The sequence below is a fragment of the Pseudophryne corroboree genome, chromosome 1 (assembly GCF_028390025.1).
Source record: "Pseudophryne corroboree isolate aPseCor3 chromosome 1, aPseCor3.hap2, whole genome shotgun sequence".
NCBI lineage: Eukaryota > Metazoa > Chordata > Amphibia > Anura > Myobatrachidae > Pseudophryne > Pseudophryne corroboree.
In genome coordinates this window covers 796,779,188-796,894,795 of record NC_086444.1, presented here as the reverse complement: position 1 = coordinate 796,894,795, position 115,608 = coordinate 796,779,188, and the positions used below count along the sequence as shown (strand labels likewise).

Sequence of the window (115,608 nt, the reverse complement as noted above, 5' to 3'; positions counted from 1 at the left end):
GAAATGGGGAACGACATGATAATGCCCCTAAATCTGATATTCTTCTAGCTGACGCCATAGCCAGTAGAAAGAGAACTTTAGCTGTCAACCATTTAAGATCCACTTTATTAAGTGGTTCAAACGGGGCAACTTGAAGGGCTTTCAGGACTAGACTTAAGTCCCAAGGCACTGTAGGATGAACAAAAGGAGGGTGAATGCGCAGCATTCCCTGGAAAAAAGTACGCACATCCTGTAAATTGGCAATTTCTATTTTGGAACCATACAGTCAATGCCGACACTTGCACTCTCAAGGAAGCTACCTTCAAACCTTTATCCATTCCTGCCTGAAGGAATGCTAAGACCCTGGAAACTCTGAAAGCCTTAGGGTCCTTCTTATGTTCACTGCGTCAATGAATATAGGTTTGTCATATTCGGTGATAAATGCGAGCTCAGGAAGGTTTCCTTGCTCTGAGCATAGTTTGAATTACCTGTTGTGAGAATCCTTTTGACTTCAGGATAGAGGTTTCAAGAGCCACGCCGTCAAAGACAGTCGATCCAGATGTCTGTGATAACAAGGACCCTGCATCATTAGATCTGGACGTTGAGGGAGCAGAAGTGGAACATCCATCGACATCCTCTGCAGATCTGTGTACCAATGTCTTCTGGGCCAAGGCGGAGCTATTAGTATCACGGCACCTTTCCCTTGCTTTATCTTTCTCACCACCCTGAGTAATAGGGTGATTGGAGGAAACACATAAGCCAGATGAAAGTCCCATCTCATCGACAGGGCATCCACAAAGATCGCTCTGGGATCCTTTGTTCTTGCCGAGTATGCGAGAACTTTGTTGTTCAGACGAGAAGCCATGAGATCTATCTCTGGCAACCCCCACTTGTCTACTAGAGTCTGGAAGACCTCCGGGTGTAGAGCCCATTCACTTACCTGAATGGCGTGTCGACTGAGAAAGTCTGCTTCCCAGTTTAGGACTCACGGAACGAACACTGAAGATAAGGTTGGATGATGAAGTTCTGCCCACTTTAGTATGTGACTTACCTCCTTCATCGCTTTTCGGCTGTGAGTTCCTCCCTGATGGTCAAGGTATGCTACTGCTGTTGCATTGTCCGAGCGGATCTGGACTGGTTTTCTCTGAAGAATGTCTTTTGCCTGAATCAGTGCCATGTATATGGCCCGAAGTTCCAATATGTTTATTGGCAGGCAACTTTCTTCCCTGGTCCATTACCCCTGAAAACACAACCTTCCTGACACTGCTCCCCAGCCCTGAAGACTGGCATCTGTCGTCAAAATTTCTCAATCTGATATCCATAGGGGTCTCCCCTTGTCCAGATGGGATGTCTGTAGCCACCAGGCTAATGACCTTCTTACTTCTATCGTAAGAGACATGGTCTGTGTTTTTATCATCTGATGCAACCCATTCCATTTGGCAAGAATCAGACGCTGAAGAGGCCTCTAGTGGAATTGTGCATACTCCACCATGTCGAACGTTGATACCATCAAACCCATCACCCGCATTGCTGCGTGAATGGATACCTTTTGACTGTGTAACAAGTCCTGAATCCTTGACTGGACCTTGGATATCTTGTTCAGAGGTAAACTTACACTCTGAAGACCTGAATCCAGTACAGCCCCCAAGTGAGTCATCCGTTGTGACGGAACCAGAGACGATTTGGCCCGGTTTATGAGCCACCCGTGGTTCTGCAGACACGTTATTGTCTGTCGCAGATGACATAAGAGCAAATCCTGCATCTGTGCTAGCATTAAAAGATCGTCGAGGTATGGAAAAATTCTTATCCGCTGCTGGCAAAGATAAGCTGCCATTACCACTATAATCTTGGTAAATACTCTGGGAGCAGTGGCTAACCCAAAAGGTAGGGCCTGGAACTGAAAATGCTGTTGGAGGATAGCGAACCTGAGATAGCACTGATGGGACAGTGATATAGGAACATGTAGGTAAGCATCCTGTATATCCAGGGATACCATATAATCCCCTGGTTCCATGGCCAAAATTGGAATGACTAATCCTGAGTGAAGCAATTTCTGAACTGCCTCTAACAAAGCCCTGGCCTTCGTCTCTACCCAAGACGGGCTTGTACAAAAAAAAAAAACCTTCGAGGAGGGTACTTCTTGAAGGCAAAAGCATAACCTAGAGATACCTCTTTCTGCACCCAGGCATCTGTTGTAGACTGCTGCCAGATCTGTGCAAACTGAAGAAGTCGGCCCCCCACCCTGGGGTCCCCTAGGTGGAGGCCCGCACCCTCAGGCTGATGGTTTATTATCTGTCTTCCCAACTGGTCCTCTGGTAGCCCAATGCTTTTTAGTCTTACCAGACTTGTTGTATTGGGCCTGCTTGCCATCACTTTTTCCTTTAGCTTTTCCTTGAGACCGAAAGGGACAAAAAGCCAGAACTTTAGGTTTGAAATTGTATGTGGAAGGGAACTTGACCTTCTTGGAGTATGCTTCTGACTCCAGAATATCTGTCAATTCTTTACCAAAAAGAATATCTCCAGAAAAAGGTAACGATTACAAAACCTACTTAGATTCTGAATCAGCTTTCCACGTAAGTAGTCAAACTGCTCTGTGAGCAGCTATTGTTGAAGCTGATGCCCTGGAGGCAATAGTACCCATATCCAATGCTGCTTCTTCCAGGAACATTGCAGCCTGTTTTATACGAGCTATATGGGATTTGTGCTCTCTAGAAGCTATAGAAAACCCCCCTCCCATGCATCAGCCCAGGCAGCCACTGCCTTTGCCATACAAGCTGAAGCCATGGCTGGCCTTATGACTGCCCTAGACAGGGAAAATATGGTTTTTAGAAAACCATCCACTCTCCTATCCGTGACATCATTTAATGATGTTGAAGGCAAAGGTAATTTAGATTTTCACACTAATCGAATTAAATGCGTATCTACTTTAGGAGCCACCTCCCTTTTTTTTTTAACAATCCCCACCTGGAAGAGGATAATTGGAATTCCATTTCTTAGGAATTCTAAACTTCTTATTGGGCGTAGCTCAAGCCTCATCCATAATTTCCGTCAGCTGATCTGACCCTGGAAACTCAGTTTTAACTGTTTTGGGACGTTTAAACATAGGCTTTGCTGAATCCTCTAGGGATAGAATGGCTTTCATTGCTTTAATTACCGTATATACTCGAGTATAAGTCGACCCGAATATAAGCCGAGGCACCTAATTTTACCACAAAAAACTGGGAAAAATTACTGACTCTAGTATAAGCCTAGTGTGGGAAATGCACGGTGCCAGGGGTTTTCATGCTCAGGGTGTCATGCTCGTTGCCAGGGATTTCATGCGGTAGGTGTTATGCTTGTTGCCAGGGGGTAATGTTTGTTTCTAGGATTGTGCCCCCAGTGCCACATATACCCCCAGTGACAGATATCTCCCCACAGTGCCAGATAAAAACATGCCCCCGTTGCTTTGCCCCCAGTAGTTATGCCCCTTCTTTGCCCCCAGTAGTTGTGCCCCCTCTTTCATTGCCCCCAGTAGTTATGCCCTCTCTTTCATTGCCCCCAGTAGTTATGCCCTCTCTTTCATTGCCCCCCAGTAGTTATGCCCTCTCTTTCATTGCCCCCAGTAGTTATGCCCTCTTTCATTGCCCACAGTAGTTATGACCCCTCTTTCTTTGCCCCAGTAGTTGTGCCCCCTTTCTTTGCCCCCAGTAGTTGTTGTGCCCCCTTTCTTTGCCCCCTGTTACTGTGCCCCCGTTGCAGCTTACAAACACACAAACACACACTAAAACAATACTTACCACTGCCCCGCTCCTGCTTCCCGACCGCTTCTTCTGCTGCTGCGCTGCTCAACTCCGTCTGTCCACCCGCTCCGTCTGGCCGCCGCTCCATCTGTCCACCCGCTCCATCTGGCCGCCGCTCCATCTGTCCACCCGCTCCGTCTGGACGCCGCTCCATCTGTCCACCCGCTCTGTATGGTCGCCGCTCCGTCTGGCCGCCCGCGCCGGCGCCCGCTTCCCGGCACCCGATCATCTCTATGGGAGAGACGTCATGACGTCTCTCCCATAGCAACGCCGCACAGACACTAGAGGTCAATAATGACCTCTAGTGTCTGTCCCTGGAGCCGGCTGCAGCGGACGCCCACACAGCCCACGGCGTCTGCTGCAGCCGTTGACTCGAGTATAAGCCGAGGGGGGCTTTTTCAGCATAGAAAAATGTGCTGAAAAAGTCGGCTTATACTCGAGTATATACGGTAACTCAGCTATATCCTCTGAGCTGAGACCTTCCTCCTCCTCTTCGTATGCCGAAGTAAAATTAATTGAGCTTTCTTTTTTTCCGATGAATCCTCATCTGAATCATGTGTAGCCTGTGAAGGTGAAAATTTACTTAGCACCGGTTTATCAACTTTTTTTTTTTGAGAAGCTGCTCCTGGAAGTGATACACGAAAGGTGAGGAGATGCATGTAAGGGTTAATAATGTAACCTATCCCTGGTATAGGAGTTGGAGGAATTATCCGTTCAGCTATACTGGATAAAAGTCTGTGCAAACATATCCCGAGGTGGATCCATCTGTACCTGAATCTGCCTTGTATTTTTCATTAACCCCTGATGAAAGATAAAACAATTTGCACACAAACCATCCTGAACCAGATCCTGAGAGGATGACACATTTTTGCAAGACAAACATGATATGAGTGTTGGTGTAGCTGTGAGTGTACCTTCCTCACCTTTGCCGCTCTTAGACATGATAAATAATCAACACTTCCACAGTGTACTACACAATTTGTGACTGTAATCACTTTAAATTTCTTAACGTGATATATAATCCGATCCTACCCATGCACCGGCATTGAGGATCGGCATAAACAAATTGACAGAAGTACAGTAAAGTCCGCAATCATACTAGCAGTCAGTCACATGTTATACATTAGTATATTAAGCAATATGAGCACATCATCAACTACAACTACATTTTAAGTATGTTGGAGAACATATTACTGCATCATGTTTAAACAGATCTAACGTATTCAGACGCAAATGCGAAAGAAACAACAGTAAATGTATACAGACTAATATGCAGTAGGCACTTATCTAAATATTCGTACTCAAAAAGTAGATAGAGACTTAGGGGTAAATTTACTAAGACGGGAGTTCTATTTAAGATGGGATGTTGCCCATAGCAACCAATCAATCAGATTCCAGGTATTATCTTCTAAAAGGTGCTAGATAAATGAGAAGTAGTATCTGATTGGTTGCTATGGGTAACAACCCATCTTAAATAGAACTCCCATCTTAGTAAATTAACCCCTTAATGCTGTTTAACCCATACTCCGTAGAGTGGGATACAGGGAGACTAACCTCACTTCCAGGACCGATCAATACGTTAGCGAACGCTGAATGGATCCAGACGCTACTAGTGTACACTGCCGATCCATGAACCTATAGTGAACGCAGACGCTCAGTGAACACGGACACAACAGTCACACAGCCGCCTATGCTGCGACTGGGTCCCCTACGTATCCAGCGTCTGAGACGGAAGCGGGAAACAGTTCATGGGAAGAGACTCAGAGGAAACTGGTCATGAACCGGGGAGAAGGGCGACAAGGAGAGCGTCTGACTCCCCACTGCTGACATCAACCCTAGGAATCACAGTCTCATACTAATCCTGGAGCCTCTGATCCCTGAAGCCTAGCGCTGGTGCACCCGAGGTGGCAGCCGCGTCAGCGACTGTTTGGTGGTCTCCTTCCCAAAACAGTGCAGCTGTGTCCGTATTCCCCTTCTAAGTGGAATCGATGCCTTACCTTCTCCCCGTGCTCCAGCCACAGCTTGGTAACGTCTGCTGGACCTGCTAGTATATCCGACACAGATGCCCGCCGAAACAGCACTGTATTCGTGGGTAAGCGTTGTCGCGACCCGGCGGAGAGTTGTTGGAGCGACTCTTTCTAAGGTACGTATAAGACGCTGTTTAGAAAGATCACTCAAAAAAATAATAAGACTATAAAAATAAAATAAGAAGCTTAGGGCTGCTAAGAACCAGCACGCTCTCTGACCATGGTCTGGCTCCTGCCGCACCAAATAAAAAACGGATTTGCCTGAGCAAGGAGGCGGGGATATATGGAGGGGCCCGTTGCATGCTGGGATGCCGGAAAAGCTTTGATATGATGGCGCTTCATCATATCCCATTGTTATTCTGTGAATAACCTGTGGACCCTGCCGGAGAAAAAATAGTGTTTGAATTAGCAGCTGCCAAGACTGCTTTTCTTCCTCCACTAATCTTTCTACACAGAAGGCGAAGACTTCCACTTATCATTCCTTTCGACTTCAAGGGAAAACCAAGGGTCAGACTTACCCGAGACAATCTTGTGCTCCCAAGACCACGACGAAACAGCCCTCGGCAGCCCATCAGCCTGCTTCAAAACAAGACAAGCCTGCTGCATGACGGGGCGGGCCTCCCCCTGGGGGACCCCAGGATGGGAGGCCGACTTCTACAGTTCGCCCACGTCTGGTTAAAGACTACTTCAGACGCTTGGGTACTAGAAGTTGTCTCTCATGGGTATGCTGTCTCCTTCAAGAGATGTCCCCCCTCACCAGTTCTGCACTACGGTACTCCCTTCGGATCTGCTGAAGTCGCAGGCTCTTCAAACGGTGGTAGGTTCCCTCCCGGGGACAGGAGTGATCGTTCCGGTTCCTCAGTCCCAGCGTTGCAGAGGCTATTATTCGACCTTGTTCCTAGTGCAGAAACCTAACAGGACTTTTCGGCCTATACTCAGCCTCAAATCACTGAACAAGTTTGTGAGGGTAGCCATGTTTGGAAATGTTGCGCTCAATCGTGCTGGCTATGGAAACCGGAGATTACATGGTATCTCTGGATATACAAGATGCTTATCTCCATATTCCTATTGCCATATCGCATCAGCAGTTCCTGCGGTTTGCTATTGGCGACAGTCACTACAAATCCCAGGCTCTGCCGTTTGGACTGGCCACGGCTGCTCGGATCTTCACCAAGGTTATGGCCATGATGACGGCGCACCTCCATCGCGAGGGAGTCAGAATCCTGCCGTACTTGGACGATCTGCTGATTCTGGCAAGTTCCCACGATGTCCTCCTCAGTCATCTACAATTTGTGGTGAGTTGCTCACAAGCCCACGGATAGCTGACCAATTGAAAAAAGTCCTCGTTGGTCCCAGCTCAGAGCATGGTGCACCTGGGAGCGCTTCTGGACACACACAGTCCAGATAAGGTTCTGAAAATCCAGGACAGAATAAGACACTTTATCCGTCACCCCAGAGTGTTGATACACTCGGCGATGCAAGTACTTGGCCTGATGGTGTCGGCGTTCGAAATGATGGAGTACGCTCAATTTAATTCCTGACCTCTGCAACAAATAATTCCTGCCAAGTTGGATGGCCTGCCTCATCAGATCAGATCCCAAATGATCTCATTGACTCCAGAGGTTCGTTTGTCCCTGACCTGGTGGCTCCAGGTCCAGCAATTAAGCAGGGGCCATCCCTTCTGGATCCCCGACTGGGTGCTCCTGACGACGGACGTCAGTCTGAGGGAATGGGGAGCAGTGTTGGAGCAACACTCTTTTCAGGGTCGGTGGACCAAGGAAGAATCACTCCTCCCTATAAACATCCTAGAGCTGAGGGCGGTGTTCAATGCGTTATCACTTGCCCTGCCTCTGGTACAGGACGGTTCAGCGACGGTCAGACAATGCCACGACAGTGGCATACATAAACCATCAAGGCGACACTCGAAGCCACATGGCTATGAAGGAAGTGTCAAAAAATCCTTTGTTGGGCAGAACGCCATCTGCCAAGTATATCTGCAGTGTTTACGCCGGGTGTGCTGAACTGGGAAGCAGAATACCTCAGTCGCCCGGACGTACACGCCAGAGTGGAGTCTTCATCCAGAAGTCTTTCAACTCCTAGTGGACAGGTGGGGTTTATCAGACGTAGACCTCATGGCGTCTCGACACAATCACAAGGTTCTGGTCTTTGGATCTCGGATCAGGGATCCTCCAGCGTTCGTGGACGCACTGGCGGTGTCATGGAACTTTTGGCTGCCTTACGTGTTCCCTCCAGTGTCACTCCGGCCCAGGGTTCTATGGACGTTCAAACAGGAAGGAGGAATGCTGCTTTTAGTCGGTCTAGTGTGGCCCAGAAGGCATTAATTCTCAGACCTACAGGTTCTATCAACTGGGCATCCCCTTCTACTTCCTCAATGACCAGTACTCATTGTATAGGGCCCTTGTCTCTACCCAGACCTGGCCAGACTGGCTTTGACAGCGGCTCTTGAAGCATCACTCCTGATAGCCAAAAGATTTTCAGAGGTGGTTATTCAAACTATGTTAAAAGCCCGCAAACCGGCCTCTGCCTGGATTTATTACAGGGTTTGGAATTCTTACTTCACCTGGTGTGCTGACAAGAATTACAATGTCCATAGATTTAGAACTTCCAGAACACTGGCTTTTCTGCAAAGAGGACTAGACTTAGGTCATCGTCTGGCCTCCCTCAAGGTTCATATACAGTATCTGCCTTGTCGGTTTGGTTTCAGAGAAAAAATGAGATTTATGGTAAGAATTAACCATTGTTAAATCTCTTTCTGCGAGGTACACTGGGCTCCCCAAGGATTAACATCGGGGTGTAGAGTAGGATCTTGATCCGAGGCACCAACAGGCTCAAAGCTTTGACTGTTCCCAAGATGCACAGTGCCGCCTCCTCTATAACCCCGCCACCGGGCACAGGAGCTCAGTTTCGTTAACCAGTCCAATGCAGTAGCGGGTACCAGAGACGACAATCGTTAGTAACCACAAACACCACACACTCACTACAGGAGAGGGTGTCAGCAGCTAATGCCATACCGACCCAAAGAAGCCAAATGCGTCAGGGCGGGCGCCTCTTGGAGCCCAGTGTACCTCGCAGAAAGATTTAACAAAGGTAATTTCTTACCATAAATCTCGTTTTCTGCTGCGGGGTACACTGGGCTCCACAAGGATAAACATTGGGGATGTCCTAAAGCAGTTCCTTATGGGAGGGGACGCACTGTAGCGGGCACAAGAACCCGGCTTCCAAAGGAAGTATCCTGGGAGGCGGAAGTATCGAAGGCATGGAACCTCATGAACATATTCACTGAGGACCACGTAGCCGCCTTGCACAATTGTTCAAGGGTTGCACCACGGCGGGCTGCCCAAGAAGGTCCGACAGACAGAGTAGAATGGGCTTTAATGGTAGCAGGATCTGGAAGGCCAGCCTGTACATAAGCATGTGCAATCACCATTCTAATCCATCTGGCCAAGGTCTGCTTGTTAGCAAGCCAGCCACGTTTGTGAAAACCAAACAGTACAAAAAGAGAATCAGATTTCCGAATGGAGGAGGTTCTCTTCACAGATACGGAGAGCCCGTACCACATCCAAAGACCGCTCTTTAGATGACACCTCAGGGGAATTAAAGGCCGGAACCACAATCTCCTGATTAAGGTGGAAGGAAGACACCACCTTGGGTAAATAACCCGGACGCGTTCAAATAACCGCCCGGTCACGGTGAAAAATCAGATAGGGGGACTTACAGGATAATGCACCCAAGTCCGAGACCCTTCTAGCTGAAGCGATAGCCAGCAAAAACAAAACCTTAAAGGGACAGCCACTTAAGATCTGCAGACACAAGAGGTTCAAACTGAGACTCTTGCAAGGCCTCCAGAATCACTGACAGATCCCAAGGGGCCACAGGTGGGACATAAGGAGGCTGAATCCGCAACACGCCCTGAGTGAAGGTATGATCATCAGGTAGGGCAGCAATCTTTCTCTGAAACCAAACCGACAAGGCAGAAATGTGAACCTTGAGGGAGGCCAGACGAAGGCCTAAGTCCAGGCCCGGTTGTATGAAGGCCAACAGTTTGGCCGTACTAAACTTGAACACGTCATGCTTATGAGACGCGCACCAAGTAAAGTAAGCATTCCAGACCCTATGGTAAATCTGAGCAGAAGCCGGCTTACGGGCCTTCAACATAGTTTGAACGCCCGCCTCAGAAAAACCCTTGGCCCTCAAGACGGAAGCTTCAAGAGCCACGCCGTCAAGGCCATACAGTTATGGTAAACACAAGGGCCCTGAACGAGGAGGTCTGGTCGTTGTGGAAGTAGAAGGGGACGATCTAGCGAGAGGCCCTGTAGATCGGAGAACTAGTGCCGTCTGGCCCACGCTGGAGCGATCAGAAGTAGGTTTCCTCCTCCTTGCTTGAACTTCCATATTACTCTTGGCAGGAGTGACACCAGAGGGAACGCGTACGGCAGCCAAAAGTTCCATGGAATCGCCAGAGCATCCACGAACGCTGCTTGAGGATCCCTTGTCCTGTCTCCGAAGACCGGAACCTTGTGATTGTGTCAAGACGCCATCAGGTTCACATCTGGCAGGCCCCACATGTCCACAAGAAGTTGAAACACCTCTGTATGGAGGCTCCACTCTCCGGCGTGTACGTCCTGACAACTGAGAAAGTCCGCTTCCCAGTTTAGGACCCCCGGAATGAACACTGCGGATATGGCCGGCAGATGGCGTTCTGCCCACTAAAGAATCCGTGATACTTCCCTCATTGCCATGCGGCTCCAAGTGCCGCCTTGGTGATTGATGTACGCCACCGTGGTGGCATTGTCCAATTGTACTTGAATAGGCCTGTTATGTATCAAATGCTGGGCCAGGTTCAGTGCATTGAACAACGCCTGCAGTTCCAGAATGTTTATCGGGAGTAGAGACTTCTCCTCGGTCCACGACCCTGAAGGGAGTGTTGTTCCAACACCGCGCCCCAACCTCTCAGACTGGTATCCGTCGTCAGCAGGACCCAGTTGGATATCCAGAAGGGACGACCCCTGCTCAATCGATGGTCCTGAAGCCACCAGCTCAGTGACAGGCGGACCTCCGGAGAAAAGGAGATCATGTGAGATCTGATCCGGTGAGGCAGGCCGTCACACTTGGCAAGAATTAACTTCTGCAGAGGGCAAGAATGGAATTGAGCATACTCCACCATGTCGAAAGCCGACACCATGACACCTAGCACTTGCATTGCCGAATGTATCGACACTTGCGGATGAGATAGGAATCATCGAATCCTGTCCTGAAGTTTCAGGACTTTCTCCTGAGACAAGAACAACAGCTGGTTATGAGTGTCCAATAACGCTCCCAGGTGCACCATGCTCTGATCAGGAACCAGGGAAGATTTCTTCCAGTTGACTAGCCACCCCCTGGGCTTTCATGGACTGGATAGTCAGATCTAGATGACGCAGGAGAATTTCTGGGGAATTTGCCAGGATCAACAAATCGTCCAGGTACGGTAGGATCCTGACCCCTTGACGGCGGAGTACAGCCGTCATTACCGCCATTACTTTGGTGAAAACTCGCGGAGCCGTTGTCAAACCATAGTGTAATGCCTGAAATTGGTAATGAAGGTTGCCAATCGCAAACCTCAGGTACTGCTGATGAGACACTGCAATAGGAATATGCAGGTAGGCATCCTGTATGTCCAGGGAGACCATATAGTCCCCAGGCTCCATGGCCACAACAATAGAGCATAGAGTTTCCATACGAAACTTGGAGACCCTCACAAGCTTGTTCAAGGACTTGAGATTGAGAATGGGCCGCGAGGACCCGTTCAGTTTCGGGACTAGAAACCACGGTGAATAGAACCAATTGCCTCTCTGAGCCAGAGGCACCCATACTACCACTCCCATGGTCAGGAGGGATTGTACCACCGAATGAAGAGAGTGTTTGCCTTCACCGGGTCCAAAGGGACATCTGTCAGGCAAAATCGATGAGGAGGACGGTTCTTGAAGGGTACGGCGTAACCTCGAGTGACGACTTATTTTACCCAGGCATTGGAAGTGGTCTTCAACCATTCCTGGGCAAAACCTAGAAGCCGGCCCCCCCACCCTGGGATCCCCCAGGGGGAAGCCCACTCCGTCATGCGGCGGGCTTGTCAGTTTTGGAAGCAGGCTGACGGCAGCCCAGGCCCGCTTTGGTCTGGGCTTGGCAGGTTTGGAAGTACGAGCTTGCTTCGGGTACGCCTGACCTTTTGCTTTACCTGGAGTACGAAAGGGCCGAGGGATATTACTATTAGCCTTCTGTGCAGAAGGAGCCGTACTATGTAGGCAAGCTGTTTTAGCAGAAGCCAGGTCAGCCACAATCTTATTGAGGTCTTCGCCAAAAAGAATCTCTCCCTTAAAAGGAAGCACCTCCAGGGTTTTCTTAGAATCCATATCCACCGACCAGGATCTCGGCGAGCCAAGATGGACATAGTGGCAGCCTTGGCCGCCAGCACCCCGGCATCGGAAGCCGCCTCCTTAAGGTAAAGAGAAGCCGTGGCAATATATGAGAGACATTGTCTGGCATGATCAGAAGTGTTGGAAGGTAGCTCTGCCTCCAGCTCCTGAGCCCATGCTTCAACAGCCCATGTTGCTGCAATGGTTGGTCTATGCACAGCCCCCGTTAGGGTGTCAGTCGCTTTCAAACAACCCTCCACATGTCTATCCGTCGGTTCCTTCAGAGAGGTGACGGTAGTTACTGGCAGAGCTGAGGAAACTACCATGCGGGCAACATAAGAATCTACAGGCGGAGGAGTTTCCCAATTTTTACATAGCTCCGCAGGGAGAGGATAGCGAGCCAACAGTCTCTTATGCGGTGTGAATTTTGTTCCCGGATTTTCCCAAGATTCCTGACGTATGTCAGCCAGGTGTTGAGAATGAGGTAAAACTTGTTTAACCACCTTCTTACATTTAAATCTGTCCAGATTTTGAGAGACAGCCGCAGGCTCAGGTTCATCAGAGACCTGAAGAATGAGCATGATAGCCTCAATCAAATCAGGGACATCCACCATTAACTTTCCTTCCCCATCAGAAGCATCAGAGTCAGTGTCTGTGGGGTCAGTATATGGACCATCCTCCTCAGAGGATGTGTCAGGAACAGCAGTAGATTGTGAGGAAGTAGCGGCCCGTTTAGAAGACGTCTTAGTCTTGGGTGGGCGAGAGTGAGACTTATTTTTAGTCAGATCAATAACAGGCAACCTAGTACAATATTAGCAGCAATATACCTAGCAAGAACTCCCGGTGTAGTGTGTCAGCACAAACCGGGAATCCAAGAGATATATGGTGACTATAAATCACAAAGAAAAATACACAGTAAGTATATATTGTGAAATACCTATATCAGTGAACAAACCTGATGCATTTAGCCCCCTCAGGTTATAGAATATAGGAGAAGCAAGCTGAGTGAAATACACGAGATGGCAGCCACGCAGCAGCTACATGTACACACACACATAGTCACAATTGCACAACGCAGAAATTATACCAAACAATAAAACTGCACAGGACTAGCAATACAAAGTAATACTCAGTATAGCTATATATAAACAGTAGATATAAAAAAAACACAGTAAATACTGGATGTACATCACAGGGTGTTTGTACCACACAACCCTGAATGTATGCACTCTTAACTAACACGGGCCCTCATTCCGAGTTGTTCGCTCGCTAGCCGCTTTTCGCAGCAGTGCACACGCTAAGCCGCCGCCCTCTGGGAGTGAATCTTAGCTTAGCAGAATTGCGAACGAAAGATTCGCAAAATTGCGAATAGAAATTTCTTAGCAGTTTCTGAGTAGCTCGACACTTACTCTGCCACTGCGATCAGTTCAGTCAGTTTCGTTCCTGGTTTGACGTCACAAACACACCCAGCGTTCGCCCAGACACTCCCCCGTTTCTCCAGCCACTCCCGCGTTTTTCCCAGAAACGGCAGCGTTTTTTCACATACACCCATAAAACGGCCAGTTTCCGCCCAGAAACACCCACTTCCTGTCAATCACACTCCGATCACCAGAACGAAGAAAAAACCTCGTAATGCCGTGAGTAAAATACCAAACTTCTTAGCAAATTTACTTGGCGCAGCAGCAGTGCGAACATTGCGCATGCGCAGTTAGCGGAAAATTGCACCGATGCGAAGGAAAATAACGAGCGAACAACTCGGAATGAGGGCCACTGTCTCTTGACAGGTAGAATACTTAAGTGTCCTGTAAAATGCACAGCGCTGGCGAGCAGGCGGCTTTACAGAGGAGGATTTGCCCAAGCAGTCCCAGGAACAGCGCAGCTCCGTGTAATGGCAGCTGACGGGGAGTGAGGGAGAGATATGCAGCTCAAGGGAGGGAACATTTACCCAAATAGTGCCCTGGGGCTACAGGTTAGGCCTTTTCCCCCTGATGGCTTCCCCACCGGGCACTGCGGGCTATAATAAAAACGGGGTTTTGAGAGAGAAAACCCCCCACCTGTGCCGTGTCCCGATGGCTAGTGGAACGGCTGCCCTTTACAGTGTCCACACCAGCGTCAGATCGCGATAACATCAGGCCAAAGAGACCCCTTTCCGCCCCTTGTACCTGCGGCTACGTGATCCCGGAGGGCAGCGGCGAGTGTGTGTGACTGACCAGAAGAACACCAGAGCCTCCGCTGTAGTTACCCGGCAACCAGGGCGCAGGAGTATATAGCGCCGCTGGGGGAGTGATGGAGCTGCAGCAGGGGATGTCTGACTGACATCCAGCAATGCTGCAGCCCTTGAAGTCTTCAGATTTCTTCTTTCTTCAGAAATAAGCTTATAATATGGGCTGCAGGAGCAGCCCTCCTGTTGATTGCTTGCTTACTGCATGGCACCAACTTACAAACTGAGCTCCTGTGCACGAAGGCGGGGTTATAAAGGAGGCGGCACTGTGCATCTTGGGAACAGTCAAAGCTTTGGTACCTTAGATCAAGATCCTACTCTACACCCCGATGTTAATCCTTGTGGAGCCCAGTGTACCCGGCAGCAGAAATTGCCTCTATACCTGATGTTCATACGTTCATTCAGGGCGTTATTCGGATTCAGCCTCCCTATATCCCTCCTGTGGCTCCATGGGATTTGTCTGCTGAGCTGAATGCCCAGCAAGAGTCTCCATTTGAATCTCTTGAATCGGTGGACCTTAAATGGCTCACAGCCGAGGTCCTGTTCTTGCTGACTATTGCCTCTGCAAGACGGGTGTAGGACTAAGGCGCTTTGTCCTGTCGTCCACCCTTTCTTATCTTCAACCGGGACCGGGCAGTTCTACGAACATGACCAGGTTATTTGCCTAAGGTGGTGTCACCTTTTTACCTTAACCAAGAGATTGTGGTTTCCGGCCTTTGTCTCTTCGGATTTGTCTCCCTGATTAGGTCTCTCCGTATCTATGTGGAGAGAACTGCCTATCGGGTCAGATGCCTTTTTTGTTCTGTTTTGTTTTCACAAACGTGGCTGGCCTATGAATAAGCAAACCTTGGCCAGATGGATTAAAATGGTGATTGCACAAGCCTATGCGCTGGCTGGACTCTCAGCTCCTGCTGCAGTTAAAGCCCATTTTACTCTGTCTGTTGGACCTTCTTGGGCGGCCCACTCCCAGAACAATTGTGCAAGGCGGCTACGCTGTCCTCAGTGAACACGTTCATTAGGTTCTATGCCTTTGATACTTCTACCTCCCAGGATGCTTCCTTTGGACGCCTGGTTCTCTTACCCGCTAAGGCACGTCCCCTCCCATGAGGAACTGCTCTAGAACATCCCCGATGTTTCCCTGTGGAAACCAACTTTCTGCGAAGTACATTTGGTTCCACAGGGCGCCCACCCTGATGCACCTAGCTTCTTTGGGTTGTATGGCATCAGCCGCTGGTACCCTCTCCTGTCATGAGAATGTGGTTCTATCTGACTAGCATCTGCCTTCTCTTTTACCTGCTCCTGCATTGGACTGGTTAACGAAACTGAGCTCTCAGTGCCAGGAGGTGGGGTTATAGAGGAGGCCCCAATGCATCCTGGGACAGTCAAAACTTTGCCTGATTGTGCCTCTAGATCAAGATCCCGCTCTACACGCCAATGTTTCCCTGTGGAACCCAATGTACTCAGCAGAAAAAGAGTTAACAATGGTAAGTCTACCATAACTCTCCTTTTTTATTGTTTGATAACAAACATGAATAAGGCCCTCTCAGATATGTTTGTTAAATAAAGGAGGATGTGACTAAAGGATTAGAGACAGGAGGAAAAAGGGACAGCCAAGAGATATTAGGGATCAAAGAGAAGGGGAAGTTACAAGTGAGAAAGATTAAAATAGAATATGGACAGGTGCTGCTGACCACCTGCCTGTTTTACGCATATCACACCACCCTAGTTATGGACCTGGTTGAGAAACATTGATTTGGGCTTGCTTACCAGAAGGGTACTGCATTTGAAGTATAGGTTGTAGGGGTCATTGAAGTGTACAGAAAAGAGTAATGTCATAACAAATCTATTTGAAAATTAACTTTACAAAAAAACATCATGCATTTTTCTCCATGTGAGATCTATTTTGCCAGGTATAGTTTTGTTTAAAAACAATATATACAGAATAATAAATATTGTGGATAATATTGAACAAATCACATGCAATTAGCTAAGTCAATATAACATGCATTACAAATGCTTACTTTTGCAGATCAAAATGAGGGCAATGAATGCGGTAAAACATTCGCACTGACATCGCACAGCAGTGTTTCTCAACCTTAGTCCTCTTGGCACACTAAACAGTCCAGATTTTAGTGACATCCATGCTTGAGCACAGATGGTTTAATTAAAACAACTGAGGTATTAAGTCATCTGTGCTAAAGTATGGCTATCCTTAAAACCTGGACTGTTAGTGTGCCTTGCGGAATGTGGTTGGGAACCCGTCATACTGACTTTTTAGAAACCAGAATTTTTTTTTCACTTTTTTACTATACAAATATATTTGAATACTTAAAATTGTAACACTACACATCCACAATTAAAGCAATAAAACCATACCTGCAGTAATGAGATAGGCTGCAACTATGTTATGCTCATGCTGTGAAAACACAGAAAGGACTTCTGTTGGGGCACCAGACACATTTGCGGAGCCCCTTCCAAATGGTGATAGTGTTAAAACCTCTTGTATTTTGTCCATCGCAGACCATCAATGCTCAAGCATGGGTTTCAATGCAGTGACTTCTACATATTACTCCATTAGTTCTTTGGTTGTTGCAAGAATTAAAGGATTCTAGCTGCAGGTCTGCACTGGGCAAAGCTTGTTAGCCAAACAAAGACCTGCACAGAACCTAGGATAATCACAACAAGGTTCTTAGTTCTCACTCAGACCTTACTAGACTGCTTAACATGGTCACATGCCCTCATGGAATGTAACGCAGATTACTCCTGGTCACACAATACTTTTTTTTCTTTTAATTTGTATACCGTGCTCTAATTTGCTAGAGTCCCAACAGATTGGGAGAATCACTCTTTGCCAAGGCTACAGCAGTTGTCTGAAAGCCAGGGGGAATGTAAACAGTATCAAAATCAGCCACAGTGTTACCCTATAAATTCCATTTAGATTTGTAAAGAAGGGTGTTAAGATTATTTTGGGTGGAATTGTTTTAAAGGTTTCCTACATCTCAAAATGTTTCATGACTTGAAAAAACAAGTTTTATGGTAAGAACTTACCTTTGTTAAAACTCTTTCTGCGAGGTACACTGGGCTCCACAAGTCTGGACAATGGGGTGTAGAGTAGGATCTGGATCCGAGGCACCAACAGACTCAAAGCTTTGACTGTTCCCAGAATGCACAGCACCGCCTCCTATATCACCCCGCCTCCCAGCACAGGAGCTCAGTTTTAGTTAACCAGCCCAATGCAGTAGCAGGAAAAGAGACAACAACGGTTAGTAGCCACATATACCACACTTTCACGACAAGAGAAGTGTCAGCGGCTAATGCCATACCAACCCAAAGAAGCTAAGTGCGTCAATGTGGGCGCCTTGTGGAGCCCAGTGTACCTCGCAGAAAGAGTTTTAAACAAAGGTAAGTTCTTACCATAAAACTCGTTTTCTGCTGCGGGGTACACTGGGCTGCACAAGTCTGGACAATGGGGATGTCCTAAAGCAGTTCCTTATGGGAGGGGACGCACTGTAGCGGGCACAAGAACCCTATTGTTCAAGGGTCGCACCACGTTGGGCCGCCCAAGAAGGACCAACAGACCGAGTAGAATGGGCCCTAATGTGATCAGGAGCAGAGAGACCAGCCTTCACATAAGCATGTGCAATCACCATTCTAATCCATCTGGCCAGGGTCTGCTTGTGAGCAGGCCAGCCACGTTTGTGAAATCTAAACAAAACAAAGAGAATCAGATTTTCGAATAGAAGCAGTTCTCTTCACATAGATACGGAGAGCCCGTACCACATCCAAAGACCGCTCTTTGGGAGACAAATCAGGAGAGACAAGGGCCGGAACCACAATCTCCTGATTAAGGTGGAACGAAGAAACTACCTTAGGCAAATATCCGGAACGAGTCCTAAGAACCGCCCGGTCACTGTGAAAAATCAGATATGGGGAACCACAAGACAAGGCACCCAGATCCGACACTCTTCTAGCAGAGGATATAGCCAGCAAGACCACCACCTTAAAGAAAAGGCACTTAAGGTCAGCTGAACCCAGGGGTTCAAATGGAGGTTCCTGCAATGCCTCCAAAACCACCAACAAGTCCCAAGGAGCCACAGGCGGGACATAGGGAGGTTGGATACGCAACACACCCTGAGTGAAAGTATGAACATCAGGCAGTCACAATTATTCTCTGAAACCACACCGACAAGGCAGAAATATGAACCTTGAGGAAGGCCAGACGCAGGCCTAAGTCCAGGCCCTGCTGAAGAAAAGCCAAAAGCTTGGCTGTACTAAACTTGGAAGCGTCATAACTGTTAGATGCGCACCAAACAAAGTAGGAATGCCAGACCCTATGGTAAATCCGAGCAGAGGCTAGGTCCTGGCAGACACAGGGGCCCTGAACGAGGAGGTCTGGGCATTGTGGAAGTTGAATTGGACGCTCTGAAGACAGGCCCTGCAGGTCTGAGAACCAGTGCCGTCTGGACCACACCGGAGCTACGAGAAGCAGATTTCCGTTTTCTTGCTTGAACTTCCGAATTACCCTGGGCAGGAGCGACACCGGAGGGAACACATACGGCAGCCGAAACCTCCACGGCACTGCCAGCGCATCCACGAATGCTGCTTGAGGATCCCTTGTCCTTGCTCCGAAGACCGGAATCTTGTGATTGTGTCGAAACGCCATCAGATCCACATCTGGAAGACCCAACCTTTCCACGAGGAGTTGAAACACTTCTGGATGGAGGCCCCACTCGCCGGCATGCACGTCCTGACGACTGAGGAAGTCAGCTTCACCAATTCAGGACTACCGGAAAAAATATTGCCGGTATATGGTGTTCTGCCCAACGTAGAATCTGTGAGGCTTCCTTCATTGCCAAGCGGCTTCGAGTGCCGCCTTGATGATTTATGTAAGCCACTGTGGTGGCGTTGTCCGACTGTACTTGAACAGGACGGTTCTGAATCAAATGCTGGGCTAGGTTCAACGCATTGAAGACCGCCCGCAATTCCAGAATGTTGATCGAGAGGAAAGATTCCTCCTTGGTCCACCGACCCTGCAAGAAGTGCTGCTCCAGCACCACGCCCCAACCTCTTAGACTTGCATCTGTCGTCAACAGGACCCAGTTGGATATCCAGAAGGGACGGCCCCTGCACAATTGTTGGTCCTGTAGCCACCAGAGCAGCGACAGACGGACCTCCGGAGTCAAAAGAGATCATTTGAGACCTGATCTGGTGAGGCAGGCCATCCCACTTGGCTAGAATCAGCCTCTGGAGGGGGCGAGAATGAAATTGAGCATACTCCACCATGTCGAATGCTGACAACATGAAGCCCAGCACCTGCATTGTCCGAATGTATCGACACTTGCGGACGAGAAAGGAAGCAACGAATCCTGTCCTGAAGCTTCAGGACTTTCTCCTGAGACAAGAACAACCTCTGGTTGTGAGTGTCCAACAGCGCTCCCAGGTGCACCATGCTCTGAGCAGGGACCAGGGAGGATTTCTTCCAGTTGATGAGCCACCTGTGGGCTTGTAGATCCCGGACCGTCATATCAAGATGACGCAGGAGAAGATCTGGGGCATTTGCCAGTATATAACAAGTCGTCCAGATACAGCAGTATCCTGACCCCTTGACGGCGGAGTACCACCGTCATCACCGCCATAACTTTGGTGAAGACTCGCGGACCCGTTGTTAAACCAAAAGGTAACGCCCGAAACTGGTAATGTAGGATGCCAATAGCGAACCTCAGGTATTGTTGATGTGACACTGCTACAGGAATATGCAGGTAAGCATCCTGTATGTCCAGGGAGACCATGTAGTCCCCAGGTTCCAAGGGCAGAACTATAGAGCGAAGGGTTTCCATACTGAACTTGGAAACCTTCACAAACCTGTTCAGTGCCTTGAGGTTGAGAATGGGCCGTGAGGACCCATTCGGTTTCGGGACTAGAAACAGCGGAGAATAGTACCCCCGTCCCCTCTGAGCAAGAGGCACCTGTACTACGACTCCTGTATCCAGGAGGGTCTGTACCACCGAATGTAGAGTGTTTGCCTTTGTCTGGTCCGACGGGACGTCTGTCTGGCAAAATCGATGAGGGGGTCGGTTTTTGAAGGCTATGGCGTAACCTCGAGTGACGACTTCCCGTACCCAGGCATCTGAAGTGGTCTTCAACCATTCCTGGGTATACCCTAGAAGCCGGCCCCCCAACCTGGGATCCCCCAGGGGGAGGCCCGCCCCATCATGCGGCAAGCTTATCGGTCTTGGCAGCTGGCTGACGGGCTGCCCAGGCTCTTTTGGGCTTCGGCTTACCAGGTTTAGAAGTGCGGGCCTGCTTATGGTACGCCTGACCTTTTGCTTTACCTGAAGGACAAAAGGAGCGAAAGGACGTACCTTTAGCCTTCGACACATGTCAAAGTCGAAAAATATTGTAGCACACACACCACGTACTAACCACACACACATGCCCGCTGCGCGTGCACTTGTTCCGCCGTGCGTGCACATATCCGCAATTTGCGTATGATCTCTCCCGCGGACCTGCGCGTGGTATGGGTATTTACGGCATAGTTTGTGAGCGCATAGAGGGTTATCAGAACATTACATATTTAACCCAAATAGTGCACATTGTACACATAGCCCCCTGCACCACATCAGAAAGAAATAGCTGTTTAAAATGGTTACAGAACAAGGGGATTCACCTTTACAGGATAGGAGGGGACAGAACAAGGTTACAAGGTGGTGTTTGGTATCCAGCTGTAGGGTATTTTAAGGGAAACATTCTGGTGTTGCTTTGAGGAAGATCGCATGTTCCTGAGGATAGTTAGATGCAGAAGCAGAATATAGGTTTAAACTGTATTTACTGTATATTATGTATGCGGGGGGAATCCAGAGGATACCACCCACAAGAGCAGTTGAGAAAGCCATCACCCACCTTTTCAAATCAACCTATGACCTCTCCTGTAATGTAAAGGTGGATCTCAGTGTCCAATAGACAAAGGGATTACAGTTACCATTGTATTATATATGGAAGTTGTGTAGAAAAAGCCTGTTGTTGCCTGGCCGGGCAGAAGACTCTGAACACTTTCTACCTGATAAGCGGAGGACCGACCGGGTTGCACAAGCGAACATTCTCACGTATGTACATTGACTGTAGCCATTATTCTGTTTAGATTTATCTTGTTAGCTCTGTAGTGTATAACTTGTACTGTTATCCCCTTTCAAATAATCCACTGTGGTGCTAGAACCCAGCGGTTTACTACAAATCGGTGTTGCGTCCTCATTTCCCTGCTAGGGTTTAAAGCGTATTACATTACCTAACTGTATAAGGTTTTAAAGTGTATTGATAAGGTGTATACGCGCTGCGAGTACTTTGTACAGTCAGCGCTGCATAAAGGTTTAAGGTGTAACATCATTGCAGTGCTTAGCTGCATAAGGTTTAAAGTGTAATCATATCATTGCATTGTATTACTAATACGGTTTAGAGTATATTAAATTGTGTGCGTACGCGCTGCGTGTACTTTGTACCCACAGCGCGGCGCTTGTACGCTAAGTACGTACACAATACGGGACTCTGTGCGCAAATAGCGTACGAAGTACGTAGCGTGAGTATTAAGTCTAGCGGCCGCAGCGGCTCCATGGTAAAGGGGTGTTAAAAAGGTATAGCTTTATAGTGTAAGATAATATCGACATTATCACACAGAAGGAGCAGTATTAGGTAGACAGGCAGTTTTGGCAGTAGCCAAGTCAGCCACTATCTTATTTAAGTCCTCCCCAAACAGAATATCTCCCTTGAAAGGGAGTACCTCCAGGGTTTCTCTAGAGTCCAGATCCACAGACCAGGATCTCAGCCACAATATCCGGTGAGCCAGGACTGACGTAGTAGAGGCCTTGGCTGCTAGGATACCGGCATCAGAAGCCGCCTCTTTAATATATCGAGAAGCTGTGACAATATATGACAAGCATTGTCTAGCATGGTCAGAGGAGATTTCAGCATCTAACTCCAAGGCCCATGCTTCAATAGCCTCAGCAGCCCATGTAGCTGCAATAGTGGGCCTTTGTGCAGCACCAGTGAGGGTGTAAATCGCTTTTAGACAACCCTCCACACGTTTATCCGTAGGCTCTTTCAGAGACGTGACGGTAGTGACAGGTAGAGCTGAGGAAACCACCATCCTAGCCACATGTGATTCCACTGGAGGAGGTGTTTCCCAATTCTTAGACAGCTCTGGCGCGAGGGGATAGCGAGCCAGCATCTTCTTTTGAGGCACAAACTTCGTACCCGGGTTTTCCCAGGGTTCCTGACGTATATCCACTAGGTGATCAGAGTGAGGTAAAACTTGTTTAAACCACCTTCTGACGCTTGAACCTATCTGGTTTCTTAGGAGGGATGGATGGCTCGGGATCATCCGTAGTCTACAGAATTAACTTAATAGCCTCCAAAAGGTCAGGAACATCCACATGTGAACTACCCTCCCCATCAGCCGTATCCGAGTCAGAACCTGTGGGGTCAGTGTAAGTGCCATTCTCATCAGACGAGGTGTCAGTGACAGCAGTGGATTGTGAGGAGACGAGCGCTCGCTTAGAGGACCTCTTGGACTTAGGCAAGCGTTGGTCAGACTTTTTAGTAGTCAGGGACTGGTTCAACTTCTTTAATTGAGCAGTAAAATCTTCCGCCCACGGCGGGTTAGCTGCAGGGACCACATACGGTTTTACCGGCATTGGGGGTCCCATAGGGGGTGTTAGTTTATGAACTAGCGTATGCAGAAGCGTGGAAAAAGCGGCCCACGGTGGGTCAGTATGTGCCTCCGTTGCCACAGTCCCACTGGAGGGCAGAGAGCTCCCAGCTGCTATATTCTCCTCATATGTGCCTGTGGCTTCAGCAACACCAGTAGTGTTCCGCCCCAGAACCGTTACCCTCAGAAGCAGACATGATATAATTTGCAGTATGAGATAACAGTACAATTATCAGCAGCACTATATCCCAAACCCCTGTGCAGTGTAGTCAGCACTAGCAGAGATATGGTGACTAAATCACAGAGAAAAATACGTAATACATTATCTTTGTGAAAATCCTATATTAGATAACACCTGACGCACCAAGCCCCTTCAGGTTATGAAATATAGGGATAGCAAGTTGAGTGAAAGATACGAAATGGACACCACTCAGCTATCAAATGCACACACAGAAAGTCACAGTTTGTACAATGCAGAGGTTATTACAGACAATAATACTGCACTGGACTAGCTTACACAGCTATATAACAGTAGATATAACAGTACACAGTAAGAACTGGATGTATATCACAGGGTAATTGTACTATAAAACCCTGACTAAATGCACGCTTTCTTAACTATCACTGTCTAAAAAGGCAGGTAGAATACTTAAGTGTCATGTAAAGGCACAGCGCTGACAACCAGGCGGCTTTACATAGGAGGATTTGCCCAAGCAGTCCCAGGAACAGTGAGCTGGGGGATAATGGCGCCTTAGACACTGACTGGGAGTGAGGAAAAGACAGATATGCAGCTCCAGGGTGGGAACACTTGCTAGAAATGGCGCCCTGGGGCTGGGGGAGGGGCTTCAGGTCTAAGCCTTATCCCCTCTGCTGGCAAAACTACTGAATACTGTGGGCGATATAAGAAGTGGTTTAGAGAGAAAACCCGACCTGCGCCCATGCCCTGGTGATCTAGTGGGATCGCCTGTACTGCCACAGTGTCCACCGCCAGCGCACGCGGCCCCCCTCCCACTGACCACTCCGGATCGCGATAAAGACCGGGGGTGGTCTTCTGTATGCCGAATGTCGGGATCCCGGCGCACAGTATACCGGCGCCGGAATCCCGACACCCGGCATACCGACAAATATTCTCCCTCGTGGGGGTCCACGACCCCCCCCCCCTGGAGGGAGAATAAAATAGTGTGGCGCGCATAGCGCACCACCGTGCCCGCAGCGTGGGGAGAGCAGCGAGCCCGCAAGAGGCTCCTTTGCGCTCGCCACGCTGTCGGTATGCCGGCGGTCGGGCTCCCGGCGCCGGTATACTGGGCGCCCGAGCGCCGGCATACCGTACGACACCCAAAGACCGGGTGCCGCGAACGGGACCCACTTACCACCTCCGAAAGCGCGGCCACGCGATCCTGGAGAGCCCCAGCCGTTTGTGCCTAACATGAAGAAAACCAGAGCCTCCGCTGTAGGTACCCTGCAACCAGGGCTCGGGAGTGTACAGCGCCGCTGGGGAGAGCTGGAGCTGCAGCAGTGAATGTCACAAGACATTTACTGCTGCTGCCCTTGAAGTCTTCACTTTTTACTTCATAAAAAGCTTCTCAGGGCTGCTTGGAGCAGCCCCTCTGTTAAGTGCCTGCTTACTGCAGCACCAACTTACAAAACTGAGCTCCTGTGCTGGGAGGCGGGGTGATATAGGAGGTGGCGCTGTGCATTCTGGGAACAGTCAAAGCTTTGAGTCTGTTGGTGCCTCGGATCAAGATCCTACTCTACACCCAATTGTCCAGACTTGTGGAGTCCAGTGTACCCCGCAGCAGAAAAGCCAGTTTGTAATATTGTATGAATAGGACAGAATATTCTGTGTACATTTATGATGTATATGTGTACAAGCCATAGATCACGGTCAATGCCTATTTCAGAAATAATGAAGGGTGATTTAAAAATCTGAAGTTGTATGTACATCAGAAACAAATAAAAATCCTTCATGATCACGGCTGTACCTCCAATATAATTGATGCTGAAAATCTGATAGGGTGAATATTTTTTTTACACCTTGAATGATCAACTCATTTGAAGTAAAAAAAAAAAAAAAACTTACTGCGAGAAGAAAAGGGAGGTAACCTGGGGCTATTCAGTTACAGCCCCCTTTCCTCTTACAGTGCGACAACTGAGGGCTGAGGCTGACCCGGGGAAGCCTCAGATGGAGGGGCTGGCGTGTAGGTGAACCGGGGTTCCTAGACATACAGGAGAGCTAGTATCATTTGCCCGAAGGCGTGACCACGATAACGAAGTTGTAAAAAGGTAAAGTCAGTTTTATTGAACACACGGCTTTAGACACCTTGGACATGCAATAACGTCACAGTAGATGTGCAGTGATAAATTACAGTACAGTTCCCAGAAGCGCAGAGATAATTAGTGCTGTGGCTTGCAGAACAGGATGTTACAAAGTCCTTGCCAGAACTGGAGATGGTAAGTACGTATGCCACAGCTAACAGCTGAGGAGAGATATGAACTGGTACTGCCCAGCAGATGGTAGAGAGAGGCTGGAGCAACACAGATGCACAGAAGTAGATGGTACTTGGTATAATTGCAGAGAGTGCCAGTTGGAACCGGCATGAATGAAAGGTGTGTAGAACTCATCACTGTAGATTTAGAGTCCGATGGTGAGCATCGATGAACACTTTGGTTCAGTGGTAGAATGGTCACAGATGCAGGCGATATGGGAATACCGCTGATAACGTTGAAATAAACTGAAGAAACTGTGGAGCACTGTGGAAACTCAGGAGCACTGTGGAAAGCTGGTAGGCCGTGGTAAGTACGCTGTGAAGTATGGAGAGCGGTGCTGCAGAAAGGAGAAGTTGAAAACGATACCAGGACACTGCTGGAGGCTGGAAGGGAAGCAGGACCAACGCTGTGAGCAGGAAGCCGGTGTCTGATCGTAGAGAGTAATCAGGAGCAATACTGGAACACTGCAGAAGTTAGGCTGCACCGCAGGATAGAAATATGTACTGGAGCTGGAATACCTGGAGAAAATAAGAATTTAATTACCGATAATTCTATTTCTCATAGTCCGTAGTGGATGCTGGGAACTCCGTAAGGACCATGGGGAATAGCGGCTCCGCAGGAGACTGGGCACAAATAGAAAGCTTTAGTACTACCTGGTGTGCACTGGCTCCTCCCCCTATGACCCTCCTCCAAGCCTCAGTTAGGATACTGTGCCCGGACGAGCGTACACAATAAGGAAGGATTTTGAATCCCGGGTAAGACTCATACCAGCCACACCAATCACACCGTATAACTTGTGATCTGAACCCAGTTAACAGTATGATAAACAGAGGAGCCTCTAGAAAAGATGGCTCACTACAACAATAACCCGATTTAGTTAACAATAACTATGTACAAGTATTGCAGACAATCCGCACTTGGGATGGGCGCCCAACATCCACTACGGACTATGAGAAATAGAATTATCGGTAAGTAAATTCTTATTTTCTCTGACGTCCTAGTGGATGCTGGGAACTCCGTAAGGACCATGGGGATTATACCAAAGCTCCCAAACGGGCGGGAGAGTGCGGATGACTCTGCAGCACCGAATGAGAGAACTCCAGGTCCTCCTCAGCCAGGGTATCAAATTTGTAGAATTTAGCAAACGTGTTTGCCCCTGACCAAGTAGCTGCTCGGCAAAGTTGTAAAGCCGAGACCCCTCGGGCGGCCGCCCAAGATGAGCCCACTTTCCGTGTGGAATGGGCTTTTACAGATTTTGGCTGTGGCAGGCCTGCCACAGAATGTGCAAGCTGAATTGTACTACAAATCCAACGAGCAATAGTCTGCTTAGAAGCAGGAGCACCCAGCTTGTTGGGTGCATACAGAATAAACAGCGAGTCAGATTTTCTGACTCCAGCCGTCCTGGAAACGTATATTTTCAGGGCCCTGACTACGTCCAGCAACTTGGAGTCCTCCAAGTCCCTAGTAGCCACAGGTACCACAATAGGCTGGTTCAGGTGAAACGCTGAAACCACCTTAGGGAGAAATTGAGGACGAGTCCTCAATTCTGCCCTATCCGTATGAAAAATTAGGTAAGGGCTTTTATAGGATAAAGCCGCCAATTCCGACACGCGCCTGGCTGAAGCCAGGGCCAATAGCATTACCACTTTCCATGTGAGATATTTTAAGTCCACAGTGGTGAGTGGTTCAAACCAATGTGATTTTAGGAACCCCAAAACCACATTGAGATCCCAAGGTGCCACTGGAGGCACAAAAGGAGGCTGTATATGCAGCACCCCTTTGACAAACGTCTGAACTTCAGGAACTGAAGCCAGTTCTTTTTGGAAGAAGATCGACAGAGCCGAAATTTGAACCTTAATGGACCCTAATTTTAGGCCCATAGACCGTCCTGTTTGCAGGAAATGCAGGAAACGACCCAGTTGAAATTCCTCTGTAGGGGCCTTCCTGGCCTCGCACCACGCAACATATTTACGCCAAATACGGTGATAATGCTGCACGGTTACATCCTTCCTGGCTTTGATCAGGATAGGGATGACTTCATCCGGAATGCCTTTTTCCTTCAGGATCCGGCGTTCAACCGCCATGCCGTCAAACGCAGCCGCGGTAAGTCTTGGAACAGACAGGGTCCCTGCTGGAGCAGGTCCCTTCGTAGAGGTAGAGGCCACGGGTCCTCCGTGAGCATCTCTTGAAGTTCCGGGTACCAAGTCCTTCTTGGCCAATCCGGAGCCACGAGTATAGTCCTTACTCTTCTCCTTCTTATGATTCTCAGTACCTTGGGTATGAGAGGCAGAGGAGGGAACACATACACTGACTGGTACACCCACGGTGTTACCAGAGCGTCCACAGCTATTGCCTGAGGGTCCCGTGACCTGGCGCAATACCTGTCTAGTTTTTTGTTGAGGCGTGACGCCATCATGTCCACCTTTGGTTTTTCCCAACGGTTCACAATCATGGTCGTGCCTGCTGAGGAAGTCTGCTTCCCAGTTGTCCACTCCCGGAATGAACACTGCTGACAGTGCTATCACATGATTTTCCGCCCAGCGAAGAATCCTTGCAACTTCTGTCATTGCCCTCCTGCTTCTTGTGCCGCCCTGTCTGTTTACGTGGGCGACTGCCGTGATGTTGTCCGACTGGATCAGCACCGGCTGACCTTGAAGCAGAGGTCTTGCTAGGCTTAGAGCATTGTAGATGGCCCTTAGCTCCAGGATATTTATGTGAAGTGATGTCTCCAGGCTTGACCACAAGCCCTGGAAATTTCTTCCCTGTGTGACTGCTCCCCAGCCTCTCAGGCTGGCATCCGTGGTCACCAGGACCCAGTCCTGAATGCCGAATCTGCGGCCCTCTAGAAGATGAGCACTCTGCAACCACCACAGAAGAGACACCCTTGTCTTTGGGGACAGGGTTATCCGCTGATGCATCTGAAGATGCAATCCGGACCATTTGTCCAGCAGATCCCACTGGAACGTTCTAGCGTGGAATCTGCCGAATGGAATCGCTTCGTAGGAAGCTACCATCTTTCCCAGGACTCTTGTGCATTGATGCACTGAGACTTGCCCTGGTTTCAGGAGGTTTCTGACTAGGTCGGATAACTCCCTGGCTTTTTCTTCCGGAAGGAACACCTTTTTCTGGACTGTGTCCAGAATCATCCCTAGGAACAGAAGACGTGTTGTCGGAATCAGCTGCGATTTTGGGATATTTAGAATCCAGCCGTGCTGCCGTAGCACTACTTGAGATAGGGCTACTCCGACTACTAACTGTTCTCTGGATCTTGCTCTTATCAGGAGATCGTCCAAGTAAGGGATAATTAAAACGCCTTTTCTTCGAAGAAGAATCATCATTTCGGCCATTACCTTGGTAAAGACCCGAGGTGCCGTGGATAATCCAAACGGCAGCGTCTGAAACTGATAGTGACAGTTTTCTACCACAAACCTGAGGTACCCTTGATGAGAAGGGTAAATGGGGACATGGAGGTAGGCATCTTTGATGTCCAGAGACACCATATAGTCCCCCTCTTCCAGGTTCGCGATCACCGCCCTGAGTGACTCCATCTTGAATTTGAACCTCTGTATGTAAGTGTTCAAAGACTTCAGATTTAAAATTGGTCTCACCGAGCCGTCCGGCTTCGGTACCACAAACAGCGTGGAATAATACCCCTTCCCTTGTTGCAGGAGGGGTACCTTGATTATCACCTGCTGGGAATACAGCTTGTGAACTGCCTCCAATACTGCCTCCCTGTCGGAGGGAGACGTTGGTAAAGCAGACTTCAGGAACCGGCGAGGGGGAGACGTCTCGAACTCCAATTTGTACCCCTGAGATACTACTTGCAGGATCCAGGGGTCCACCTGCGAGTGAGCCCACTGCGCGCTGAAATTCTTGAGACGGGCCCCCACCGTGCCTGAGTCCGCTTGTAAGGCCCCAGCGTCATGCTGAGGACTTGGCAGAAGCGGGGGAGGGCTTTTGTTCCTGGGAAGTGGCTGTCTGTTGCAGTCTTTTTCCCCTTCCTCTGCCCCGGGGCAGAAAAGAGGAACCTTTTGCCCGCTTGCCCTTATGGGGACGAAAGGACTGAGCCGGATAAGACGGCGTCTTTTTATGTTGAGAGGCTACCTGGGGTAAAAATGTGGATTTCCCAGCAGTTGCCGTGGCCACCAGGTCCGATAGACCGACCCCAAATAACTCCTCCCCTTTATAAGGCAATATTTCCATATGCCGTTTAGAGTCCGCATCACCTGACCACTGTCGCGTCCATAATCCTCTTCTGGCAGAAATGGACAGCGCACTCACTCTTGAAGCCAGAGTGGAAATATCCCTCTGTGCATCTCGCATATATAGAAATGCATCTTTTACATGCTCTATAGTCAACAATATACTGTCCCTATCCAGGGTATCAATATTTTCAGTCAGGGAATCCGACCAAGCTACCCCAGCGCTGCACATCCAGGCTGAGGCGATTGCTGGTCGCAGTATAACACCAGTATGTGTGTATATACTTTTTAGGATATTTTCCAGTTTTCTGTCACCTGGTTCCTTGAGGGCGGCCGTATCCGGAGACGGTAACGCCACTTGTTTTGATAAGCGTGTGAGCGCTTTATCCACTCTAGGGGGTGTTTCCCAACGCGAGCTAACCTCTGGCGGGAAAGGGTATAATGCCAATAACTTTTTAGAAATTATCAGTTTTTTATCGGGGGAAACCCACGCGCTTCATCACACACCTCATTTAATTCGTCTGATTCAGGAAAAACTACAGGTAGTTTTTTCACACCCCACATAATACCCTTTTTAGTGGTACTTGCAGTATCAGAAATGTTTAACACCTCTCTCATTGCCGTGATCATGTAACGTGTGGCCCTACTGGAAGTCACGTTTGTCTCCTCACCGTCGACACTGGAGTCAGTATCCGTGTCGACGTCAGTATCCACCACCTGAGGTAACGGCCTTTTTAGAGCCCCTGATGGTTTCTGAGACGCCTGGACAGGGACTAGCTGATTAGTCGGCTGTCTCATGTCATCAACCGTCTTTTGTAAGGAGCTGACACTGTCACGTAAATCCTTCCATAAAGCCATCCACTCAGGTGTCGACTCCTTAGGGGGTGACATCTCTATTATAGGCAATTGCCCCGCCTCCACATCATTTTCCTCCTCATACATGTCGACACAAACGTACCGACACACAGCACACGCACAGGGAATGCTCTGATAGAGGACAGGACCCTACTAGCCCTTTGGGGAGACAGAGGGAGAGTATGCCAGCACACACCAGAGCGCTATATATAGATATAGGGACAACCTTATATAAGTGTTTCTCCCTTATAGCTGCTGTATTGTTAATATCCCGCCAATTAGTGCCCCCCTCTCTTTTTTACCCTGTTTCTGTAGTGCAGGACTGCAGGGGAGAGTCAGGGAGACGTCCTTCCAGCGGAGCTGTGAGGGAAAATGGCGCCTGTGTGCTGAGGAGATAGGCTTCGCCCCCTTCTCGGCGGCCTTTCTCCCGCTTTTTGTGAAAATCTGGCAGGGGTTAAAATTCATCCATATAGCCCAGGAGCTATATGTGATGTATTTTTAGCCAACCAAGGTGTTTCTATTGCTGCTCAGGGCGCCCCCCCCCCCCCCCAGCGCCCTGCACCCTCAGTGACCGGAGTGTGAAGTGTGCTGAGAAGCAATGGCGCACAGCTGCAGTGCTGTGCGCTACCTTGTGGAAGACAGGATGTCTTCTGCCGCCGATTTGCCGTACTCTTCTTGCTTCTGGCTCTGTAAGGGGGCCGGCGGCGCGGCTCTGGGACCGAGCTCCAAGGCTGGGCCTGTGATCGGTCCCTCTGGAGCTAATGGTGTCCAGTAGCCAAGAAGACCAATCCACTCTGCACGCAGGTGAGTTCGCTTCTTCTCCCCTTAGTCCCTCGATTCAGTGAGCCTGTTGCCAGCAGGTCTCACTGAAAATAAAAAACCTAAACTAAAACTTTCACTAAGAAGCTCAGGAGAGCCCCTAGTGTGCACCCTTCTCGTTCGGGCACAAAAATCTAACTGAGGCTTGAAAGAGGGTCATAGGGGGAGGAGCCAGTGCACACCAGGTAGTACTAAAGCTTTCTATTTGTGCCCAGTCTCCTGCGGAGCCGCTATTCCCCATGGTCCTTACGGAGTTCCCAGCATCCACTAGGACGTCAGAGAAAAAAGCAGTAGAATCCACAAGCAGGAGAGACGTGTATAGGTTAGACAACCAAAGCACTGACAATTATCCATCCCAGGAGCAGGATATTTATACCAGCTGGGAAGCAGGCATTGGCTGGATAATTAGACAGAGTCCAGAGTGCAGCAGATAGGTTGTAGAATGACATGTGATGAGGAAAAACATGGCTGCGTCCATGTTTGCATTTGGAGGGAAAGTCTGTTTGTATATTCCATGCGGTAAATAGCCGTAATGGTGGCGGAGGTCAGGAGACGCCATTCTCTAAAACAGTGCAACTAAACTGTAAGGCTGCCATGACAGCGCTGCGGGATCACAGGGAAGAGACTTGAGGTAAAGATATACAGCGAGCTGCATGCAGACAGCGCAGATGGAATCCCGTTTTGGAACGCTGGGCCAGTCTCAGGAGACATTTGGAAGGTAAATAATGATGTCCAATTACCCGGATCGTGATATACAGTAAATTACGAGATACTGTGCGTTAACAGGTTCGCAAAATCTGCGATCAGGGCAGTTAACGCAGATTTCTGTTCAAGCCTACTTATATCTCGGGGGAGCCCGACCCCTAAATTCACCTATTTTTTAAAGAACTTAGATCTAGAAAGAGGCTTAGAAAAATTAGAAGCATGGGATCTATACTGAAGAACTTCCTGAGGAAATACACTCACATATCATGAAACTGCTTGCTACACCTTGACATACACATGTATGCTTCTTCACGCCGATCTCCAAGGTTGGGCCCGGATTCTGATGTTTGGTATGGTTAGGTATGACATTGTGGTTACCATCCCTAATGTCCCTGGAATCTGAGAGTGCTAGGCACACCAAGTGCTTCCCCCCTCTAGCATTCCTTTTCCTTTCTACTTTGTTATTATCCTTTATTTATATGGCGCCACAAGGGATCCGCAGCGCCCATTACACAGTACATAATCAGATGAGCAAACAAGAAAACAGCACTTACAGTACAAGACAATATAGGACAGGTATAGAAAACCGGGGTTAGGTGCCATCAAAGGGAGTATGGAATATAAGATAAAAGAAAGAAAGAAAAGGAAAGGCACATGAGGAAAGAAGTCCCTGAGGCAAAAATACTCTGTTGCCCCTCTGTCCCTTTTTATTCTTTGTGTTCAATAATTTTACAATACTTTTGTTAGTGCTTATGCCTCCAGTCATATCTTGTGCCTTGTGAATTTTCATATTCATAATTGTCATTTTGCTGTAAACTATCCCTTACTGTTTCAACTCAATGGGGTAAATTTACTAAGGTTGGCGTTTTTTTTAGAATTGGTGATGTTGCTCACAGCAACTAATCAAATTCTACTTAATATCTAGCTGCTTCTAGAAGACAATAGATAGGATATGATTGGTGGCTATGGGCAACATCACCAGTTCTAAAAAAAAAAAAAAAACTCCCACCTTAGTAAATGTCTTACACCTGAATACAGTTACGATTTGATTCCGTACATTGCCTGTTCAGATGCAGATCTGGAAGTACTTGCACCTGTTAATTTTAATCAGAGCAAACAAGAGAATTTGTAGAAATGTTTATTGGCTTGGTACCTTCCAGTGATACAAATGTTTTCATATTTACAATATAATGTTAACAAGTTTTGGAGAAAAGTTTCAAGTCCATAGTTTAAGATCAGAGACATTTCATACCACAACGCTGCCAAAATACCAACCATTATGTAATAAAAAAAAAAAAAAAAAAACACTTTGAGGGAAGAGGTGTCTAATGAAACTGCTTAAAAAAAAGGCTTCAAGTTAGAAATAGTACACATGGCTGAGGTCCACAAAGTGTTCCCGACGGCAGACATGCACTGGATACCAAGCAGGGTCCCCTCTGCCATCTCATGGGCTGTCTGTTAGTCCCAAGTTGAAAACACAAAATGAAGCTTGCCTTTCAAATCGCCTATCCCCAAAGGAGATGAACTTTAAAATACATCAAACAGCTCTGGAGTTTGCAGCGCTCATCACCGGCCTCCTTAAAAAGGAAAAAGGTTATTAGCATAAACACATCATGGGCAGGATGTAAATGCCATTGTTTTGCCTTGTAAGTAATTGTACCTTTAAAAAACAACAATTGAGATCATACGGCATCCCGAACCTCGGACGCCATTAAATCCCGCCGCATAACTGATTCACAGATCTCAGCATTTTAAATAATAATTACATAATACAAATACTAACATTTTTCTGCAGAGGATGGATGCAACTATATACAGTATTATACATAAGTGACTTATGTCACCTTAAGGTTGTGGGTTAACGCTTCCAATAGTGACTGTACCTAACGTAACAAAACAATAGTATAATAACTACTTTTAATTGCTCTTAGACAAAACTCTAAAGGTGCGTAAACACTGGCCGATATATCGGTCGTTGTATTGAACGGTCTATATATTGCTTGCCCGTCGGCCAGTGTGTGCGAGCGATATGTCTGTGAATGCAGTCGTTCACAGACATATCGCGCAAGCCCTGCAGCACAGCCGATATATCTAACGCTATATTGGCGCATCGCTGTGTGTGTACAGGCGGTCAGCCGTCCGCCGGTACACAAGCTGCACCAGACAGCAGGGATTGACAGCTGAACTGGGCGGGCACATGTAAACGCCCGCCCTATTCTTGATGTCAGGCCCGATCCGTCCATAGATATATCTGCAGAACTGATCTGCAGATATATCTATTAGTGTGTACCCACCATAAGGCTGAGTACATCCCATTTGCTGTTCTGCACATCAGATGTGATGACCCGATGGCTGACAGCATGCAGCCAAATGCGGCTAATGAACGTTATACAGTATAGCATGATATATCGTTCAGTGTGTACGGGCGACCCATGTATCGTTACAGCTGATGTCCCGACGGCCACAATACATTTCATTTTGATGTGTTCCCAGACTAGGAATACACAAACGTAGTGGTTGCAAGAGCTAAAAGTAATATATAGCTATATTTAGATCCAATTAGGTCTTTAATCCAATAATACCATGTGTTTTATAAAAGCAAATAAAACTATTCTATTAATTGTGAATATAATCAGGCAGGATTTATTTAACAGTGACAAAGCATGGAGATCTGCAGCTAAACCACAATGTGGTGGAAAAAAAAATATATATATTTTCTTACACTCATGTGCCACAGAAAACAGACATCTATCTTGTTATAGTTCTGTGTATGACCTAAGTATCTACCCTTTTGTTGAAAATATCAATAAAAACTACTGACTAGTAACTAGTGGGATTGGACTCCATCTGAAGTACTAGGTTGATAGTGTAAACCATGCCCCTTGAATAATGGTGGACAATTCCTTAATATGTGCTGGTGGTGGAAACCTGCCATTTATGGCACGTGAAACTGCGTCCACATGTTCTACTGGGTTCAAATACAGCAAACGAGAGGGCCAATTTATTATGCCAAGCACAGAAAAATTACTTCCATAATCTGGCTGCTGGGAATGGAAGCCACAAACCGTTTTTCTGCAACATAAAGTGTATAAAACTAATAATTGTTTAATTAATAATTTTTTCCAGTGTGTATCACTCATGAGAATAGGCATTTTTTTATCGCATGATTTGACTTCTCATTACATACAACTGCAAGATTATCTTGCAGTTGTATATAATGAGCAGTCAAATCATGCGATAAAAAAAAAGCCTATTCTCATGAGTGATACACACTGGAAAAAATATATATGTTCCTTAACAATAATATTACAAATAAGAAATGTATTTGCAGGTGCAAAGACAAGGAATGTCAAAATCAGAAACTTGCACAGCGTGAACCTTTGCACCTTCTGCCTTTCCCTATTTGCAGCCGCAGTGAACAGAGAAAGAGAACAGTATTGTATATGCAAATTAGCAAAAAACTATTGTACCTGCTTTTGGAAGGGAGTGTCACCAAACACCCCGATATGTATCAAAGTGCAAAGCAGCTGTCGTACAGAGAGATACACAGAAAATAGGATATTTAATACCTACCGGTAAAGCCTTTTCTCGTTATCCATAAGGGATATTGGGGGAAACTAGTACGATGGATATAGACGGGGTCCAAAGGAGCCAGTGCACTTTAACTGGGTGTGCTGGCTCCTCCCCTCCCACAAGCAGTTATAGGTAAAAACGTGCTCAAAAGGAGAGGAAAAAAAAAAAAATTTAAAAATAAATAAATAAATATATATATATATATATATATATATATATATATATATATATATATATATATATATATATATATATATATGAGAAGGAATACGATAACAAAAGGTGGTGAGATTTACACACCACAAACATAACTACCAGCAACAGCTGAACAGGTAACTATAGAACAAGAACCTGCATAAAAGTCAACGCACAGAGGCGGGCGCCCAATATCCCTTATGGACTAGGAGAAAAGGATTTACCGGTAGGTATTAAAATCTTATTTTCTCTAGCATCCATAAGGGATATTGGGGGAAACTAGTAAGATGGGGACGTCCCAAAGCTTCTAGAATGAGCAGGAACGTGCGGAGACTGCTGCAGCATCGCCTGGCAAAACTGGGAATCCTCTTTGGTCAGGGTATCAAACTTGCAGAACTTAACAAAAGTGTTCTTCCCCGACCAGGTAGCAGCTCGGCATAGTTGCAAGGCCGAAACTCCACGGGCAGCCGCCCAGGAAGAGCCCACTGATCTAGCAGAGTGGGCCTTTAGAGACTTAGGAACAGGTAAGGCTGCAGACACATAGGCCTGTTGGATAGTAAACCTAATCCAACGAGCAATGGACTGCTTTGAAGCAGGGCAACGCTTCTGCGCATCACAGAGCACGAACAAGGAATCTGTCTTTCTGACCTGAGCAGTACGCTTGGCATAGATCTCCAAGGCACGCACAGCATCCAATGCCTCCAGAGGAGCAGAAGCATCATAACTGGATGAAACCACAATAGGTTGATTCAGATGAAACGCGAAAACAATCTTCGGCAGGAACTGTTGTCTAGTCCAGAGCTACGCTCTGAACTCGTAAAAGACCAAGTAGGGACTTTTACACGATAAGGCCCCCAATTCTGAAACATGTTGAGCAGAAGCCAGGGCCAGTAACATCACCGTCTTCCACGTGAAGTATTTGTATTCTACTGTCATCAGACGTTCAAACCAGGAGGACTGTAGAAATTTCAACACTACATCCAAATCCCAGGGTGCCGTAGGCAGCACAAAGGGAGGTTGTATGTGGAGTACCCCTTGCAAGAAAGTATGAACTTCTGGCAACACTGCCAATTTCTTCTGAAAGAAAAAGGAGAGAGTTGAAATCTGGACCTTAATGGAACCCAGACGTAAGCCCTTATCCACACCAGCCTGCAGGAAACGTAGGAAAAATGTCCCAAGTGTAACTCTGCAGGCGGATCCGTGCGTTCCTCGCACCAAGAGACATATCTGCACCAGATATAAGGATAGTGTTTTGACGTCACAGGTTTCCTGGCCTGAACCATGATTGCAATAACCTTCTTGGAAAGGCATTTGTGATCTAGGATGTCCCACTCAACCTCCATGCCATCAAAAGAAGTCGCCATAAGTCCAGGTAGACAAACGGTCCTTGTTGAAGATCTCTTCTGAGCGGTAGAGGCCAAGGATCTTGGACAGACATGTCCAGAAGATCCGCGTACCACGCCCTCCGAGGCCAGTCCGGGGCAATTAAAATTGCCTGGACACCCTGATTCGCTTTAGCACTATTGGGAGCAAAGGGATCGGAGGAAACAGGTAGACAAGCCGGTACGGCCAAGGCGACCCCAGTGCATCCACTGCCCTCGCCAGAGGGTCCCTGGTCCGCGAGCAATACCAGGGAAGTTTCTTGTTGAGACAAGAAGCAATCATGTATATTTGTGGGCAACCCCACCGGTCGATGATATGCTGGAACACCAGATGGTGGAGCCCCCAATCCCCCGGGTTGGTGATCTTGACGACTCAGGAAGTCCGCCTCCCAGTTGTCCACACCCGGAATGAAGATTGCCGACATGGCTCTTGCATTTCTTTTTGACCCAGAGGAGTATCTTTGACACCTCTCGCATGCAGGCTCTGCTTTTTGTCCCTCCTTGACAATTGATATATGCAACCGCTGTGGCGTCATCCGACTGTACCTGGATCGCGTGAGCCTTGAGCAGAGGAGATGCTTGAAATAGAGAATTGTAGATCGCCCGAAGTTCCAGAATGTTGACTGGAAGGAGGCTTTCGTGGGCTGACCACCTGCCCTGGAACTGCACCCCTTAGGTGACAGCTACCCATACTCTCAGACTCGCATCCGTCGTGAGGAGGGTCCAATCCTGAATCCCGAAACTCCTGCCCTCCAGGAGATTGGAGGACTGTAGCCACCACAGGAGGGAAATCCTGGCCAGAAGCGACCGCTGAATCATCCGGTGCATCTGGAAATGCAATCCGAACCACTTGCTCAGGAGATCTAACTGAAACGTTCTGGCATGGAACCTCCCATACTGGATTGCCTCGTATAAGGCAACCATCTTCCCAAACAATCTTATGCAAAGATGGATGGACACTCGAGTAGGTCGGAGCACCATGCGGACCATCTCCTGAAGTGTTTTCGCAATGTCCTCTGGTAGAAACACCTTTTGGGCCACAGTATTCCAGCAACATTCCCAGGAACAGGAGCATCCGTATTGTCTCCAGGTGGGGCTTCTGTAAGTTGAGGATCCATCCATGGTCGGACAGAAGACGGATGGTGCGGTCGATATGGAGCAACAAAAGTTCCCTGGATATTGCCTTTATCAGAAGATCGTCTAGATAAGGCACCACATTGAGCCTTTGGATCCGGAGATGTCCGCCATCACCTTTGTGACTACCCTCGGAGCTGTTGACAGGCCGAAGGGTAGTGCCTGGAATTGTAAGTGATCATCCAGCAGGTACGCCTAATGAGGTGGCCAATTCGGAATATGGAGATAGGCATCCTTGATATCCAAGGAGACCATAAATTCCTGTTCTTCCAGGCCCACAATGAGTGCACGCAGGGATTCCATCTCAAACTTGAACACCCTTAAATAAGGATTTCAGATTCAGAATGGGTCTGACCGAACAGTCTGGCATCGGCACAACAATTAGGTTAGAGTAAAACACCTTATTGGAACAATGACCTGGGACTAGACCTGGGACTAGATAGCATATCCTCCAAAGCTGGTAAGCTTGATTTGAAAGATCGTTGGGGGTGGGTGCTGTCGAACTCCAGCTTGTAGCCCTGAGAAACGAGTTCCCTGACTCAGGCATCCTGGCAGGAGGTCTCCCAGACGCAGCTGAAGTGACGCAGTTGAGCTCCCACCTCGAGATCCCCTTGGGGTGGGCACTGTCATGCTGAGGCTTTAGTGGAAGTAGAACTGGTGGACTGTTCCCGAGGACTGGTACTTACAGGTTTTCTGGACTTACCTCTGGTACCTCTAGCCTCATTGGAGGCACCTCTGGCCTTTGATCGAAATGTGCGAGACTAAAAGGACTGGACAGACGGTCCGAACGTCTCACCGGCGGGGCCCCAGAGGGGAGAAACGTGGATGTCCCAACCGTAACCTTGGAAATCCATGCATCTAACTCAACCTAAAAAAGCCATTCCCCAGAAAAGGACTCCACATTACATTTGGATTCTGCGTCCACAATCCACTGACGCAACCACAAGGCCCTGCACGCAGACACTGCCATGGCCGACGTCAGAGCATTTATGTTCCCCATCTCCTTGAGGGAATCACAGAGGACACGGGTAGTGTCCTGAATGTGCTTCAGGAGGGTTACCGTGGTAACTAAGAGCATATCCCCCGAGAGGCCCCCCTGAATTTGCGTGGCCCAAGAATGAATGGCATGGGTCACCCAGCAACCCGCAATAACCGGTATTTGTGAAACGCCGGCTGCTGTGTATATAGATTTTAGGGTAGTCTCTATCTTTCTATCCCCAGGATCCTTCATAGTAAAGGAGCCCGGGCCAGGCAGCACCACCTTCTTAGACAGGCGAGAGACTGAGACATCCATCCCAGGGGGATCCTCCCAAAAAATTTTACCTTGAGAAGCAAATGGGAAATTACGCAAAAACTATTTGGACACTTGGAATTTTTTGTCTGGATTTTTCCAGGCCTGCTTGAATAAGTCATCTAACTCTGGAGATTCAGGGAAAGTGACAAAGAAAAACGACTGCTGTGATGAAGCGTCCTCTAGAGGGAGCTGTAACACATCCCTTATAGCCAAAATGTGGGGATGAGGGGTTCAATACCACGAGTAGAATCGGGATCCCCACTGACGGGATTCTGGTCATCCCCATCATCTTGTATATAATCATCTGTATCAGAGAGCAGAGCAGATAAATCAGACTTCTGTGGACCTGCATGAGGGAGTGGGGGGGGGGGGGGGGGAACGTGTATCAGCCCTAGCAGCTAAATCTGCAACAGCTTGTTGCAGTGGCTGAGTTTTCTGCACATTAGCAGTGAGCTGGGATGACATATCTGACATCATAGTTTTAAGAGACCCTAACCCACAGGCGATTTCACCTCGGCAGGAACTACAGCCAGCACATTCCGGACCAACCTTCTGTAATTGGACGCCAATTTCTGCATAGAATACAACTACCGATTCCTTGGACATTATTGGACCTGTCACAGCCCTTGTGAGGATTGGGACTAATTCACTCCCAATGCAATACACCCTCCAGTGACTCAGGTAACCAATCCCTGGATGTATTATTTGATACCGGGACTCGCAATACGGCAACCAAGGTGGTTACTAATTAGGAACGGAACACTTGCATATGTGCTATGAATATTCCTGCATGTGAGGTTTTTTAATTATGTCATTTTAATATTGCGAGGTTTTATTAAGCTCATTTATTCAATTAAAAGTATCTACATTTGTATACCGTTAGTGTATTTATGATCGTTCATCCTTAAAAGCGCTGCTACATTTGTTGTATGTTGAAGCAGAGGAAGGCACCAGAATGCCGCTGGGAAGCTCCGCCCCCTCGAATGCCACCGGAGCTATACTGATTATTTATACTGGCAAAGTCTCCAATAAGCTTAAAACCTCACGCAAGCGATTAGTTAAGCATGTTTGTGCCAGTGTACTCACAGGGGAACCTAGCGGGACCCCCCAGGGAGGGTCCCATACATCACACTCGTGATCAGCTGCACTTTGAACCAGGGACCACCCTAGCGGGGCCCATGGTGTGTACTCTCCACCGATGTCACCTTCAGGCAGTGTTAGGGGTGTGTGGCGTGCTGCGGCTGTGACAGCCAAGGCGCAGTGCCCCGCTGAACAAACAGCCCCTCAGGATGGTGGTTCTGTAGCGGGGAAGCAGCTCTGCACCTCGCAAGGCTAGTGACTGCCCCCCCAACACCCACGGCACAGGTATGCTGTTGCCCAGACAGCATACCACAAAAAAAAAAAAATAAGATTTTTTCTAAACTGCCTGTAGGAGGGGGCATAGAGTGGAGGAGCCAGCACACCAAGTTTAAGAAATTTAAAATGCACCGGCTCCATTGGACCTCGTCTATACCCATCATACTAGTTTTCCCCAATATCCCTTATGGATGCTAGAGAAAATAAGGAATGAGATAGATGTTTGAAACGAAGGAGTTTATTTAGTAAGCTTCAAGTTCTAAAATCTGCTGCTTCAGATCATGTTTAGGTCTGAAATGTAAAAGGGCAATCCTTTTACTAGCAGTGTTTTTCTATTGCCGTTTTAAAGAGAAGCCCTAAGAATGTTATTATGGTAAAAGTTGAGCACTATGATAAGCGCTGTACTCAAGGAAGTATTAAAGGGAACTGAGACCCAGTCAGATCAAATGAAAATAAAGACCCGCACTATTTAACAGAAGCTCATACTTCCCAGTGTTCCACCCCAGGACATTGAAGAGGGAATGAGAGTGCTCTATCTGTAGCCAGATAAGGGCAAAGTAAATATAGACACATTACAGGTTGAGTATCCCATATCCAAATATCCGAAATACGGAATATTCCGAAATACGGACTTTTTTGAGTGAGAGTGGGATAGTGAAACTTTTGTTTTTTGATGACTCAATGTACACAAACTTTGTTTAATACACAAAGTTATTAAAAATATTGTATTAAATGACCTTCAGGCTGTGTGTATAAGGTGTATAAGAAACATAAATGAATTGTGTGCTTAGATTTAGGTCCCATCACCATGATATCTCATTATGGTATGCAATTATTCCAAAATACGGAAAAATCCCATATCCAAAATACCTCTGGTCCCGAGCATTTTGGATAAGGGATACTCAACCTGTATTATTATCCTTTATTTATATGGCGCCACAAGGGTTCCGCAGCGATTACAGTTCTAGCAGAAAAAGTAAACAGTAGAAGCCCTTATGTAATATAGTTCAGGGGGTTTCTATGATATCACAGAGGGAGAGTGCCGTGTTTCAGGGGACATACTACCACCACAGCCCCAATCCTGCATGCACACTGTGGCAATATACATTTTATGAGTCCTAGAGCTTGCTCTAGAGTGCTCTAAGCAGGTACACTTTGGCTAAATACATCAGGTGTGATGCACATGACATTACTTACCTCTGAAGCCACGGCCACCGCCACCTCCTCTACCTCCCCTAAAACCACCACCTCCACCAAATCCTCCTCGTCCTCCTCTGAATCCACCTTCAAAACAAGACAGCACATTTTAGCAAAATCCAAAGACTGAACCCTTTAATGAAAACACATTGAAGTATACAGAAAAATTAACAGCCTGATTCTAAGTCAGATTCAGAAGCGCACACATCAGCGTTTATTGGTGGTCACCAGTCTACAACTTTATGCAAATGCCGCTACAAACGTCTTCCCTTTCCACCCATGTGGCCTATTGCGCAAGGGCAGAGGCCCACTTTCAGCATCTGTACACAAGGTAATACTGATTGGTGCATCCTTAGACGCCACGTTCGGTCACATCACTGAAACATGACCCAGCTCTATGGCAGGTGCAGATTTACTGCCTATGTCTGCGCCTGTGCACAGCTACTTTCACCGACACAACATTGCAAAATACACCCGCTGAAAGAGCCATGTGTGTGTATTTCTAGCCACCCAACAAGCACCGTCCATTACTTTCACACATTTCTGATACAATGCGTCTCGATCTTTGTGCGTACACTGCAATGCACACACCATAAGAGTGTTCAGGAATTTTTGTTCATGCAGAATTGCAAACGTGAACATCAGCATTGCATGCAGCTTTGTCAGACCCTAATAAATCAATGTGAAACCACCATGCATTAGTGTTCAATGCTGCTTGCTCTATAAATGTGATGATTAGTAATCAATACGGAATTACCACATTTTCCACCTCTCACAGGATACAATAATGTGTGTGTGTGTGTGTGTATGTATATATATATATATATATATATATATATATATATATATATATATATATATACATATATATATATATATATATATGAATTTCCCTGAACTTTGAGAGGATCACATTGACCATTATGTGTATTTACCTGTACTGCTGTTAACACCTGAAATCATGTTAGATCCACCTATAGATTCACGGCTAAACATTGGTCCATTTAAGATTGGTCATCATTAAGACCATAGTCTGAGATAGCATTCTCTGGGCTTTTAAATACGGAATATTGTCAGGTTGTTACCTGTTACAATTAACCTGGTTTTATACCTATTTCAATCGTTATATACAGTGGTGTATAGGTTTCTTCAGGATTCCTTTAATATATTGGGCATTTGATTCTGTACCCCTGAGCGCATTGGGTTTTTCAGACATTCTATTTCCACCTACGCTGTATGTTGGACATATGCTGATAAAGAACAGCTTTTGAAAACTGAATGTAAATCGGACAGAATTTTGTATTATACCTCTGTGAAACTGTACAGATGCCATATGTATTAAATAAAAATACAACTAGATTATTATTACAGCTGTTTTTATGTTAATCAAGGTGTAATAATATGATAAACAGTACTGTAGACTAGCGCCCTCAGATCTGTTTGTGAACACACACACACATACATACATACATACATACATACATACGAGGCACGGCAGCAACGTTTCGGAGAATCCAACTCATTACCTCCATTTCAGAAACATTGCTGCTGAACTTGCACTTTAAGATAATTTCTCATTAAAGGGGAAGTGAGGTATCCAATTATTAGGTGAAATAATTTTTCACTGATGCTTCACCAATTTTTTTATATTTATATTTACAGGCTATCCAATTTGAATCGCCCGTAAAAAATTAGCTTTCCTCCTGAAAACACACAGGTTCAATGAAACGGTAGAAACATCTGGTTTCGCCTGCCTGAGACAGGTGAAACAAAACTCCAGACAAGCAGATGCGAGCCGTGGCTTATCGGGGCTAATTAGATTCCCCCGGTGGGACAAAAAAAAAAATAAAAATAAGATTTTACTCACCGGTAAATCTATTTCTCGTAGTCCGTAGTGGATGCTGGGAACTCCGTAAGGACCATGGGGAATAGCGGCTCTGCAGGAGACTGGGCACAACTAAAAGAAAGCTTTTAGACTACCTGGTGTGCACTGGCTCCTCCCACTAAGACCCTCCTCCAAGCCTCAGTTAGGATACTGTGCCCGGAAGAGCTGACACAATAAGGAAGGATTTTGAATCCCGGGTAAGACTCATACCAGCCACACCAATCACACCGTATAACTCGTGATACCATATCCAGTTAACAGTATGAAACATAACTGAGCCTCTCAACAGATGGCTCAACAATAACCCTTTAGTTAGGCAATAACTATATACAAGTATTGCAGACAATCCGCACTTGGGATGGGCGCCCAGCATCCACTACGGACTACGAGAAATAGATTTACCGGTGAGTAAAATCTTATTTTCTCCGACGTCCTAGTGGATGCTGGGAACTCCGTAAGGACCATGGGGATTATACCAAAGCTCCCAAACGGGCGGGAGAGTGCTGATGACTCTGCAGCACCGAATGAGAGAACTCAAGGTCCTCCTCAGCCAGGGTATCAAATTTGTAGAATTTAGCAAACGTGTTTGCCCCTGACCAAGTTGCAGCTCGGCAAAGGTATAAAGCAGAGACCCCTCGGGCAGCCGCCCAAGATGAGCCCACTTTCCTCGTGGAATGGGCTTTTACTGATTTAGGATGCGGCAATCCAGCCGCAGAATGCTCCAGCTGAATTGTGCTACAAATTCAGCGAGCAATAGTCTGCTTAGAAGCAGGAGCACCTATTTTGTTGGGTGCCTACAGGATAAAAAGCGAGTCAGTTTTCCTGACTCCAGCCGTCCTGGAAATATACATTTTTAAGGCCCTGACTACGTCCAGTAACTTGGAATCTTCCAAGTCCCTAGTAGCCGCAGGCACTACAATAGGTTGGTGCAAGTGAAAAGCTGATACCACCTTAGGGAGAAACTGGGGACGAGTCCTCAATTCTGCCCTATCCATATGGAAAATCAGATAAGGGCTTTTTCATGACAAAGCCGCCAATTCTGACACACGCCTGGCCGAAGCCAAGGCCAATAACATGACCACTTTCCACGTGAGATATTTCAAATCCACAGTTTTAAGTGGCTCAAACCAATGTGATTTTAAGAAACTCAACACCACGTTGAGATCCCAAGGTGCCACAGGAGGCACAAAAGGGGGCTGAACATGTAGCACTCCCTTTACAAATGTCTGAACTCCAGGCAGTGAAGCCAGTTCTTTCTGGAAGAAAATCGACAGAGCCGAAATCTGGACCTTAATGGAACCCAAGTTTAGGCCCATAGTCACTCCTGACTGTAGTAAGTGCAGAAAACGACCCAGCTGAAATTCCTCTGTTGGGGCCTTCCTGGCCTCACACCACGCAACATATTTTCGCCAAATACGGTGATAATGGTTTGCGGTTACTTCTTTCCTGGCTTTTATCAGCGTAGGAATGACTTCCTCCGGAATGCCCTTTTCCTTTAGGATCCGGAATTCAACCGCCATGCCGTCAAACGCAGCCGCGGTAAGTCTTGGAACAGACAGGGCCCCTGCTGTAGCAGATCCTGTCTGAGCGGTAGAGGCCATGGGTCCTCTGATATAATTTCTTGAAGTTCTGGGTACCAAGCTCTTCTTGGCCCATCCGGAACCACGAGTATCGTTCTTACTCCTCGTTTTCTTATTATTCTCAGTACCTTCGGTATGAGAGGCAGAGGAGGGAATACATAAACCGACTGGTACACCCACGGTGTCACCAGAGCGTCCACAGCTATTGCCTGAGGGTCCCTTGACCTGGCGCAATATCTAGTTTTTTGTTTAGGCGGGACGCCATCATGTCCACCTGTGGCCTTTCCCAATGGTTTACCAACAGTTGGAAGACTTCTGGATGAAGTCCCCACTCTCCCGGGTGTAGGTCGTGTCTGCTGAGGAAGTCTGCTTCCCAGTTGTCCACTCCCGGAATGAACACTGCTGACAGTGCCAAGACGTGATTTTCCGCCCATCGGAGAATCCTTGTGGCTTCTGCCATCGCTATCCTGCTTCTTGTGCCGCCCTGTCGGTTTACATGGGCGACTGCCGTGATGTTGTCTGATTGGATCAGTACCGGCTGGTTTTGAAGCAGAGGCCTTGCCAGACTTAGGGCATTGTAAATGGCCCTCAGTTCCAGAATATTTATGTGTAGGGACGACTCCTGACATGACCAAAGTCCTTGGAAATTTCTTCCCTGTGTGACTGCCCCCCAGCCTCGAAGGCTGGCATCCGTGGTTATCAGGACCCAGTCCTGTATGCCGAATCTGCGGCCCTCTTGAAGATGAGCACTCTGCAGCCACCACAGTAGAGATACCCTGGTCCTTGGAGACAGGGTTATCAGCCTATGCATCTGAAGATGCGATCCCGACCACTTGTCCAAGAGGTCCCACTGAAAGGTTCTTGCATGGAACCTGCCGAATGGAATTTTGCTTCGTCAGAAGCTACCATTTTTCCCAGGACTCGTGTGCAGTGATGCACCGATACCTGTTTTGGTTTCAGGAGGTCTCTGACTAGAGATGACAGCTCCTTGGCTTTCTCCTGCGGGAGAAACACTTTTTTCTGTTCTGTGTCCAGAACCATCCCCAGGAACAGTAGGCGTGTGGTAGGAACCAGCTGTGACTTTGGAATGTATAGAATCCATCCGTGCTGTTGTAGCACTTCCCGAGATAGTGCTACTCCGACCAACAACTGCTCCTTGGACCTCGCCTTTATAAGGAGATCGTCCAAGTACGGGATAATTAAAACTCCCTTTTTTCGAAGGAGTATCATCATTTCTGCCATTACCTTGGTAAAGACCCTCGGTGCCGTGGACAGTCCAAACGGCAGTGTTTGGAATTGGTAATGGCAATCCTGTACCACAAATCTGAGGTACTCCTGGTGAGGATGGTAAATGGGGACATGTAGGTAAGCATCCTTGTAATCCCCCTCCTTCAGGTGCAATAACCGCCCTGAGCGATTCCATCTTGAACTTGAATTTTTTTATGTATGTGTTCAAGGATTTCAAATTTAAAATGGGTCTCACCGAACCGTCCGGTTTCGGTACCACAAACAGTGTGGAATAGTAACCCCGTCCTTGTTGAAGTAGGGGCACCTTGACTATCACCTGCTGGGAATACAGCTTGTGAATTGCCTCTAGCACAGCCTCGCTGCCTGAGGGAGTTGTCGGCAAGGCAGATTTGAGGAAACGGCGGGGGGGAAACGCCTCGAATTCCAGCTTGTACCCCTGAGATACTACTTGAAGGATCCAGGGATCCACCTGTGATCGCTGAAATTTTTGAGGCGGCACCCCACCGTACCTGGCTACGCCTGTGGAGCCCCCGCGTCATGCGGTGGACTCAGAGGAAGCGGGGGAAGAATTTTGATTCTGGGAACTGGCTGACTGGTGCAGCTTTTTCCCTCTTCCCTGTGCAGAAAGGAAGCGCCTTTGACCCGCTTGCTTTTCTGAAGCCGAAAGGACTGTACCTGATAATACAGTGCTTTCTTAGGCTGTGAGGAAACCCGAGGTAAAAAAAATTCTTCCCAGCTGTTGCTGTGGATACGAGGTCCCAGAGACCATCCCCAAACAATTCCTCACCCTTATAAGGCTCTATGTGCCTTTTAAAGTCAGCATCACCTGTCCAGTGTCGGGTCTCTAATACCCTCCTGACAGAATGGACATTGCATTAATTCTGGATGCCAGCCGGCAAAATATCCCTCTGTGCATCCCTCATATATAAGATGACGTCTTTAATATGCTCTTATGTTATCAAAATAGTATCCCTGTTTGACAGGGTCACAGACCACGCTGCAGCAGCACTATCTGCGGGTCTCAGTCTAGTACCTGAGTGTGTAAATACAGACTTCAGGATAGCCTCCTGCTTTTTATCAGCAGGTACCTTCAAAGTGGCCGTATCCTAAGACGGCAGTGCCACCTTTTTTGACAAACGTGTGAGCGCCTTATCCACCCTAGGGGATATCTCCCAGCGTAACTTATCCTCTGGCGGGAAAGGGTACGCCATCAGTAACTTTTTAGAAATTACCAGTTTCTTATCGGGGGAACCCACGCTTTTTCACACTTCATTCACTCATTTGATGGGGGAACAAAACACTGCCTGCTTTTTCTCCCCAAACATAAAACCCTTTTTTAGTGGTACTTGGGTTAATGTCAGAAATGTGTAACACATTTTTTATTGCCGGGATCATGTAACGGATGTTCCTAGTGGATTGTTTTTGAGCCCCTGATGGCCTTTGAGACGCCTGGGCAGGCGCGGGCTGAGAAGCCGGCTGTCCCACAGCTGTTACGTCATCCAGCCTTTTTGTAAGGAGTTGACACTGTCGGTTTATACCTTCCACCTATCCATCCACTCTGGTGTCGGCCCCACAGGGGGCGACATCACATTTATCGGCATCTGCTCTGCCACCACATAAGCCTCCTCATCAAACGTGTCGACACAGCCATACAGACACACCGCACACACACAGGGAATGCTCTGACTGAGGACAGGACCCCACACAGCCCTTTGGGGAGACAGAGAGAGAGTATGCCAGCACACACCAGAGCGCTATATAATTTAGGGATTAACACTATATTGAGTGAATTTTTCCCAATAGCTGCTTATACAATATTGCGCCTAAATTTAGTGTCCCCCCTCTCTTTTTAACCCTTTGAGCCTGCAAACTACAGGGGAGAGCCTGGGGAGCTGTCTTCCAGCTGCACTGTGAAGAGAAAATGGCGCCAGTGTGCTGAGGGAGATAGCTCCGCCCCTTTTTCGCGGACTTTTCTCCCGCTTTTTTATGGATTCTGGCAGGGGTATTTATCACATATATAGCCTCTGGGGCTATATATTATGATATATTTGCCAGCCAAGGTGTTTTTATTGCTGCTCAGGGCGCCCCCCCCCCCAGCGCCCTGCACCCTCAGTGACCGGAGTGTGAGTGTGTATGAGGAGCAATGGCGCACAGCTGCAGTGCTGTGCGCTACCTTGGTGAAGACCGATGTCTTCTGCCGCCGATTTTCCGGACCTCTTCTTGCTTCTGGCTCTGTAAGGGGGACGGCGGCGCGGCTCCGGGAACGAACACCAAGGCCAGTTCCATGCGGTCGATCCCTCTGGAGCTAATGGTGTCCAGTAGCCTAAGAAGCCCAAGCTAGCTGCAAGCAGGTAGGTTCGCTTCTTCTCCCCTTAGTCCCTCGATGCAGTGAGCCTGTTGCCAGCAGGTCTCACTGTAAAATAAAAAACCTAAAATAAACTTTCTTTCTAGGAGCTCAGGAGAGCCCCTAGTGTGCATCCAGCTCGGCCGGGCACAGAAATCTAACTGAGGCTTGGAGGAGTGGGAGGAGCCAGTGCACACCAGGTAGTCTAAAAGCTTTCTTTTAGTTGTGCCCAGTCTGCTGCGGAGCCGCTATTCCCCATGGTCCTAACGGAGTTCCCAGCATCTCTATCTATCTATCTAGTATGGCCCGGCACTCCTCCTCTGAATGAAACGCCCCGGTGCCCTCAGCAATAGTTATGGATAGTCAAAAAGAAAAACTGCGGCACTCAGGGACTTGTATTGGTATGAAAATGTATTAGAAATACATTGCAGAAAACATCAACGTTGACAAAGGGGTTAGACACCCCGAAACGTTGATGTTTTCTGCAATGTATTTCTAATACATTTTCATACCAATACAAGTCCCTGAGTGCCGCAGTTTTTCTTTTTGACATACATATATATATATATATATACACATATATATATATATATATATATATATACATACATATATATATACATATACACACACACATATATATATATATATATATAAAATTTTTTAAAAGGTATCAGGTGTGTGAAACATTGACTACAATTTAAATTTGTTCTGTTTCTTTATTTGATATGATTTGGAGTGTCATCTTTTGTGTCAGATACGTATTTTTATATATCTGTTTATCTACAGATGTGCCCTCCATCATTATTGCTTGAGTCACGTTAAACAGCACTTCTAGTCGCACCTAGTCATGAGCGTGTTTACTACGGGCGTGCATCTTTTTGTGCATTTTTGCCGCAAAAAATGCATTTTATTTGCATTGCTATATGAAAAGGATGAAAAAACAGATGCTGCTGATTAAAAGATGAGGCATTCCTACAGTATATTCTGTGTGTGACTGCAGCTGTATCTGCATATGAAATGCTACAGTACGTTACAGTGCCAGTGAAATTAAGAGTTATGGTAAACTTTTTTCCTTTGAGGTCCATAGGCTCTAAAGGGATGATATTGGGGTGTAGGTGGTTGGAGAGGACCAGGAACCAAACAAACAATTAAAAGCTCTGAAGTCGCAGGATACCTCGTCCTCCACCCCTATACCCCACCCCCAGCCAAAGGCCAGATAGTTAGACATCAGAGAAGGAAACCAGTGACCAAGAGGAAGAAAACCCATAGAGGCCAGGTGCGTCAGGGCGGGTGCCCTGTGGAGCTTTAAGAAATGAAAAATAAAAAAAGTTAAGGGTAAATCTACCGGTATCCGGCCTTTAGGTTGACCACTATTGGTCGACATGGCAAAGCTCGACACATGAAAAGGTCGACATGAGTTTCACATTTTTAATGAACTTTTTCATACTTTACAATCCACGCAGATTACGATTGGGAATAGTAACCTGTGCCGAATGCAGCAGTAGCGGAGCAAGGCATGCAAGGGGACATGGAAACAAAACAATTTTTTTTTTTTTTTTTTTAAACCTCATGTTGACCCTATGATCCACACCCAGTATACCATAACTTATTTTCTTTTTCAGGGTCCATAGTCTCCACAGGGAAGACATTGGGGATGGCCCAAAGCAGTTTTCCATAAGGGAAAACTCCTGAGCCCGAAGGAGGCATAGGTAGCAAAGGCAGAGAACATGGGTCTTCAACCTGAAGCACTCCTCCAGCTGCTGTGGAATTACACATCCAAGCTAGCCTTAATACGAAAACTGTGGCAGGGCATGCCGGGATGAATAGTTCCACAGCAGCTGGAGGGCCACAGGTTGAAGATCCATGGTAAAGAACCTAAGAAAGGTGTGGACGGAGGACCATGTGGCCGCCCTGCACAGTTGTTCAGCAGAAGCGCCACGGCGGACTGCCCATGAGGGCCATACAGAGTGAGTAGAATGGGCAGTAACTGTATCCGGAACTGGGAGGTCAGCCTGCGTTTAAGCCCTGAAATAGTCCTGCGAAGTCATCTAGCCAGAGTCTGTTTGTAAGCCGGCCAGACCCTCTTGTGAAACCCACATAGGACAGAGGGAATCCGATTTTCGGAAGGAGCTGGTACAATCCACTTAAATCCAAAAGAGCACGGACCACATCCAGGGAGGCTTTATCTACTGAGAGGTCCGGGGATTGGAAGGCTGGAGCCACAATTAATTCATAAAATGGAACCTGGATACCACCTTGGAAAGGTAGACAGCCCGGGTTCACAGAACAGCTCTGTCTGGGTGAAATATTAAAAATGGGGAGCAACAGGATAGCGCACCCAAGTCAGAGACCCTGCAGGCAGAGGCAAAAGCAAGAAGGAAAAGTGTTTTCACCGTCAGTCACTTGAGGTCTACCGAGTCCAGAGGCGCCTGTAAAACCAGTGACAAGTCCCACAAGCCACCGGAGGGACAAAGGGAGGTTGAATACGGATAACCACCTGAAGGAAAGTTCGAACATCAGGCAGGGGAGCGATCCTTCACTGGAACCAGACTAACAGAGCAGACACATGCACATTAAAAGGGATGCCAGGTGGAGGCCGAGGTCTAACCCACCCTGGAGAAACTCAGTGTCTGGAAGAACACCACTGGAAGGAGGAGTGCCAAACTCTGTAATTGATGTGGGTTTAAGGCAGGCTACAGCACTTTGAGCATCGTTTGAATCAGAGCGGGAGAAAACTTTGGATCTTAGGAGGGATTACTATAAGAGCCCCGCCGTCAAAGACAGGCTAGCTAGGTCCAGGTGAAGACTGGGGCCTTGATATAGCAGCTCTGGGCTCAAAGTGGAAAGGTAGTGTCTATGGAGAGACTCTGGGGGACGGGGAACCAATGGTACTTGGGCCAGGCTGGAGCTATCAACAGCATTGTGCCTCTTTCCTTCTTGAATTTGCGAAAAACCCTAGGAGAGGGAGTGAGACTGTAGGGAAGAGTTAAGCCAGACAGAAGGTCCACCTCACCGCCAGAATGGCCGCAGGGTCTCTGGTCCTGTACCCATACATTGGGACCTTGTGGTTTTGTCATGAGGGTCACGTCCTGTAGGCCCCATTTGTCTACCAGGAGTTGGAGGACATCTGGGTGTACAGCCCACTCTCCGGCGTGTATGTCCTGACGACTGAGGAAGTCTGCCTCCCAGTTAAGGACTCCTGGGATGAATACTGCCGACATGGCTGGAAGATAGCGTTCGGGCCACACGAGGATGTACACCACCACCCTCATGGCTGTCTGAGTGGGCGTGCCTCCCTTAGGATTGAGGTAGGCCACTGCGCAATGGTGTTGCAAGACTGGACTTAGGACAGGCCTGCCCAGGAGAAGGTCCTGCACCAGAGTGAGCACTAGGATGTTAATTGGCAGGAAGCTTTCGTTGGGAGTCCAATGTCCCTGAAGGGAATGTTGACCAGTCCCTCGCGGAGGCTGACATTTGTGGAGCACCCAATCCAGAATACAGAAGGCGCAACCCTTGTCCAAGTGGGACGTCTGTAGCCACTAGGAGAGGGACAGACGAACCTCCGGAGAGGATGATATTCTGGGACCGGATTAGATGATGGTGTCCATTCCACCAGTGGTGGATCAGATGTTGAAGAGACAGAATGGAACTGGGCATATTGCACCATGTCAAATGTGGAGACCATGGGCCCCTAGACCTGCATTGCGTAGTGGATGGACACTCGGTGACTGAAGTAACTTGAGCACACGCACTTGCAGTGCTGTAATTTAGTCTGCTGCCACTATTTTGGTAAATATCTGAGGGGTCGCAGAAAGACCAAAGGGCAGGGCATGAAACTGATAGTATTGCTGAAGGACAGCAAACCCGTGGAATCGTTAATTGGTAGTAATGGGCACATGCAGGTATGCATCTTAAATATCCAGAGACACCATCAAATCCCCAGGGCTCCAATGCCAGGACAATGGAGTGGAGGGTTTCCATACGAAACCTGTTGAGTGACCCGAGATTGATAATAGGCCGATGAGAACCACTGGGTTTCTGAACCAATAAGAGGGTAGAGTAAAAACCAGTCCCTCTCTGTATCGAAGGAACCAGTATGGATTACCCGAGTGCAGCAGTTTAAATGGCATTCTGGAGGGCTAGGGCCTCGGTTGGGTCTGTTGGAGGACCTGTACAAAAGAATTGGGTGGAGCCTCAGGAATGTGTGAGCGTACTCGGGAGAGATCACTTCTCATACCCAGGCGTCTGTGGTGGTCTGACGCCAATATGTTGCAAACCGAAGAAGTCGACCTCCCACCCTGGGATCCCCCCACGTGGAGGGTTTGACATCAGACTTGGGGGTTGGACTTCTGGTAGGCCAAGCCTGTTTAAAATGGGGCTTAGTGGTCTTGTGCGAGGTAGTCTGCATGTAAATGGCTGAGGCGGCCCTTGCGTTGGCTACCGCCCAGAGGAGTATTCTTGACACCTCTTGCACTGCGGCCCTGCTTCTTGTTCCTCCCTGTCGGTTGGTGTACGCTACTGCCGTGGCGTTGTCCGTCTGCAACTGGATGGCCTGATTCCGAAGGAGATATGAGGGCCGTACTAAAGCATTATAAACTGCTCTGAGTTCCAGGATGTTTATTGGAAGAGCAGATTCCTGAAAGGACCATGTCCCCTGGAACTGCACCCCTTGGGTCACAGGCCCCCAAACCCCAGAGGCTTGCATTTGTTGTCAACAGAGTCCAAGACTGGGTATTGAAAATCCGACCCTCCACCAGATGGGAGACTTGTAGCCACCATAGCAGGGATATCCGTGCTTTTGGTGACAAGGTTAAATGCTGATGCATGTGCAGGTGAGATCCCGACCATTTATCCAGCAAATTCAGTTGAAATGGTCGCACTTGGAACCTGCCGTACTGGATCGCCCCGTATGAGGCCAATATCTTGCCTAGCAAGCGAATGCAAAGATAAATTGAGATCACAAAATGTTTCAGTACTGAATGGACCATAGACTGAATAGACAAAGCCTTGTCCATTGGAAGGTAAACCTTCTGAGACACTGTATCGAGGATCATTCGCAGGAACTGAATTCTCTGAGACGGCTCCAGATGAGATTTCTGGAAATGGAGTATCCATCCATGATCCGTAAGCAGACGAGTAGTCAAGTCGATACTGTGCAGCAGCTGTTCCCGGGACACCGCCTTTATCAGGAGATTGTCCAGGTACGGGATTATATTGACACCCATCATGCGCAATTGTAGCATCATCTCCGGCATGACCTTTGTGAATACCCTTGGGGCTGTGGAGAGACCAAAGGGTAAGGCCTGAAACTGGAAATGTTGGTCCAGTACCGCGAACCGGGGGAACACTTGGTGAGGAGGCCAAATTGGGATATGCAGGTATGCATCTTAGATATCCAGGGACACCAGAAACTCCCCCTCCTCCAGATTTGCCATCACTGCTCTTAGACATTACATCTTGAATTTGAACACTCGAAGATAAGGGTTCAGAGATTTGAGGTTCAAGATCAGTCGTACAGAGCCGTCCAGCTTCGGTACTACAAAGACTTGAGTAAAACCCCTTTGTGTGCAGTGGAGGAGGTACTGAAACAGTTAACTCCTGTAGAAAGCAGTTTTTCACTGCCTCCTGTAAGGAAACTCTTGCTACCGGTGAAGCTGGTATGCCTGACCTGAAGAATCTGAGAGGAGGGAATTTCGGGAATTCCAGCCGGTATCCTTGGAATATGAGGTCCCTCACCCAAGGATCCCGACAGGACTCTGCCCATATGTGGGCGAAGTGTTGAAGGCAAGCACCTACCTGAAAGTCGCCTTGCTGCTGGGACCAACCTTCACGCGGAGGGCTTCATGGAAGGGGATCCCGAGGTCTGGTCCGAAGTTTCGGCAGCAGCTGGTTTACGGGACTTACTGCGAGTTCCTCTAGCAGCATTGGCAGCACCTCTGGCTTTGCCTCTAAATTTGGCCACCCGAAAGGACTGCAGAGAGAGCCCAGGATAGGGATGTCTAGCAGGTGGCGGAGCATACGCCAGATACGTAGATTTACCTGCAGCTGCCTGATATATCAACTTGTTCAGTTCTTCCCCAAACAAGGCATCACCTGTAATGGGAAGGTTCTCAACCCCTTTTTTAGAATCAGCATCTGCTGACCACTGTCGCAGACATAGGGCTCTACGAGCTGATACTGCCATAGCAGTGGTACGGCCGTTAATGATACTAAGTTCCTTACCAGCCTTACTCAAAGTTTGCAGCACCTTGGAAATATTGTAGTAATGTAACTATCTCGTCCTGAGGCAGTGTAAGCAGCCCCTTCAGAATCTCAGACCATTTTACCATGGTTCTAGATATCCAGCCGCATACTATGGTTGGGCGTCAGGCTACACCTGCTGCAGTATAAATTGATTTAAGTGTGGTTTCAATTTTGCAATCAGCTGGGACTTTAAAATGGTCCCAGGTACAGGCAAAGCAATCTTACGTGACAGCCTGAACACACAGGTATCCACTGTCGGCGGGTTTTCGCAGAGTTTTCTATCCTCTGTAGGGAAGGGAAGTTAATTTAACCATGCTGCCTTAGCTAGGGAATCTAATTCCTTAGAAACCAGGAAGGTTGCAGAGGACTTTGGTTTCACATTAAGAAACAATTCCTCTGTCTGTTCTGCTTCTTTATCTGGGATGTTTTAGTACCTCTCTAATAGCATAAATAAGGGCCTCAACTCTGCACCTCCTTCATCAAACTCTGGTGGTTCAGAATCAGAGTCAGATTGCAATAATTGTGGGAGAGTGCATTTACGAGACACCAGGGGGGGGGGGGGGGGGGGGGGCTGAGGAGCCTGCCCGTGGTCTATAGTCTGTTTCAGAGTTTGTCTTTCTTGTTTAGCCGTAGCTAACTCTGAATTAATATTTGTGATCATAGTTTTAAATGAATCCATCCACTCAGGTTCCTGCACATTACTACCCTGTGAAGGTAGTGAGCACTGCGTACACATTAGGGATCGCTGTGAGGAAGGAGTAAACCTAGCCTTGCATAAAGTACACAGACTTATTTGCAGACATGCTTGAGCAGAAAACACAGATTAGTATGAAACACAGCTATTAGTGAGATAGCACACTTATTCCAGACCACCCTGAATGGAGTGACACAGAGAGGTTAGGGACCAGCACACAACACCACAGCGCCCCCACTGGGTGTCTCTTATGTGTAAATTTTCCACACAGCGGTATAAACGCTGACTATGTGCTCCCCCCTTCACTATAACTCGGTGGTGCCATAAAATTGTTGATTCAGTGGGTCCTGTGGAGGAGCAGTCTCTGCATGCAGCCTTAACAGAGCAGCAGCAGGAAATGGCTCCTTTAGCCTCTGGTTCGGCTCTCCGGGAAGCACTGCCCCTGTAACGGCGCCCGGTCCCTTTAAGTTATTTATACTGGCTTCACCTTGTGTGTGTAAAAAGAGTGCGCAACCCTCTTTTACAAAAATAACGCCAGTGTGGGTACACAGTTGTCACCGCAGCCCATAGCCTGATGATCACGGTCCCTTCATTCCGCCATTTGCACTAGGGACCCACTAACCGGGAGCCCGGTGTATCACTCACCGCACAGCGTCTGCTTCGACATCTGTTAGGGGTGGCGGCATGCTGCCGGCGTGGGCTCACACCTAAGGGGTATGAGAAACCACCTCAGGAGCTCAGTGTCCTGTCAGCGACCTGTCAGTGACTGAACCAACTCTGAGGAAGTTGGTTCGGTCACCGCTATCCCCCGACGCAGGCAGACTGGTTGCCAGCCAGTGCTGCCTGAAAATAGCAAACTAAAAAACATTTCTGAAGAAAACTCTGAAGAGCAACAGAATGCACCCGGCTCCTTGGGCACATTTTCTAAACTGAGTCTGCTAGGAGGGGCATAGAGGGGAGGAGCCAGCACACACTATTAATTTCTTAAAGTGCCAGGCTCCAATGGACCCGATCTATACCCCATGGTAATCTGCAATTCCCAGTATCCACTGGAACGTTAGAAAAAGCCGCAATGAATGTAACGGTTTATAGATGTTATGTTACCTTACAGGTGGTTTGGTGAACCCGACGTCCTCGGCTTCAGTCCGTTCTGTAGCCAATTGCCGTGGGTTCCTTAATAGGGCAGCACTAAGCCGTGAATGAAGCACCGAAAGTGTCTGTGTGTTCCTCCACGTCTACCTTGTATTCCATGCAAGTTTCATGTAAAGCACTCGGAGCGGAGAGGGACCGGCAGTGATCGTGCTGATAACACCGTATGAGCAACAAGTCCGGAGTGGTGGGAGGAGCCCTAACGCGTTTAGTCACGGAATCATGTGACTTTCTGAAAGGCCTTTGAGAAAGTCACGTTATTCCGTGATGAAACGCGTTAGGACTCCTCCCACCACTCCGGACCTATTGCTCCTACGGTGTTAGCAGCACAATCATTCCTGGTCCCTCTCCGCACAGAGTACTTTGCATGAAACTTGCACGGAATACAAGCTAGACGTGGAGGAACTGTTACGAAGACTACTCAGTCTCCTAGGTTATAAGGTGGTACCTGGTGATGCTCACGCAATTACCCCCTGACCAGCAGTCTTTTAGCCTGCTGCGATGCTAGGCTTCACCTATGGCAGCCGCCTTTCCAGGGTGAATTAGGTCCACCCCGAACTCAGGACAAGGACAAGGCAACTATTGGAGGCTGGGCAGGAGTAAATGCGGTTCAGTGAGACATCACAGAACACAACTTTAAATAATCCTGCCTAATACTCAGATTATAAACAAATTGTACGCAGGTGCAACAATGCACAGGGTGATACAATAAACACTGAATGTACATGAAATGCAACAATGCACATGGTAGTACAATAATCAAACACAGATGGTATGTAAATGCAACAATGCACAGGGTGATATCAATAATCAAATACAAGAGGTAACTCAAACTCTGAAAATAACCAATTCAAATCCCAGTACTTAGCTTAAACTGTCTGATGTGGATTCTGAAGAAGCCCGGAATTTTGAACTGGAACAGAACCCCCTGAAGGGAAGCAGAGTTCCAGAGACACTGAAACTGAGACCGGCTTCAGAGCAGGATTACACTGTGTGCAGTGATAGCAGGCTTGCCAACTGGAACAGACAGCACTAAATGCACAGATTCTAGATTACACCAAGGACAGGGACCGGACACAGGTACAAACAGGAAACTGTAACCGGCCTCAGGTGAAGGGCAGGCTGGGTAATAAAGGAAGCAAGCCCCAATCAGGATGGCTGGCAAACCAGACACAAGATAATGGCCTAATTAGCTGACAGGTGAGACTGAACAGGCCACACATACAGGAAACAGGCTGCAGTTACACAGACTCACCAAAGGCGGCCCACAACAGTACCCCAAACAAGTACATAAGAATACCTGCAATGCTAACAGAAATACAACAGACTCACAACATAAAAACAAATAGAATGCAAGCTGCATTCGCAGCTTGTAACAGGAACAAATAGCTGGACACTTTCAGAGCCTCATTCATGGCTTAGTGCTGCCCTATTAAGGAACCCACGGGAATTGACTACAGAACGGACTGAACCCGAGGACACACTGTTTCACCAAGCCATCTGTGAGGCAACATAACATCTATGAACCGCTACATTCATCGCGGTTTTCTGCCATATGTGCCTTTAAAACACTGTGTCAATCATTCTCACAGGCTTATTTGCCGACACTGTGGATAACCATTAATTGCTATTGCAACAAATTGTTATAATTGGTGTGGTTGGGCTGCTACATCTTTTTACAATCAAGTGGTACATTCAACTACTTTGTATCAGCTGCATACGATCTATTACAGCGTGACTCATGGGTTTCTAGCCCTGTACCAAGGATATCCGCCTGTATATGACTTGTTATTAACCACTTCACTAACAGTGGGATACCATGTTCTCTTGCTAGCAGCAAGACTCTACTCACCTGATTGGAGTAGTCTGTGATATGGTCTCTGACTTTTTATATTAATGTGTTAAAATTGAATATAAGTATTAATACATTTTCTTGATTATTCCCAGCGCTCTGGATAATTTAGTAGTTTGAATGAAAGAGTATATCACTACCCCTGTGAGCGCCGCCTTTCTTTTCTATTTTTCTTTGGTGAGGGGGAATATAACAATTTGCACACAGTCATGCACAAGATCCTGAGTGAATAAGCCCGCTGTAACCAGCACAGGTGCTCCAGCCTCCTTATTACCTTTGGAAAATATAGCAATAGTAATACAATCAGTACACAATGAGTGTATACCCAGTAATGCAATGTAACACCCCTCACAAATGCATCTAAATGTGATGTAGTTTTGAACCACTATACACCTGGTATTTTGGGTTAAGAAAATAGTAAAATGGATATATACACACACACATACACACAAACACATTAGGTGATTCATCGCGCCCTACGGGCGCTCTTCACACCGTCGTAAGGGGCTACGCCCCCTTAACCCTTGCGGCGTGCAATATTTTTATTATATGAGAGTACTACCTCCAATCATAATTGTGTGAGTGGTTAAATATTGCACGGACAAAGGGCGTGCAATGGTTAAAGGGACGAAGCCCCTTGCAATGGCGTGAACAGCGCACGCAGGGCTTGATGAAAATAAGAATTTACTTACCGATAATTCTATTTCTCGTAGTCCGTAGTGGATGCTGGGGACTCCGTAAGGACCATGGGGAATAGCGGCTCCGCAGGAGACTGGGCACAAAAGTAAAGCTTTAGAACTACCTGGTGTGCACTGGCTCCTCCCCCTATGACCCTCCTCCAAGCCTCAGTTAGGATACTGTGCCCGGACGAGCGTACACAATAAGGAAGGATTTTGAATCCCGGGTAAGACTCATACCAGCCACACCAATCACACCGTACAACTCGTGATCTAAACCCAGTTAACAGCATGATAACAGAGGAGCCTCTAGAAAAGATGGCTCACTACAGCAATAACCCGATTTTTTGGTAACAATAACTATGTACCAGTATTGCAGACAATCCGCACTTGGGATGGGCGCCCAGCATCCACTACGGACTACGAGAAATAGAATTATCGGTAAGTAAATTCTTATTTTCTCTAACGTCCTAAGTGGATGCTGGGGACTCCGTAAGGACCATGGGGATTATACCAAAGCTCCCAAACGGGCGGGAAAGTGCGGATGACTCTGCAGCACCAAATGAGAGAACTCCAGGTCCTCCTCAGCCAGGGTATCAATTTTGTAGAATTTTACAAACGTATTTGCTCCTGACCAAGTAGCTGCTCGGCAAAGTTGTAAAGCCGAGACCCCTCGGGCAGCCGCCCAAGATGAGCCCATCTTCCTTGTGGAGTGGGCATTTACAGATTTTTGGCTGTGGCAGGCCTGCCACAGAATGTGCAAGCTGAATTGTACTACAAATCCAACGAGCAATAGTCTGCTTAGAAGCAGGAGCACCCAGCTTGTTGGGTGCATACAGGATAAACAGCGAGTCAGATTTTCTGACTCCAGCCGTCCTGGAAACATATATTTTCAGGGCCCTGACAACGTCCAGCAACTTGGAGTCCTCCAAGTCCCTAGTAGCCGCAGGCACCACAATAGGTTGGTTCAGGTGAAACGCTGAAACCACCTTAGGGAGAAACTGAGGACGAGTCCTCAATTCCGCCCTGTCCGAATGGAAAATCAGATAAGGGCTTTTACAGGATAAAAGCGCCAATTCTGACACGCGCCTGGCCCAGGCCAGGGCCAACAGCATGACCACTTTCCATGTGAGATATTTTAACTCCACAGATTTAAGTGGTTCAAACCAATGTGACTTTTGGAACCCAAAAACTACATTGAGATCCCAAGGTGCCACTGGAGGCACAAAAGGAGGCTGTATATGCAGTACCCCTTTTACAACGTCTGAACTTCAGGGACTGAAAGCTAGTTCTTTTTGGAAGAAAATTGACAGGGCCGAAATTTGAACCTTAATGGATCCCAATTTCAGGCCCATAGACACTCCTGTTTGCAGGAAATGTAGGAATCGACCCAGTTGAATTTCCTCCGTCGGGCCTTACTGGCCTCGCACCACGCAACATATTTTCGCCAAATGCGGTGATAATGTTTTGCGGTTACATCCTTCCTGGCTTTGATCAGGATAGGGATGACTTCATCCGGAATGCCTTTTTTCCTTCAGGATCCGGCGTTCAACCGCCATGCCGTCAAACGCAGCCGCGGTAAGTCTTGGAACAGACAGGGTCCTTGCTGGAGCAGGTCCCTTCTTAGAGGTAGAGGCCACGGATCCTCCGTGAGCATCTCTTGAAGTTCCGGTTACCAAGTCCTTCTTGGCCAATCCGGAGCCACGAATATAGTGCTTACTCCTCTCCATCTTATCAATCTCAGTACCTTGGGTATGAGAGGCAGATGAGGGAACACATACACTGACTGGTACACCCACGGTGTTACCAGAGCGTCTACAGCTATTGCCTGAGGGTCCCTTGACCTGGCGCAATACCTGTCGAGTTTTTCCCAACGGTTTATAATCATGTGGAAGACTTCTGGGTGAAGTCCCCACTCTCCCGGGTGGAGGTCGTGTCTGCTGAGGAAGTCTGCTTCCCAGTTGTCCACTCCCGGAATTGCTGACAGTGCTATCACATGATTTTCCGCCCAGCGAAGAATCCTTGCAGCTTCTGCCATTGCCCTCCTGCTTCTTGTGCCACCCTGTCTGTTTACGTGGGTGACTGCCGTGATGTTGTCCGACTGGATCAACACCGGCTGACCTTGAAGCAGAGGTCTTGCTAAGCTTAGAGCATTGTAAATGGCCCTTAGCTTCAGGATATTTATGTGAAGTGATGTCTCCAGGCTTGACCATAAGCCCTGGAAATTCCTTCCCTGTGTGACTGCTCCCCAGCCTTGCAGGCTGGCATCCGTGGTCACCAGGACCCAGTCCTGAATGCCGAATCTGCGGCCCTCTAGAAGATGAGCACTCTGCAACCAACACAGGAGGGACACCCTTGTTCTTGGTGACAGGGTTATCCGCTGATGCATCTGAAGATGCGACCCGGACCATTTGTCCAGCAGGTCCCACTGGAAAGTTCTTGCGTGGAATCTGCCGAATGGGATTGCTTCGTAGGAAGACACCATTTTACCCAGAACCCTTGTGCATTGATGCACTGAGACTTGGCTCGGTTTTAGGAGGTTCCTGACTAGCTCGGATAACTCCCTGGCTTTCTCCTCCGGGAGAAACACCTTTTTCTGGACTGTGTCCAGGATCATCCCTAGGAACAGAAGACGAGTCGTCGGAACCAGCTGCGATTTTGGAATATTGAGAATCCAATCGTGCTGCCGCAACACTACCTGAGATAGTGCTACACCGACCTCCAACTGTTCCCTGGATCTTACCCTTATCAGGGAATCGTCCAAGTAAGGGATAACTAAAATTCCCTTCCTTCGAAGGAATATCATCATTTCGGCCATTACCTTGGTAAAGACCCGGGGTGCCGTGGACCATCCATACGGCAGCGTCTGAACTGATAGTGACAGTTCTGTACCATAAACCTGAGGTACCCTTGGTGAGAAGGGTAAATTTGGACATGAAGGTAAGCATCCTTGATGTCCCGAGACATCATGTAGTCCCCTTCTTCCAGGTTCGCAATCACTGCTCTGAGTGACTCAATCTTGAATTTGAACCTCTGTATGTAAGTGTTCAAAGATTTTAGATTTAGAATCGGTCTCACCGAGCCGTCCGGCTTCGGTACCACAACAGTGTGGAATAATACCCCGTTCCCTGTTGCAGGAGGGGTACCTTGATTATCACCTGCTGGGAATACAGCTTGTGAATGGCTTCCAAAACTGTCTCCCTGTCAGAAGGAGACATCGGTAAAGCCGACTTTAGGAAACGGCGAGTGGGAGACGTCTCGAATTCCAATTTGTACCCCTGAGATATCACCTGAAGGATCCAGGGGTCTACTTGCGAGTGAGCCCACTGCGCGCTGAAATTCATTGAGACGGGCCCCCCACCGTGCCTGATTCTGCTTGTAAAGCCCCAGCGTCATACTGAGGGCTTGGCAGAGGCGGGAGAGGGTTTCTGTTACTGGGAACTGGCTGATTTCTGCAGCCTTTTTCCTCTCCCTCTGTCACGGGGCAGAAATGAGGAACCTTTTGCCCGCTTGTCCACGAAAAGACTGCGCCTGATAATACGGCGTCTTCTCATGTTAAGAGGCGACCTGGGGTACAAACGTGGATTTCCCAGCTGTTGCCGTGGCCACCAGGTCTGAAAGACCGACCCCAAATAACTCCTCCCCTTAATAAGGCAATACTTCCAAATGCCGTTTGAAATCCGCATCACCTGACCACTGTCGTGTCCATAACCCTCTACTGGTAGAAATGGACAACGCACTTAGACTTGATGCCAGTCGGCAAATATTCCGCTGTGCATCACGCATATATAGAAATGCATCTTTTAAATGCTCTATAGGCAAAAATATACTGTCCCTATCTAGGGTATCAATATTTTCAGTCAGGGAATCCGACCACGCCAACCCAGCACTGCACATCCAGGCTGAGGCGATTGCTGGTCGCAGTATAACACCAGTATGTGTGTAAATACATTTTAGGATACCCTCCTGCTTTCTATCAGCAGGATCCTTAAGGGCGGCCATCTCAGGAGAGGGTAGAGCCCTTACAAGCGTGTGAGCGCTTTATCCACCCTAGGGGGTGTTTCCCAACGCACCCTAACCTCTGGCGGGAAAGGATATAATGCCAATAACATTTTAGAAATTATCAGTTGTTATCGGGGGAAACCCACGCATCATCACACACCTCATTTAATTTCTCAGATTCAGGAAAACTACAGGTAGTTTTTCCTCACCGAACATAATACCCCTATTTGGTGGTACTCGTATTATCAGAAATGTGTAAAACATTTTTCATTGCCTCCATCATGTAACGTGTGGCCCTACTGGAAGTCACATTTGTCTCTTCACCGTCGACACTGGAGTCAGTATCCGTGTCGGCGTCTATATCTGCCATCTGAGGTAACGGGCGCTTTAGAGCCCCTGACGGCCTATGAGACGTCTGGACAGGCACAAGCTGAGTAGCCGGCTGTCTCATGTCAACCACTGTCTTTTATACAGAGCTGACACTGTCACGTAATTCCTTCCAACAGTTCATCCACTCAGTTGTCGACCCCCTAGGGGGTGACATCACTATTACAGGCAATCTGCTCCGTCTCCACATCATTTTTCTCCTCATACATGTCGACACAAACGTACCGACATACAGCACACACACAGGGAATGCTCTGATAGAGGACAGGACCCCACTAGCCCTTTGGGGAGACAGAGGGAGAGTTTGCCAGCACACACCAGAGCGCTATATATATATATATATATATATATATATATATATATATATATATATATATATATATATATATATATAGGGATAACCTTATATAAGTGTTTTTCCCCTTATAGCTGCTGTATCTTTAATACTGCGCGTAATTAGTGCCCCCCTCTCTTTTTTAACCCTTTCTGTAGTGTAGTGACTGCAGGGGAGAGCCAGGGAGCTTCCCTCCAACGGAGCTGTGAGGGAAAATGGCGCCAGTGTGCTGAGGAGATAGGCTCCGCCCCCTTATCGGCGGCCTTATCTCCCGTTTTTCTATGTATTCTGGCTGGGGTTAAATGCATCCATATAGCCCAGGAGCTATATGTGATGCATTTTTTTTTGCCAACCAAGGTGTTTTTATTGCGTCTCAGGGCGCCCCCCCCCCCAGCGCCCTGCACCCTCAGTGACCGAAGTGTGCTGAGAGCAATGGCGCACAGCTGCAGTGCTGTGCGCTACCTTGTTGAAGACAGGACGTCTTCTGCCGCCAATTTTCCGGACCTCTTCTGTCTTCTGGCTCTGTAAGGGGGCCGGCGGCGCGGCTCTGGGACCCATCCATGGCTGGGCCTGTGATCGTCCCTCTGGAGCTAATGTCCAGTAGCCTAAGAAGCCCAATCCACTCTGCACGCAGGTGAGTTCGATTCTTCTCCCCTTAGTCCCTCGATGCAGTGAGCCTGTTGCCAGCAGGTCTCACTGAAAATAAAAAACCTAAAACTAAACTTTTCACTAAGCAGCTCAGGAGAGCCACCTAGTGTGCACCCTTCTCGTTCGGGCACAAAAATCTAACTGAGGCTTGGAGGAGGTTCATAGGGGGAGGAGCCAGTGCACACCAGGTAGTTCTAAAGCTTTACTTTTGTGCCCAGTCTCCTGCGGAGCCGCTATTCCCCATGGTCCTTACGGAGTCCCCAGCATCCACTTAGGACGTTAGAGAAACACCTAGTAGGTGCTTTGGTTGGGGGAGTGGCGGGTGCAGGGGAGACGCGGATGGGATCCGGGGGTCCCACAGGTGGGGGAGGGGCTGGTGCGGTGGTGCCGCAGGTGGGGGAGGGGCTGGTGCGGTGGTGCCGCAGGTGGGGGTCTGGAGCCACCACGGGTGGGGGAGGAGCAGTTGCGGGGGTGCCCTGGGTGGGGAAGGGGCGAATGCGGTGGTGCGGCGGGAGGGGCGGGGGCGGGTCCGGAGATACCGCCGGTGCTGGAAGAGGTGTGGGGGTGCCGCGGATGGGGCCCGGAGGTACTGAGAGTGGGGGAGGGGCGGGTAATGCTTAACCTGCTTCTCCTGTAAGCAGCTAAGCTGCTGTCCTCCCTTTAGCAGTGGCTCTCCCGGAGACTCGCACAGCAGCCAGTCACTACTGTTAGCACCGGTGTCCCAACGTGCTGCATTACAGGGAAGAAGATGCACTCAATAAACTACAGCTCCCAGCAGCCCTACGGGCCGGAATGCTTCGGCGCTAAGGGCTGCTGGGAGCTGTAGTTTATTTAGTGCATCTACTTCCCTGTAATGCGGCGCGTTGGGACACTGGTGATAACAATAGTGACTGGCTGGCAGAACTGAGTGACTGGCTGAATCAATGTAAAAGGTGAGAGTGCTGTGCAGTGTCAGTGACACTGCACACAGGCCCGACGCTAGCTGCACAGCAAAGGGATGCAGTGCAGGGAGGCACCAGGAAGAAGAGGCGCTCTCCCTGCTCTGCATCCCTGTACTGAGCTGCTGCTGCTATCCCTGCTGCTGATGCCGGCTGCTGTCACACATGCAGCGGCGCCAGCAGCACAAAACCTCCTCTCCCCCTCGGCACCGGCAGCACAAAGCCTCCTCTCTCCCCCCGCTCCCTTGCGTGACATTCAGTGGCCGGGCGGGAGCCAAAGTGGCGGAGCTAGATGGGAATAGGGGGTGAAGCTAGACGGAACCATGCTGCAGGAGGAGGATGAGCAGCTACAGCTTCGGCCAGGCAGACTTCATTAGGTAAGTGTCTGGAAAGAGAGTGAGTGTGTGTCTGTGTATACTGTATATATGTGTGACTGTATGTGTGTAATGTATGTACAGTATGTGTGTATGCATAAGCGTCACTGCTACAGGGGGGCGTGACGCGTGTAAGCGTCACTGCTACAGGGGGGCGTGACGCGTGTAAGAGTCACTGCTACAGGGGGGCGTGACGCGTGTAAGCGTCACTGCTACAGGGGGGCGTCACGCGTGTAAGTGTCTCTGCTACAGGGGGTATTATGTGCGCTGTGCCTTTGTAAAGTATGCAAGGGTGCAAATTTATAGTTTGCAGGGGGGGCGCCGAACACCCTAGCACTGGCCCAGACTGCACAGCACTGTCACCTTTTACATTGATTCAGCGTCCAGACATTACCCTCCACGATATCACCCACTCTATCCGTTACATTAGCCATCTCGGGGCTTCCGGGCTGGCAGCCCAGGTGCTGTTTTGCGGAGTCAGGGCCTCTGGGGATCTGGGCGCGGCTGTGGCGGGGAGGCAGTTCTGTGACATCATGCGCAGAGGAGGCTCCGGGGCTCAGAGAGTATGCGGCGCAGGGAGGGCTATGAAAGCCTTCTGCTGTGCCGCTTTCATACACATCTATGCCGGTGGCCGCAGAAGCTTTTGTTCCACCTGCGCCGCGGCTAGGTAGTGGGGATTATTAATGCTGGAGGGGGCAGGTGGACTGGCAGCAGGACATACGACGCTGCAGTAAAAGGATGTTTTTTCCCCCCTATCTACAGCACAGAGACTTGCTGCAGATGCAGTGGCATACCCTCCAGCTGCACCTTTTTGGCAGGTACAGTCCCTATTTTTATGGTCTATACAGATTTTTGACTCTCCAAGCTTCCATTGAAAGTATAAGAAAAGGGGCATGGCCACGCGGCTGTACCCGTGGCCACGCCCCCTTTTTGAATTTGTGTCAATTTTTATGTGTAAATTGTTGGAGGGTGTGTTGCTGCAGATGCAGTGGGCCTATTCTGGGGTGTGGACCTGGAGCTGCAGCTCCATCAGTCCCATTGCTAATCCTGCTCTGTGAAAACACAGCAGACAAAGGGCAGAGCCTCCCATTGGATGTAACATAGAATTTGACGTCAGATAAGAACCACTTGGCCCATCTAGTCAGCCCCTTTTACTTTTTATCCTTTAGGTAATCTCAACCCTTTTTGAACCTTAATTCTTTGTAAGGATATTCATATGCCTATCCCAAGCATGTTTAAATTGCTCTACAGTCTTAGCCTCTACCACTTCTGATGGTAGGCTATTCCAATTATCCACTACCCATTCTGTGAAGTAATTTTTCCTTAAATTTCCCCTGAACCTGCCTCCCTCCAGTTTCAGTTTATGTCCTCGAGTTCTAATACTTCTCTTCCTTTGAAGAATCTTTCCCTCCTGAACTTAGTTAAAACCTTTGGTATATTTGAAAGTTTCTATCATGCCCCCCCTTTCTATCATGCTCCCCCTTTCCCTTCTCTCCTCCATACTATACATGTTAAGATCTTTTAGACTTTCCGGGTAAGTTTTGTGATGTAGGCCATGCACCATTTTTAGTTGCCCTTCTTTGCACACTCTCTAATGTATTTATATCCTTCTGGAGATATGGTCTCCAGAACTGGACACAGTATTCCAGATGAGGCCGCACCAATGACCTATACAGTGGCATTATTACTTCTCTTTTCCTGCTACTGATTCCTCTTCCTATGCAACCAAGCATCTGACGTGCCTCTCGCATTGCTTTCCTGCCTTTAAGTCACTTGAAATAGTGACTCCTAAATCCCTTTCCTCCTCAGTAGTTTCCATTATAGTACCCTTGATACTATATTTAGCCTTTGGGTTTTTGAGACCCAAGTGCATGACTTTGCATTTTTTAACATTAAACTGTAGTTGCCATGTTCTTGACCAATTTTCAAATCTAGCTAGGTCATCAATCATTTGTTTTACCCCTCCTGGTGTGTCTACCGCACATCTTTGTATCTTCTGCAAAAAGGCATACTTTCCCTTCAATACCATTTGCAATGTCACCAACAAAGATATTAAAGAGAACTGGTCCGAGTACAGATCCCTGGGGTACTCCACTGGTAACATTTCCCTCCACAGATTGCACTCCATTTACTAAAACTGTGTTTCCTATCCTGCAACTAGTTTCTTATCCATTTAACTATTTTATAATCCACCAACCTGTGTGGGAGGGCGTTTCTCGCCCAATCAGCTGTGGACTGGGTGTGATAGAACTGCCACTAACCCACTGAGAGATGCGTTTTACACACAGGCACAAAGTCACAGATCTGGGCTGATAACATACACATACACACACACACACACACACACACACACAAGCTGCAGTGGCTGGTAGGATCAGCGCTGTATAATCTGGCCCTTGGGGAGAGGTATACAGGGAGACTGGACCCGGCGTTCCTGGAGACCTGCAGCTTCAGCACTGCTCAGAAAATGGCTGCTCAGTGTCTCAAAGTGGGAGGAGGGTTAGAAGAAGCAGCTCAGAAGCGGGAAGCCTACATGAGGGATTGAGCCCTGAACCGGGGGAACGGCCACCAGGAGAGAGCGTTCCTCCCCTTGCGGACTCAATCTCCAGGATAACTGGCCTCTAAATGGTCCCTAGCGGACTAATGGGATTGCAGACGGACCGGACACCCACATCAGCGCCTCCGATCGGTCTCCACGACCAGAGATAAAAGCTGCCAAAAGACGTGGTTCCACGCTTAACAGTCTCCTTGTTCTCAGGCTGCAGTCTGGGTCCCCAGGGGAGCGACCAGCTAAGCTCCAGTGGCACCTGCCCTTATCACTGGACCAATTTACCAGTGTTGCGGCGCCGGCGGGAGGTTGTAGGAGCAGCAGTGCTGCCGACCTATAGGACTGCCTAGCGCTGCTTGCTTTGAAGTAAAAACAAATCATAAAATAAAAGCTTGGGGCTGCTTAGAAGCAGCACCCCTGTTAAAAGGTGCATCCGGCTCCTGCTGGCACCACACTAAAACTGGCTAGCCTTTGGCTGTGGGCAGGGTATAGGGGCGGGACCAAGGCATCCTGGGACTTCAAAGTTTTAACTGTTTGGTGCCTGGTCCTCTCCAACCACCTACACCCCAATGTCTTTCCTGTGGAGACTGTGGACCCTGAAGAAAGAAAATAAAAAAACAAAAAAACCACTGACGTAGCATTTCATATGCAAATACAGCTACCATTGCACACAGGCATGCCGCATATTAGTTTAATCAGCAGTGTCTGCTTAAGTCACATAGTGTGTACAAGACGCATTTTAGGCAAAAAAGATGCCCGACACTAACGGCGTAATATGGGAACTGCCAGCTTACACCAGGCAGCTCATGCTGCATGGTGTATTGAGGATAGATGTAGGAGGAGGACTCCTCTATGTATGGGCTTAATTCAGACCTGATCGCAGCAGCAAAATTTCTCTCTAATGGACAAAACCACGTGCAGTGCGGGTGGGGCAGATATAACGTGTGCAGTGACAGTTAGATTTAGGACTTATATCTCTACCCATCTATAAAGCGGATTGTATTTTTACATTTGCCCCAGTATATCATTGACGGTGGCAGTTCATTAATGGTGGCATGCACAGAAGTTGTCACCACCATCCTTAACAGCAGTCAACATGATATTTTTATTTGGTGACATTGGATCTCCAGTTTCTAAATAGCCCAAAGTAAAGATAGGGTTTTTTTTTACCCCTATGTTCTGGACTACAGAAACCATGATCTAAACATAATATTAAGTACTATGATGTGTAGTATAATATGAAATATTGTAGCCCACAGACTCAGAGGAAGGACAGTAACTGCAAAAGAAAAATAAAGCTTTAACTCAAACTAAAAAGTACGCATTTTGTCTTACTGCTTATCCACACATAACAGAAGCAATACAGACTGTTACATAGGAGGAAAACAAAAAGATACATACCACCACCACGTCCTCCACCTCCTCTACCACCTCCTCTGCCACGTCCAAACCCTCTGCCTCCACCACGTCCACCCCTTGGGGGTCCTTTTTCACCAGGCGGACGAGGGAGGAACCTTTGGAGTGGTAGCAGTTTTGCAGGGTCTATATAAAACTAGACAAAAAAATTAAAAATAAGAATTTACTCACCGGTAATTCTATTTCTCGTAGTGGATGCTGGGAACTCCGTAAGGACCATGGGGAATAGCGGGCTCCGAAGGAGACTGGGCACATCTAAGAAAGAATTAGGACTACCTGGTGTGCACTGGCTCCTCCCTCTATGCCCCTCCTCCAGACCTCAGTTAGGAAACTGTGCCCGGAAGAGCTGACACAATAAGGAAAGGATTTGGAATCCCGGGTAAGACTCATACCAGCCACACCGTACAACTCGTGATACTATACCCAGTTAACAGTATGAATAACAACTGAGCCTCTCAACAGATGGCTCCAAACAATAACCCTTTAGCTAAGCAATAACTATATACAGGTATTGCAGACAATCCGCACTTGGGATGGGCGCCCAGCATCCACTACGGACTACGAGAAATAGAATCACCGGTGAGTAAATTCTTATTTTCTCTGACGTCCTAGTGGATGCTGGGAACTCCGTAAGGACCATGGGGATTATACCAAAGCTCCCAAACGGGCGGGAGAGTGCGGATGACTCTGCAGCACCGAATGAGCAAACTCAAGGTCCTCCTCAGCCAGGGTATCAAACTTGTAGAATTTTGCAAATGTGTTTGAACCTGACCAAGTAGCAGCTCGGCAAAGTTGTAAAGCCGAGACCCCTCGGGCAGCCGCCCAAGAAGAGCCCACCTTCCTCGTGGAATGGCTCTCACTGATTTAGGATGCGGCAGTCCAGCCGCAGAATGTGCAAGCTGAATCGTGCTACAGATCCAGCGAGCAATAGTTTGCTTTGAAGCAGGAGCACCCAGCTTGTTGGGTGCATACAGGATCAATAGCTAGTCAGTTTCCCTGACTCTAGCTATCCTGGAAAATAGATTTTCAGGGCCTTGACTACGTCCAGCAACTTGGAATCCTCCAAGTCCCGAGTAGCCGCAGGCACCACAATAGGTTGGTTCAAATTAAAAGCTGATACCACCTTAGGAAGGAATTGGGAACGAGTCCTCAATTCCGCCCTATCGATATGAAAAATCAGATAAGGGCTTTTACATGACAAAGCCGCCAATTCTGACACACGCCTAGCCGAAGCCAAAGCCAACAGCATGACCACTTTCCACGTGAGATATTTTAGCTCCACGGTTTTAAGTGGCTCAAACCAATGCGACTTTAGGAAATCAAACACTACGTTGAGATCCCAAGGTGCCACTGGAGGCACAAAAAGGGGCTGAATATGCAGCACTTCCTTAACAAAATTCTGAACTTCAGGCAGTGAAGCCAGTTCTTTTTGGAAGAAAATTAACAGAGCTGAAATCTGGACCTTAATGGCACCCAATTTTAGGCCCATAGTCACCCCTGACTGTAGGAAGTGCAGAAATCGACCCAGCTGAAATTTCTCCTTTGGGGCCTTCCTGGCCTTACACCACGCAACATATTTTCGCCATATGCGGTGATAATGTTTTGCGGTCACATCCTTCCTAGCTTTAATCAGCGTAGGGATGACTTCCGCCGGAATGCCCTTTTCCTTCAGGATCCGGTGTTCAACCGCCATGCCGTCAAACGCAGTCGCGGTAAGTCTTGGAACAGACAGGGCCCCTGCTGCAGCAGGTCCTGTCTGAACGACAGAGGCCATGGGTCCTCTGAGATTATTTCTCGAAGTTCTGGGTACCAAGCTCTTCTTGGCCAATCCGGAACAATGATTATAGTTCTTACTCTTCTCCTGCTTATCATCCTCAGTACCTTGGGTATGAGAGGAAGAGGAGGGAACACATAACCGACTGGTACACCCACGGTGTCACTAGAGCGTCCACAGCTATCGCCTGAGGGTCCCTTGACCTGGCGCGATATCTTTTTAGCTTTTTATTGAGGCGGGACGCCATCCTGTCCACCTGTGGTCGTTCCCACCGGTGTACAAACAACTTCTGGATGAAGTCCCCACTTCCCCGGGTGGAAGTCGTGTCTGCTGAGGAAGTCTGCTTCCCAGTTCATCACTCCCGGAATGCACACTGCTGACAGTGCTATCACGTGATTCTCCGCCCATCGAAGAATCCTTTTGGCTTCTGCCATTGCTATGCTGCTTCTTGTACCGCCCTGTCGATTTACATGGGCGACAGTCGTGATGTTGTCTGACTGAATCAGCACCGGTTGTTTTTGAAGCAGGTATTCTGTTTGACTCAGGGCATTGTACATGACCCGTAGTTCCAGAATATTTATATGCAAGGAAGTTTTTGTCCTTGGATATTTTCTTCCCTGAGTGACTGCCCCCCACCCTCGGAGGCTTGCATCCGTGGTCATCAGGATCCAGTCCTGTATGCCGAATCTGCGGCCTTCACGAAGATGAGCACTCTGCAGCCACCACAGCAGAGACACCCTGGTCCTTGGTGACAGGGTGATCCACCGATGCATCTGAAGATGCGATTCGGACCACTTGTCCAATAGATTCCACTGGAAGATCCTCGCATGGAACCTGCCAAAGGGAAACGCTTCGTAAGAGCTACCATCCTTCCCAGGATTCGCGTGCAGTGATGCACCGACACCTGTTTTGGTTGCAGGAGGTCCCTGACCAGAGATGATAATTCCTGGGCCTTCTCCTCCGGGAGAAAAACCTTCTTCTGTTCTGTGTCCAGAATCATACCCCGGAACAGCAGACGCGTCACGGGAATCAGCTGCGACTTTGGGATATTCAGGATCCAGCCGTGCTGATGCAGCACTTCCTGAGATAGTGCTACGCTGACTAGCAACTGCTCCTTGGACCTCGCCTTTATCAGGAGATCGTCCAAGTACGGGATAATTATAACTCCCTTCTTTCTAAAGAGTATCATCATTTTGGCCATTACCTTGGTAAATACCCTCGGTGCCGTGGACAGACCAAACGGCAGCGTCTGGCATTGGTAATGACAGTCCTGTACCACAAACCTGAGGTACTCCTGGTGAGGTGGGTACATGGGGACACCCTCTTCCAGGCTTGTAATAACCGCTCTGAGCGATTCCATCTTGAACTTGAACTTCCTTATATAAGTGTTCAAGAATTTTAAATTTAGGATGGGTCTCACCGAACCATCTGGTTTCGGTACCACAACATCGTGGAATAGTAACCCCGCCCCTGTTGAAGGGGGGGTACCTTGATTATCACCTGCTGGAAGTACAGCTTGTGAATAGCGTCCAGTACTACCTCCCATTCTTTGGGAGCAGCCGGTAAGGCAGATTTGAGGCAACGGCGAGGGGGAGTGGCCTCCAACTCCAGCTTGTATCCCTGAGATACCACTTGTAGAACCCAGGGATCTACCTGTGAGCGAACCCACTGGTCGCTGAAGTTCCGGAGACGCGCCCCCACCTCACCTGGCTCCGCCTGTGGAGCCCCAGCGTCATGCGGTGGACTTGGAGGAAGCGGGGGGAGTATTTTGGTTCCAGGGAACTGGCTGTCTGGTGCAGCTTTTTCCCTCTTCCCCTGCCTCTGGGCAGAAAGGAAGCGCCTCTGACCCGCTTGCCTTTTTGTGGCCGAAAGGACTGTACCTGATAATACGGTGCTTTCTTAGGCTGTGAGGAAACCTGAGGTAAAAATGTCTATCATACATATCTATATATGTAAAAATGTCGACTACCCAGCTGTTGGTGTGGATACTAGGTCCGCGAGACCATCCCCAAACAATTCCTCACTCTTATAAGGCAAAACCTCCATGTGACTTCACTTGTCCACTGCCGAGTCCATAATACTCTTCTGGCAGAAATGGACATTGCATTAATTTTAGATGCCAGCCGGCAGATATCCCTCTGTGCATCTCTCATATACAAGACCACGTCTTTAAAATGCTCTATGGTTAGCAAAATAGTATCCCTGTCTAATCTCAATATTATCTGACAGGGTATCGGACCAAGCTGCTGCAGCACTACACACTGAAGCAATTGCAGGTCTCAGTATAATACCCGAGTGTGTATATACAGACTTCAGGATAGCCTCCTGCTTCTATCAGCAGGCTCCTTTAAGGCGGCCGTATCCTGAGACGGCAGTGCCACCTTTTTTGACAAGCGTGTGAGCGCCTTATCCACCCTAGGGGACGACTCCCAACGTAACCTGTCCTTTGGCGGGAAAGGGTACGCCATCAGTAACCTTTTAGAAATCACTATTTTCTTATCGGGGAAACACCACGCTTCTTCACACACTTTATTCAATTCATCTGATGGGGGAAAAACCACTGGATGCTTTTTCTCCCCAATATATAATACCCTTTTTTGTGGTAACTGGGTTAACGTCAGAAATGTGCAACACATTTTTCATTGCCGTAATCATACAACGGATGGCCCTTGTGGATTTTACATTTGTCTCATAGTCGTCTACACTGGAGTCAGACTCCGTGTCGACATCTGTGTCTGCCATCTGAGTTAGTTTTGAGCCCCTGATGGCCTTTGAGACGCCTGGGCAGGCACGGGCTGAGAAGCCGGCTGTCCCACTGCTGTACGTCATCTAGCCTTTTATCTAAAGGAGTTGACACTGTCGGTTAAAACCTTCCACATATCCACCCACTCTGGTGTCGACCCCGCAGGGGGTGACATCACACTTATCGGCACCTGCTCCGCCTCCATATAATCTTCCTTATCAATCATGTCGACACAGCCGTACCGACACACGCACACACACAGGGAATGCTCTGACTGAGGACAGGACCCCACAAAGTCCTTTGGGGAGACAGAGAGAGAGTATGCCAGCACACACCACAGCGCTATATATCACAGGGAGTAACACTTTTGTACTGAGTGATTTCTCCCTAGCAGCTTTTTTACACAGTTTTTTGCGCCTAAATTTTGTGCCCCCCCCCCCCCCCCCCCCCCACTTTTTAACCCTTGATGCCTGGATACTGCAGGGGAGAGCCTGGGGAGCTGTCTTCCAGCGTTGCTGTGAAGAAAATGGCGCCGGTGTGCCGAGGTAGATAGCCCCGCCCCTTTCTCGGCGGACTTCTCCCGCTTTTATATGTATTGTATGGCGGGGAATTATGCACATATACAGTGTTATACACTGTATTATGTGCTTTTAGCCATGGTAAGGTACTCTAATTGCTGCCCAGGGCGCGCCCCCCCCCAGCGCCCTGCACCCATCAGTGACCGGAGTGTGTGGTGTGCAGAGGGAGCAATGGCGCACAGCTGCAGTGCTGTGCGCTACCTTAATGAAGACAGGAGTCTTCAGCCGCCGATTTTTCCACTTCTCTTCGTTCTTCTGGCTCTGCGAGGGGGACGGCGGCGCGGCTCTGGGACCGGACGACCGAGGCTGGGCCTGTGTTCGATCCCTCTGGAGCTAATGGTGTCCAGTAGCCTAAGAAGCCCAAGCTAGCTGCAAGCAGGTAGGTTCGCTTCTCTCCCCTCTGTCCCACGAAGCAGTGAGTCTGTTGCCAGCAGATCTCACTGAAAATAAAAAACCTAAATATACTTTCTTTTCTAGAAGCTCAGGAGAGCCCCTAGTGTGCATCCAGCTCGGCCGGGCACAGAATTCTAACTGAGGTCTGGAGGAGGGGCATAGAGGGAGGAGCCAGTGCACACCAGGTAGTCCTAATTCTTAGATGTGCCCAGTCTCCTTCGGAGCCCGCTATTCCCCATGGTCCTTACGGAGTTCCCAGCATCCCCTAGGACGTCAGAGAAAAAAAGTTTACAATGTATACACGGATATTAAAGTACTACAATAACCCCCACCCCCCCCTTTTTTTTAATAAACACTATGTATTAAGCAAATGCTAATGAAACTATTACGTAAATCACCATTTTTTATTATTTTTTAAAGATAAATCTGGTGCTAATAGGGAATTTATAAGATCTTACAGTCTGTAAAAAGAGAATGCTTACCTTCTGTAACTTCTTAAATGAAGATGCTTTCATATTGTCAGACAGCTTAACAGAAAAATACTTTGATTGGTTAAGGAAGAGAAGTGAAAAACACTACAAAAAAATCTCCCCCCACGTTTGGGCATACACAAGAGAGACAGACAGATCTGGAAATTACAGAAGTGTGAAGGTGACTCAGGAGAGACATTACTAAGCACATAGTAATCACTTACATGTATGAAGTAACACAACTGTGCACAGAGATTGAGAACAGACAGTGGAATCAATAGGACAGATGCAAATAGAAGCAATGTACTGATCGTTATCTGGCAATGTTCAGCTATGTGCGTATTTGCCTATTACAGTAAACTGGCCGTTGCTAGCTTTTCTGTGAGCCTCAATGGGGTGTGAGAATAAACTAGCAATGCTGCTGCCAGCGATGTTCCGTTCAGAAAAGGTACATCACTGCTGAGCAGCCAGCAGAAAGTGGTCTCAGTATTACCAAATTATTGTTATACTAGTCAAGAACATGATACATAAGCTAAATTAAGTTTAGAAAGGATACAAAGTCTCTCAGTTGCCCAAATATTTCATCTATTTTTCCAATCTGCTCTTTGTTTTCTAGATAAATGGGGGCGTTGAAATAAGGTACTTTGCGTTCTTCGGTGATGCATCTACATACTAAATCATCTTCACACGGATGCATGAACTCTCCAACCTCTGCAATAGGAAAGTGATCATTAGTCAATAGACTGCAGTAACAGCTACATGGTTCACTTCACAGATGATAGTAAAGGACATAATTTATTACTGTAACAAGATATTGCAATTTCATATATAATAACTACTAGTAGACAGCTTCAAAGACACCCATGTTAAATAGCCTCACCATGAAACAGTTTTTATATAAACATACTTTTAATGGGGTGGTCTTCAGTATGCCGGCGGTCGGGCTCCCGGCGACCAGCATACCGGCGCCGGGAGCCAGACAGCCGGCATACCGACACTTATTCTCCCTCGTGGGGGTCCACGACCCCCCTGGAGGGAGAATAAAATAGTGTGGCCACCGTGCCCGTAGCGTGGCGAGCGCAGCAAGCCCGCAAGGGGCTCATTTGCGCTCGCCACACTGTCGGTAAGCCCTTTTAATCAGGTGTAAAAAAATTTACTCTAAAATAATTTAATCTACAGTGGCTTAAAGCGGCTTTACAGTCTAGTGTGGGAGCGTAGCATTGTATACCTACCACCCCTTTGCAGCCTTGAGTTTGCATCAGGCAGTCTGTTTCCCAGGGGTCAGTGGTTTTGTCTAACTGAAAACCGAGGTTGTGTGATACTTCAAAGGGAAAACAACTGAAAAGCAGCAATCATAGACATTGCAGCTTTTTATTGGTCGTCCAGCTCACACTCCCATTTTACAGCCAATAAAAAGTGGTGAACAAAATGATTCACTAATTGATTGTAGTGCAGCTGTAGGGCAATAAATCAAAGCTTTCCTGTGATTTTTTTTCTAACTTTACACAACTCATGACTGGCACTTACACAGCAACTGCTGCCTCTTTATTTGAGCTTCCAAAATTTAATAATGACCATTCATCTGTTAAGTTTTGGATCACTTTGCTACAATCCGCTTTCAGTGTGAATAGCCTTCTAAAAGAGAAATTAATCTGAAAAGCACTATTACATTTAGCGCAAAAATGTAGTGATTTAGTTGTAACCTTATTTGTGATGTTATTTTCAAAGTTATTGTTTCTTACTAATTCAAATAAAAGTCACTACACTACGCTGGTCTTGTTATTAACAGCTGAAAGTGTTGTATATATCCTAGGCTACAAAGCCAGACTAAAGGGAAAGGACATTAGATACCACCAAGTGAGACAATTATTTTGCTAAACTTTTTAGCATGACTGTGGATTTGCACACAATGAGCGGAATTTAATTGTTTTATTGTGCACAATCTCCCGTCTAAAGCGACAGGAGATCGTGGGGCGATATTCAAGTGATCATTTTTTATTGTACAGCGCGAAAACGTCTCATTTGGGCGCCCAAAGGGGTCACCTTTGCGCATTTCAGCATTACTCCCCCACCGAAATGCAGGCGCAGGCAGCCATAGCGCCCGACCTGAGCTACAATTGGATAGCCCCGTTTGGGCACCATCTAGGGGCTGCGGGCGGAAAAACAACTGAATCTCGCCCAATGATTCCAAATCAGCACAACAGGAAAAATAAAATGAAGTTATGTAATATGATGTGCTCAACTGCATGCAAACAGCATATTTCTTGGAAAGAACACTTTTTAAAGGTTTCACATGCAACATACCAATAACATACTCCGGAGGTCCTTGATCATAGCCTCCTCTGTTAAAACCTCCACGTCCTCCACCTCCAAAGCCACCTCTTCCAAATCCACCACGGCCGCCTCCGCCTCTTCCTCCTCCACCACGGCCTCCTCCCCAGCTGCCACCGCCACCTCCGCCACGTCCTCCACCCCAGCTGCCACCGCCGCCACCACCACCTCCACGATTAAAGCCTCCTCTGCCACGGAAGGACATCCTGAACATATAGAAAAAATAAGGCGCATTGGTATGCAAGACATTATTTACAATGGGATAATTAGAGTCACGATTTGTACAGAAATAAGTTATTTATAATGGCCAAAAATGTCATTTTTACAAACAACTACATGTTTCCAGCTTGCACTGTAAAAGTACACTTAAGATGAAAAAATAAATAAAAACAAAAAACCTTATAAAAATTCCTGGTCACTCAACAGAGAACTTCAATTGTTTTAGCGCGCTCATTAATTATTGCGCTTGACGTGCCCCAGTAGACAATGTTTAGCCATGTATAGCGGATAAACCCCTCTAAAGTCTTGGTTTGTGTGCCTATGCAGCAGCTGTGTACCTGGCAGCTGTCCGGGCTCTAAAAACTAAAGTCGTGATGACCCCGAGCGATGTTCCAATGTTTGGCAAAAATTATTTGTAACCACTTAACGGACGATTCTTATATATATATATATATATATATATATATATATATATATATATATATATATATATATATATATATATATATATATATATATATATATATATATATATATATATATATATATATATAATTTTTATTAGATTTTTTTTTTTATTCAAAAATATTTCCCCCCAAACATCGATCAGGAACATAGCAACCATCGGAACATTTGAAACATAGCAGCTTTTATTTTGAAAGCCGGGACAGTCATCAGGTACACATGGGGAGGTTGGGGGGGTTAATTTACACTCCTCAAGGGCTGCTATTGTCTGAAGCCGCTGGAGGGGAGGGGGGGGGGGTCCTGCCGTGCTGGCCCATCAGCAATACGGCAGCTAGTAGGGGAGAGTGCAGGAAGGCAGAGGGACCTTCCGGTCCCTCTGACAGCAGCAGCGGAAGGAAGTTTCCCTTCCCTGCCACTGCTAACACTGTTTATCTGACTGATCGCATCCTGTGCAACCAAGTCAGATAAAGCACTTGCAGGCATGGTCGCATCTGATACAACCATGCCAGGCAAGTGATTAAAAAAAAAATTTTTTTTTTTTTTTTAAACTAAAATAATTTTGGATAGGGTTAAATTCACACTCTTCACCTAAATCACCCATAAAAAAAAAAACCGTCAATCTCTGAGCGTTTTTTTTTTTTTTTTTGGGGGGGGGGGGGACGTGGTTAAACAACTGAAACGCCCCCTTGAGTATTCTGTTCCAGAAGGTTGATATTAGAGGTTGAGATTAAAGACATACCAGAGCTTGAAATTTGTAGACAAAATTAAAAAAGCAATATAACCAAATGGTTTAGGCTCATTAGCATATGATGAACTAAACTGCTGGTAGGAAAGCGCCCTTTCGAAAGAGAGAATCCCGCACCAGAACTACTAGTAGATATATAAATGTCAATGCAAGGGGTTAAGCGTTGAATTTACATTCAATGTTCAAATAATGTTGACGCTGGTGCTACCTACTGATCTAAAAGTGTATGCAAAAAGAAAAAATTGTGGCAGAGATCAGTTATAATAGGTGCACTCTACCCCCTTAATAAATCTATATGATGTTTTCCCTTTAATTTCAATTTTATTAGTGTTTTTTTGTCACAAACATAAGATACCAATACCCACATGGAATATCATCCTTTATTCACATTATCCCATATAGTATCATAATGGCCTGAATATTAGGCCACACTAAGCGAAATATTAAAAAAAATTTATATAGAGATAGAAAAAAGTGCAAAGAAAAAATGTTTATTAGACAGATTTCTGTCTTGTGTGAAAATGAGAATAAAACAAAATTCTTAAAACCAAATCGTGTGCCGCCTATTATGTCTTATATACTTGATATCACTCTTATGATGAGTGTAATTATTCTAAGCTCCAATCGTTTGTATATATGCACCTGATAAATATCAGTGTGCTGCTCTAGTGTTAAACTTCATCTGAGCATAATGTTTATTCCCAATGTACCGCACTTAAATTGCATATGGCAGTGTAGAAAGAATAAATGTGAAATGTCACACTTTTGTCCGGGTTTAGATGTTGATACTGTGGGGTATATGCAATTGCGGTCGAATTCGCGGCAATTATCGCCGTTTTTTAATTCGACCAAATTCGCCAGGTGAATCCCGGCAGGTGCCTGCCGGGATTCACCATATTCAATGAAAAACGGATTCGCCAGAATCGCGGGCGAAAAATCGGCCGATTTTGCGGATTTTGCCGCGATTTTAAAAAACGGGAAAAAACGTGAAAAACCCGAAAAAAAAATGGCGTGGGGTCCCCCCTCCAAAGCATAACCAGCCTCGGGCTCTTTGAGCTGGTCCTGGTTCTAAAAATGCAGGGGAAAAATTGGCCAGGGATCCCCCGTATTTTTAAAACCAGCACCGGGCTCTGCGCCTGATGCTGGTGCCAAAAATACGGGGGACAAAAAGAGTAGGGGTCCCCCGTATTTTTAACACCAGCATCGGGCTCCACTAGCTGGACAGATAATGCCACAGCCGGGGGTCACTTTTATGCCGTGCCCTGCGGCCGTGGCATCAAATATCCAACTAGTCACCCCTGGCCGGGGTACCCTGGGGGAGTGGGGACCCCTTCAATCAAGGGGTCCCCCCCCCCCAGCCACCCAAGGGCCAGGGGTGAAGCCCGAGGCTGTCCCCCCCCATCCAATGGGCTGCGGATGGGGGGGCTGATAGCCTTTGTGATAATAAAAAGATATTGTTTTTTCCATTAGTACTACAAGTCCCAGCAAGCCTCCCCCGCAAGCTGGTACTTGGAGAACCACAAGTACCAGCATGCGGGAGAAAAACGGGCCCGCTGGTACCTGTAGTACTACTGGAAAAAAAATACCCAAATAAAAACAGGACACAGACACCGTGACTTGTACAACTTTATTACATACTGCCGACACACATACTTACCTATGTTGACACGCCGACTGCCACGGTCGCCGACGATCCGAGGGTACCTGTGAAAAAATTATACTCACCTTCCAGCGTCCAGAGGTACATCCACGTCCAGAGGTAAATCCACGTTCTTGGCAAAAAAACAAACCGAACACCGATCCATACCGGACGAGAAAGGGGTCCAATGTTTTCACATAAGACCCCTTTCTCCCGAATGCCGGGACATCACGTGACTCCTGTCACTGACGTCCCTTCAGCCAATCAGGAAGCGCTACTTCCGTGGCGCTCACCTGATTGGCTGTCCGCTGTCTGTACTGACAGCGCATCGCAAAGCCGCTTCATTACTTTCAATGGTGGGAACTTTGCGGGTAGCGGTGGGGTCACCCGCCGGTCAGCCGCTGACCGGCGGGTGACCTCACCGCTAGCCGCTAAGTTCCCACCATTGAATATAATGGAGGGAGCTGTGCGATGCGCTGTCACAGTGCAGACAGCGCTCAGCCAATCAGGTGAGCGCAACGAAGTTGCGCTTCCTGATTGGCTTAGAGACCTGTCAGTGACAGCTGTCACTGACAGGTCTCATTCGTGGAAAGGTGTCCCATGTGTCAGCATGGGACCCCTTTCAGTCCGTTTTTGGTGCGGGTATTTGAGTTTTCTTATTTTGCCAAGTCCGTGGATTTATCTCTGGACCATGGTTGAGGTGAGTATTTTGAACTTTTCTTTACAGGTATCCGTGGATTCTACATGGAGAAGAGGACCGATGTCGGCGTGTGAACATAGGTAAGTATGTGTGTGTCGACGTATGAAATAAAGTTTTACTGTCGACGGTGTGTGTGTCCTGTTTTTATTTGGGTATTTTTTTCCCAGTAGTACTACAGGTACCAGCGGGCCCGTTTTTCTCCCGCATGCTGGTACTTGTGGTTCTCCAAGTACCAGCTTGCGGGGGAGGCTTGCTGGGACTTGTAGTACTATTGGAAAAAACAATATCTTTTTATTATCACAAAGGCTATCAGCCCCCCCATCCGCAGCCCATTGGATGGGGGGGGGGACAGCCTCGGGCTTCACCCCTGGCCCTTGGGTGGCTGGGGGGGGGGGACCCCTTGATTGAAGGGGTCCCCACTCCCCCAGGGTACCCCGGCCAGGGGTGACTAGTTGGATATTTAATGCCACGGCCGCAGGGCACGGCATAAAAGTGACCCCCGGCTGTGGCATTATCTGTCCAGCTAGTGGAGCCCGATGCTGGTGTTAAAAATACGGGGGACCCCTACTCTTTTTGTCCCCCGTATTTTTGGCACCAGCACCAGGCGCAGAGCCCGGTGCTGGTTTTAAAAATACGGGGGATCCCCTGTCAATTTTTTCCCCGCATTTTTAGAACCAGGACCAGCTCAATGAGCCCGAGGCTGGTTATGCTTTGGAGGGGGGACCCCACGCCATTTTTTTTTATGATTTTACCCTTCCAGCATAAAAATAAAAAATAAAAATATTTTAAAAAATATATAAATAATATTTGTGCCTCCCAAAAAAAAAAAAAAAAAGTACCTAATCCCTTCTAATATAAATAGATCTGCTATTCCCAAAAAAAAAAACACCAAAAAAAACATGTTTAAAATTTTTTTATTTGTTTTCACCCTCCAAAGTGTGGCGGATTGAAAATGACGAATTTGCCGTCTAAAAGCACTGCTGTCGAATTTCAAAACTTGAATTGAATATGCTTTGGTCGAATTGCAGCACTTGTATCATTGCAGAAAAGTCGAATTTGCAAAAATTCGAATTTCAAAAAGTCGAATTTTGAAAGTCCGTTTTTTGGTCGGAAAGCACTGGATTGCATAGGGGAATTTTTTTTTTTGGTCGAAAATGACCCGAAATTCGACAATTTCGGGAATTCGACCACAATTGCATATACCCCTGTGTCTGCTAATATTTGTTCACAAGCAGCATTCTATTTGAACCTCCCATTACTTTATCTACTGCTGACACTGTATCAACTAATTCCTCTGACAGTGGTACATTTCTGTTACATGCTGCCTTCTGTGCTTTGACTGGCAACAAATGTTGCTATTCTATGTCTGTATGAATTTTAAGCAATCTGCCAGTCTTCCTATACCGCACAGATATAGGGGTATATGCAATAGCGGGCGAATTCGCGGCAATTATCGCCGTTTTTTCAATTCGACCAAATTCGCCAGGTGAATTCCGGAAGGTGGCTTCCGGAATTCACCATATGCAATGAAAAACGGATTCGCCAGAGTCGCGGGCGAAAATCGGCCGATTTGGCGGATTTTGCCGCGATTTTAAAAAACGGGAAAAAACGGGGAAAAACCCGGAAAAAAAATGGCGTGGGGTCCCCCCTCCAAAGCATAACCAGCCTCGGGCTCATCGAGCTGGTCCTGGTTCTAAAAATGCAGGGGAAAAATCGGCCAGGGATCCCCCGTATTTTTAAAACCAGCACCGGGCTCTGCGCCTGATGCTGGTGCCAAAAATACGGGGGACAAAAAGAGTAGGGGTCCCCCGTATTTTTAACACCAGCATCGGGCTCCACTAGCTGGACAGATAATGCCACAGCCGGGGGTCACTTTTATGCCGTGCCCTGCGGCCGTGGCATCAAATATCCAACTAGTCACCCCTGGCCGGGGTACCCTGGGGGAGTGGGGACCCCTTCAATCAAGGGGTCCCCCCCCCCAGCCACCCAAGGGCCAGGGGTGAAGCCCGAGGCTGTCCCCCCCCATCCAATGGGCTGCGGATGGGGGGGCTGATAGCCTTTGTGATAAAAAAAAAAAAGATATTGTTTTTTCCATTAGTACTACAAGTCCCAGCAAGCCTCCCCCGCAAGCTGGTACTTGGAGAACCACAAGTACCAGCATGCGGGAGAAAAACGGGCCCGCTGGTACCTGTAGTACTACTGGGAAAAAAATACCCAAATAAAAACAGGACACACACACCTTGATAGTAAAACTTTATTTCATACGCCGACACACACATACTTACCTGTGTTGACACGCCGACTGCAACGATCTCCGACGATCCGAGGGTACCTGCCAAAAAATTATACTCACCTTCCAGCGTCCAGAGGTCCAGGTCCAGAGGTAAATCCACGTACTTTGTAAAAAAACAAACCGAACACGATCCACCGGACTAATGAAAGGGGTCCAATGTTTTCACATTAGACTCCTTTCCCCGAATGCCGGGACATCACGTGACTCCTGTCACTGATGTCCCTTCAGCCAATCAGGAAGCGCTACTGCCGTGGCGCTCACCTGATTGGCTGGACGCCGTCTGTACTCTGACAGCGCCTCGCAAAGCCGCTCCATTACTTTCAATGGTGGGAACTTTGCGGCTAGCGGTGGGGTCACCCGCCGGTCAGCCGCTGACCGGCGGGTGACCTCACCGCTAGCCGCTAAGTTCCCACCATTGAATATAATGGAGGGAGCTGTGCGATGCGCTGTCACAGCGATCAGCCAATCAGGTGAGCGCAACGAAGTTGCGCTTCCTGATTGGCTTAGAGACCTGTCAGTGACAGCTGTCACTGACAGGTCTCAATCGTGGAAAGGTGTCCCATGTGTCAGCATGGGACCCCTTTCAGTCCGTTCTGGAGCGGGTATTTGCGTTTTCTTTTTTTGCCAAGTACGTGGATTTATCTCTGGACCCTGAGGTGAGTATATTGAACTTTGCTTTTCAGGTATCCGTGGATTCTACATGGAGAAGAGGACCGATGTCGGCGTGTGAACATAGGTAAGTATGTGTGTGTCGGTAGTGTGAAATAAAGTTTTACTGTCGACGGTGTGTGTGTCCTGTTTTTATTTGGGTATTTTTTTCCCAGTAGTAGTACTACAGGTACCAGCGGGCCCGCTTTTCTCCCGCATGCTGGTACTTGTGGTTCTCCAAGTACCAGCTTGCGGGGGAGGCTTGCTGGGACTTGTAGTACTAATGGAAAAAACAATATCTTTTTTTTATCACAAAGGCTATCAGCCCCCCCATCCGCAGCCCATTGGATGGGGGGGGGGACAGCCTCGGGCTTCACCCCTGGCCCTTGGGTGGCTGGGGGGGGGGGGGACCCCTTGATTGAAGGGGTCCCCACTCCCCCAGGGTACCCCGGCCAGGGGTGACTAGTTGGATATTTGATGCCACGGCCGCAGGGCACGGCATAAAAGTGACCCCCGGCTGTGGCATTATCTGTCCAGCTAGTGGAGCCCGATGCTGGTGTTAAAAATACGGGGGACCCCTACTCTTTTTGTCCCCCGTATTTTTGGCACCAGCACCAGGCGCAGAGCCCGGTGCTGGTTTTAAAAATACGGGGGATCCCCTGTCAATTTTTTCCCCGCATTTTTAGAACCAGGACCAGCTCAATGAGCCCGAGGCTGGTTATGCTTTGGAGGGGGGACCCCACGCCATTTTTTTTCCTGATTTTACCGTTCCAGCAATAAAAAAAAAAAAAAATTTAATTATTTTAAAAAAATATATAAATAATATTTGTGCCTCCCCCCCAAAAAAAAAAAGTACCTAATCCCTTCTAATATAAATAGATCTGCTATTCCAAAAAAAAAAAAACACAAAAAAAAACATGTTTAAAATTTTTTTATTTGTTTTCACCCTCCAAAGTGTGGCGGATTGAAAATCGCGAATTTGCTGTCTAAAAGCACTGCAGGCGAATTTCCAAACTTGAATTGAATATGCTGGAGGCGAATTGCAGCATCTGTACCATTGCAGAAAAGGCGAATGCGGAAAAAGGCGAATTGAGAAAAGGCGAATTTTGACGGTCCGTTTTTTTGCGAAAAAGTACTGCACTGCATAGGCGAATTGATTTTTTGAGGCGAAAACGTTCCGGAATTCGCCTTTTTTTGAAATTCGCCCGCTATTGCATATACCCCATAGAGTGGTGATTGCTTCTTGTTTTTTAACCATAGATACTGTATATCTTGAAGTGTTGTTATAACCAGAATAAATACTGAGGATTGAAATTCACAAGTCCCCTCCTTTCCCACTGTTTGCGTGGATTCAATAGTTTATATCCAGCAATTATATTCTTCATGCATGTGTGGGAGTGAGGGTTGCCGTAGGCTGTTAGACCGTGCTGAATCACACCAGCACTCCTGAATTATTACAGAACAACCTATATCTGTGATTATACAGTTAATATAGAGATAGGTTCACTTTTTTTATATATATAAAGCCCACCAATTGACATGCTCACATAATTAATTATATGTTTGGCAAGGATTATTGACAGAAAGCTTTTTCATTTCTGACAGCCTAAATATAATTAAATATTCCTCCTGCCCTCCTCCTCTGGTCACATGTCATGATGCTAAACGATCTCAAGATAACACTTCTTTTGAATAATAAGATTTTACTTACCGATAAATCTATTTCTCGTAGTCCGTAGTGGATGCTGGGGACTCCGTCAGGACCATGGGGGATAGCGGCTCCGCAGGAGACAAGGCACAAAAGTAAAAGCTTTAGGATCAGGTGGTGTGCACTGGCTCCTCCCCCCATGACCCCCCTCCAAGCCTCAGTTAGGATACTGTGCCCGGACGAGCGTACACAACAAGGAAGGATTTTGAATCCCGGGTAAGACTCATACCAGCCACACCAATCACACTGTACAACCTGTGATCTGAACCCAGTTAACAGCATGATAACAGCGGAGCCTCTGAAAAGATGGCTCACAACAATAATAACCCGATTTTTGTAACAATAACTATGTACAAGTATTGCAGACAATCCGCACTTGGGATGGGCGCCCAGCATCCACTACGGACTACGAGAAATAGATTTATCGGTAAGTAAAATCTTATTTTCTCTGACGTCCTAGTGGATGCTGGGGACTCCGTCAGGACCATGGGGATTATACCAAAGCTCCCAAACGGGCGGGAGAGTGCGGATGACTCTGCAGCACCGAATGAGAGAACTCCAGGTCCTCTTTAGCCAGGGTATCAAATTTGTAGAATTTTACAAACGTGTTCTCCCCCGACCACGTAGCTGCTCGGCAGAGTTGTAATGCCGAGACCCCTCGGGCAGCCGCCCAGGATGAGCCCACCTTCCTTGTGGAATGGGCCTTGACAGATTTAGGCTGTGGCAGGCCTGCCACAGAATGTGCAAGTTGAAATGTGCTACAAATCCAACGAGCAATCGTCTGCTTAGAAGCAAGAGCATCCAGTTTGTTGGGTGCATACAGGATAACAGCGAGTCAGTTTTCCTGACTCCAGCCGTCCTGGAAACCTATATTTTCAGGGCCCTGACAACATCTAGCAACTTGGAGTCCTCCAAGTCCCTAGTAGCCGCAGGTACCACAATAAGCTGGTTCATGTGAAACGCTGACACCACCTTAGGAAGAAACTGGGGACGAGTCCGCAGCTCTGCCCTGTCCGAATGGACAATCAGATATGGCTTTTGTGAGACAAAGCCGCCAATTCTGACACTCGCCTGGCCGAGGCCAGGGCCAACAGCATGGTCACTTTTCATGTGAGATATTTCAAATCCACAGATTTGAGCGGTTTAAAATGTGATTTGAGGAATCCCAGAACTACGTTGAGATCCCACAGTGCCACTGGAGGCACAAAAAGGGGGTTGTATATGCAATACTCCCTTGACAAACTTCTGGACTTCAGGAACTGAAGCCAATTCTTTCTGGAAGAAAATTGACAGGGCCGAAATTTGAACCTTAATGGACCCCAATTTTTGGCCCATAGACACTCCCGTTTGCAGGAAATGCAGGAATCGACAGAGTTGAAATTTCTTCGTGGGGCCTTCCTGGCCTCACACCACGCAACATATTTTCGCCACATGTGGTGATAATGTTTTGCGGTCACCTCCTTCCTGGCTTTGACCAGGGTAGGAATGACCTCTTCCGGAATGCCTTTTTCCCTTAGGATCTGGCGTTCCACCGCCATGCCGTCAAACGCAGCCGCGGTAAGTCTTGGAACAGACCTGGTACTTGCTGAAGCAAGTCCCTTCTTAGCGGCAGAGGCAATGAGTCCTCTGTGAGCATTTCTTGAAGTTCCGGGTGCCACGTCCTTCTTGGCCAATCCGGAGCCACGAGTATAGTTCTTACTCCTCTACGTCTTATAATTCTCAGTACCTTGGTTATGAGAAGCAGAGGAGGGAACACATACACCGACTGGTACACCAACAGTGTTACCAGAACGTCCACAGATATTGCTTGAGGGTCTCTTGACCTGGCGCAATACCTGTCCAGTTTTTTGTTCAGGCGGGACGCCATCATGTCCACCTTTGGTCTTTCCCAACGGTTCACAATCATGTGGAATACTTCCCGATGAAGTCCCCACTCTCCCGGGTGGAGGTCGTGCCTGCTGAGGAAGTCTGCTTCCCAGTTGTCCACTCCCGGAATGAACACTGCTGACAGTGCTATCACATGATTTTTCGCCCAGCTTAGAATCCTTGCAGTTTCTGCCATTGCCCTCCTGCTTCTTGTGCCGCCCTGTCTGTTTACGTGGGCGACTGCCGTGATGTTGTCCCACTGGATCAATACCGGCTGACCTTGAAGCAGAGGTCTTGCTAAGCTTAGAACATTGTAAATTGCCCTTAGCTCCAGTATATTTATGTGGAGAGAAGTCTCCAGACTTGATCACACTCCCTGGAAATTTTTTCCCTGTGTGACTGCTCCCCAGCCTCTCAGGCTGGCATCCGTGGTCACCAGGACCCAGTCCTGAATGCCGAATCTGCGGCCCTTTAGTAGATGAGCACTCTGCAGCCACCGCAGAAGAAACACCCTTGTCCTTGGAGACAGGGTTATCCGCTGATGCATCTGAAGATGCGATCCGGACCATTTTTCCAGCAGATCCCACTGAAAAGTTCTTGCGTGAAATCTACCGAATGGAATCGCTTCGTAAGAAGCCACCATTTTTCCCAGGACCCTTGTGCAATGATGCACTGACACTTTTCCTGGTTTTAGGAGGTTCCTGACTAGCTCGGATAACTCCCTGGCTTTCTTCTCCGGGAGAAACACCTTTTTCTGGACTGTGTCCAGAATCATCCCTAGGAACAGCAGACGTGTCGTCGGAAACAGCTGCGGTTTTGGAATATTTAGAATCCACCCGTGCTGTCGTAGAACTACTTGAGATAGTGCTACTCCGACCTCCAACTGTTCTCTGGACCTTGCCCCTATCAGGAGATCGTCCATTTTCTTTTAAGAAGAATCATCATTTCGGCCATTACCTTGGTAAGGACCCGGGGTGCCGTGGACAATCCAACCGGCAGCGTCTGAAACTGATAGTGACAGTTCTGTACCACGAACCTGAGGTACCCTTGGTGAGAAGGGCAAATTGGGACATGGAGGTAAGCATCCCTGATGTCCCGGGACACCATATAGTCCCCTTCTTCCTGGTTCGCTATCACTGCTCTGAGTGACTCCATCTTGATTTGAACCTTTGTATGTAAGTGTTCAACTATTTCAGATTTAGAATAGGTCTCACCGAGCCGTCTGGCTTCAGTACCACAATATAGTGTGGAATAATACCCCTTTCCTTGTTGTAGGAGGGGTACTTTGATTATCACCTGCTGGGAATACAGCTTGTGAATTGTTTCCACTACTGCCTCCCTGTCGGAGGGAGACGTTGGTAAAGCAGACTTCAGGAACCTGCGAGGGGGAGACGTCTCGAATTTCCAATCTGTACCCCTGGGATACTACTTGTAGGATCCAGGGGTCCACTTGCGAGTGAGCCCACTGCGTGCTGAAACTCTTGAGACGACCCCCCCCACCGCACCTGAGTCCGCTTGTACGGCCCCAGCGTCATGCTGAGGACTTGGCAGAAGCGGTGGAGGGCTTCTGTTTCTGGGAATGGGCTGCCTGCTGCAGTCTTCTTCCCTTTCCTCTATCCCATGGCAGATATGACTGGCCTTTTGCCCGCTTGCCCTTATGGGGACGAAAGGACTGAGGCTGAAAAGACGTTGTCTTTTTCTCCTTTATACGGCAATACTTCCATGTGCCGTTTGGAATCTGCATCACCTGACCACTGTCGTGTCCATAAACAACTTCTGGCAGATATGGACATCGCACTTACTCTTGATGCCAGAGCGCAAATATCCCTCTGTGCATCTCGCATATATAGAAATGCATCCTTTAAATGCTCTATAGTCAATAAAATACTGTCCCTGTCAAGGGTATCAATATTTTCAGTCAGGGAATCCGACCAAGCCACCCCAGCGCTGCACATCCAGGCTGAGGCGATCGCTGGTCGCAGTATAACACCAGTATGTGTGTATATACTTTTTAGGATATTTTTCAGCCTCCTATCAGCTGGCTCCTTGAGGGCGGCCCTATCTGGAGACGGTACCGCCACTTGTTTTGATAAGCGTGTGAGCGCCTTATCCACCCTAAGGGGTGTTTCCCAACGCGCCCTAACTTCTGGCGGGAAAGGGTATACCGCCAATAATTTTCTATCGGGGGAAACCCACGCATCATCACACACTTCATTTAATTTATCTGATTCAGGAAAAACTACAGGTAGTTTTTTCACACTCCACATAATACCCTTTTTTTTTGTGGTACTTGTAGTATCAGAAATATGTAACACCTCCTTCATTGCCCTTAACAAGTAACGTGTGGCCCTAAAGGAAAATACGTTTGTTTCTTCACCGTCGACACTGGAGTCAGTGTCCGTGTCTGTGTCGACCGACTGAGGTAAAAGGACGTTTTAACGCCCCTGACGGTGTTTGAGACGCCTGGACAGGTACTAATTGGTTTGCCGGCCGTCTCATGTCGTCAACCGACCTTGCAGCGTGTTGACATTATCACGTAATTCCTTAAATAAGCCATCCATTCCGGTGTCGACTCCCTAGAGAGTGACATCACCATTACAGGCAATTGCTCCGCCTCCTCACCAACATCGTCCTCATACATGTCGACACACACGTACCGACACACAGCACACACACAGGGAATGCTCTGATAGAGGACAGGACCCCACTAGCCCTTTGGGGAGACAGAGGGAGAGTTTGCCAGCACACACCAAAAACGCTATAATTATACAGGGACAACCTTTATATAAGTGTTTTTCCCTTATAGCATTTTAATATATATAGTCATATCGCCAAATAAGTGCCCCCCCTCTCTGTTTTAACCCTGTTTCTGTAGTGCAGTGCAGGGGAGAGCCTGGGAGCCTTCCCACCAGCATTTCTGTGAGGGAAAATGGCGCTGTGTGCTGAGGAGAAGAGGCCCTGCCCCCTTTTCGGCGGGCTTCTTCTCCCGTTTTTCTGAGACCTGGCAGGGGTTAAATACATCCATATAGCCCCCAGGGGCTATATGTGATGTATTTTTAGCCAGAATAAGGTACTATCATTGCTGCCCAGGGCGCCCCCCCCAGCGCCCTGCACCCTCAGTGACCGCTGCTATGAAGTGTGCTGACAACAATGGCGCACAGCTGCAGTGCTGTGCGCTACCTTATGAAGACTGAAAAGTCTTCTGCCGCCGGTTTCTGGACCTCTTCACTTTTCGGCATCTGCAAGGGGGTCGGCGGCGCGGCTCCGGGACGAACCCCAGGGTGAGACCTGTGTTCCGACTCCCTCTGGAGCTAATGGTGTCCAGTAGCATAAGAAGCCAATCCATCCTGCACGCAGGTGAGTTCACTTCTCTCCCCTAAGTCCCTCGATGCAGTGAGCCTGTTGCCAGCAGGACTCACTGAAAATAAAAAACCTAACAAAACTTTTACTCTAAGCAGCTCTTTAGGAGAGCCACCTAGATTGCACCCTTCTTGGCCGGGCACAAAAATCTAACTGAGGCTTGGAGGGGGGTCATGGGGGGAGGAGCCAGTGCACACCACCTGATCCTAAAGCTTTTACTTTTGTGCCCTGTCTCCTGCGGAGCCGCTATCCCCCATGGTCCTGACGGAGTCCCCAGCATCCACTAGGACGTCAGAGAAATATATTTCTCCTCAAAATACAAGGCTATCAAATTAAGGTACGGTATATGGATAAATGAATTAGGAGCTTAGAAAACAGTGCATTAACATTGGCGGCGCACGGCTAAACCAATGCGCATTTCGCTCTTTGTTAGAGCTTCTTCTGGGCTCTAGCCCAGAAGAAGCTCTAACAAAGAGCGAAATGCGCATTGGTTTAGCCGTGCGCCGCCAATGTTAATGCACTGTTTTCTAAGCTCCTAATTCATTTATCTATATACCATACATTAATTTGATAGCCTTGTATTTTGAGGAGAAATATATATTCAAAAGAAGTGTTATCTTGAGATCGTTTAGCATCATGACATGTGACCAGAGGAGGAGGGCAGGAGGAATATTTAATTATATTTAGGCTGTCAGAAATGAAAAAGCTTTCTGTCAATAATCCTTGCCAAACATATAATTAATTATGTGAGCATGTCAATTGGTGGGCTTTATATATATAAAAAAAGCGAACCTATCTCTATATTAACTGTATAATCACAGATATAGGTTGTTCTGTAATAATTCAGGAGTGCTGGTGTGATTCAGCACTGTCTAACAGCCTACGGCAACCCTCACTCCTACACATGCATGAAGAATATAATTGCTGGATATAAACTATTGAATCCACGCAAACAGTGGGAAAGGAGGGGACTTGTGAATTTCAATCCTCAGTATTTATTCTGGTTATAACAACACTTCAAGATATACAGTATCTATGGTTAAAAAACAAGAAGCAATCACCACTCTATATCTGTGCGGTATAGGAAGACTGGCAGATTGCTTAAAATTCATACAGACATAGAATAGCAACATTTGTTGCCAGTCAAAGCACAGAAGGCAGCATGTAACAGAAATGTACCACTGTCAGAGGAATTAGTTGATACAGTGTCAGCAGTAGATAAAGTAATGGGAGGTTCAAATAGAATGCTGCTTGTGAACAAATATTAGCAGACACAGTATCAACATCTAAACCCGGACAAAAGTGTGACATTTCACATTTATTCTTTCTACACTGCCATATGCAATTTAAGTGCGGTACATTGGGAATAAACATTATGCTCAGATGAAGTTTAACACTAGAGCAGCACACTGATATTTATCAGGTGCATATATACAAACGATTGGAGCTTAGAATAATTACACTCATCATAAGAGTGATATCAAGTATATAAGACATAATAGGCGGCACACGATTTGGTTTTAAGAATTTTGTTTTATTCTCATTTTCACACAAGACAGAAATCTGTCTAAAACATTTTTTCTTTGCACTTTTTTCTATCTCTATATAATTTTTTTTTAATATTTCGCTTAGTGTGGCCTAATATTCAGGCCATTATGATACTATATGGGATAATATGAATAAAGGATGATATTCCATGTGGGTATTGGTATCTTATGTTTGTGACAAAAAAACACTAATAAAATTGAAATTAAAGGGAAATAAACGTTATGGTAAGAACTTACCGTTGATAACGTGATTTCTCTTATGTTCACAGGTATCCACAGGATAACATTGGGATATTGTCGAGCGACAGCGAAAATGGCACCAACACGGTCACGAGCTTTCTGGCCTCCCAGGATGCATTGGGGCCTCCACTATATAGTCCCGCCCACTGACTCAGTCAGATCAGTTCTTTCCACAGCGATTATAGGCAGGAACATTAGGTAGAGACCTGTACAGGCGATAAGAACACACATGCACACCCTTCCATACAAGAAGGAAGAGGTTTTTAGTGTTTGTCTAGATCAGTGGTGGCCAACGCGTGGCTCTTGAGCCACATGCGGCTCTTTCTTCATTCAAATGTGGCTCCCAACACTCAAAGCCACGTGACCACAAGAGATCTGTAAACCGCTGCACTCCAGCCAGACATGCAGCAGCACTACGTAGACTGAGAACTGAGAGAGCCAAATACACACGGGGGAGCTGGCTGGAGTGACACAGGCGGGTGCTGGCTGGAGTGACACAGGCGGGTGCTGGCTGGAGTGACACATGGAGAAAATGAAGTGTGTTATGTGAATCTGGCTTTTCAATATATTTTATGCGGATCTGGCTTTTTCAATTATTTGATGTAGAAGTGGCTTTTTCATTGTATTTTATGTTGGATCTGGCTTTTTCAATGTATTTTATAGCAGGGGCGTGGCCTAGCAGGCACAAGGTCACACCCCATTTTTGCAAGTGCGTCTTCGGCTCGAAGTCGGCTCTTTGATGTACCTAACAAGATTTCTTGGCTCTTTGTCTCTGACTGGTTGGCCACCCCTGGTCTAGATCCTCAAATCAGATGCGTCCGGGTGGGATCCCTGTGGATACCTGTGGACATAAGAGAAATCACGTTATCAACGGTAAGTTCTTACCATAACGTTTATTTCTCTGGCTGGGTCCACAGGATTATCCACAGGATAACATTGGGATTCCCAAAGCCATTTTAGTGGTGGGGACGCTCCTGATTGCACAGGAGGACCTTTCGCCCGAAGTCTGCGTCATGAGAGGCAAAAGTATCCAAGGCATAATGTCTGATGAATGTGTTTATGGAAGACCATGTGGCTGCCTTACATATCTGTTCTGCTGATGCACCCTGTTGTGCTACCCAAGAAGGACCTACCTTACGTGTAGAGTGTGCAGAGACATTAGCCGGAATAGGGAGATCTGCATGAGAATAAACTTCAGATATTACCACTCGGAGCCATCTCGCCAGCGTCTGTTTACTAGCAGGCCAACCTCTCCTATGGAATCCGTAGAGGATGAAGAGGGAATCTGATGGCACTAGTACGATCTATATAGATTTTTAAAGACCGGACCACGTCCAGTGACGCTTCTCCCGCAGATAGTCCCGATTCCTGAAAAGCTGGGACTACAATCTCTTCATTCAGGTGAAACTTTGACACCACCTTTGGAAGATAACTAAATCTCGTTCTGAGAACTGCTCTATCTGGAAAAAAAACTTAGGAAAGGAGACTTACATGATAATGCTCCTAAATCTGACACTCTTCTGGCTGACGCCATTGCCAGTAAAAAAAGAACTTTAATCGTTAACCACTTAAGATCCGCTCTCTCAAGTGGTTCAAACAAAGGACCCTGGAGAAATTTAAGAACTAAATTCAAATCCCAGGGAGCTGCAGGAGGAACAAATGGAGGTTGAATATGTACTACTCCTTGGAAAAACGTACGTACATCCTGTAAGTCAGCAATCTTCTGCTGAAACCATACAGTCAACGCTGAGACTTGCACCCTCAAGGAAGCAACCTTCAACCCCTTATCCAATCCTGCCTGCAGAAAATCCAAAATTCTAGCTACTTTAAAGGCTCTTGGATTGTAATTTTTTCCAGAACACCAATGAATATAGGCTTGCCATATTCTATGATATACACGGGCCGAAGAAGGCTTTCTTGCTCTAAGCATGGTTTGGATTACTTGCTTCGAAAATCCTTTAGCCTCTAAGAGAGGTTTCAACAGCCACGCCGTCAAAGACAGGCGATCCAGATGCCTGTGACAACAAGGACCCTGCATTAACAGATCTGGACGTTGAGGGAGCAGTATCGGTGCTTCCATGGACATTCTCCACAGATCTGTGTACCAATGCCTTCTTGGCCAAGCTGGAGCTATTAGAATGATTGCTCCTTTTGCCTGTTTTATCTTTCTCACTACTCTGGGTAACAGAGATATTGGAGGGAACAGATATGCCAGCTGAAACCTCCATTCTACTGACAGTGCGTCTACCAGGACTGCTCCTGGGTCCCTTGTTCTTGATCCGTACCTCGGAACTTTGTTGTTTAGACGAGACGCCATAAGGTCTATCTCCGGTAGACCCCATCTGTTCACCAGTGTCTGAAACACTTCTGGGTGTAGTGCCCATTCGGTTTCCTGAATGGTGTGCCGACTGAGAAAATCCGCTTCCCAATTTAGTACACCCGGGACAAATACTGCTGACAATGCTGGGAGATGGAGTTCTGCCCATTTTAGAATGGGAGTTACTTCCTCCATCAGACTCTTGCTGTGAGTCCCTCCTTGATGATTTAGGTATGCTACTGCCGTCGCATTGTCTGAGCGGATCTGGACTGGTCTTCCTTGTAGATTGTCCTTTGCCTGAACTAGGGCCAAGTAAATGGCTCTTATTTCTAACAGATTTATCGGCAGGCGACTTTCCCTTGCGGTCCATTTTCCCTGGAACCATAGGCTTCCGAGTACCGCCCCCCAACCTTGCAGGCTGGCATCTGTCGTCAGGACTTGCCACTCTTTTATCCAAAAGGGTCTCCCCTTGTTTAAATGGTCTGTCTGTAGCCACCATGCTAGAGACCTTTTTACATTTACTGGAATCTTTATCATCTGCTTCTTTATTGTTTGATGATTTCCGTTCCATTTTGTCAAAATGAGATGCTGCAATGGTCTGGAGTGGAATTGCGCATATTCCACCATGTCGAACGTTGATACCATCAGACCCAACAGTCGCATTGCTGCATGGACTGACATTGTCTGGGCTTGCAACGCTTCCTGAGCAATGACCTGCACCTTGACTATTTTCTTCTCTGGTAAGAGAACTCTCTGTAGGTCTGAATCCAATATGGCTCCCAAATGAACCATCCGCTGTGATGGATTCAGGGGACGACTTCTCCCAATTTATGAGCCACCCGTGTCTCTGTAAACAAACTATCGTCTGTTGGAGATGGCTCAACAGTAAATCTTGCGACTGTGCTAAGATTAATAGGTCGTCTAGGTATGGGAATATCCTTATCCCTTGTTTGCGCAGACAAGCTGCCATAACCACCATGATCTTGGTAAACACCCTGGGTGCTGTAGCTAGCCCGAAGGGCAGAGCTTGGAACTGGAAGTGTTCCTTGAGGATGGCAAACCTGAGGTAACACTGATGTGATAGTGCTATAGGCACATGTAGGTAAGCATCCCGCACATCCAGAGATACCATATAGTCTCCCGGTTCCATAGCCAACATTATGGAGCGTAACGTCTCCATGTGGAACTTCGGGATCCATATGTAATTGTTCAACATCTTCAGATTTAGAATTGGTCGATATGACCCATTTGGTTTCTGGATTAGAAACAGATTGGAGTAATACCCCTGTCCCTTTTGTGATGGAGGTACTGGGACAATCACACCTGACTGCAGTAATTTTTGGACTGCTTCTTGCAGGGCATTGGCCTTCGACTCTATACGAGACGGGCTGGTGCAAAAAAATCTTTGAGGAGGCTGCCTCCTGAATGGGAACCCATACCCCTGAGATACTACCTTCTGCACCCAGGCATCTGTTGTTGACTGTTGCCATGTGTGTGCAAATTGCAGGAGTCGGCCCCCAACCCTGGAATCCTCCAGGCGGAGGCCCGTCTCTTTAGGCTGAGGGCTTTTGTTCAGGTTTGGAAGCTGGCTTTTTGCTAGCCCACTGCTTCCTACCCCTGGATTTAAACTGGGGTTGTTTAGGCTCCTCTTTACCTTTCGCTTTGCTTTGCCAGCGAAATGAGCGAAATTTTAAACCCTTGGACTTAGGGTTGTAGGTAGCCGGAAATCTGACCTTCTTCGATTCAGCCTCTGACTCTAGGATATCCGATAAAGGTTTTCCAAATAATATATTACCCACGAAAGGCAATGCTTCCAATTCCTTCTTGGACTCCGCATCTGCCTTCCAGGTCCGTAGCCAGACTGCTCTGCGAGCGACTACTGCCAGGGCTGAAGCTTTAGAAGCAACAGTGCCTACATCAATGGCTGCTTCTTCTAAATACTGGGCAGATTGTCTTAAACGGCAAAGACGATCCTCTTGCTCCCTAGTAGGAGAGGGGATGTTATTCTCTAGTTCCTCTATCCATTCGCCCATTGCCTTTGCTACCCAGGCCGAAGCCATAGCAGGTCTTACCACTGCACCCACAAGAGAAAAAATATTTTTCAATAGGCTCTCTACCCTCCTGTCTGTGACATCATTCAAAGAGGTAGATGACAGTGGCAAAGCAGATTTGTGCACGAGTCGCAGAACATGTGCATCTACTTTTGGAGGAACTTCTCTCTTCGAACAATCTCCAGCAGGAAATGGATAATAAGAATCCCATCTCCTAGGAATCTTATACTTTTTACCGGGCGCTGCCCAAGACTCATCCATCATTTCCGTCAACTCCTCTGACGCTGGAAATTCAGCTTTCACTGACTTTGTTCGTTTGAATACAGGTGCTTTTGCTTTTAACGCTGTCTTGGCTGGTTCTTCCAGAGAAAGCACAGCCTTTACTGCATTAATGAGTTCAGCTACATCATCTGAACTAAAGCTCTGCGACTGATCATCATACGGAGTTGAATCTATTGTTTCCGCATCATCATCCGATGTATCCTCTTGTGTAGTCTGCCATACAGACGTATCTGTCTTAGTCTTACCTACCCCTTGGTTGCTTGTAGAGGCTACTGGAACCAAACCATAGGAAGGGAGCTGCATGTATGGGTTCATAGTGTAACCTAACCCTTGAGGTGGTGCTACTGGAGCTAACCTGTCCGCTATTGAAGACAGAGTCTTTGCGAACATATTCCATGGTGGCTCTACTGGAGGTTGAACTAACTCCTGTTTTTTACTTCGCTGAAAAGCGAAACAGTTTGCACACAAACCCTCATAAGTGACCAATTGAATCATATCAATTACCCCTGACTTACAAGATAAGCATGTTAGGGCTGTAGGAGTGCTTGACAAATTCTCCTCATCACTTTTGCCGCTCACAGACATTTTTTCTGATATTGACTACACAATTTTGTGACTGAACCACACCCTATAATCAGTATATAGAGGTGAAATCAATCTGACCATAGTGCACCTGATTTGAGGGTCAGAACAGGACTGACATTACACAGAAAAGTCAGCACACATACTAGCAGTCAGTCACATGTTAAAGCATTAGACATTGTCATATGAGAATACAACCTCCATAATAACTTATACATAAGTAGGAAAATTGTACTTCTGTTTAACTGGTTCTTTTTCAACATAACATGCAGAAAACACAGTAATATACAGGTCTCATATGCAATAGGTACTAAAAATTAACAGTGCACACTAAGAAGTAGAAGGAATTTTTAGTACTGTATACCCTGCCTCCAGGGAGCGGGATACAGGGAGACTCACCACACTTCCATATCCAAGCAAAGACGCTCGAAAGACGCCGAGTGGATTCAGACGCTACTGGTGTACACTGCCGCTCTTGGTAACTGATAACGGACACGGACGCTCACCAACGGACACGGACGCTGAGCGACTCCACGTGCATGCGACTCGGTCTGGGCGGGTTTATATCCAGTGTACACAACCGCAGGTCTAAGCTGCGACCGAGTACCCTCGTGGTAGCGTCTGAGCCGGAAGTGAGGTCTTTCAGTTCATGAAACGAGAGACCCGCGGGAACTGGCCATGAACTCGGAGGAGGGACGGCCAGGAGAGCGTCTGAAACCCCCTGTTGACTTAAACTCCCAGGATCGCGGCCTCACCTAGTCCTGGCGCCTATGATCCCCGGAGCGTAGCGCTGTCACACTCGAGATGTTCGGCGCATCAACACGCTGTTTGTAGTCTCCACCAAATCAGCGTAGCTGTGTCCTGACCCCTCTAGTAAGAGGAAGTCCATATACTCACTGTCTCCCCATGCTCCGGCCACAGCCTGGTAATGTCTGCTGGACCTGCTAGAACATCCGACACAGACGCCCGTCGAGACAGCACTGTACCGCGAAGGTAAGCGTTGTTGCGACCCGGTGGGGAGTTGTTGGATCGACTCTTTCTAATACACGTTTAAGATGCTGTTAAGAGAAGTCGCTCAAACCAAAACAGTAAGTCTATAAAAATAAAGTAATGAAAACTTGAGGCTGCTTTCACAGCAGCCCTGTGACCATGCGGCTTCCTGCCGCACCAAGCAAAAAACTGATCTGACTGAGTCAGTGGGCGGGACTATATAGTGGAGGCCCCAATGCATCCTCGGAGGCCAGAAAGCTCGTGACCGTGTTGGTGCCATTTTCGCTGTCGCTCGACAATATCCCAATGTTATCCTGTGGATAATCCTGTGGACCCAGCCAGAGAAAACATCATATAGATTTATTAAGGGGGTAGAGTGCACCTATTATAACTGATCTCTGCCACAATTTTTTCTTTAGGAAAGCGCCCTTCCCAGGGAGTTGCCGGCAACGTCAGCATATCTAATTACATCACCTCCGTACAATCCACACGGGTGTGGTATGTAAAGGTTGACCACACTTAGGTCGACCACTATTGGTCGACAGTAAATTGGTCGACATGAGTTTTTTTCCCACTTTTTTGGGTGTCGTTTTCTACAGTGACCGGGATCCCCAATTAGTGCACCGTGTCCCCCCACTCGGCACAGGTTACCATTCCCAATTGTAGTCCATGTGGATTGTAAAATATGAAAAAAAAAAAAAAAAATGCAAAGGTAAAAAAAATTAAAAACTCATGTCGACCTAGAAACCATGTTGACCTATTGTGGTCGACCTAAGTGTCGTCAACCTAGAGACCGGAAACCAATCCACACAGACAAAATATGTGAGGTTTTCTACACTTTCACTCCCTCCAGACCCTTGGCCAACATTGATGGGCGACCATATCATACAGCCCATTAAGAACCTTTGCAATCTGGCCGAACCATTGTGCTATAGATAGCGCCTATCCTTGTGTATCAGTACCTATATACATATAGATTGTAAGCAGGTCATTCCTAGCTCTATGGCTGTCTTTTACTATACAGTTTTCTTCTATTATTGTTGTTCCAATTGTAAAGCACAATGGAATATGCTGCGCTATATAAGAAACTAGTAATAAATATAAGTACCAGGAGTCTGGAGATCTATCCCTAACTCTGGAGTCTCATAGAAAATCCAGCAGAGTAGGAGATTATGACCCACTGCCATTATAGTTCAACCGTATATCAAGAAAATGTCAGTCGCTTTCACCATGTTTTGTCAGACGTTCAGATGTGAGCATCAGTCCTTGATTAACAATTACGGGCAACTTTTAGAGTATTTATATTGGCAGTTTACAAATAGCAAATACACGCAAAAACTTTAACATATTCAACCCTTCCACATTTATTAAAGCAGTTGCTTTCATCCTGGTATTACCCTAACCCACAGGTTCTCAAACTCGGTCCACAGGACCCCACACAGTGCATGTTTTGTAGGTAACCCAGCAGGTGCACAGCTGTATTAGTTACTCACTGACATGTTTTAAAAAGGTCCACAGGTGGAATTAATTATTTAAATTGTGATGCTGTTTAGAGACCTGCAAAAAATGCACTATGTGGGGTCCTGAGGACCGAGTTTGAGAACCTATGCCCTAACCAGACTTTCACCCTTTCAATTTTTTGCAGCAGCTGGTCTCGTACTTGCAAAAATAAGATTTTACTTACCGATAAATCTATTTCTCGGAGTCCGTAGTGGATGCTGGGGTTCCTGAAAGGACCATGGGGAATAGCGGCTCCGCAGGAGACAGGGCACAAAAAGTAAAGCTTTTTCCGATCAGGTGGTGTGCACTGGCTCCTCCCCCTATGACCCTCCTCCAGACTCCAGTTAGGTACTGTGCCCGGACGAGCGTACACAATAAGGGAGGATTTTGAATCCCGGGTAAGACTCATACCAGCCACACCAATCACACCGTACAACTTGTGATCTAAACCCAGTTAACAGTATGATAACAGCGGAGCCTCTGAAAGATGGCTTCCTACAACAATAACCCGAATTAGTTAACAATAACTATGTACAATTTATGCAGATAATCCGCACTTGGGATGGGCGCCCAGCATCCACTACGGACTCCGAGAAATAGATTTATCGGTAAGTAAAATCTTATTTTCTCTATCGTCCTAGTGGATGCTGGGGTTCCTGAAAGGACCATGGGGATTATACCAAAGCTCCCAAACGGGCGGGAGAGTGCGGATGACTCTGCAGCACCGAATGAGAGAACTCCAGGTCCTCCTTAGCCAGAGTATCAAATTTGTAAAATTTTACAAACGTGTTCTCCCCTGACCACGTAGCTGCTCGGCAAAGTTGTAATGCCGAGACCCCTCGGGCAGCCGCCCAAGATGAGCCCACCTTCCTTGTGGAGTGGGCCTTTACAGATTTAGGCTGTGGCAGGCCTGCCACAGAATGTGCCAGTTGGATTGTGCTACAGATCCAACGAGCAATCGTCTGCTTAGACGCAGGAGCACCCATCTTGTTGGGTGCATACAATATAAACAACGAGTCAGATTTTCTGACTCCAGCTGTTCTTGCAATATATATTTTTAATGCTCTGACAACGTCCAGTAACTTGGAGTCCTCCAAGTCACTTGTAGCCGCAGGCACTACAATAAGCTGGTTCAGATGAAATGCTGACACCACCTTAGGGAGAAAATGCGGACGAGTCCGCAGTTCTGCCCTGTCCGAATGGAAAATCAGATATGGGCTTTTGTAAGATAAAGCTGCCAATTCTGACACTCTCCTGGCAGAAGCCAGGGCTAGAAGCATGGTCACTTTCCAAGTGAGATATTTCAAATCCACCTTATTTAGTGGTTCAAACCAATGAGATTTTAGAAAATCCAAAACTACATTGAGATCCCACGGTGCCACTGGAGGCACCACAGGGGGCTGTATATGCAGCACTCCCTTAACAAAGGTCTGGACTTCAGGGACTGAAGCCAATTCTTTTTGAAAGAAAATCGACAGGGCCGAAATTTGAACCTTAATAGATCCCAATTTGAGACCCATAGACAATCCTGATTGCAGGAAATGTAGGAATCGACCCAGTTGAAATTCCTCCGTCGGAGCACTCCGATCTTCGCACCACGCAACATATTTTCGCCAAATTCGGTGATAATGTTGCACGGTTACTTCTTTCCTTGCTTTAATCAAAGTAGGAATGACTTCTTCCGGCATGCCTTTTTCCATTAGGATCCGGCGTTCAACCGCCATGCCGTCAAACGCAGCCGCGGTAAGTCTTGAAACAGACAGGGACCCTGCTGAAGCAAGTCCCTCCTTAGAGGTAGAGGCCACGGATCTTCCGTGATCATCTCTTGAAGTTCCGGGTACCAAGTCCTTCTTGGCCAATCCGGAACCACTAGTATCGTTCTTACGCCTCTTTGCCGTATAATTCTCAATACTTTTGGTATGAGAGGCAGAGGAGGAAACACATACACCGACTGGTACACCCAAGGCGTTACCAGCGCGTCCACAGCTATTGCCTGCGGATCTCTTGACCTGGCGCAATACCTGTCCAGTTTTTTGTTGAGGCGAGACGCCATCATGTCCACCATTGGTCTTTCCCAACGGGTTACCAGCATGTGGAAGACTTCTGGATGAAGTCCCCACTCTCCCGGGTGAAGATCGTGTCTGCTGAGGAAGTCTGCTTCCCAGTTGTCCACTCCCGGGATGAACACTGCTGACAGTGCTATCACATGATTCTCTGCCCAGCGAAGAATCCTTGCAGCTTCTGCCATTGCACTCCTGCTTCTTGTGCCGCCCTGTCTGTTCACATGGGCGACTGCCGTGATGTTGTCCGACTGGATCAACACCGGTTTTCCCTGAAGCAGAGGTTCTGCCTGGTTTAGAGCATTGTATATTGCTCTTAGTTCCAGAATGTTTATGTGAAGAGACGTTTCCAGGCTTGTCCATACTCCCTGGAAGTTTCTTCCTTGTGTGACTGCTCCCCAGCCTCTCAGGCTGGCGTCCGTGGTCACCAGGATCCAATCCTGTATGCCGAATCTGCGGCCCTCCAATAGATGAGGACTCTGCAACCACCACAGAAGAGACACCCTTGTCCTTGGAGACAGGGTTATCCGTAGGTGCATCTGAAGATGCGACCCTGACCATTTGTCCAACAGATCCCTTTGGAAAATTCTTGCGTGGAATCTGCCGAATGGAATTGCTTCGTAAGAAGCCACCATTTTTCCCAGGACTCTTGTGCATTGATGTACAGACACCTTTCCTGGTTTTAGGAGGTTCCTGACAAGCTCGGATAACTCCTTGGCTTTTTCCTCCGGGAGAAAAACCTTTTTCTGAACCGTGTCCAGAATCATCCCTAGGAACAGCAGACGAGTTGTCGGCATTAACTGGGATTTTTGAATATTCAGAATCCACCCGTGCTGTTTTAGCACTTCTTGAGACAGTGCTAATCCCATCTCTAGCTGTTCTCTGGACCTCGCCCTTATTAGGAGATCGTCCAAGTATGGGATAATTAATACGCCTTTTCTTCGAAGAAGAATCATCATCTCGGCCATTACCTTTGTAAAGATCCGAGGTGCCGTGGACAATCCGAACGGCAGCGTCTGAAACTGATAGTGACAGTTTTGTACAACGAACCTGAGGTACCCCTGGTGTGAGGGGTAAATTGGAACGTGGAGATACGCATCCTTGATGTCCAAGGATACCATAAAGTCCCCCTCTTCCAGGTTCGCTATCACTGCTCTGAGTGACTCCATTTTGAACTTGAACTTCTTTATGTACAGGTTCAAGGACTTTAGATTTAGAATAGGCCTTACCGAGCCATCCGGCTTCGGTACCACAAAAAGAGTGGAATAATACCCCTTCCCTTGTTGTAGAAGAGGTACCTTGACTATCACCTGCTGAGAGTACAGCTTGTGAATGGCTTCCAAAACCGTCTCCCTTTCGGAGGGGGACGTTGGTAAAGCAGACTTCAGGAAACGGCGAGGTGGATCCGTCTCTAATTCCAACCTGTACCCTTGAGATATTATCTGCAGGATCCAGGGATCTACCTGCGAGTGAGCCCACTGCGCGCTGTAATTTTTGAGACGACCGCCCACCGTCCCCGAGTCCGCTTGAGAAGCCCCAGCGTCATGCTGAGGCTTTTGTAGAAGCCGGGGAGGGCTTCTGTTCCTGGGAAGGAGCTGCGTGTTGCTGTCTCTTCCCTCGACCTTTGCCTCGTGGCAGATATGAATAGCCCTTTGCTCTCTTATTTTTAAAGGAACGAAAGGGCTGCGGTTGAAAAGTCGGTGCCTTTTTCTGTTGGGGAGTGACTTGAGGTAGAAAGGTGGATTTCCCGGCTGTAGCCGTGGCCACCAAATCTGATAGACCGACTCCAAATAACTCCTCCCCTTTATACGGCAAAACTTCCATATGCCGTTTTGAATCCGCATCGCCTGTCCACTGTCGCGTCCATAAAGCTCTTCTGGCCGAAATGGACATAGCACTTACCCGTGATGCCAGTGTGCAGATATCCCTCTGTGCATCACGCATATAAAGAAATGCATCCTTTATTTGTTCTAACGACAGTAAAATATTGTCCCTGTCCAGGGTATCAATATTTTCAATCAGGGACTCTGACCAAACTACCCCAGCACTGCCCATCCAGGCAGTCGCTACAGCTGGTCGTAGTATAACACCTGCATGTGTGTATATACTTTTTTGGATATTTTCCATCCTCCTATCTGATGGATCTTTAAGTGCGGCCGTCTCAGGAGAGGGTAACGCCACTTGTTTAGATAAGCGTGTTAGCGCCTTGTCCACCCTAGGAGGTGTTTCCCAGCGCTCCCTAACCTCTGGCGGGAAAGGGTATAATGCCAATAATTTCTTTGAAATTATCAGCTTTTTATCAGGGGCAACCCACGCTTCATTACACACGTCATTTAATTCTTCTGATTCAGGAAAAACTATAGGTAGTTTTTTCATACCCCACATAATACCCTGTTTAGTGGTACCTGTAGTATCAGCTAAATGTAACGCCTCCTTCATTGCCAAAATCATATAACGTGTGGCCCTACTGGAAAATACGGTTGATTCGTCACCGTCACCACTGGAGTCATCGCCTGTGTCTGGGTCTGTGTCGACCGACTGAGGCAAAGGGCGTTTCACAGCCCCTGACGGTGTTTGAGTCGCCTGGACAGGCACTAATTGATTGTCCGGCCGCCTCATGTCGTCAAACGACTGCTTTAGCGTGTTGACACTATCCCGTAGTTCCATAAATAAAGGCATCCATTCCGGTGTCGACTCCCTAGGGGGTGACATCCTCATATTTGGCAATTGCTCCGCCTCCACACCAATATCGTCCTCATACATGTCGACACACACGTACCGACACACAGCAGACACACAGGGAATGCTCCTAACGAAGACAGGACCCACTAGCCCTTTGGGGAGACAGAGGGAGAGTTTGCCAGCACACACCAAAAGCGCTATATATATATCAGGGATAGCCTTATAATAAGTGCTCCCTTATAGCTGCTTTGTTATATCAAAATATCGCCATAAATGTGCCCCCCCCCTCTCTGTTTTACCCTGTTTCTGTAGTGCAGTGCAGGGGAGAGACTTGGGAGCCGTCCTGACCAGCGGAGCTGTGAGAGGAAATGGCGCCGTGTGCTGAGGAGATAGGCCCCGCCCCTTTTCTGGTGGGCTCGTCTCCCGCTATTTAGAAAAATTAGGCAGGGGTTAAATATCTCCATATAGCCTCTAGGGCTATATGTGAGGTATTTTTAGCCTTTATAGGTAATCATTTTGCCTCCCAGGGCGCCCCCCTCCCAGCGCCCTGCACCCTCAGTGACTGCCGTGTGAAGTGTGCCGAGAGGAAAATGGCGCACAGCTGCAGTGCTGTGCGCTACCTTTTGAAGACTGCAGGAGTCTTCAGCCGCCGATTCTGGACCTCTTCTGACTTCAGCATCTGCAAGGGGGCCGGCGGCGTGGCTCCGGTGACCATCCAGGCTGTACCTGTGATCGTCCCTCTGGAGCTTGATGTCCAGTAGCCAAGAAGCCAATCCATCCTGCACGCAGGTGAGTTGACTCCTTCTCCCCTCAGTCCCTCGCTGCAGTGATCCTGTTGCCAGCAGGAATCACTGTAAAATAAAAAACCTAGCTAAACTTTTTCTAAGCAGCTCTTTAGGAGAGCCACCTAGATTGCACCCTTCTCGGCCGGGCACAAAAATCTAACTGGAGTCTGGAGGAGGGTCATAGGGGGAGGAGCCAGTGCACACCACCTGATCGGAAAAAGCTTTACTTTTTGTGCCCTGTCTCCTGCGGAGCCGCTATTCCCCATGGTCCTTTCAGGAACCCCAGCATCCACTAGGACGATAGAGAAACATTCTTTCCTCTATTGCTGCTTCACTATGTCAGTCCTTAAGGCCCATACACACTATGCAATATCGTTCACAATCTGAACGATATTGTTCAGTCCTAAATGATATTGCATAATGTGTATGCATGATCCGACGTTCGATGCGCGCTCCCGCGGGTCGCATGCAACGTCGTACGTCGGACTGCATGCAGTCTTGATGAGGCGATATTGTGTGGTTTTAAACTCCAGTGATGACTTTGTTTCTAGACATCGTTTGTAGTGTGTACACACGATCCGATCTGATAGATCATCTTATACAATATCATACAATATTGTATCGTATGGGTTCGCATAATGTGTACATATCATTACAAACACAGGGCGGTATCCTATTAGATACAGTGATTTACCGCATGGTCATAATGGGCTTTTTAGCCCGATAATGCTAAATCAACCGTTATAGGTTGATAACACATGATATCCGTTGGATGTCATCTCAGCACATGACGCAGTAACATCACTGACTCGGCAATAAGCTGGGTTGGGCCCACCAGTCTGAAAGGGGTCTCAGCCGGTGTCGCACCCGGGATATACCCGTGTGCAAATCCCGTGTGCAACCTGGCATTAGCGCTCTGAAAATAAGAATTTACTTACCGATAATTCTATTTCTCGGAGTCCGTAGTGGATGCTGGGGTTCCTGAAAGGACCATGGGGAATAGCGGCTCCGCAGGAGACAGGGCACAAAAAGTAAAGCTTTACGATCAGGTGGTGTGTACTGGCTCCTCCCCCTATGACCCTCCTCCAAGCCTCAGTTAGGTACTGTGCCCGGACGAGCGTACACAATAAGGAAGGATTTTGAATCCCGGGTAAGACTCATACCAGCCACACCAATCACACTGTACAACCTGTGATCTGAACCCAGTTAACAGTATGATAACAGCGGAGCCTCTGAAAAGATGGCTCACAACAATAATAACCCGATTTTTGTAACTATGTACAAGTATTGCAGACAATCCGCACTTGGGATGGGCGCCCAGCATCCACTACGGACTCCGAGAAATAGAATTATCGGTAAGTAAATTCTTATTTTCTCTATCGTCCTAGTGGATGCTGGGGTTCCTGAAAGGACCATGGGGATAATACCAAAGCTCCCAAACGGGCGGGAGAGTGCGGATGACTCTGCAGCACCGAATGAGAGAACTCCAGGTCCTCCTTAGCCAGGGTATCAAATTTGTAGGATTTTACAAACGTGTTTGCCCCTGACTAAATAACCGCTCGGCAAAGTTGTAAAGCCGAGACCCCTCGGGCAGCCGCCCAAGATGAGCCCACCTTCCTTGTGGAATGGGCATTTACATATTTTGGCTGTGGCAGGCCTGCCACAGAATGTGCAAGCTGAATTGTATTACACATCCAACTAGCAATAGTCTGCTTAGAAGCAAGAGCACCCAGTTTGTTGGGTGCATACAGGATAACAGCAAGTCAGTTTTCCTGACTCCAGCCGTCCTGGAACATATTTTCAGGGCCCTGACAACATCTAGCAACTTGGAGTCCTCCAAGTCCCTAGTAGGTGCAAGGCACCACAATAAGCTGGTTCAGGTGAAACACTGACACCACCTTAGGGAGAGAACTGGGGACGAGTCCGCAGCTCTGCCCTGTCCGAATGGACAAACAGATATGGGCTTTTTTGAGAAAAAACCACCAATTTGACACTCGCCTGGTCCAGGCCAGGGCCAAGAGCATGGTCACTTTTCATGTGAGATGCTTCAAATCCACAAATTTGACTGGTTTTAAACCAATGTGATTTGAGGAATCCCAGAACTACGTTGAGATCCCACAGTGCCACTGGAGGCACAAAAGGGGGTTGTATATGCAATACTCCCTTGACAAACTTCTGGACTTCAGGAACTGAAGCCAATTCTTTCTGGAAGAAAATCGACAGGGCCGAAATTTGAACCTTAATGGACCCCAATTTGAGGCCCATAGACACTCCTGTTTGCAGGAAATGCAGGAAACGACCGAGTTGAAATTTCTTTGTGGGGCCTTCCTGGCCTCACACCACGCAACATATTTTCGCCACATGTGGTGATAATGTTGTGCGGTCACCTCCTTTCTGGCTTTGACCAGGGTAGGAATGACCTCTTCCGGAATGCCTTTTTCCCTTAGGATCCGGCGTTCCACCGCCATGCCGACAAACGCAGCTGCGGTAAGTCTTGGAACAGACATGGTACTTGCTGAAGCAAGTCCCTTCTTAGCGGCAGAGGCCATAAGACCTCTGTAAGCATCTCTTGAAGTTCCGGGTACCAAGTCCTTCTTGGCCAATCCGGAGCCATGAGTATAGTTCTTACTCCTCTACGTCTTATAATTCTCAGCACCTTAGGTATGAGAAGCAGAGGAGGGAACACATACACCGACTGGTACACCCACGGTGTTACCAGAACGTCCACAGCTATTGCCTGAGGGTCTCTTGACCTGGCGCAATACCTGTCCCGTTTTTTGTTCAGACGGGACGCCATCATGTCCACCTTTGGTATTTCCCAACGGTTTACAATCATGTGGCAAAAAAACTTCCCGATGAAGTTTCCACTCTCCCGGGTGGAGGTCGTGCCTGCTGAGGAAGTCTGCTTCCCAGTTTCCATTCCCGGGATGAAACACTGCTGACAGTGCTATCACATGATTTTCCGCCCAGCGAAAAGTCCTTGCAGTTTTTGCCATTGCCCTCCTGCTTCTTGTGTCGCCCTGTCTGTTTACGTGGGCGACTGCCGTGATGTTTTTCCCACTGGATCAATACCGGCTGACCTTGAAGCAGAGGTCTTGCTAAGCTTAGAGCATTATAAATTTACCCTTAGCTCCAGTATATTTATGTGGAGAAAAGTCTCCAGACTTGATCACACTCACTGGAAATTTTTTTTTTCCTTGTGTGACTGCTCCCCAGCCTCTCGGGCTGGGCTCCGTGGTCACCAGCATCCAATCCTGAATGCCGAATCTGCGGCCCTCTAGAAGATGAGCACTCTATAACCACCACAGGAGAGACACCCTTGTCCTTGGATATAGGGTTATCCGCTGATGCATCTGAAGATGCGATCCGGACCATTTGTCCAGCAGATCCCACTGAAAAGTTCTTGCGTGAAATCTGCCGAATGGAATTGCTTCGTAGGAAGCCACCATTTTTACCAGGACCCTTGTGCAATGATGCACTGTTTTTAGGAGGTTCCTGACTAGCTCGGATAACTCCCTGGCTTTCTCTTCCGGGAGAAACACCTTTTTCTGGACTGTGTCCAGAATCATCCCTAGGCACAGCAGACGTGTCGTCGGGATCAGCTGCGATTTTGGAATATTTAGAATCCACCCGTGCTGTTGTAGCAGTATCCGAGATAGTGCTACTCCGACCTCCAACTGTTCCCTGGACTATGCCCTTATCAGGAGATCGTCCAAGTAAGGGATAATTAAGACGCCTTTTCTTCGAAGAAGAATCATCATTTCGGCCATTACCTTGGTAAAGACCCGGGGTGCCGTGGACAATCCAAACGGCAGCGTCTGAAACTGATAGTGACAGTTCTGCACCACGAACCTGAGGTACCCTTAGTGAGAAGGGCAAATTTGGGACATAGAGGTAAGCATCCCTGATGTCCCGGGACACTATATAGTCCCCTTCTTCCTGGTTCGTTATCACTGCTCTGAGTGACTCCATCTTGATTTGAACCTTTGTAAGTGTTCAAAAATTTTTTTAGAATAAGTCTCACCTAGCCTTCTGGCTTCAGTACCACAATATAGTGTGGAATAATACCCCTTTTCTTGTAGTAGGAGGGGTAATTTAATTATCACCTGCTGGGAATACAGCTTGTGAATTTTTTCCCATACTGCCTCCTTGTCGGAGGGAGACCTTGGTAAAGCAGACTTCAGGAGCCTGCGAAGGGGAAACGTCTCGACATTCCAATCTGTACCCCTGGGATACTACTTGTAGGATCCAGGGGTCCTGTACAGTCTCAGCGCCATGCTGAGAACTTGTCAGAAGCGGTGGAACGCTTCTGTTCCTGGGAATGGGCTGCCTGCTGCAGTCTTCTTCCCTTTCCTCTATCCCTGGGCAGATATGATCTTATAGGGACGAAAGGACTGAGGCTGAAAAGACGGTGTCTTTTTCTGCAGAGATGTGACTTAGGGTAAAAACGGTGGATTTTCCAGCAGTTGCCGTGGCCACCAGGTCCGATGGACCGACCCCAAATAACTCCTCTTCCTTTATACGGCAATACACCTTTGTGCCGTTTGGAATCTGCATCACCTGACCACTGTCGTGTCCATAACATCTTCTGGCAGATATGGACATCGCATTTACTCTTGATGCCAGAGTGCAAATATCCCTCTGTGCATCTCGCATATATAGAAATGCATCCTTTAAATGCTCTATAGTCAATAAAATACTGTCCCTGTCAAGGGTATCAATATTTTTAGTCAGGGAATCCGACCAAGCCACCCCAGCTCTGCACATCCAGGCTGAGGCGATCGCTGGTCGCAGTATAACACCAGTATGTGTGTATATACTTTTTATGATATTTTCCAGCCTCCTGTCAGCTGGTCCTTGAGGACGGCCCTATCTATAGACGGTACCGCCACTTGTTTTGATAAGCGTGTGAGCGCCTTATCCACCCTAAGGGGTGTTTCCCAACGCGCCCTAACTTCTGGCGGGAAAGGGTATACCGCCCATAATTTTCTATCGGGGGGAACCCACGCATCATCACACACTTTATTTAATTTATCTGATTCAGGAAAAACTACGGTAGTTTTTTCACATCCCACATAATACCCTCTTTTGTGGTACTTGTAGTATCAGAAATATGTAACACCTCCTTCATTGCCTTTAACGTGTGGCCCTAATAAGGAATACGTTTGTTTATTCACCGTCGACACTGGATTCAGTGTCCCTGTCTGTGTCTGTGTCGACCGACTAAAGTAAACGGGCGTTTTAAAACCCCTGACGGTGTTTTTGAGACGTCTGGACCGGTACTAATTGTTTGTCGGCCGTCTCATGTCGTCAACCGACCTTGCAGCGTGTTGACATTATCACGTAATTCCCTAAATAAGCCATCCATTCCGGTGTCGACTCCCTAGAGAGTGACATCACCATTACAGGCAATTGCTCCGCCTCCTCACCAACATCGTCCTCATACATGTCGACACACACGTACCGACACACAGCACACACACAGGGAATGCTCTGATAGAGGACAGGACCCACTAGCCCTTTGGAGAGACAGAGGGAGAGTTTGCCAGCACACACCAAAAACGCTATAATTATATAGGGACAACCTTATATAAGTGTTTTCCCTTATAGCATCTTTTTTATATATTTCTAACGCCAAATTAGTGCCCCCCCTCTCTGTTTTAACCCTGTTTCTGTAGTGCAGTGCAGGGGAGAGCCTGGGAGCCTTCCCTCCAGCCTTTCTGTGAGGGAAAATGGCGCTGTGTGCTGAGGAGATAGGCCCCGCCCCTTTTTCGGCGGCCTCGTCTCCCGCTCTTAACGGATTCTGGCAGGGGTTAAATATCTCCATATAGCCTCCGGAGGCTATATGTGAGGTATTTTTAGCCAAAATAGGTTTTCATTTGCCTCCCAGGGCGCCCCCCTCCCAGCGCCCTGCACCCTCAGTGACTGCCGTGTGAAGTGTGCTGAGAGGAAAATGGCGCACAGCTGCAGTGCTGTGCGCTACCTTTAGAAGACTGAGGAGTCTTCTGCCGCCGATTCTGGACCTCTTCTTACTTCAGCATCTGCAAGGGGGCCGGCGGCAAGGCTCCGGTGACCATCCAGGCTGTACCTGTGATCGTCCCTCTGGAGCTGATGTCCAGTAGCCAAGAAGCCAATCCATCCTGCACGCAGGTGAGTTCACTTCTTCTCCCCTAAGTCCCTCGTTGCAGTGATCCTGTTGCCAGCAGGACTCACTGTAAAATAAAAAACCTAAGCTAAACTTTTCTAAGCAGCTCTTTAGGAGAGCCACCTAGATTGCACCCTTCTCGGCCGGGCACAAAAATCTAACTGAGGCTTGGAGGAGGGTCATAGGGGGAGGAGCCAGTACACACCACCTGATCGTAAAGCTTTACTTTTTGTGCCCTGTCTCCTGCGGAGCCGCTATTCCCCATGGTCCTTTCAGGAACCCCAGCATCCACTAGGACGATAGAGAAAGGGGTAATACATGGCTGCGATAATAAAGGGGACTGCAATCTGCTAATTAGCCTTGGCAATTAGTACATAGGGGGGGGGAAAGAAAATCATAACAATTATTCAGACGGTAGTTCTACATAATTTTATTTGATAAAAAAAAAACCTGCTTGATACAGTCTTGTTATATTATGGTCAATAAAGTGTTTCTATATCAAGATGTTTGTTTCATGTTATAAAGCATCAAATAACTTTCTTTTAAAAAAAATCCTAGCTGTAGCGGATATCACAGATGACAAGAAGGAATTTACTATAGCTCAACTGAGAGGGGAAAAAATGTATCCAAAACCTACAATGCGCCAGAACATATGAAGCCCATGGCTGTGTAAGTATATGCTGTTCTCATATGCTCCTCTCTCCCTGTTTGATACTAGGTGTAAATTATTCATTATTAAACCGGTTTGGTTTGTTTTTTTGGTAACCTTTGCGATTTAAAATGTTGCTGCAGTATTTCATTTTGTATCAGCTTGAAAAAGGGTCAGCACGGAAAGAAACGTTACGGTCACCTATTACATTAAAACCGTGCTGGGCTGCACCGGCAGCAGTGACCAGGGCACTGGACAAAAGCAAACACAGATGTAATAAAAGCCACACTGCCGTGCCCGTCCAGCGCCACCTCACATCACACTGCACGGGCGCCGCGGCCTGGCCAGACATCTTACATCACCCACCTCTTGCGTGGTCGTGTCCCGGAGCCGAGTTCTCCCTCTCAGCGCGATCGCCAACACGTGTGACTGCCACTGCCACCGGCTCACTTCCGTCGCGCTCTGCTTACGTCATCTCGAAGACATCTAAAACTTTATTGCGGCCGTTCCATATATTAAGAGCGCTTCCCGTACTCACTGTATCGTTTGGTCACAGTTGTGTGTAGATTTATGGTTGGGAATAAACCATAACTGAGAGGTTTTGATAGATAGCTCATATACAGGCTGTATCAGTTACTGAGATCTTATTTTAAACTTAAGTATTATAAAATAGATTATTATGATGACTAGATTATTACTATGCAGTATTTATATCATTTTTTTTTTCATGCTATTCTCTTTGGGCAATTTGAAATGTTGGGTATGTACTGAGTGTGATCCAGTATGTAGTAATGGCTGACGGGATGGCGGCTGTCAGTATCCTGACAGCAGCATCCCGTCTGCCGTAATACCGTCCCAATACCGTCCCATCGTGGTCTCGCTGCGTTCACCACCAAAGGTTCTATTCCCGAGTGGGAATTACAGGCGGATCTCAGTATTCTGGCCTCCGGTAAAATGTCGCCTGTCGGGATTCCAGCGTCGGTGTCCTGACCGCCATTATCCCGACAGCTGGCATTTTGACTGCATCTCACTGAATTATTGAATGGCTGATATATCGCATGGCCATCGGTGGGTCTATGCACTCGATATGTCTGTGAATTACATTGATCTCAGACATATTGCATTGGCCCAGCAGCATAGCTGATGTCCAATATATCTGCAAATATATCAGCACAGCTGGGTGTGGGTAACGCCGGCTGCAGTGGCTG

General features: G+C 47.6%; 1 protein-coding gene across 1 annotated transcript; it reads right to left on the bottom strand.

Moving 5' to 3' along the window:
• Positions 1-33,307: 33,307 nt before the first annotated feature.
• GAR1 (GAR1 ribonucleoprotein) lies at positions 33,308-114,893 on the bottom strand. Its single transcript, XM_063918810.1, has 7 exons — positions 114,767-114,893; positions 78,901-79,133; positions 77,153-77,307; positions 76,609-76,668; positions 70,624-70,774; positions 42,317-42,403; positions 33,308-33,762 (listed from the first exon to the last, which is right to left on the bottom strand). Exons 2-7 carry the CDS (start codon positions 79,130-79,132, stop codon positions 33,752-33,754), a joined length of 696 nt encoding a protein of 231 aa, XP_063774880.1. The 5' UTR covers position 79,133; positions 114,767-114,893; the 3' UTR covers positions 33,308-33,751.
• Between the last annotated feature and the right edge of the window lie 715 nt (positions 114,894-115,608).

Coding starts and splice junctions, on each gene's coding strand:
- GAR1 (XM_063918810.1), bottom strand. CDS start 79,132: ATGTCCTTCCGTGGCAGAGGAGGCTTTAATCGTGGAGGTGGTGGTGGC. Junction 76,669..77,152: donor TTGGGCAACTGAGAGACTTT/GTATCCTTTCTA, acceptor AACCAATCAAAG/TATTTTTCTGTTAAGCTGTC. Junction 42,404..70,623: donor AGGTGGAGGACGTGGTGGTG/GTATGTATCTTT, acceptor CTTGTTTTGAAG/GTGGATTCAGAGGAGGACGA.